Raw genomic sequence first — 144,179 nt, 5'->3', positions numbered from 1 at the left:
ATTTCAACATAACTGGTCTCAGAAACCTATAAACTGACAATCTTGAGCATTGAAGTCCTAATATAAGGTTTTGTGCATATAACTTCTAACACATTAAAGACTGTCTTACAGCATTGCAAAAACATTGTATTTCATAAGGCATAAGCATATTTCAGTTTGGCAAGATTTGCACTGAACATTAAATGAAGCAGCTTTCTCTCATAGAGAGACAAGCTTTTGAGCAGATTTGGGCTAGATTTCATTTCATTTGAACAGAAGCACTATTTCAACATTACTTTTCTTAGAAACCTGTAAACTGACAATCTTGAGCATTGAAGTCCTAATATAAGGTTTTGTGCATATAACTTCTAACACATTAAAAACTATCTAACAGCATTGCAAAAACATTGTATTGCATAAGGCATAAGCATGTTTCAGTTTGGCAAGATTTGAACTGCATATTGAATGAAGCAGCTTTCTCTCATAGAGAGACAAGCTTTTGAGCAGATTTGGGCTAGATTTCACTTCATTTGAACAGAAGCACTATTTCAACATTACTGGTCTCAGAAACCTGTAAACTGACAATCTTGAGCATTGAAGTCCTAACATAAGTTTTTGTGCATATAACTTCTAACACATTGAAAACTGTCTTACAGCATTGCAAAAACATTGTATTTCATAAGGCATAAGCATCTTTCAGTTTGGCAAGTTTTGCACTAAACATTGAATGAAGCAGCTTTCTCTCATTGAGAGAGAAGGTTTTAAGCAGATTTGGGCTAGTTTGCAGTTCATTTGAACAGAAGCACTATTTGAACATTAGTGGTCTCAGAAACCTGTAAACTGAGATTCTTGAGCATTGAAGCGCTAACACAAGATTTTGTGCTTATAACTTCTAACATATTAAAAACTGTTTTACTGCATTGTAAAAAACATTATATTTGATAAGACATAAGCATCTTTCAGTTTGGCAAGTTTTGCACTAAACATTGAATGAAGCAGCTTTCTCTCATTAAGAGAGAAGGTTTTAGGCAGATTTGGGCTAGTTTGCAGTTCATTTGAACAGAAGCACTATTTGAACATTAGTGGTCCCAGAAACCTGTAAACTGACAATCTTGAGCATTGAAGCGCTAACATAAGTTTTTGTGCATTTAACTTCTAACACATTAGAAACTGTTTCACTGCATTTCAAAAACATTTTATTTCATAAGACATAAGCATCTTTCAGTTTGGCAAGATTTGCACTGAACATTGAATGAAGCAGCTCTATCTCACAGAGAGACAAACTTTTGAGCAGATTTGGGCTAGATTTCACTTCATTTGAACAGAAGCACTATTTCAACATTACTGGTCTCAGAAACCTGTAAACTGACAATCTTGAGCATTGAAGTCCTAATATAAGGTTTTCATAAGACATAAGCATCTTTCAGTTTGGCAAGTTTTGCACTAAACATTGAATGAAGCAGCTTTCTCTCATTGAGAGAGAAGGTTTTAAGCAGATTTGGGCTAGTTTGCAGTTCATTTGAACAGAAGCACTATTTGAACATTAGTGGTCTCAGAAACCTGTAAACTGAGATTCTTGAGCATTGAAGCGCTAACATAAGATTTTGTGCTTATAACTTCTAACATATCAAAAACTGTTTTACTGCATTGTAAAAAACATTATATTTGATAAGACATAAGCATCTTTCAGTTTGACAAGTTTTGCACTAAACATTGAATCTAGCAGCTTTCTCTCATTGAGAGAGAAGGTTTAAAGCAGATTTGGGCTAGTTTGCAGTTCATTTGAACAGACGCACTATTTGAACATTAGTGGTCCCAGAAACCTGTAAACTGACCATCTTGAGCATTGAAGCTCTAACATAAGATTTTGTACAAAGAACTTCTAACACATTAAAAACTGTTTTACTGCATTGTAAAAAACATTATATTTGATAAGACATAAGCATCTTTCAGTTTGGCAAGTTTTGCACTAAACATTGAATGAAGCAGCTTTCTCTCATTAAGAGAGAAGGTTTTAGGCAGATTTGGGCTAGTTTGCAGTTCATTTGAACAGAAGCACTATTTGAACATTAGTGGTCCCAGAAACCTGTAAACTGACAATCTTGAGCATTGAAGCTCTAACATAAAATTTTGTGCATATAACTTCTAACACATTAGAAACTGTCTCACTGCATTGCAAAAAACATTTTATTTCATTAGACATAAGCATCTTTCAGTTTGGCAAGTTTTGCCCTAAACATTGAATGTAGCAGCTTTCTTTCATTGAGAGAGAGAAGGTTTTAAGCAGATTTGGGCTAGTTTGCAGTTCATTTGAACAGAAGCACTATTTGAACATTAGTGGTCTCAGAAACCTGTAAACTGACAATCTTGAGCAATGAAGCTCTAACATAAGATTTTGTGCATATAACTTCTAACACATTAAAAACTTTTTACTGCATTGTAAAAACATTATATTTGCTAAGACATAAGCATCTTTCAGTTTGGCAAGTTTTGCACTGAACATTGAATGAATCTGCTTTCTCTAGTTGAGAGAGAAGGTTTTTAGCAGATTTGGGCTAGTTTGCAGTTCATTTGAACAGAAGCATTATTTGAACATTAGTGGTCTCAGAAACCTGTAAACTGACAATCTTGAGCATTGAAGCTCTAATATAAGATTTTGTGCATATAACTTCTAACACATTAGAAACTGTCTCACTGCATTTCAAAAACATTTTTTTTCATTAGACATAAGCATCTTTCAGTTTGGCAAGTTTTGCACTAAACATTGAATGAAGCAGCTTTCTCTCATTGAGAGAGAAGGTTTTATGCAGATTTGGGCTAGTTTGCAGTTCATTTGAACAGAAGCACTATTTGAACATTAGTGGTCCCAGAAACCTGTAAACTGACAATCTTGAGCATTGAAGCTCTAAAATAAAAGTTTGTGCATATAACTTCTAACACATTAGAAACTGTCTCACTGCATTGCAAAAAACATTTTATTTGATTAGACTTAAGCATCTTTCAGTTTGGCAAGTTTTGCCCTAAACATTGAATGTAGCAGCTTTCTTTCATTGAGAGAGAGAAGGTTTTAAGCAGATTTGGGCTAGTTTGCAGTTCATTTGAACAGAAGCACTATTTGAACATTAGTGGTCCCAGAAACCTGAAAAACTGACAATCTTGAGCATTGAAGCTCTAACATAAGTTTTTGTGCATTTAACTTCTAACACATTAGAAACTGTCTCACTGCATTTCAAAAACATTTTATTTCATTAGACATAAGCATCTTTCAGTTTGGCAAGTTTTGCACTAAACATTGAATGAAGCAGCTTTCTCTCATTGAGAGAGAAGGTTTTATGTAGATTTGGGCTAGTTTGCAGTTCATTTGAACAGAAGCACTATTTGAACATTAGTGGTCCCAGAAACCTGTAAACTGACAATCTTGAGCATTGAAGCTCTAACATAAAATTTTGTGCATATAACTTCTAACACATTAGAAACTGTCTCACTGCATTGCAAAAAACATTTTATTTCATTAGACATAAGCATCTTTCATTTTGGCAAGTTTTGCCCTAAACATTGAATGTAGCAGCTTTCTTTCATTGAGAGAGAGAAGGTTTTAAGCAGATTTGGGCTAGTTTGCAGTTCATTTGAACAGAAGCACTATTTGAACATTAGTGGTCTCAGAAACCTGTAAACTGACAATCTTGAGCAATGAAGCTCTAACATAAGATTTTGTGCATATAACTTCTAACACATTAAAAACTTTTTACTGCATTGTAAAAACATTATATTTGCTAAGACATAAGCATCTTTCAGTTTGGCAAGTTTTGCACTGAACATTGAATGAATCTGCTTTCTCTAGTTGAGAGAGAAGGTTTTTAGCAGATTTGGGCTAGTTTGCAGTTCATTTGAACAGAAGCATTATTTGAACATTAGTGGTCCCAGAAACCTGTAAACTGACAATCTTGAGCATTGAAGCTCTAACATAAAATTTTGTGCATATAACTTCTAACACATTAGAAACTGTCTCACTGCATTGCAAAAAACATTTTATTTGATTAGACTTAAGCATCTTTCAGTTTGGCAAGTTTTGCCCTAAACATTGAATGTAGCAGCTTTCTTTCATTGAGAGAGAGAAGGTTTTAAGCAGATTTGGGCTAGTCTGCAGTTCATTTGAACAGAAGCACTATATGAACATTAGTGGTCTCAGAAACCTGTAAACTGACAATCTTGAGCATTGAAGCTCTAACATAAGATTTTGTGCATATAACTTCTAACACATTAAAAACTTTTTACTGCATTGTAAAAACATTATATTTGCTAAGACATAAGCATCTTTCAGTTTGGCAAGTTTTGCACTAAACATTGAATGTAGCAGCTTTCTCTCATTGAGAGAGAAGGTTTTTAGCAGATTTGGGCTAGTTTGCAGTTCATTTGAACAGAAGCATTATTTGAACATTAGTGGTCTCAGAAACCTGTAAACTGTCAATCTTGAGCATTGAAACTCTAACATAAGATTTTGTGCATTTAACTTCTAACACATTAGAAACTGTCTCACTGCATTGCAAAAAACATTCTATTTCATTAGACATAAGCATCTTTCAGTTTGGCAAGTTTTGGACTAAACATTGAATGTAGCAGCTTTCTCTCATTGAGAGAGAAGGTTTTTAGCAGATTTGGGCTACTTTGCAGTTCATTTGAATAGAAGCACTATTTGAACATTAGTGGTCCCAGAAACCTGTTAACTGACAATCTTGAGCATTGAAGCTCTAACAAGTTTTTGTGCATTTAACTTCTAACACGTTAAAAACTGTCTCACTGCATTGCAAGAAACATTTTATTTCATTAGACATAAGCATCTTTCAGTTTGGCAAGTGTTGCACTAAACATGGAATGAAGCATTTTTTCTCTCATTGAGAGAGAAGGTTTTATGCAGATTTGGGCTAGTTTGCAGTTCATTTGAACAGAAGCACTATTTGAACATTAGTGGTCCCAGAAACCTGTAAACTGACAATCTTGAGCATTGAAGCTCTAAAATAAAAGTTTGTGCATATAACTTCTAACACATTAGAAACTGTCTCACTGCATTGCAAAAAACATTTTATTTGATTAGACTTAAGCATCTTTCAGTTTGGCAAGTTTTGCCCTAAACATTGAATGTAGCAGCTTTCTTTCATTGAGAGAGAGAAGGTTTTAAGCAGATTTGGGCTAGTTTGCAGTTCATTTGAACAGAAGCACTATTTGAACATTAGTGGTCCCAGAAACCTGAAAAACTGACAATCTTGAGCATTGAAGCTCTAACATAAGTTTTTGTGCATTTAACTTCTAACACATTAGAAACTGTCTCACTGCATTTCAAAAACATTTTATTTCATTAGACATAAGCATCTTTCAGTTTGGCAAGTTTTGCACTAAACATTGAATGAAGCAGCTTTCTCTCATTGAGAGAGAAGGTTTTATGTAGATTTGGGCTAGTTTGCAGTTCATTTGAACAGAAGCACTATTTGAACATTAGTGGTCCCAGAAACCTGTAAACTGACAATCTTGAGCATTGAAGCTCTAACATAAAATTTTGTGCATATAACTTCTAACACATTAGAAACTGTCTCACTGCATTGCAAAAAACATTTTATTTCATTAGACATAAGCATCTTTCATTTTGGCAAGTTTTGCCCTAAACATTGAATGTAGCAGCTTTCTTTCATTGAGAGAGAGAAGGTTTTAAGCAGATTTGGGCTAGTTTGCAGTTCATTTGAACAGAAGCACTATTTGAACATTAGTGGTCTCAGAAACCTGTAAACTGACAATCTTGAGCAATGAAGCTCTAACATAAGATTTTGTGCATATAACTTCTAACACATTAAAAACTTTTTACTGCATTGTAAAAACATTATATTTGCTAAGACATAAGCATCTTTCAGTTTGGCAAGTTTTGCACTGAACATTGAATGAATCTGCTTTCTCTAGTTGAGAGAGAAGGTTTTTAGCAGATTTGGGCTAGTTTGCAGTTCATTTGAACAGAAGCATTATTTGAACATTAGTGGTCTCAGAAACCTGTAAACTGACAATCTTGAGCATTGAAGCTCTAACATAAAATTTTGTGCATATAACTTCTAACACATTAGAAACTGTCTCACTGCATTTCAAAAACATTTTATTTCATTAGACATAAGCATCTTTCAGTTTGGCAAGTTTTGCACTAAACATTGAATGAAGCAACTTTCTCTCATTGAGAGAGAAGGTTTTATGCAGATTTGGGCTAGTTTGCAGTTCATTTGAACAGAAGCACTATTTGAACATTAGTGGTCCCAGAAACCTGTAAACTGACAATCTTGAGCATTGAAGCTCTAACATAAAATTTTGTGCATATAACTTCTAACACATTAGAAACTGTCTCACTGCATTGCAAAAAACATTTTATTTGATTAGACTTAAGCATCTTTCAGTTTGGCAAGTTTTGCCCTAAACATTGAATGTAGCAGCTTTCTTTCATTGAGAGAGAGAAGGTTTTAAGCAGATTTGGGCTAGTCTGCAGTTCATTTGAACAGAAGCACTATATGAACATTAGTGGTCTCAGAAACCTGTAAACTGACAATCTTGAGCATTGAAGCTCTAACATAAGATTTTGTGCATATAACTTCTAACACATTAAAAACTTTTTACTGCATTGTAAAAACATTATATTTGCTAAGACATAAGCATCTTTCAGTTTGGCAAGTTTTGCACTAAACATTGAATGTAGCAGCTTTCTCTCATTGAGAGAGAAGGTTTTTAGCAGATTTGGGCTAGTTTGCAGTTCATTTGAACAGAAGCATTATTTGAACATTAGTGGTCTCAGAAACCTGTAAACTGTCAATCTTGAGCATTGAAACTCTAACATAAGATTTTGTGCATTTAACTTCTAACACATTAGAAACTGTCTCACTGCATTGCAAAAAACATTCTATTTCATTAGACATAAGCATCTTTCAGTTTGGCAAGTTTTGGACTAAACATTGAATGTAGCAGCTTTCTCTCATTGAGAGAGAAGGTTTTTAGCAGATTTGGGCTACTTTGCAGTTCATTTGAACAGAAGCACTATTTGAACATTAGTGGTCCCAGAAACCTGTTAACTGACAATCTTGAGCATTGAAGCTCTAACAAGTTTTTGTGCATTTAACTTCTAACACGTTAAAAACTGTCTCACTGCATTGCAAGAAACATTTTATTTCATTAGACATAAGCATCTTTCAGTTTGGCAAGTGTTGCACTAAACATGGAATGAAGCATTTTTTCTCTCATTGAGAGAGAAGGTTTTAAGCAGATTTGGGCTAGTTTGCAGTTCATTTAAACAGAAGCACTATTTGAACATTAGTGGTCAAAGAAACCTGAAAACTGACAATCTTGAGCATTGAAGCTCTAACATAAGATTTTGTGCATATATCTTCTAACACATTAAAAACTGTCTCACTGCATTGCAGAAATAATTTTATTTCATAAGACATAAGCATCTTTCAGTTTGGCAAGATTTGCACTGAATATTGAATGGAGCAGCTTTCTCTCATAGAGAGACAAGCTTTTGAGTAGATTTGGGCTAGATTTCACTTCATTTGAACAGAAGCACTATTTCAACATGACTGGTCTCAAAAACCTGTAAACTGACAATCTTGAGCATTGAAGTCCTAATATAAGTTTTTGTGCATATAACTTCTAACACATTGAAAACGTACTCGGTTACTAAACGTAACCTCGGTTCTCTCTAGAAGAGCGAACGAGTACTGCGTCTTAGCTAAGACGCTACGGGAAAAGTCTCTTTTCACGAAATACTGAAGCAAAAAATTATCCTTAATTTTGTATTTTTGTAAAGCGCATTTGCAGCAGTACACAGCCATAGGCGAGACGGCTCGCTCGCTCACTGGCTTGTTCTGCGGCAACTGCACAGCCTATCGAGCGCAGGCTGATGCAACATCAGACCAATAAGGGCGCTTCGCGCCCTTCTTGCCACTTCCCTCCGAAACGGGTGTGGCCCAACCTATAAAAGGAGCTCGAAAAGGCTGACTCACCTGATTTATTTCATCGCCGAAGCGAACCAGAGTGAATCGTACGCACGGCAGAGAACGCAGTACTCGTTCGCTCTTCTAGAGAGAACCGAGGTTACGTTTAGTAACCGAGTACGTTCTCTTACGAGAGCTCTCTCGTACTGCGTCTTAGCTAAGACGCTACGGGAACCCGATGTAAAACGCCGTGCGCGCAGGGATCACACACCGATAAACCTGAAGCAACGCCCAGGATATACAGTGCACAGTCACCTGAGGGACTCACAGAGAGTCCGGGACAGAAAAAGGGGGAAAAAACCCTCCGTCCCATATCTAGCAGCATCCGTAGATGCGGCAATATGACATCACACAGCCGAGGCAAGGCCTGACCAATGTGGCAATGCGGGTCTTACGCAATACTGCCCATATAACAGTCGGCAGCGTCTAGCGCTCATGAATTCAGAATTCCCCTCAGGGCCCTGATTCTTCTATACCGACAGCAGCCTTGCTTGCAAGGCGGGAACCTCCAGGTTATAGAACCTGATAAATGTAGACGGCGAGGCCCAACCCGCCGCCATACATATATCCTGCAAGGAGATCCCAGTAGACCACGCCCACGATGAGGCGACGCCTCTTGTGGAGTGTGCTCTGACGCCCAACGGGCACTGAAGGCCCCTGGAAGCGTAAGCTAACGCTATGGCGTCAACTATCCATCTGGATAGAGTCTGTCTCGAAACAGCCATTCCTTTGGAACGTCCACCGAATGAGACAAATAGCTGCTCCGTCTGCCTAAAGGCAGCAGAGCGAGACACATAAGCTCTTAAAACCCTGACAGGGCAAAGAAGACTCGAGTCTCCATCCTCCCCTGACACCGGCAGGGCGGACAGGGCAATAACCTGAGCCCGAAACGGTGTGTTGAGGGATTTCGGCACATAACCGTGCCTAGGTTTGAGTATGACCCTTGAGTCATTGGGCCCAAACTCCAAGCACGACTGGCTCACCGAGAGCGCGTGCAAATCACCCACACGCTTCACAGAAGCGAGAGCCAACAAGAATACTGTCTTGAACGACAGATGCTGAAGGCTAACCGATTGGATAGGCTCAAAAGGGGGACCCTTCAAGGCCTCCAAAACCGCCGCGAGGTCCCACATAGGGACTGACGGAGGCCTGGGAGGATTCAGCCTCCTAGCTCCTCTGAGGAACCGGATGACTAAATCGTTCCTTCCTATTGACTGACCGGACGCCGTTTCAGAAAACGCCGCGATGGCCGCCACATAAACTTTGAGCGTGGATGGGGCTCTGCCCTTATCCAACAGCTCCTGTAGGAAGGAGAGGACCTCCGTCACCTCACAACTAAGGGGTGAATAACCTCGAGCTGTGCACCAGCTGGAGAACACCGACCACTTCGAGGCATACAGACGTCGTGTCGACGGAGCTCTAGCCTGAGTGATGGTATTTAGCACTCCCACTGCGAGATCAGCGGGTAACCGTTGAGTGCCCATACATGGAGGGACCACAACTCCGGTTGAGGGTGCCAAATCGAGCCCCTGGCCTGCGAGAGGAGATCTCTCCTCAACGGTACCGGCCATGGGGCGACATCCGCTAATTGCATCAAATCTGGGAACCATGGTTGGTTCTTCCAAAGAGGTGCCACAAGCAGTATTGAACATCTCGTTTCTCTCACCCGTTCTATCACCTGCGGAAGGAGGGAGACGGGAGGGAACGCATAAAGCGGGCAGCACGGCCATTTCCGTGACAGCGCGCTTTCGTTCTTGGAAAAGAATGCGGGGCAGTGAGCGTTTTCGTGGGACGCAAAGAGGTCCACCTCCGCCTTGCCAAATCTCTCCCACAACAGCCGAACTGTTTGCGGGTGTAGAGACCATTCGCTCGTAGGGACATTGCCTCTGGACAGCCTGTCTGGACCCAGATTCTGCAGTCCAGGCACATGCACCGCTCTCAGCGAGCGCACGTTGCGCTGAGCCCAAATCAGGAGGCGTTCCGTCAGCCTGTACAGGTTTCGGGACCCGAGACCGCCCTGGCGATTTATGTAGGACACCACGGACATGTTGTCCGAACGGACTACGACGTGGTGATCCTTGATATGGGGACAAAAGCGCGTCAGCGCATTCTCCACTGCCAGCATTTCCAGGCAGTTGATATGATGGAGCTTTTCCCGTTCTGACCATAGGCCAAAGGACGGTCTGCCTTCGAGCAGCGCTCCCCATCCCGAAGTGGAGGCGTCCGTCGACACCATTTTCACACTCGGGGAAGTCCCCAGGCTTACACCTGATCGGTACCAGCCGTTCGCTGTCCAAGGTGCTAGAGCCGCAACGCAGCTCTGATCGACCTTGAAATGCAGCCGGCCAGACGCCCACGCTCTGCGCGGCACCCGAGCCTTCAGCCAGAACTGCAGGGGGCGCATGCGGAGCAGGCCCAGCCGCAGAACCGGAGATGCTGAGGCCATGAGACCCAGCATCCTTTGACAGTGTTTGAGCGACACAGTCGCGCCGCAGCGGAAAGAACTCGCTGCGCGCTGAATGCCCATCGTGCGCTGTGGTGACAGTCGCGCCGTCATGGAACACGAGTCCAGAACTATACCCAGAAACAGGATCGTCTGACTGGGGTTCAGCGAACTCTTCGCCCAATTGACACTGAGGCCGAGCTTCTCGAGGTGATCGAGTAAAACAGCCCTGTGGTTCACGAGCTCCGCTCGTGATTGGGCCAGAACTAGCCAGTCGTCCAAATAATTCAGCACTCGTATGCCTCTGAGTCTGAGAGGAGCGAGCGCTGCATCCATGCACCTCGTAAACGTACGAGGAGCTACGGACAAGCCGAATGGCAGGACTGCAAACTGGTATGCCTGGCCCTCGAAGGCGAATCTCAAAAACCGCCTGTGGTTTGACGCTATCTGTATTTGAAAATACGCGTCCTTCAGATCTATTGACATAAACCAGTCCCCTCCGCGAATCTGCGCGAGGAGCTTCCTGGTCGTGAGCATTTTGAAACTGCGTTTCATCAATGCCTTGTTCAGCTGCCTTAGATCCAGTATGGGCCTGAGACCCCCGTCTCTCTTGGGCACCAGAAAGTATCTGCTGTACAGCCCCCCCTCGCTTTGAGCTTGAGACACAGGCTCTACAGCCCCTTTGCTCAACAGTTTCGATATTTCGGCCCGAAGTATGTGTGCTACTTCTGTTTTGACCGTAGTTTCGACGCGCGCTGAGAAGCGCGGTGGGCGTCGAGAAAACTGTAGCGAGTAGCCTCTCTTTATAATGCCTAGCACCCAATCCGAAACCCCTGGAAGCGCTGACCATGCATTCGCATGAATGGCTAAGGGCTGGATGTGACACGCGCTCCGTTGACTGGGCAACGGCGGCGCTCGAGTGTGCTGCGCATCTGAGGCGGGGAGCGCGCTGATCACAGCGGGCAGATCGCTCATCCTCGACCCCGTTCCGGCGCTTAACCGACTGGAGGGAGGCTGAGCGGGTCCCGTGGGACTCAATATATCTGCGAGTAACCGTGGGTTGCATGTGTGCACTTTTACCACTTCCAACTCGCCGTCTGCCTGTGCAGAATGTACGTGCACGGGCCTCGTTTTTACGGAAGCCCCGCGCCGTAAGTGACATAGTGTATGTGGGCACTGGGAAGTGGGCACGTTTACTATGCGGCGCGCTCGACCGATCTGTGTCGATCTTATGTGCGCCCGCCCTGTGTGCAGGGCTGTGCTTACATGTGGGGATGGGCACTGGGTAGTGGGCATCGTCACTGCATTTAAAGCACCATCGGCCGTGGCCGGACGAGCGTGCACGGGTTTCGTTTTTACAGAAACCGCATGACGCGTGTGACATAGTAATTGTGGGCACTGAGGGGTGGGCACGTTTACTATGTAGTGTGCGCGACCGACTTGAGTCGACATTATGAGCGCAGGCCCTGTGTGTAGGGCTGTGCTTACATGTGGAGATGGGCACTGAGGAGTGGGCATCGTCACAACATTTATAGCACCATCGGCCGTGGCCGGGACACCAGAAAAAACGCTGTTTTTGTGAAACATCTGGGTAGCCGTGATAACGGCTTTTGTGTGCAGGCAAGCGGGCACTCGTGCAGGCTTGCTCATTGCAGAAAACACTGAGGCAGTCGCAACTCTTGGAACTGCAACAGCGGCGCGCTTGGGTGAGAGCTCGGCCGCAGCGGAACTCGAACACCGGCGCTTTCCCAGCAGTGCTAGGATGCTTTCGGGGCTTCTGGCTTCACCGCAATCCTCTGCCGCGGCTCCCGCGGCGCGGGGCGACGGCTCGAAGAGCGAGAACGGGGTCCCGAGCTGCGTTGCTGACGCTGTCGTGATGGCGCAGCAGGAGGCGGTGGGCGTGACTGAGAGCTCTGTGGGGCCGGTCTAGAGCGGCTAGCTGCAGAACTGGAGCGCTTCGGCAAGAAGTGCTTGAACGCCTGTGAAGCTTTCTGGTCCTCGGCGAATCTCTCCACAAACTCGTTGACGGAAGATCCAAAGAGGCCGGTAGGAGTTAGCGGAGCGTCAAGAAACGCAGCGCGCTCAGACTCCTTGATGTCAGAAAGCGTCAGCCACAAATGCCTCTCAGCCACCGTAGCGGAAGCCATAACCCGTCCCATGGCCTGTGCAGCGGACTTAGCAGCGCGGAGGGAGAGATCCGAAGCACTCCTCAGATCCGCGAGACAGATCGCTTCAGGTCCCATCTCATCCAGCTTGCGGAGAAGATCGCCCTGGAAAATCTGTAGCGTCGCCATGGTGTGTAACGCAGACGCAGCCTGCCCAGCAGCAGAGAATATCCGTGTGAGCAGCGATGACGTCATGCGGCAGGCTTTGGATGGCAACGCCGCCTTAGTCCGCCGTCCAGCAGAGGGCGGGCAAAGGTGCGCTGCTATAGCCTGTTCCACCGGCGGAAGTGACAGGTAGCCTCTGTTCTTAGCACCGTCCAGTGTGGAGAATGCTGGCGAAACAGATGAGCGGATTCTCGCCGAGAATGGAGCGTCCCAAGCCTTCGCCACTTCTTCGTGAAGCTCAGGAAGAAAAGGGGCGTGTTTTGAGCTTGAGGAAGAGCGCTCATCCGGAAGATAGCTACCATCCAGCCGGGAACGTGAAGGGGGCGCTGGTGCAGACCACTCGAGGCCGAGGCTCGCCGCGGCCAACGAGAGTACACGCATCAGCTCCTTATCGATATCCCCCCGTCTGCTGGGCCTCTGAGCAGCTGGCGCGAGATCCACGGAGCTCGTCCAACCCTCACTGCCCGAAGCCAGCAGAGAGCACGTATCTTCTTCCTCCGACGCGGGCCTGAGATCCACTTCCTCCGATGACGCGTCGGCAAGCAGCGGACACTGAGCATCGGGAAGCGATGCAGGGGACACCGGCGAAGCGGAGGGAACCGGCGAGCTCGGCCGAGCTGGAGGCGGTTCTGGTAGGCGCTGCGAGCGGCGCTTCTTACGGCGCTGCGGCGCAGCGGATGATGCAGGCTTCGAGAAGTATGCCAGGCGAGTCCTCAGAGTCACCATAGGCATCAGCTCGCAATGAGGACATCCTCCATCAGCGAGCGCGAGCGCTGCATGGTCTTCACCCAGACAGGAGACGCAGATGACATGACGATCTCCTTCGCTGAGCGGGGTTCTGCACGAGCCGCACGAAGGCATCTTTAAAAAGACGCAGCTCTTTTGTGAACGTGCGTCGCAGGGCGAACACACACACAGATTATGACAGAACAAGGATTATAAAGGATATGGGCGCCGGATAGCGCAGCAGGAACGGCAGTGGAAGGCGGCGGTGCCAGCGGCTTCAGGATGGCTCGTCCTGCTGATGTGCTCTTCCAGACGGCGCTTGCTTCCTCGTGATCCAGCGATGCGTGAGCTTCGCTGAAGAGATGAAAAATCAGGTGAGTCAGCCTTTTCGAGCTCCTTTTATAGGTTGGGCCACACCCGTTTCGGCGGGAAGTGGCAAGAAGGGCGCGAAGCGCCCTTATTGGTCTGATGTTGCATCAGCCTGCGCTCGATAGGCTGTGCAGTTGCCGCAGAACAAGCCAGTGAGCGAGCGAGCCGTCTCGCCTATGGCTGTGTACTGCTGCAAATGCGCTTTACAAAAATACAAAATTAAGGATAATTTTTTGCTTCAGTATTTCGTGAAAAGAGACTTTTCCCGTAGCGTCTTAGCTAAGACGCAGTACGAGAGAGCTCTCGTAAGAGAACTGTCTTACAGCATTGCAAAAACATTGTATTTCATAAGGCATAAGCATCTTTCAGTTTGGCAAGTGTTGCACTAAACATTGAATGAAGCAGCTTTCCCTCATTGAGAGAGAAGCTTTTAAGCAGATTTGGGCTAGTTTGCAGTTCATTTGAACAGAAGCACTATTTGAACATTAGTGGTCTCAGAAACCTGTAAAATGACAATCCTGAGCATTGAAGCTCTAACATAAGATTTTGTGCATATAACTTCTAACACATTAAAAACTGTTTTACTGCATTGTAAAAAACATTATATTTGATAAGACATAAGCATCTTTCAGTTTGGCAAGTTTTGCACTAAACATTGAATGAAGCAGCTTTCTCTCATTGAGAGAGAAGGTTTTAAGCAGATTTGGGCTAGTTTACAGTTAATTTGAACAGAAGCACTATTTGAACATTAGTGGTCTCAGAAACCTGTAAACTGAGATTCTTGAGCATTGAAGCGCTAACATAAGATTTTGTGCTTATAACTTCTAACATATTAAAAACTGTTTTACTGCATTGTAAAAAACATTATATTTGATAAGACATAAGCATCTTTCAGTTTGACAAGTTTTGCACTAAACATTGAATCTAGCAGCTTTCTCTCATTGAGAGAGAAGGTTTAAAGCAGATTTGTGCTAGTTTGCAGTTCATTTGAACAGACGCACTATTTGAACATTAGTCGTCCCAGAGACCTGTAAACTGACCATCTTGAGCATTGAAGCTCAAACATAAGATTTTGTACATATAACTTCTAACACATTAAAAACTGTTTTGCTGCATTGTAAAAAAACATTATATTTGATAAGACATAAGTAACTTTCAGTTTGGCAAGTTTTGCACTAAACATTGAATGAAGCAGCTTTCTCTCATTAAGAGAGAAGGTTTTAGGCAGATTTGGGCTAGTTTGCAGTTCATTTGAACAGAAGCACTATTTGAACATTAGTGGTCCCAGAAACCTGTAAACTGACAATCTTGAGCATTGAAGCTCTAACATAAAATTTTGTGCATATAACTTCTAACACATTAGAAACTGTCTCACTGCATTGCAAAAAACATTTTATTTCATTAGACATAAGCATCTTTCAGTTTGGCAAGTTTTGCACTAAACATTGAATGAAGCAGCTTTCTCTCATTGAGAGAGAAGGTTTTATGCAGATTTGGGCTACTTTGCAGTTCATTTGAACAGAAGCACTATTTGAACATTAGTGGTCCCAGAAACCTGTTAACTGACAATCTTGAGCATTGAAGCTCTAACAAGTTTTTGTGCATTTAACTTCTAACACGTTAAAAACTGTCTCACTGCATTGCAAGAAACATTTTATTTCATTAGACATAAGCATCTTTCAGTTTGGCAAGTGTTGCACTAAACATGGAATGAAGCATTTTTTCTCTCATTGAGAGAGAAGGTTTTAAGCAGATTTGGGCTAGTTTGCAGTTCATTTAAACAGAAGCACTATTTGAACATTACTGGTCAAAGAAACCTGAAAACTGACAATCTTGAGCATTGAAGCTCTAACATAAGATTTTGTGCATATATCTTCTAACACATTAAAAACTGTCTCACTGCATTGCAGAAATAATTTTATTTCATAAGACATAAGCATCTTTCAGGTTGGCAAGATTTGCACTGAATATTGAATGAAGCAGCTTTCCCTCATAGAGAGACAAGCTTTTGAGCAGATTTGGGCTAGATTTCATTTCATTTGAACAGAAGCACTATTTCAACATTACTGGTCTCAGAAACCTGTAAACTGACAATCTTGAGCATTGAAGTCCTAATATAAGGTTTTGTGCATATAACTTCTAACACATTAAAAACTATCCAACAGCATTGCAAAAACATTTGTTTTTCATAAGGCATAAGCATGTTTCAGTTTGGCAAGATTTGCACTGCATATTGAATGAAGCAGCTTTCTCTCATAGAGAGACAAGCTTTTGAGCAGATTTGGGCTAGATTTCACTTCATTTGAACAGAAGCACTATTTCAACATTACTGGTCTCAGAAACCTGTAAACTGACAATCTTGAGCATTGAAGTCCTAACATAAGTTTTTGTGCATATAACTTCTAACACATTAAAAACTGTCTCACTGCATTGCAGAAATAATTTTATTTCATAAGACATAAGCATCTTTCAGTTTGGCAAGATTTGCACTGAACATTGAATGAAGCAGCTCTATCTCACAGAGAGACAAACTTTTGAGCAGATTTGGGCTAGATTTCACTTCATTTGAACAGAAGCACTATTTCAACATTACTGGTCTCAGAAACCTGTAAACTGACAATCTTGAGCATTGAAGTCCTAATATAAGGTTTTGTGCATATATAACTTCTAACACATTAAAAACTGTTTTACAGCATTGCAAAAACATTGTATTTCATAAGGCATAAGCATCTTTCAGTTTGGCAAGATTTGCACTGAATATTGAATGAAACAGCTTTCTCTCATAGAGAGAGAAGCTTTTGAGCAGATTTGGGCTAGATTTCACTTCATTTGAACAGAAGCACTATTTCAACATTACTGGTCTCAGAAACCTGTAAACTGACAATCTTGAGCATTGAAGTCCTAATATAAGGTTTTGTGCATATAACTTCTAACACATTAAAAACTGTTTTACAGCATTGCAAAAACATTGTATTTCATAAGGCATAAGCATCTTTCAGTTTGGCAAGATTTGCACTGAATATTGAATGAAACAGCTTTCTCTCATAGAAAGACAAGCTTTTGAGCAGATTTGGGCAAGATTTCCCTTCATTTGAACAGAAGCACTATTTCAACATTACTGGTCTCAGAAACCTGTAAACTGACAATCTTGAGCATTGAAGCCCTAACATAAGATTTTGTGCATATAACTTCTAACACATTAAAAACTGTTTTACTGCATTGTAAAAAATCATTATATTTGAAAAGACATAATCATCTTTCAGTTTGGCAAGTGTTGCACTAAACATTGAATGAAGCAGCTTTCCCTCATTGAGAGAGAAGCTTTTAAGCAGATTTGGGCTAGTTTGCAGTTCATTTGAACAGAAGCACTATTTGAACATTAGTGGTCTCAGAAACCTGTAAAATGACAATCCTGAGCATTGAAGCTCTAACATAAGATTTTGTGCATATAACGTACTCGGTTACTAAACGTAACCTCGGTTCTCTCTAGAAGAGCGAACGAGTACTGCGTCTTAGCTAAGACGCTACGGGAAAAGTCTCTTTTCACGAAATACTGAAGCCAAAAATTATCCTTAATTTTGTATTTTTGTAAAGCGCATTTGCAGCAGTACACAGCCATAGGTGAGACGGCTCGCTCGCTCACTGGCTTGTTCTGCGGCAACTGCACAGCCTATCGAGCGCAGGCTGATGCAACATCAGACCAATAAGGGCGCTTCGCGCCCTTCTTGCCACTTCCCGCCGAAATGGGTGTGGCCCAACCTATAAAAGGAGCTCGAAAAGGCTGACTCACCTGATTTATTTCATCGCCGAAGCGAACCAGAGTGAATCGTACGCACGGCAGAGAACGCAGTACTCGTTCGCTCTTCTAGAGAGAACCGAGGTTACGTTTAGTAACCGAGTACGTTCTCTTACGAGAGCTCTCTCGTACTGCGTCTTAGCTAAGACGCTACGGGAACCCGATGTAAAACGCCGTGCGCGCAGGGATCACACACCGATAAACCTGAAGCAACGCCCAGGATTTACAGTGCACAGTCACCTGAGGGACTCACAGAGAGTCCGGGACAGAAAAAAGGGGGAAAAACCCTCCGTCCCATATCTAGCAGCATCCGTAGATGCGGCAATATGACATCACACAGCCGAGGCAAGGCCTGACCAATGTGGCAATGCGGGTCTTACGCAATACTGCCCATATAACAGTCGGCAGCGCCTAGCGCTCATGAATTCAGAATTCCCCTCAGGGCCCTGATTCTTCTATACCGACAGCAGCCTTGCTTGCAAGGCGGGAACCTCCAGGTTATAGAACCTGATAAATGTAGACGGCGAGGCCCAACCCGCCGCCATACATATATCCTGCAAGGAGATCCCAGTAGACCACGCCCACGATGAGGCGACGCCTCTTGTGGAGTGTGCTCTGACGCCCAACGGGCACTGAAGGCCCCTGGAAGCGTAAGCTAACGCTATGGCGTCAACTATCCATCTGGATAGAGTCTGTCTCGAAACAGCCATTCCTTTGGAACGTCCACCGAATGAGACAAATAGCTGCTCCGTCTGCCGAAAGGCAGCAGAGCGAGACACATAAGCTCTTAAAACCCTGACAGGGCAAAGAAGACTCGAGTCTCCATCCTCCCCTGACACCGGCAGGGCAGACAGGGCAATAACCTGAGCCCGAAACGGTGTGCTGAGGGATTTCGGCACATAACCGTGCCTAGGTTTGAGTATGACCCTTGAGTCATTGGGCCCAAACTCCAAGCACGACTGGCTCACCGAGAGCGCGTGCAAATCACCCACACGCTTCACAGAAGCGAGAGCCAACAAGAATACTGTCTTGAACGACAGATGCTGAAGGCTAACCGATTGGATAGGCTCAAAAGGGGGACCCTTCAAGGCCTCCAAAACCGCTGTGAGGTCCCACATAGGGACTGACGGAGGTCTGGGAGGATTCAGCCTCCTAGCTCCTCTGAGGAACCGGATGACTAAATCGTTCCTTCCTATTGACTGACCGGACGCCGTTTCAGAAAACGCCGCGATGGCCGCCACATAAACTTTGAGTGTGGATGGGGCTCTGCCCTTATCCAACAGCTCCTGTAGGAAGGAGAGGACCTCCGTCACCTCACAACTAAGGGGTGAATAACCTCGAGCTGTGCACCAGCTGGAGAACACCGACCACTTCGAGGCATACAGACGTCGTGTCGACGGAGCTCTAGCCTGAGTGATGGTATTTAGCACTCCCACTGCGAGATCAGCGGGTAACCGTTGAGTGCCCATACATGGAGGGACCACAACTCCGGTTGAGGGTGCCAAATCGAGCCCCTGGCCTGCGAGAGGAGATCTCTCAAAGAGGTCCACCTCCGCCATGCCAAATCTCTCCCACAACAGCCGAACTGTTTGCGGGTGTAGAGACCATTCGCCCGTAGGGACATTGCCTCTGGACAGCCTGTCTGGACCCAGATTCTGCAGTCCAGGCACATGCACCGCTCTCAGCGAGCGCACGTTGCGTTGAGCCCAAATCAGGAGGCGTTCCGTCAGCCTGTACAGGTTTCGGGACCCGAGACCGCCCTGGCGATTTATGTAGGACACCACGGACATGTTGTCCGAACGGACTACGACGTGGTGATCCTTGATATGGGGACAAAAGTGCGTCAGCGCATTCTCCACTGCCAGCATTTCCAGGCAGTTGATATGATGGAGCTTTTCCCGTTCTGACCATAGGCCAAAGGACGGTCTGCCTTCGAGCAGCGCTCCCCATCCCGAAGTGGAGGCGTCTGTCGACACCATTTTCACACTCGGGGAAGTCCCCAGGCTTACACCTGATCGGTACCAGCCGTTCGCTGTCCAAGGTGCTAGAGCCGCAACACAGCTCTGATCGACCTTGAAATGCAGCCGGCCAGACGCCCAGGCTCTGCGCGGCACCCGAGCCTTCAGCCAGAACTGCAGGGGGCGCATGCGGAGCAGGCCCAGCCGCAGAACCGGAGATGCTGAGGCCATGAGACCCAGCATCCTTTGACAGTGTTTGAGCGACACAGTCGCGCCGCAGCGGAAAGAACTCGCTGCGCGCTGAATGCCCATCGTGCGCTGTGGTGACAGTCGCGCCGTCATGGAACACGAGTTCAGAACTATACCCAGAAACAGGATCGTCTGACTGGGGTTCAGCGAACTCTTCGCCCAATTGACACTGAGGCCGAGCTTCTCGAGGTGATCGAGTAAAACAGCCCTGTGGTGAGCTCCGCTCGTGATTGGGCCAGAACCAGCCAGTCGTCCAAATAATTCAGCACTCGTATGCCTCTGAGTCTGAGACCGTCCAGTGTGGAGAATGCTGGCGAAACAGATGAGCGGATTCTCGCCGAGAATGGAGCGTCCCAAGCCTTCGCCACTTCTTCGTGAAGCTCAGGAAGAAAAGGGGCGTGTTTTGAGCTTGAGGAAGAGCGCTCATCTGGAAGATAGCTACCATCCAGCCGGGAACGCGAAGGGGGCGCTGGTGCAGACCACTCGAGGCCGAGGCTCGCCGCGGCCAACGAGAGTACACGCATCAGCTCCTTATCGAGAGATCCACGGAGATCGTCCAACCCTCACGCTTGCTTCCTCGTGATCCAGCGATGCGTGAGCTTCGCTGAAGAGATGAAAAATCAGGTGAGTCAGCCTTTTCGAGCTCCTTTTATAGGTTGGGCCACACCCGTTTCGGCGGGAAGTGGCAAGAAGGGCGCGATGCGCCCTTATTGGTCTGATGTTGCATCAGCCTGCGCTCGATAGGCTGTGCAGTTGCCGCAGAACAAGCCAGTGAGCGAGCGAGCCGTCTCGCCTATGGCTGTGTACTGCTGCAAATGCGCTTTACAAAAATACAAAATTAAGGATAATTTTTTGCTTCAGTATTTCGTGAAAAGAGACTTTTCCCGTAGCGTCTTAGCTAAGACGCAGTACGAGAGAGCTCTCGTAAGAGAACTTCTAACACATTAAAAACTGTTTTACTGCATTGTAAAAAACATTATATTTGATAAGACATAAGCATCTTTCAGTTTGACAAGTTTTGCACTAAACATTGAATGAAGCAGCTTTCTCTCATTGAGAGAGAAGGTTTTAAGCAGATTTGGGCTAGTTTACAGTTCATTTGAACAGAAGCACTATTTGAACATTAGTGGTCTCAGAAACCTGTAAACTGAGATTCTTGAGCATTGAAGCGCTAACATAAGATTTTGTGCTTATAACTTCTAACATATTAAAAACTGTTTTACTGCATTGTAAAAAACATTATATTTGATAAGACATAAGCATCTTTCAGTTTGACAAGTTTTGCACTAAACATTGAATCTAGCAGCTTTCTCTCATTGAGAGAGAAGGTTTAAAGCAGATTTGTGCTAGTTTGCAGTTCATTTGAACAGACGCACTATTTGAACATTAGTCGTCCCAGAAACCTGTAAACTGACCATCTTGAGCATTGAAGCTCAAACATAAGATTTTGTACATATAACTTCTAACACATTAAAAACTGTTTTGCTGCATTGTAAAAAACATTATATTTGATAAGACATAAGTATCTTTCAGTTTGGCAAGTTTTGCACTAAACATTGAATGAAGCAGCTTTCTCTCATTAAGAGAGAAGGTTTTAGGCAGATTTGGGCTAGTTTGCAGTTCATTTGAACAGAAGCACTATTTGAACATTAGTGGTCCCAGAAACCTGTAAACTGACAATCTTGAGCATTGAAGCTCTAACATAAGTTTTTGTGCATTTAACTTCTAACACATTAGAAACTGTTTCACTGCATTGCAAAAACATTTTATTTCATTAGACATAAGCATCTTTCAGTTTGGCAAGTTTTGCACTAAACATTGAATGAAGCAGCTTTCTCTCATTGAGAGAGAAGGTTTTAAGCAGATTTGGGCTAGTTTGCAGTTCATTTGAACAGAAGCACTATTTGAACATTAGTGGTCCCAGAAACCTGTAAACTGACAATCTTGAGCATTGAAGCTCTAACATAAAATTTTGTGCATATAACTTCTAACACATTAGAAACTGTCTCACTGCATTGCAAAAAACATTTTATTTCATTAGACATAAGCATCTTTCAGTTTGGCAAGTTTTGCACTAAACATTGAATGAAGCAGCTTTCTCTCATTGAGAGAGAAGGGTTTATGCAGATTTGGGCTAGTTTGCAGTTCATTTGAACAGAAGCACTATTTGAACATTAGTGGTCCCAGAAACCTGTAAACTGACAATCTTGAGCATTGAAGCTCTAACATAAAATTTTGTGCATATAACTTCTAACACATTAGAAACTGTCTCACTGCATTGCAAAAAACATTTTATTTCATTAGACATAAGCATCTTTCAGTTTGGCAAGTTTTGGACTAAACATTGAATGTAGCAGCTTTCTCTCATTGAGAGAGAAGGTTTTTAGCAGATTTGGGCTACTTTGCAGTTCATTTGAACAGAAGCACTATTTGAACATTAGTGGTCCCAGAAACCTGTTAACTGACAATCTTGAGCATTGAAGCTCTAACAAGTTTTTGTGCATTTAACTTCTAACACGTTAAAAACTGTCTCACTGCATTGCAAGAAACATTTTATTTCATTAGACATAAGCATCTTTCAGTTTGGCAAGTGTTGCACTAAACATGGAATGAAGCATTTTTTCTCTCATTGAGAGAGAAGGTTTTAAGCAGATTTGGGCTAGTTTGCAGTTCATTTAAACAGAAGCACTATTTGAACATTAGTGGTCAAAGAAACCTGTAAACTGACAATCTTGAGCATTGAAGCTCTAACATAAGATTTTGTGCATATATCTTCTAACACATTAAAAACTGTCTCACTGCATTGCAGAAATAATTTTATTTCATAAGACATAAGCATCTTTCAGTTTGGCAAGATTTGCACTGAATATTGAATGGAGCAGCTTTCTCTCATAGAGAGACAAGCTTTTGAGCAGATTTGGGCTAGATTTCACTTCATTTGAACAGAAGCACTATTTCAACATGACTGGTCTCAGAAACCTGTAAACTGACAATCTTGAGCATTGAAGTCCTAATATAAGTTTTTGTGCATATAACTTCTAACACATTGAAAACTGTCTTACAGCATTGCAAAAACATTGTATTTCATAAGGCATAAGCATCTTTCAGTTTGGCAAGATTTGCACTAAATATTGAATGGAGCAGCTTTCTCTCATAGAGAGACAAGCTTTTGAGCAGATTTGGGCTAGATTTCACTTCATTTATACAGGAGCACTATTTCAACATAACTGGTCTCAGAAACCTATAAACTGACAATCTTGAGTATTGAAGTCCTAATATAAGGATTTGTGCATATAACTTCTAACACATTAAAAACTGTCTTACAGCATTGCAAAAACATTGTATTTCATAAGGCATAAGCATATTTCAGTTTGGCAAGATTTGCACTGAACATTGAATGAAGCAGCTTTCTCTCATAGAGAGACAAGCTTTTGAGCAGATTTGGGCTAGATTTCATTTCATTTGAACAGAAGCACTATTTCAACATTACTGGTCTCAGAAACCTGTAAACTGACAATCTTGAGCATTGAAGCTCTAACAAGTTTTTGTGCATTTAACTTCTAACACGTTAAAAACTGTCTCACTGCATTGCAAGAAACATTTTATTTCATTAGACATAAGCATCTTTCAGTTTGGCAAGTGTTGCACTAAACATGGAATGAAGCATTTTTTCTCTCATTGAGTGAGAAGGTTTTAAGCAGATTTGGGCTAGTTTGCAGTTCATTTAAACAGAAGCACTATTTGAACATTAGTGGTCAAAGAAACCTGAAAACTGACAATCTTGAGCATTGAAGCTCTAACATAAGATTTTGTGCATATATCTTCTAACACATTAAAAACTGTCTCACTGCATTGCAGAAATAATTTTATTTCATAAGACATAAGCATCTTTCAGTTTGGCAAGATTTGCACTGAATATTGAATGAAGCAGCTTTCCCTCATAGAGAGACAAGCTTTTGAGCAGATTTGGGCTAGATTTCATTTCATTTGAACAGAAGCACTATTTCAACATTACTGGTCTCAGAAACCTGTAAACTGACAATCTTGAGCATTGAAGCTCTAACAAGTTTTTGTGCATTTAACTTCTAACACGTTAAAAACTGTCTCACTGCATTGCAAGAAACATTTTATTTCATTAGACATAAGCATCTTTCAGTTTGGCAAGTGTTGCACTAAACATGGAATGAAGCATTTTTTCTCTCATTGAGTGAGAAGGTTTTAAGCAGATTTGGGCTAGTTTGCAGTTCATTTAAACAGAAGCACTATTTGAACATTAGTGGTCAAAGAAACCTGAAAACTGACAATCTTGAGCATTGAAGCTCTAACATAAGATTTTGTGCATATATCTTCTAACACATTAAAAACTGTCTCACTGCATTGCAGAAATAATTTTATTTCATAAGACATAAGCATCTTTCAGTTTGGCAAGATTTGCACTGAATATTGAATGAAGCAGCTTTCCCTCATAGAGAGACAAGCTTTTGAGCAGATTTGGGCTAGATTTCATTTCATTTGAACAGAAGCACTATTTCAACATTACTGGTCTCAGAAACCTGTAAACACAATCTTGAGCACTGAAGTCCTAATATAAGGTTTTGTGCATATAACTTCTAACACATTAAAAACTATCTAACAGCATTGCAAAAACATTGTATTTCATAAGGCATAAGCATGTTTCAGTTTGGCAAGATTTGCACTGCATATTGAATGAAGCAGCTTTCTCTCATAGAGAGACAAGCTTTTGAGCAGATTTGGGCTAGATTTCACTTCATTTGAACAGAAGCACTATTTCAACATTACTGGTCTCAGAAACCTGTAAAATGACAATCTTGAGCATTGAAGTCCTAACATAAGTTTTTGTGCATATAACTTCTAACACATTGAAAACTGTCTTACTGCATTGTAAAAAACATTATATTTGATAAGACATAAGCATCTTTCAGTTTGGCAAGTTTTGCACTAAACATTGAATGAAGCAGCTTTCTCTCATTGAGAGAGAAGGTTTTAAGCAGATTTGGGCTAGTTTACAGTTCATTTGAACAGAAGCACTATTTGAACATTAGTGGTCTCAGAAACCTGTAAACTGAGATTCTTGAGCATTGAAGCGCTAACATAAGATTTTGTGCTTATAACTTCTAACATATTAAAAACTGTTTGACTGCATTGTAAAAAACATTATATTTGATAAGACATAAGCATCTTTCAGTTTGAGAAGTTTTGCACTAAACATTGAATATAGCAGCTTTCTCTCATTGAGAGAGAAGGTTTAAAGCAGATTTGTGCTAGTTTGCAGTTCATTTGAACAGACGCACTATTTGAACATTAGTGGTCCCAGAAACCTGTAAACTGACCATCTTGAGCATTGAAGCTCAAACATAAGATTTTGTACATATAACTTCTAACACATTAGAAACTGTCTCACTGCATTGCAAAAAACATTTTATTTCATTAGACATAAGCATCTTTCAGTTTGGCAAGTTTTGCCCTAAACATTGAATGTAGCAGCTTTCTTTCATTGAGAGAGAGAAGGTTTTAAGCAGATTTGGGCTAGTTTGCAGTTCATTTAAACAGAAGCACTATTTGAACATTAGTGGTCAAAGAAACCTGAAAACTGACAATCTTGAGCATTGAAGCTCTAACATAAGATTTTTTGCATATAACTTCTAACACATTAAAAACTGTCTCACTGCATTGCAAAAAACATTTTATTTCATTAGACATAAGCATCTTTCAGTTTGGCAAGTTTTGCACTAAACATTGAATGAAGCAGCTTTCTCTCATTGAGAGAGAAGGTTTTAAGCAGATTTGGGCTAGATTTCACTTCATTTGAACAGAAGCACTATTTCAACATTACTGGTCTCAGAAACCTGTAAACTGACAATCTTGAGCATTGAAGTCCTAACATAAGTTTATGAGCATAGAACATCTAACACATTAAAAACTGTGTTTCTACAATGCAAAAAACACTATAGTTCATAAGTCAGAAACATCTTTCATGTTGGCAAGTTTTGCAGTTAACATTGTAAAAAGCTACTTTCTCTCATTGAGAGATAAGCTGTATTGCATATGTGGGCTTGTTTTAGCTTCGTTTCACCAGAACCACTAACTAAACATTAATGCTCTCAGAAGCTGTATACCGACAATCCTGAGCACTGAAGCTGTAACATAAGTGTATGTGCATAGAACATCTAACACATTAAAAACTGTGTTTCTACAGTGCAAGAAACACTATAGTTCATAAGTTAGAAACATCTTTAATGTTGGCAAGTTTTGCAGTTAACATTGTAAAAAGCTACATTCTCTCACTGAGAGATAAGCTGTATTATTGCATATGTGGGCTTGTTTTAGCTTCGTTTCACCAGAACCACTAACTAAACATTAGTGCTCTCAGAAGCTCTATACTGACAATCCTGAGCACTGAAGCTGTAACATAAGTTGATGTGCATAGAACATCTAACACATTAAAACCTTTGTTTCTACAATGCAAAAAACACTGTGGTTCATAAGTCAGAAACATCTTTCATGTTGGCAAGTTTTGCAGTTAACAGTGTAAAAAGCTACTTTCTCTCATTGAGAGAAAAGCTGTATTGCATATGTGGGCTTGTTTTAGCTTCGCTTCACCAGAACCACTAACTAAACATTAGTGCTCTCAGAAGCTATATACTGACAATCCTGAGCACTGAAGCTGTAACATAAGTTTATGGGCATAGAACATCTAACACATTAAAACCCGTGTTTCTGCATTGCAAAAAGCATATTAGTTTATTAGTCAGAGAGATCTTTTATGTTGGCAAGTTTTGCAATTAACATGGTAAAAAGAAACATTCTCTCACTGAGAGAGAAGCTGTATTACACATGTGGGCTTGTTTTAGCTTCTTATCACCAAAAGCACTAACTAAGCACTAGTGCTCTGAGAAGCTCAAAAGCTCTGAACTGACAATCCTGAGCATTGAAGCTCTAACATAAATTTATGTGAGACTGTCCTCCTCCTAAAAACGACCACATAGGTCATTTGTGCAAGTAGCGTATCACCACCTATTATTAGGTTTTCAAATCAAGTGCCCTCTAGCGGCCATATTATGTTTGTCGGGTGTGTCGTCATCAAATGACCTTTGACTGTCATTACCATTGTTACCACTCACAAAAAGAAGGAGTGACCCAACATTTTACTGAGTGTCGTTGCCCAGGTGTGTAAACTTATTTATTTTATGGATTGTTTTTTTTTAGGTACTGTTCTGATTCTCTGCAATTAATGTCCAAGTTAAGTGCAGTTTGATGTTTTCTTTACAATTCTGTTGCGAATGGCAGTGAACAAATGTGTGGCATTCGCAACGAATGTGAAATGCCCAGTGACCACAACACTTAACAATTTTTTTTTAACATGATTACTGTATATATGTATGTATGTGTGTGTGTGTGTGTGTGTGTGTGTTTGAAACCTTTAAGGTCATTTAATGATAGAAATGCATTTTACCGCTGAACACGATTTATAAAATTATAATTGTTATTTACAGTTTTTGTTTGTCTTGCATTTATTCACAACAGAAGCGATCAGTGATTACAGGAGATTTAGAGGTAATAATGTGAAATATTAGTCTTAACAATATTTTTCTAATTAGTTAATCACTTTTAAATGGAAGAAAAGAATATGATTTCAGCTGGTGCCTTGCAACTCCTGGTTTGTAAAAATATTATTTGGCATCTTATAACATTCTCTGCAAACAAATTGACAATTTTAATTTTTTTATCTTTCTATTTAAATCTTTTAATATTAGCCAATTTTGTTTTAAATGGGTTCTCTGTTACATATTTCTGTCTGTACCTATTAGTTACTTTATCAATCAGTAATTTTTTTAAGTTGTTATATTTCACTATAATATATTATTTTTATAATAACTGCTTTTTTGTTTTTATTTCTTCATAGTGACAAACTGGAGAGAGAGAGATGGGCATTATGTTTGTCTGAAAAGTTTGACATATCAATAAAAACTGATATGGAAATTACTACAAATGTGTGCAATTTTTATGCTTGTGTCCAATTTTTAAATTGTATTTATTTTCTTTTTTATTATTATTTTCCTTTTTATTCCTGTAGTTCAACTGGTAGAGCTAAGAATGGCAAGATTGGACATACATCTCCAAGAAACACAGAAGTGATTAAATGTATATATTTAATACACTATAATTTTTTATACAGTATATGCAAAAATGATTAACTTAAATATTGTATATTAATTAATATTTGTGTAAAGAATGTGTACAATGGGAAATATTAGGCCCTTGTTTGAAAATAAATAACTGTAATCACCAAATTTATTGCTGAATCAGGTTTACCCCACAATGCAAATCCGTTGTTTTCGTTTTATATTTAGTGGGGCAAAATAAACTAAATGACCATATACACTTGTATCATGAATGACCATATATGGACAAGTAAGTGTGTCGCTTCTTCTCAACTGGGTTGCCATTGGATTTGAAGTCCACTTGGCACTCGCAGGACTCGCTGTAATTGGACTTTCTATTAACCCAAATTAAAAAAGGTTTAATGTTGTAAAGTAAGTTTAGCTGTTATTATTACGTCAGTAATACCTTCCGTTAACAATGATGTATTGCTATATTGGGAGAAATTACCTCTTTACCGAGATCCTAACCCTTTCAAACCTTTACAATTAATCCAGAACACAGCAGCAAGATACATTTTTAATGAGCCAAAAAGAATACACGTCACACTTCTGTTTATCAATTTGCACTGGCTTCCAATAGTTGCTCGCATAAAATTCAAGGCATTGATGTTTGCCTACAAAACTACCATTAGCTCTGCACCCATTTACCTAAATTTGTTACTTCAGACTTATGTGCGCTCTAGAAGCTTGCATTCTGCAAGTGAACGTCACTTGATTGTGCCATCCCAAAGAAGCACAAAGTTACTTTTACGGACTTTTAAATTAAATGTTCCCTCCTGGTGGAATGACCTCCCCAACTCAATCCGAGCAGCTGAGTCCTTAGCCATCTTCAAGAATTGGCTTAAAACCCATCTCTTGCATCTTTATTTGACCTTCTAACTTTAACACTCACTATTCTAATTCTATTCTTAAAAAATATCGAACTACCTTTCTAATCTTTTTGTATTCTATTTTCTTTTCATTTGTTATGCAATTGTGTGTGTGTGTGTAAAGACCTCTAACACTAGCTTGCTCTATTCTTTTTTTATTCTATCTGTTTTCTTTTTATTTATTATATTATTTAAAAGCCCATGCTACGTGTACTGTGTTAACCTAACTGAGAACTGTTATAGCACTTATATATCATTGCTCTTTTTGTTGTTTTTGATTGCTTCCACTGTCTTCAATTGTAAGTCGCTTTGGATAAAAGCGTCTGCTAAATGAATAAATGTAAATGTAAATGTAATCCTGAATGTAACTTTTGAATGATTTGAATGATTTTCCTTTGATAGAATGGCTGAAGCTTATGGGCAGTTTAAATTGTTTAATAATGAAATTGTGAAAAATACTTTATTTTTTTAACAAAGGGATATCTAAGCATGTTGATTGTGCAAACTTCTATGACATATGTGAGAGGCAGGCTGAAATTTTGTATTTTACTAAGAGTACTTTAGAAACACATTTATAGCACTTTTCTATGAATGTTTGAAAGCTGTGCCCAACATTACTTAGTAAACATAGCATAAGTAGTTGTCCTGCCAATCTTCGTTTTGAAACTATATTAAAATTTTGATTTACAGCCATTTGAAATGTAATTTTTTTTTGCTCTTCCAGGGGACTCTATTGGGCCTCTGGGGATGGGAGAGCAGGAAACAATGCACAGATATATTCTCATCATTGGCAACAAACTGTTGAGACACATTTTTTAGATTGTCTTTTCAAAAACATACCATTATGTAAGTTGGAAGTCATACTTATCTTAGAATTAAGACACCAGAAAATCTATATAAAGTGCCCATTTGGAAAGAGCTCAATTTATTTCATTAGATCAAGAGCAAGAATACAGTGCTGACAGTAAACAAAGACAACAAATATATTATTTATTGTGACACTTCATTGTACTATCACACAAGGCCAATGTGTCATTCAGTAAGACAATGTGTGACAGTGTGCAGTTTATGGTGCCATACAATTCATGCAATTCATAAATTTCTGTAATGTCTCATCTTTGTCCCCCGTAGGTGCTAAACATCAGTAATGTGCATGATCATTTTCATTATAATACAGAACAGGATTCATGTTGATCTTTCATTGATTCATCTAACTTCAGTTGTGCATGAATCCATGCAGTCTCTTCTAATGCTGCTTTCTGCCTGCTCTTCATCTAACTGAATTTCATTAATGTGACTAAATGTTCATTTCTTAATTAAAACAACCATGGTGATTATGTGTTGTTTATAAATTTAAATGGTGTATTTACCAAAAACCATCTCTATGTTCACCATACTTTATCCAACACCATACGCAATATTTAACTAGGATGCAGCATAAAGACAGATAAAGTAGCATATTAAGACAAATGATATTCAAGTGAAATAAAAATGGGTTACATTAAAACCATATTATTTTAATCAGATGAAGAAACCCAGAAGCATGCAAAGTGAAATGTCTTGAGCACCAAAGAATCACATCCAGTTTCCTTCTCATCATCAGAGCTCTCCTGGTTTTCTTCAAATCCATGTCCCTATCATAATCTTCTTCAGTGTCGTAAACAATTTGCAATTGTTATCCAGCACAACAGTACAACTGATGAACAAGTCATGTGACTAATTCAAATCAAATCACTTTATTATCACAATACCATGAATGCAAGTATACATGTGGTGAAATGTTTTTGTGCATACTCTGCGGCATGACAAGTCCTGAATATATTTGCAACACGTATACAGTATTAAAAATATACACAGTGTCCATAAGGGCTCAATACAGGTAGAAAATAATATGTAGTGCAATATTATACTGTACAGAGAGCACAAAATGAAAACATAAATAAACAACACTGTATACTGTACATATTCCTTTGCAGTACAGTACGGTATGAATTATTGCAACCAGAATGTCAGGGAGCAGAATAATAGTCCTAGGTCCTCTTCTATTTTCAATATACATGTTGCCCCTTGGTAATATTATTAGAAAATACGGAATTAGCTTCCACTGTTATGCTGATGATACTCAGCTATATATCTCAACGAGACCAGATGAAACTTCCCAATTATCTAAGCTAACAGAGTGTGTTAAAAATGTAAAAGATTGGATGACAAATAATTTTCTCCAATTAAATTCGGATAAGACAGAGATATTAATTATCGGACCAAAAAACACTACACAGAATCTTGTAGATTACAAACTGCAACTAGACAGATGTACTGTTACTTCCTCTACAGTCAAAAATCTGGGTGTTATATTAGACAGCAATTTGTCTTTTGAAAATCATATTTCCAATGTTACAAAAACTGCATTCTTCCATCTTAGAAACATTGCCAAGCTACGAAACATGTTATCTGTTTCTGATGCAGAAAAGCTAGTTCATGCATTCATGACCTCTAGACTGGACTATTGTAATGCACTTCTAGGTGGTTGTCCTGCTTCGTCAATAAACAAGCTACAGGTAGTCCAAAATGCAGCAGCTAGAGTCCTTACGAGGTCAAGAAAATATGATCATATTACCCCAATTTTACAGTCTCTGCACTGGCTACCTATTAAGTTCCGTATCAGTTACAAATTATCATTACTTACCTATAAGGCCCTAAATGGTTTAGCTCCTGCGTACCTAACTAGCCTTCTACCACGCTACAACCCATCACGCACCCTAAGGTCACAAAACGCTGGACTTTTGGTAGTTCCTAGGATAGCAAAGTCCACTAAAGGAGGTAGAGCTTTCTCACATTTGGCTCCCAAACTCTATAATAGCCTTCCTGATAATGTTCATGGTTCAGACACACTCTCTCTGTTTAAATCTAGATTAAAAACACATCTCTTTCGCCAAGCATACGAATAATGTATCTTTTAAATTGTGAGTATAGTTGCATCTGATCAAATGTGCATTTTTATTCATTAGCTTGGGTTAAACTAATTTTACTTTGTTGGATCAGCAGCTATGCTTATGATGTCTCTATTTTGTTTCTATGTTTTGCCACGGGATTTACATCCTGTGGTAACTAGGATTTACACAAGCTCCAGTCTGGATCCAGAACACCTGAGAAGAGAAGATGCTGACCCTCAGAGGACCCCAGATGATGCTAACCCTGAATCAACAAACAGAACTAACAATTATTGCTACATGTGTGACTGCATCATATAATAACTATTAATTAATAATATTGATAGTTCATCGTCTAGCTGACTACGTCTTGTATTATTATTATTATTTTTTATTTTTTATAAAATCCTGTCAAATGTGCACAAACTACTAGCTACTACTAAATATTGTAGAAACATAATTTTCTGTAAAGTTGCTTTGTAACGATTTGTATTGTAAAAAGTGCTATACAAATAAACTCGAATTGAATTGAATTGAATAGTGAGTCAGAGTCCAGTTAGTGTAACTGATAAAGTGCAGTGCGTATGAGGCTGCTGGTGTGTGTGTGTGTGGTGTCACTGGTACGAGTTCAGTTCAGTCTGATTGCCTGTGGAAGGAACTTGTCTTGCAGTCTGCTGGTGCTGGTTCTGCCTGATGGTAACGGTGAGAGCAATCCATGGCTCATGTGGCTGGAGTCTCTGACGGTCCTCTGTGCTTTCCTCAAAACAAAAAAATAAATAAATAAATAAACAACCTTGCGTAGATGTCCTGGAGAGACAAAATCATTTTGGGTGTTGTAAATCAATAAACAATATATATTATTATTATTTAGAATTGTTGTAAAGGACATACCATTGATTCCTGTTGAAGGTTGTTGGAGGTATGAGCTCTCAGTTGAGAAGTTTCTTTTATGGCCGAAACATCTGTGATGTCACAAAGCTGTTTGGGAATGCAGTCTTCAAAGTTTCAGGCTGCAGGGCTGCACTTGGTGACCATTGACTCCTCCATCTCTGCCCTCAGACCCGCTTCTCTTTAGTCTGGACCATGTCAGTGACGACCTTCTACTGCAGTCTTCCTGTACAAGTAGAACATAATACAAGCAGTCATAACAAATCAGTAATGCCTCGAAGAGCTGCCTGAAATGTTCTTCCAAAATTCTTCTTAGAAGAACATTTCAGATAGAACATAAAGGCTTTTGCATCTGAAGTCTTCATATACAACATGGCTCGTTCTTCATTTCTCCATCAACTGACTTCATCCTCCTTAAAAAAAAAAAAAAAATCAAAAACTTAAAGTCCATAAGAAAAATAGTTTTGGTGAATACAGGTGCAGGTCCAAATGCCCAAATTCCAGAAATGATGCACTGATGATTTGTTCATTCTAGAACTTATATAAAGATGTATATGTGAAAAATTATAATTGCTGACTTGAATAGAGATCAACATCAAATGCTGTACTACTACATTGCTTGAATAAAGACATACCAATGGGAATGAGCACCTTTTTAGTCTTTTCTGTTTGGGGACAACAGAGCCATGTTCATTTCATATCCCCAACAGGACTGATGTTCTTTGTTTATGTTCTTCAGCTGTAAAACAAAAATATGTCTATTAACCCAATGTTTAATTACTAATGTAGGTTAAACATATGAAATAAGACAGATTTAATAAGACAAATTAAGTTAATTCACCAAAAGATTCAGGTTAGAGGATTAAATGAATATTGATAACAAATTTCTACAAACCTTTTTTGGAGAGGGCTGATCATGACAAGAACTTGCTGAGCCTCACTAGCAGACATTCAGTTGACAAAACTGAAAAAGACCATCATGCTACCATCTACTCTTTTTCTACCTTACAACAGAGCAAAAGAGAATATGTGAGTGAGTGGAGAGAGTAAAGGACCAAGATGAAGAGAAACAGGCAGAATCTTGTGTTTAACAAAATGAGAGGAAAGACAGCTGTATCTTCAAGCTATATTTTTCTTAATTATTTTCTACACAATAACATGCTAGCAGGGTTGTTGTGAGCAGTTTAAAGAGCTCTTCACACCAAGGATGAGTCCATAATGCAACTATTTAACATTTAATGACACAAAGGCAGAGGTGGAAAGAGTACAAAAATATTCTACTCAAGTAAAAGTACCATTACATTAATGAAATTTTACTTAAGTACAAGTAAAAGTACCAGTCTAAAAATCAACTCAAGTAAAAGTAAAAAGTAGCTCATTTAAAATTTACTCAGAGTAAAAATTACTTAGTTACATTTTAACAGTGGGAGGGAGTCAAAATGGGACAGGCCAAGAGTGTCAAACTCACTTCCTGGAGGGCCACAGTCCTGCACAGGTTAGATATAACCCTAGTTAAACACACCTGATCCAGCTAATCTAATCATTTAGGTTTATTTGAAAACTACATGATATGTGTGCTGGAGCAGGGTTAGAACTAAACTCTGCAGGGCTACGGCCCTCCAGGAACTGAGTTTGACACCCCTGGGATAGGTCTATTAATCTCAAACTAGTTGTTTTTAATTAAAAGAATCAGTTATTTAGAATAATAAAACATTTGGGCTGTTACCAGGCAAATCAGTATCAACAAACTCATCTTTTAATGCAGAGGAAATGCAGAAGATTCATTGGAAGTGGCATTTAGATGTATTACACTGTTTAGTGCAGGACAAGAATGCATTTAACCTGCAGTTACAAATGCATGAATAATGTTTTGATATACAAGACATAAAATGTTGAATACTCATTTGAAATGATAAGAAATGAATTATTTTAAAAAAATCAAAAGATACTTTAAATGTGAAATTAAAATGGCCAGTATGTGTCAGCAAGTCACTGTTAATAAGTGAGTCATTGCGATTGAACCGAATCATTTAAACGGTTGATTCATTCAGGAACGAAACATTGTCACGTTGCTCAGAGACGCAAAACTGTGCTTTGGTGGCTAAATAGAGCTAAAAAAGGCAATATGGTGTCTGAACGCAAGTCTCTTAATTAACTTGTTTACTGAACTGTTATATATATGTATGTATATATTCATTATGATTTTTGGAGGAAAAGACGGCATTCTTTGTGTGATTTTGCTTTAATATATGAAATTATATAAATATGTGAATTTTCTGCCCCTATATCTTCAATTTCGTGATCATTCTAAATGCATTTTAGGAGACTGAATCACACTGTGAAAGAACGCACTATAAATGCGCGCGCACATCATTAAAATAAAAAACATGATATTATCGCAGATGATATATATAGCACACTCCTCACCACTGTCTTTTTGGCTAATTTGTGCAAAACCTCTTGCTAAAATGTCAAAGCTTCATTTTAACCACCAATGCAACGATGCAATTATTTAGCTTACCTCTACATTCTTGCGACGGGTTGATGTCTTGTCGAGATTTTATAAGCTGCTAGTTTGGTCTTCCTAGGCAAGTACAGCTTACACTGCATAATAGAGCATACATATGGCCAGGGGTTCACTTCATTTCCTTCGAGTTCAACTTCAGAATATGACGGGGTTTCGTTTTCAGCGGTGTATGCACCACTAACGCCTGTTTTGTCCGTCTGCATCTTTCTTGTGATTTTAGCGCCAGTTTGCCCTCCTGCCCATTATTAACTGACGTAGTTTCCAGGGAGCGATTTAGTTATTTATTTATTTATTTTTTTACTCAGTAATTAATGTGTTTTAAAATGTAGCGAACTACAATACTTTAAACAAAATATACTTAAGTAAAAGTAAAATTACAGATTTAAAAAATTACTTTAAAAAGTATTAGTACACAAAAAAGCTACTCAATTACAGTAACGCGAGTAAATGTAATTCGTTACTTTCCACCTCTGCACAAAGGAACAACATCATTGGTATCGGTTTTCATTTTCATAACTTTATTGTCTGTTGGTGAAGAAGCTAAAATAGTTATTGTAGTTACTATTCTGATTGTGAACATCCTTAAATGATCTAATTTGGCCAAATTAACAGAAGATCTGATGTGTCAAATGACAAGTTAAACAGCAGTTCCAGACTTGCTTTTAGACAGATGTGTTCAATTAAAATCAACATGGAAATAAAGACAGACTGTGAGGTGGTGACAAATATCATGTACTGTTAGAATGGGTTAAGATGGTGCTAATAAAGGATACAGTGGACTCAGTATAAACTTTAGGATTAAACACTCTGACTAACAATGGGCACAGTCTGCATGAGAGCTGAGGCGATGGGTCAATGACAGCAGGATTCCTCTGTAGAAGCTGTAGAAGTTTTGCATGAGTATGCTTGTACAATATCATATGAATTTGCTTAAATTGTTTGAGTTATTAATACTTTGATGTAGCACAGGGCTTGTACTGATGGGGTCGTGGGGTATGTAAAAAAGTAAAAAAACAAAACAAAAAAAACATCAAATTTGGTGCAAAATGTAACTGCAGTAAAGTTCTGTCAAGGTGCTCAGACCGACACAGACGTACTGAACCATTGAAAATGTTTGACTCTGCAGCTTTTGGTCTTGTCCATAAACACACAAGATGGTCAAATTCATCCCTCTCCACCAACAAGACGGGTTTGACAAGAGTTAGAGTTTCCTTTTCAGCTGAAATGAAGAAAGAGTAAAATGTTGTTGTTTTAATACATACATGTTGAGAAAGTGTGTTAGAAATGATCTGTGAACAAATATAAGGAAGGTTATTAACACATAAAGTAAGGATACATCTTTTAAAGTAAATCAGTTATAACTAAATGTCTTCAACATTACCTGTCAAGTGTTTAACCTTTGACGGACTTCAGCTTCCTGACAACTTCAAGTTCAGCATTGAGCTTCGAGTTCAAGTTCCCCGTTAATACTAGCAGCTTTCTGACAGAACTGAACAAAATCTGATTCTGAGCTTTGAAAATATGTCATGATGAACAAGAGAAAAAAAGACAGAAAAATATGTGTGACTGAATTATGAATTACAGTTCAGAAAAATAGAAAAGGAAAATGAGAGAGAGAGAGAGCTGCTGGACACCGAATGTTGTTGTAGGAGCTGGAGATGTATGTGATATGAAGTAACTGCAAAACAGAAAAGAAAGAAACACTGAATTACAATTACATTACAAAAAAGGTATTATAACCATGGCAAATTATGTGTTTACTGTGTTACTTAACTAAAGAGTACACAATAAACACAGTTAATGTGGTTAAAAGCATTGCACCGCGTTTATACTACAAACATCAAAGTAAAACTACAGTTACGACGGGAGATACATGATATGTGTTGTGGTTACTGAGGTTTTATTACATATGACATGGTTGATCAAAATATTACTATGGTAAAAAAATGGTAAATGCGTGACTTTTACATGACCTCTTTCCACCACAGGTGAATTTCAAACGACTATCACAATGAAAACTAACTTTATAATGCTGGCGGAGTCTGATTGAATGATCTGAATGTCAAAACAGGTTGAATAGGACAAACAGCGTCCAGTATCGATTTGAAGAAAAAAAACAAGAACTCATAATATTATTCATAAACCTGATGTGCACTTCAGTGGAAGGTAAAAGCGGTTGAGACGTTCACTTCACTAGATCCCACACACTCCACACAGAACGCAAGTCTGTGCTTGAGTAAAAGGATTTAACACAAGCCACTGGAATCCCTGACGAAGGCATTTATAAATGTTTATCCACTTCAAAACAAATGAGTTACTCTTCTTAAAAATAGTGCTTACCTGTATGTTTGTGCTTTTGAACACAGACCAGCTGACAAATCGCCAATAGATCATATACTGATCATTTACTAATGGTTTGTTCATCATTTGTTCATGATTAACAATTGTTTATTGAGATAATTATACAAAACGATTTTGACATAAATACTTCAATTATTTATAAGTGATAAATAATGTATCAACTAATAACTTTCAACTAATAAACTATCTACTAATGATCAGTTTGATTTATTTCATTTCAACTTTTTTTAAGATAACTTTACATTTGTAAGTCGTTAGCATACCACTCATTAATCATTTATGAACATATAGTCATGTTTTGTAAATGATTCGATCATCATTAACCAATAACTTAAAAGTGACTTATAACTGAATTAATAAAATATTACTAAAATTACTAAAATTTACTTTAAGATTTACTAAAACTTATTAATCATTTACAAATGTATAGTCATGTTTTGTAAATGATTAGTTCATCATTAAATAAAAATTTATAAATAACTTATAACAGAACGTTATTATAAAGTCTTACCAACTTTTTTATGATACAAATCATTGCAAAGCAACTTTAAATAAAAAAGAGTTTCTACAATATTTAGTAGTAGCTTATCAGTGGTCAGTTTATGTGCATATGGCAGAAATGTATGGACAAATCAATTAAACATGTAATCAAAAATACGATGAACATTATAAACCGCAATTATTATATGATGCAATCAAACTTATAGCAAAATGTGGTAGTTCTGTATGTTGTTTCAGTGTTAGCATCATCTGAGGTCCTCTGAGGGGTTGGCATCATCTCCCAGGTGTTCTGGATCCAGACTGGACCTTGTGTAAATCCTAGTTACAAAACAGAGAAACAAAGAGAGACATAATTAGTGTAGTGTAGTGAAGTAAATTTAATTAGTTTAACCCAAGCTATAGAATAATAATGCACATTTGATCAGAACTGCAGTCCAAAATTATGAGATGCATTATTTGAATGCTTGTCCAAAGAAATGTGTTTTTAATCTAGATTTAAACAGAGAGTGTGTGTCGGAACCCCGAACATTATCAAGAAGGCAATTCCAGAGTTTGGGAGCCAAATGCAAAAAAGCTTTTGTAGCGTGGTAGAAGATTAGTTAGGTACGCAGGAGCTAAACCATTAAGGGCCTTATATGTAAGCAATAATATTTTGTAACTGATAGGGAACTTAATAGAATTGGGCTAATTTGATCACATTGTCTTGACCTGGTAAGGATTCTAGCCGCTGCATTTTGGACTACCTGTAGCTTGTTTATTGAAGATGCTGGACAGATCCTTGTGGCGCTCAATATTTTACTGGTGATAAATGAGTTGACTCCCCATTTAAATAAACAAAGTGGTAGCGATCAGACAGGTAGGATCTAAACCTTCTTAAAACCTGCCCTTGAATACCTGTATAGTTTTGTAATCGATCTATGAATGTCATGATCTATGGTGTCGAACGCATCACTAAAATCTAGTTAAACTAGCAATGAGATGCAGCCTTGATCTGTAAGAAGCAAGTCATTTGTAATTTTAACAAGTGTAGTTTGTGTGCTATGGTGGGGCCTGAAACAGTTATAGATCATACAGTTCTTTTTTTTTTTTTTTTGTTTTTTTTTTTTTTTATGTAGGAAGGAGCACAATTGAGCAGACACAAATTTTCCAAAAAATTTAATCATAAATGGAAGATTTAAAATGGGTCTGTAATTTGCCAGTTCACTAGGATCTACTTGTGGTTTCTTAATCAGGTATCAACTCTTTCAGTAATTCAGTGGGTACAGGATGTTTAGATGCAGTACTAAGTTTATTTAGCTTTTCATGTCCTATAGTTGTTATCTAAATAGATGTTATCTATTTTATCAGTGAAGAAATTCATAAAGTTTTGTTTTTCTCCATTTGCGCTCAAGACTACGAGTTTCCTTCTTGAGAGAGTGGTTTTATACCATGGCACAGTACGATTTCTCTAACCTTTTTCAATTTGGAAATGGGGGCAACAGCTTTTATTGTATTTATGGGTACAGAGCAGTTGAGATACATCAGGCAGGTTATTTGCAAATCTATCTTTGGTAGCTGGAACAATAGTTCTGCCCAGACGATAACACGGAGCCATTTGGTTAATATCAGTGATACGCAGCATGCAGAATACAAGGAAATGGTCAGTAACATCATCACTTTGAGGTACGATATCTATATCAGTAAGATCAATTCCATGCAATATCATTAAATCTAGCGTATTAAAATGATGAGTGGGCCCGGTGGTCTATACACAGTAGCCAGAGCAAGATATACAATAGATTTATTTTGCATATATGACAGTTTAACATTAAGCAGAAGTATTTTGAATAATTTAAACCTGTATCCTGTTTTCTGGGTAACATTGAGAATATCAGTATATATTGTTGCAACACGACCAGTCTGATGGGGCTCATACTTTTTTTAACAGATTTTTTTTTTTTTTTGCAGAAAACATCTTGCTTAATTTTCACGATAGTTTGTTTATAAAAAAAAAAAAAGAAAGAAAAAAAAGAAGATTATACAGTACATGTTTTATTTTGTTATATTTTTGTTAATATTTTTATACATTTTGAAAAGCTGCCAAACAATTCCTTTTTTATTTCTCTTTTCCAGGGCAAAAACAACATCATCAGCAACAACAATAAAAACAACAACGTTTTTTTTTTAACTCTCCCATTTCTAACCATTTAGCCCCAAATCCTATAAATGCACCCATAGCTAACTCTAAATAAATTCCATCTATTTTGATTTGTGGATTAGATAAATGTTTCCTCCTCTGTATTAAGAATTTTTCTTGATAACTTATTGAGCTCATTGAGAATATCTTGACATCTTTTGGAATTAGTCACTTTAAGTTCTTTACCTCTAATTTTGAATTAAAAAGTCTTTGGACATCTTTGGACATGACTCATGGATTCATCTTCAAAAACTGAATAAGCCTTTTTAACAGATTCTACAAATATATCATCCGAGAGTAATTTATTATCAAAATTCCAAAAACAGGCTATATGATCTGATAAACATGAAAAAACGATTGAAGCATCAAGAGATAATATGAACTGCATTAGTAGATAAGACCCAAAATGTTTGACTTACTTTTAAGAGCATTATTTCTCCATTTATATTCTTGTGGATGTAAAAAAAACAAAAAAAAAACAAAAAAAAAACAAAAACAAAAAAAACAGGCAGACATCAGTAACCTGTACAGTGGCATGCGGAAGGAGGTTTAGGAACCACTTGCAGAATCTGTGAAAATGTGAATAATTTTCAAAAAATAAGAGAGATCATACTAAATGCATGTTATTTTTTTATTTAGTACTGTCCTGAGTAAGATATTTTACATAAAATATGTTTGCATATAGTCCACAATACAAAAAAATGCTGAAATTATTACAATAACCCCATTCAAACGTTTGGGACCCCTTAGTTCTCAATACTGTGTGTTGTTAGATTAGATTAGATTCAACTTTATTGTCACTGCACATGTAAGGTACATGGCAACATGCATCTAACCAGAAGTGCAATAAGCAGTAAGTACAGAATATACAAGGTCTACAATATGTGCAATAATTATATAGATAAGTATTATGGACATCATTTACATATTTTAAATACTATCAGCATGATATACAGATAGGTGTACTATGAACATACTATACAGATGGATTATGTAAAAGTGTATGTACACTATAGGCAGAACTATGAACATATGAACATAATTTACATTATTGCAATGGACAGTAAAGTGCATAGAAAATATTTCAGTATGCAAATGGATTATTCAGTGTTTCTGGATGAACAGACAGTAGTGCACGTAATAACAATGAGGACAATTGAGGGATTCAAACACAACTATTAAAAAAAGATTCAAACATTCACTGATGCTCCAAAAGGAAACAAGATGCATTAAGAGCTGTAGGGTAAAAACATTTATGAAGATCAAGGTAAATTGTACATAATTTGAGTTCCAGGAAACATACAAGTATCTTCTGTTGCTTAAGAAGGGCAGAACTAAATGGGAAAAAAATTTGTACATCTTCATCGTGTTCAAAAATGTTCACCCCTCCACTCTTAATGCATCTTGTTTCCTTTTGGAGCATCAGTGAACATTTGAACCTTTTTTAATAGTTGTGTTTTAGTGCCTCAATTGTCCTCAGTGTAAAAAGATGTATCTCAAAATCATACAGTCACTGCTGGAAAGGGTTCAAATATGTGAAAGAAGCTGAAAAACTGAAGAATCTAGAGGACCTGAAGGATTTTCTGAAGAACAGTGCTAAGTTTGAATGTTCAGAACAAACAAGGGACTCATGCACAACCATCACAAAACAGAAAGACAGTCGTGAATCATCCAGGTAACCACACACACTATTAAGAACAAAGGGTTCCCAAACTTTTGAATGGGGTTATTTTAATAATTTCAGCAATTTTTTTTGTGTTGTGGACTAAATGTAAACATTTTTTGTGTAAAATATCTTACTCAGGACAGTACAAAGTAAAAAATAACATGAATTTAGTATGATCCCTCTTATTTTGTTAAATTATTCAGAATTTTTACAGATTCTGCAAGGGTTTCCCAAACTTTCGCATGCCACTGTAAATTATCACAAAAGCAACTCAAAAACTTTCTTTTTAGGTATAGTATTATCAGACTAAGTTTCTTAAACATACAGAACTGTGCAAAAGTCTTAGGCCACTAGTATTTTCACCAACAAAAAATTAGCTAAGTCAGTTATTTCTATCTTTTGCTGTAGTGTGTTTGTAAATATCAGTTTACATTTCCAAATAGAATTTTTGCCTTTAATTGTAATAATCCAGTGAGATTGTTGTATACATTTAAAGAGCTTTTATTGTGCCCATAAACACTGCAATTGATCAAATTCGTATTGTGTGTATTTTTATAACTCATCTCCCTTCACCAGAATTAAGTTTCCCCTACATCTCCCTTAAATGCAGAATTACTCCACTTCGATCTCCACAAATTTCACTCATTCTCACAAGTGTGTTTCTTGAAACAAAATAATTTGTTTAACAAAGAGAAAAAGTGCCTCCCTTTTATCGATCTCCCTTAAACATCTAACATTAAGAGCAATAAAAACTAATTTCCCAAAACTAAAGACATATTATAAAAACAACAAGACCTCCCAAATTAGATTAAGCTATTCGTTACAATGAAAATGAATAAAACCATCAGGATCTTATATGTGCAACAAGGTGTATACAAGTATTGTAACATTGCGTGTTGTTAGGGACAATGAATCATCCAATGAAAGCATCAAACATTAATTATCCTTGCGTGTCTTTTTTTCATTAAAATGGTCATATGATGCTGCTAAAAAGAACATTATTTTGTGTATTTGGTGTAATGAAATGTGTTTATGCGGTTTAAGGTTAAAAAACAACAACATTTATTTCCACTCACTGTTCATTATTGTTTCTCCTCGCCTTCAGAAACACATCGATTTTTACAAGGCTCATCGATCTGAAAAGCGAGGTGTGCTTTGATTGGCCAGCTATCCAGTGCATTGTGATTGGCCGAATACCTCAAGCATGTGACGGAAATGTCGTACCGCTTAACATATTGGCATGCCCTGTCCAGCCGGAGCAATGAGACAGAAACATAAAAAAACAATCATAAACATGATATAAACATGATTTCTAGTTGTGTCCTCTTTTGGAAGGCCAAACAAAGTAGATTCACTTTTTCAACGAAACAGTGTCACACACCGCGTCCTTGAGTGAGTGGAGAATGGAGATTTCTACGAAGGAGTGTCCGCTGGGCTTGTGACTATCACATGTGATGACCCACTCCACTCCGTCTATGGAAAACCTGATCCGGCGATCCACAGTGCAAAGTTGATGTATTTCCTCAGTGACCAGCTTGGACCAGCTCTCTATAGCTCTCTTGAAACAGCATCTATACGACATTGTGGTGATGGCAACAACAATACTACAACGAGAATAAAAGGTACGCCTTCTTTCTTTGCGTGAACATCTGGGCGGTGTCTTCCCACATAGTGACGTAGAGATGTGGGGGCATGTAAGAACGAGCCGTTTTAGGGGGTGTGGATGAATAACTTTTATAAAGAATATCTCTTTGGATTTGAGACTTTAGTCTTTGCAACTTTATGGATATTCTTTATTCACCAAGAGCTTGTAACACTCCAAAGAGAAAGGAAAAATTTTAATTTAACCTTTAACCCCTTTAAATGTTGAATTAATACATTTTTCACCTTCGATGTAAGCAACAGCACCAACAAGGAAGCTCTCTTGCCACCTTCTCTGACCTTCTATTGTGGGACAACATCTACGACCTCCAGTAATTAATTAAAGTTTGATCACTAGATCCAGAGTGTTTTCTTGATCATCCTCCTTAATCCCGTACAGGCTTAGTCTTTGTCAATAACTGTGCCTCTAGCAGATGAAGTTTAAGTTTTTGGTTTTCTTCTCTCAAATCTAAAATCTTTGTTTCCAACGCAGAGATCCTCTCATTGTGGTTGTTGGTGGTATCTATGGAGTTTTCCCACTGATTCATTCAGAAAGGTAATAACATGTGTTTTGTACTGATGTAACAGCTTTTTAAAAAATTCTTAACATTTTGCAGAAAGAGACCTTGTGGAGGTTACAGTCAGGATATGTAATCTTTCCTTTTTTTGATGCTGGGCTTTAAGCCAAGTTGCACATTAGTGGAGTTGCCAATGATCTTTCTGGATGGACTGTATCAACAGAAGCATTGGTTAAATTGGTCAACGGATACGGGGAGAAAAGCTGAGATGGCACAATATTTCCATTTTTCTCCCAGTTCGCTAGGAGTGATGTTTCACTTTGAGCAATTAAGAGCAATTTAGAGCAATTTCCTAGAATTTTAAGTCTGTCAGTCAAGCGGTATGTGAATAATCTATTTTATAAACATGAATACATTTTAGAAGACATGTTGAAATTTTCTTAAACGAAAGTCTCGTGTACAGTGGGCTAATCAATCAATCAAACAACCAAATTTATCAGTTTTGAAAAGTGTCAATAAAACAGCTATTTCATACTTTGCCAACATTGTTTTATTATTTTTATAAATCAGTTAACCACCACTGACTTTTTTTAAAATATTATATATTATATATATAAAAGAGAGGAAGATATTTTAAAATTTTAGTTGTATAATTACTAAAATTATATTATCTTTTTCAGCAAATTTCAATAGAAAGAATGATTACTTTCAACAGTCTTTTGATAAAAGAGAATTAAGATGAAAGAATTAAAACTGTGCAGGTGTCACTGAAGCTAGATGTGATACAATTGTGATACAGTCTTTTCGACTAGCTAGCTACAATCCTCACAGACTTTTTTTTTAATATATATATATATATATATATATATATATTATTTTATTTGGATAGTTCTATGGCAGCTATATAACAAATGTACATGAGAATTTGCCAAGACCTGCACATGACATGCAGACAAAAATATATATTTATTGTGGCCACAAATTAAGTTCCCTCATTTGAATTAAATGGCCCCTTTCTGTGGGCTCCCAACCATCCTATATGCACATGCATACCCTGCATATCCAGATGCTACACCCCAGGTTAACCTTTAATCATTGTCCACTGTGCTCAGTGACAGTTGGTCTTGTCAAAGTTGTACCTGCAGACACGATTACCGGACAAATGAAACTCAAACTTACATTATCCATTCATGGCCTAATGGTTAGAGAGTAGGACTTGTAACCAGAAGTGTGTGGGTTTGAGTCTCAGGTCAGACAGAAATTGTAGGTGGGGGGAGTGAATAAACAATACTCTCTTCCAGCCTCAATACCATGACTGAGGTGAGAGCCTTGAGCAAAGCACTGAACCTCCAACTGCTGACTCCCCACTGCTCTGGGTGTGTGTATTCACTACTGGGTGTGTGCACTTAGATGGGTTAAATGCAGAGCACTTATTATAGAATGAAGTATCATAATATAATTTATATTCATAATACACAGATGATCAAATATCAAATGATTCCACTTCTGCCAAAAATATGTTCTTCTAATTAGGTTATGATCAATGCAATGCAATTTAAGAAAAAATCTGACTTTAAAAATAAATCACAGATGGATCTGTGAAAAAAGGTTATCTGATTAAATGTAAATCTTTGAATATTTAAATATTTAAATATTAAATATTTATGCAGCTTTTGGCTAACTACAGTTTCAAAACATAGCTTCCCGAACACTTTTTTGACTGATACATTTCCAAGGCTTTCCAGATTTTCAATGATTGTGGGAACTGTGATCTGTGATTTTGTCAACAAGTGCTTGATACTAATTAAGGGTTAAAGGTTTGGGTTATGAACTTGTACTGAAGGCATTTGTGCTATTGCCTCATTTTCTTTTAAAATTCCCATACTCTGCAAATGTCAAATATATTTCCCATCATAATGCTTTTAGACTTTTTATGGACTTCAATGACAATCACATTATAAATTATGGGTATAGGTGCAATCAACTGTATCAACAAATATTTTTAATGTGGGAGCTTACACTGACCTTTCTATCTAAAGTGACCCAGAAGCTTCAGTAGAGCTTCCTGTTGAAGCTATAGCAAAGTCTATGATCTTCCAAAGCTCAAAACATCTCCAGTAGCACTTAATGAAATAGTTTTTTGGTTAATGTCAAGTAATACAACTAATTGTATTCCACTTAAATTCAATAATAATAATAAATAAATATATTTATACTACCAATAAAAACAATATTTTAAAGGACAGTTTTATGGCATGAGCAAATGGAGGTCATTTGTACATTTAAAAACAACCAGCGAACTAAGGCTCCACCACAAACGTCTCAGATTTCTCATGTTGACCAAATTATTGCTCTAGAGTAAGCCCTAAAAACACATGGAAAATGGGTTGTGTCAAAGAAATAAAGTCATATATTCTTTGAATAACAGAGTTGAAAAAAAATCTATATATTTTTGATGGAACAATCTTTAATACTCCTGCAACAAGTTAAGCAACTATCTGTGAAATATTTAGCAACAGTGCAAACACTGACAATAAAAAGCCCATATCTGACAGGCTTTTTAGATCTTGGCATCAAATAATAATAAAAAAATAATACAAATAAAAACCCATACAAACAAAACCCAATGAATAACAACAAAAATACTTGAATTACATAATGAAAATCAGCATAAAATAATAAAATAGTCCAAATATTCTAAAAGAAAACCCATCAGGATAATGAAATACAGACCCTGTAAACACAACTGATTTGAGAAATCATTAACAATATTCAGAACTACACACAAAAAAAACAAAAAACAAAAACAAAACTTGCATACTGGAAATTAAAAACACATGGTTCCAACAAGGCCAATCATATGGTTAAATGAAAAATGTTTCAAGACTGCTATGGGTATACTCAACATTAATACCAAACACAAACATCGTCTCTGTGTTCCATATTGTTATCCATTTTTGCATTTCAGATTACAATTGAGCTCAGATCGTATGGAAACACTCACATTGGGTCAAAATCACAAGTCAATGATGACATGCAACAATACTGAAACATTCCTATTATAAATCTTCACATCAGTCAACAGTGCTGCAAGCATATTATGCATATTATATTATTAACTGGGACATTTTAGTTTTTTTGCATTTCATACTTGTTTGCAGTGCAGACACAGTGTTACTGTTTATCTTCTGCCAGTTAAGAGTATAAAATAAAACAAAAGAAAAATATTAAATAATCCTCTGCGATGTATACTATGAGCCAAAAATAAACTATGGTGATAGATGAATTAAATGATGAAACCAAAGTGTTGATATGAATGCCGCCCCCCACCCCAGTTTGGCTAGTTTATGGACTTACACTTACCCACACCCATCCAATCAGAGTCCCATAGAGCCAGGTATTGAGATAGAGTTTTCTACCTGACTCTGTTAACAGCATTGGCAAAGTGAGGCCACCCAAAATCAGCAGAGAAGGCAATGTCTTTGTTAGACTAAGTTGTGACTTTTGGCATTCTCCAGGGAACCTGCACTTTTTCTCAGGATCTTCAGGATCATAGAAAGTAGTTAGAAGCCTAAAGAGAAAGAATAACATATTTTGAAAACGTTTTAAACTTGCAACTAAACCACCATTTTAAATAATCCAGTATTTCCAGTACACAAAAATTTGTTAATCAACAGTGATTTATCATAAAGAATGGCAACACTCCTATTCTTGTCACATTGTTTATACTGTACATATTGGGAAATAACCCAACATTCTCATTAAATGTTTATGTGGCTTGACTCTAGTTTAACCACTTTAAAGTGTAACAAATTAGCTCAAAGTGAGATGTACATAATTAATCATAACGAGTTATTATTAACTACATTCATCTTCAGGAATTACTTGTAGCATTATAGCATTAATAGTACAATAAAATGATTTGTTCATCCGCAGGGCGGACAATGTTAATTGTTTATTGACTAAGTAAAATTATTTCTCTGGCCACGAAAAATTATTTTACTACTAACACATTGCTCCAAGAGCATGTAGTGAAACTGGAACGTTAAAGTGCCCTCGTCCTGTGAGCAGCGAACACAGACAACCAAGTGTGAATACATATGGATGTTTATTAAACTACACTACAGGGGAACATGAAACATCTGAACACAAATATACACAAAACAAAAAAATATGAACACGAAACACAAAAATATGGTACAAATAGTATGATGCATTTTAGGCTCACATAGTAGAGATATTTAACTAAGGCCAGGGCTTAATTTGTGCCGGAACAAGCCGGATTCGGAAAATTTTCACATCACTGTTTTAGGCTTCTCCTTATTTTTAAATAAATAGTAAGGAGATATTTGAATTATTTACTAATAAACTAGTGTTTTCTGATTCTGTGTCACAAGGATGAATTGCTGATCCTGACTCGCCGTCTCCATAGACCCACCTTTAAAGAGAAGTGCATCTTTATGGATTATGATTATGGTTATAATGAAACCGCTTTTGATTTTGATTTGTTTTTCGTTAAGAAGTAATTTAAAGCTTTCTATAGATATATTTATCATGTCTGTGAGGCATGTTTTCGCTGAGTGTCGGTTCATTTTTGTTCTCCTGTTAAAGATGACACCGCAGAAAGTACATCATGTTGTTTTTCCCCATTCTACAAAAGCACAACGTTTGTTGATATTGTGACTGCACACAAATAAAAACATCACTGCCACGAATTAACCGTAATAAAAAAAAAAAACGAAATATAATCACTTGAAAATAAATATAAAACTGGACTATTTTAATGCTAGTATAAACTGTTTAAGGAAAAAGAGGAAAAAAAGACGGCCTCGGGCCGGTAATTCTGATGTCGGACACGGGCAGGGTTAAAGGGCCTAATTTTAAGACATGTGCAGGACTCTATAGCAGAGAATAACAGTTGCCATACCCTAACCCTGTCAGATTTGCCGTGAAAAAACTATCCAGACTTCAAATATCTATTATAATCCGTTATAATTATTTGTAATTAGAGGGTTTTGCAAATATTTAACCAAAGGTAAGTATTAAAAAGAGCTTGTCAGTAAGATCTACGTAACACTGATCCTCAAGCTCTCAAGAGAAACCTCGTCACTCACCATGCCTCCACTCAGATTGACGCGCCGCGCGCAGCCTGCAGGAGACAGATCTCCGCTTAAAGGGTAGACAAATAACTGTTTGTGTGTATTTGGTTGCTTAAACTCAACAAACTACGAAAAATAACTCTTACATAATACTCGCGAGGCAGCTTTATATGCACAATTTTTGTGCAGCACAAATATGATGTGACTGTAAAGGCACATAATACAGCCTTTGGAGCCCACAAGTATCGCTTAAAATACTTAAAGTAGTGCAAATTATATATTTTTTGTGACAATGCAACAATGACCCGATTAATCAAGTGACAGTTCTGTCGACTGTCCCGAAATGCGAGAGACAGTCTTGTATCGCAGCATGCAGCAGGTCGCTGTAGTGAAGACAAGATGCACTGATGAGAAGCTGGTTTCGAATGACTGATTTAATCTTATAGTTTGTGTGGATTTATTGAAAAAATGCAGGATTTCCCTCATTATGAACTTGAAAGCTTCGATAATTATTAAACCATTCGATATAGCTACACACACTCCCCCACCTAAATTTAGGACTTGACTAAATATAACTCTATTATACAGAGACTTGTAACATAAAATTCCACTACTTTTTCAAAACAATTTTTTAGGCCTGCAATTTGCTGTTGTAACACTAATGAGCAGATGGTATTTCAGCCATCTGTTCCATATTAATGAATCCTGACTCTCTAACACATTCTGCACTTGAAGACCAGAACGTGAGTAAACAAGGACCTTCGTTCTACAACATCTTCCAACATAATTTACAATATGGGTGCCGCGATGTCGGAAACCTCCTATGGGGGGTGACATTTATTACGCCTTCGAGAGAGTCCAGAGACCCACGTGAGCAGCCTCAAAGGAGAAACGAAACACCCACATTCCTGAACACACACACAAACTTTTCTTTACGCTCTTTATGTAAGTCCTTAATAAGATGTATTTTGATAGGTTTGTGCTGGGTTAACAGGGCTAACCAGTTATGCGAAGATTATAATTTGCTGACTTGTAAACTGGAAATGGTTTTTGGAGTTAATGTTCTCAAATAGAGTCATGATTCTGTAACCCTACCCCCGACCAGATCATAAAACTTTATGACCTACGGGGAACAGAACAGCAAAGCCAGCTCACTTGTACCTTTTTTTAAAACGTATTTCTAAACATATTGACTGTGTTGCCTTTTTGGTGCATTAGATGTTTTCTATAACCAAATTGGAGTATAATGTTTATCGTGTGTTAATCAAACTTTAACCCTCTGGAGATGATTAACGTGTATACGCGTTATGAGTCATTTTCTCCTGATAACCCCGAAAAGAACTTAAATTGCACTTTCAGTTTTAATCGTACAGATAAGATAAATACATCAATCGAATCTGTAAAGGGTCTACTTTTTTTGGATACAGACATAATAACAACAAAACTTTGTGAACTTATTAAATAAAGATAACAAACAGGGTGTGCTGTCTGCAGCCTTTGTCTGCGCTGATCTTCATTTACAAACACATCATTAAAATGAACTGTAACTCCGTGAATACTCAACGAAGAGACATGAGAGAGATATCTATAGAAAGCTTGACATGTCTACTTTTAAACGAAACAAGTGCCGCCAAAAACAAATATTCCGTGATAAAGTAATCCATATGAAAACAACGCGATGTCCGTTTTTCACGTCTCCCTTCATTATATATAATGTGACCACGCCCCCGCGCTGAACGCTCTATTCAGATTCAAACTGAAGCGCGCGGCTTGAATACGCCCACACAGAAGAAAAAGCAGCGAGACTGTTCTTCAAGTTTTTTTATTTAACTGTTTGCTTCGCGATGAGAGGAATAAGACATAATTCATATAATTTTACTAGTTAGACTTTTTCCAAATACTTTTTCCAAACAATAATTCCTGACTAAATGTATAATCAAGTGAAATATTATGTTATTATATATTATTATATTAGTTTCAATAACAATATACAATACTATACAATTCAAAAGCTTGATGTAAATAATATAAATGTAACAAATAAATATAACTGTAACAAATGTAAAAACAATGCTGTTCTTTCAATTTATTCCCCCTAAAAAAATGTGTGTAATTCTGCATATGAATGTAACGTACTCGGTTACTAACATAACCTCGGTTCTCTCTAGAAGAGGGAACGAGTACTGCGTCTTAGCTAAGACGCTACGGGAAAAGTCTCTTTTCACGATACACTATAGCAAAAAGTTATCCATAATTTTGAATTATTGTAAAGCGCATTTGCAGCAGCACACAGCCATAGGCGAGACGGCTCGCTCATTGGCTGCTCTGCGGCAACTGCATAAGCCTATCGAGTACAGGCTGATGCAACATCAGACCAATGAGGGCGCTTCGCGCCCTCCATGCCACTTCCCGCCGAAACGGGTGTGGCCTAGCCCTATAAAGGGAGCTCGAAAAGGCTGACTCACCTGATTTATTTCATCGCCGAAGCGAACCAGAGTGAATCGTACGCACGGCAGAGAACGCAGTACTCGTTCCCTCTTCTAGAGAGAACCAAGGTTACGTTAGTAACCGAGTACGTTCTCTTACGAGAGTTCTCTCGTACTGCGTCTTAGCTAAGACGCTACGGGAACCCAATGTAAAGCGCCGTGCGTGCAGGGATCACACACCAATAAACCTGGAAGCGACGCCCAGGATTTACAGTGCACAATCACCAGAGGGACTCACAGAGAGTCCTAGAACAGGAGAGGGGGGGACCCTCCGTCCCATATCTAGCAGCGTCCGTAGACGCGGCAATATGACATCACATAATCAAGGCAAGGCCTGACCAATGTGGTAATGTGGGTCTTACGCAATACTGCCCATATAACAGTCGGCAGCGCATAGCATTGAGTTCCAATCAGGACCCTGATTCAACTATACCGACAGCAGCTTTGCTTGCAGGGCGGGAACCTCCAGGTTATAGAACCTGATAAATGTAGACGGCGAGGCCCATCCTGCCGCCATACATATATCCTGTAAGGAGATCCCACTAGACCACGCCCACGACGAGGCGATGCCTCTTGTGGAGTGTGCTCTGACGCCCAGTGGGCACTGAAGGCCCCTGGAAGCGTAAGCTAATGCTATAGCATCAACTATCCATCTGGATAGGCTCTGTCTCGAAACAGCCATTCCCTTGGAACGTCCACTGAACGAGACAAACAGCTGCTCAGTCTGTCTGAAGACAGCGGACCGAGACACATAAGCTCTTAAAGCCCTAGCGGGGCAAAGAAGACTCGAGTCTCCATCCTCTCCTGACACCGACAGGGCAGACAGGGAAATAACCTGAGCCCGAAAATAACCTGAGACGGGGGGAAAAGCATAGAGCGGGCAGCGCGGCCACCTTTGAGACAGAGCGCTTTCGTTCTTGGAAAAGAACGCGGGGCAGTGAGCGTTTTCGTGGGACGCGAAGAGGTCCACTTCCGCCCTGCCAAATCTCTCCCACAGCAGCTGGACTGTCTGTGGGTGTAGAGACCATTCGCCCGTGGGAATGTTGTTTCTGGACAGTCTGTCTGGACCCAGATTCTGTAGCCCAGGCACATGAACTGCTCTCAGCGAGCGCAAGTTGCGCTGAGCCCAAACCAGGAGGCGTTCCGCCAACCTGTACAGGTTTCGGGACCTGAGACCGCCCTGGCGATTTATGTAGGACACCACAGACATATTGTCCGAACGGACTAAGACGTGATGGCCCTTGATTAGGGGACAAAAGCGTGTCAGCGCGTTCTCTACTGCCAGCATTTCCAGACAGTTGATATGTTGGAGCTTTTCCCGTTCTGACCACAGGCCAAAGAACGGTCTGCCCTCGAGCAGCGCTCCCCATCCCGAAGTGGAGGCGTCCGTCGACACCATTTTCACCTTCGAGGAAGTAACCAGGCTTACACCTGATTGGTACCAGTCGTTCGCTGTCAAGGGTTTCAAGGCTGTAACACACCTCTGATTGACCTTGAGACGCAACTGACCGGATATCCACGCTCTGCGCGGTACTCGCGCTTTCAGCCAGAACTGCAAGGGGCGCATGCGGAGCAGGCCCAACTGAAGAACTGGTGATGCTGAGGCCATGAGACCTAGCATCTTTTGAAATTCTCTGAGCGAGAAGGTCGCGCCGCAGCGGAGAGAGCTCGCTGCGCGCTGAATGCCCAATGCGCGATGTGGCGACAGCCGCGCCGTCATGGAGCATGTCGACATGAACCAGTCTCCTCTGCGAATATGCGCGAGGAGTCTCCTGGTTGTAAGCATTTTGAAACTGCGTTTCGCCAATGCTTTGTTCAGCTGTCTTAGATCCAGTATGGGTCTGAAACCCCCGTCTTTCATGGGCACTAGAAAGTATCTGCTGTACAGCCCCCTTTCGCTTTGAGCTTGAGATACAGGCTCCACAGCCCCTTTGCTCAACAGTTTTGATATTTCGGCTCGAAGTAGGTGTGCTACTTCTGTTTTGACCGTAGTTTCGACGCGCGCTAAAAAGCGTGGAGGGCGTCGAAAAAACTGTAGCGAGTAGCCTCTCTTTATAATGTCTAGCACCCAATCCGAAACCCCTGGAAGCGCTGACAATGCGTCTGCATGAATGGCTAAGGGTTGGATGCGAAGCGCGCTCTGTTGGCTGGGCAACGGCAGCGCTTCGATGTGCTGTAACATGGGTGTTATGCCTGTGACATTTGAGGCAGGGAGCGCGCTGATCACAGCGGGCAGATCGCTCGTCCTCGACCCCTCCACGGTGCTTAACCGAGTGAGGGAGGGCTGAGCGGGTCCCGTGGGACTCGTGCTGTCTGTGAGTAATTGTGGGCTGTAAGCGTGCACATTTACTGCTTTTGACTCGTTGTCTGCCTGGGCAGAACGAACGTGCACGGGTTTCGTTTTTACAGAAACCACATGATGTGTGTGACAGTGTTTGTGGGCACTGAGGAGTGGGCACGTTTACTATGTAGTGCGATCGATCGAGTCGCTTTTATGGGCGCGAGCCCTGTGTGAAGGGCTGTGCTTATATGTGGAGATGGGCACTGAGCAGTGGGCATCGTCACTACATTTATAGCACCATCGGCCGTTGCCGGGACACCAGAAATTACACCTTTTTCGGGAAATAACTGGGTAGCCGTGATAACGGTTTTTGTGTGCAGGCAAGCGGGCAACTGTACAGGCTTGCGCATTGCAAAAGACGCTGAGACAGTCACAATCCCTGGAACTGAAACAGCGGCAAGCTTGGGTGAGAGTTCGGCCGCGGCGGGACTCGTACACCGGCGCTTTCCTAGGAGTGCTAGGATGGCTTCGGGGCTTCCGGCCTCACCGTAATCCTCTGCCGTGGTCCCCGCGGCATGGGGCGACGGCCGGTAGAGCGTTGCTGACACTGTTGCGATGAAGCAGCAGGAGGCGGGGGGTGTGGCTGAGAGCTTTGAGGGTCCGGTCTAGCACGACTCGCTACAGAACCGGAGCGCTTCGGGAGGAAGTGCTTGAATGCTTGCGACGCTTTCTGGTCCTCGACGAATCTCTCAACGAACTCGTTGACAGAAGATCCGAAGAGGCCAGCGGGAGTCAGCGGGGCGTCGAGGAACGCAGTGCGTTCAGACTCTGCCATGTCTGAGAGCGTCAGCCATAGATGCCTCTCAGCCACCGTAGCGGAAGCCATAACTCGTCCCATGGCCTGTGCAGCGGATTTAGTAGCGCGGAGAGAGAGATCCGAAGCACTCCTCAAATCTGCGAGACAGATAGCGTCAGGTCCCATCTCGTCCATCTTACGGAGGAGATCACCCTGGAATATCTGCAGCGTGGCCATGGTGTGTAGTGCAGACGCAGCCTGCCCAGCAGCAGAAAAGATCCGCACGAGCAGAGATGGCGTCATGCGGCAGGCTTTAGATGGCAACATCGCTTTCGTCCGCCGTCCAGCAGAGGCCGGGCAAAGGTGCGTCGCTATCGCCTGTTCCACCGGTGGAAGTGAGATCGACTTCCTCAGAAGACATGGCGGCAGACAGCGGGCGCTGACCATCGGGAAGCGATGCAGGGGAGGCCGTTGAAGCAGGGCGAACCGGCGAGCTCGGTTGAGCTGGAGACGGTTCTGGAATCCGCTGGAAGCGGCGCTTTTTACGGCGCCGCAGTGCAGTGGAGAATGCAGGCTCAGAGAAAAAAGCCAAGCGAGTCCTCAGAGTCACCATTGGCAACAGCTCGCAGTGAGGGCATCCGCCGTTAGCGAGCGCTGCATGATCTTCACCCTGGCAGGAGACACAGATGACGTGACGGTCTCCCTCGCTGAGTGGGGCTCTGCACGAGCCGCAAGAAGGCATCTTTAAAAAGACGCAGCTCTTTTACGAGTGTGTGTTGCAGGGCGAACACACGCAGGATAAAAGGAATTGAAAAGGATATGGGCCCCGGAGAGCGCAGCAGGAACGGCAGTGGAAGGCGGCGTTGGCCAGCAGCTTCAGGAATGGCTCATCCCGCTGAGATGCTTATCAGACGACGCGTTGCTTCTTCTCGTGATCAACGATGCGTGAGCTTCGCTGAAGAGATGAAAAATCAGGTGAGTCAGCCTTTTCGAGCTCCCTTTATAGGGCTAGGCCACACCCGTTTCGGCGGGAAGTGGCATGGAGGGCGCGAAGACCATTATTGGTCTGATGTTGCATCAGCATGTGCTCGATAGGCTTATGCAGTTGCCGCAGAGCAGCCAATGAGCGAGCGAGCCGTCTCGCCTATGGCTGTGTGCTGGTGCAAATGCGCTTTACAATAATTCAAAATTAAGGATAATTTTTTGCTTCAGTGTATCGTGAAAAGAGACTTTTCCCATAGCGTCTTAGCTAAGACGCAGTACGAGAGAACTCTCGTAAGAGAACTTCGTGTTTCTATCAGTTATATATGTCATTTTTGGTATCTGTGTAATCGTCATGTTGTGACTGAACTATCCACCTACAGGAAAGGTTTGTAAAATATATTAATCTGGAATTACCGACTTGATAGAATATAACTGCTGAATTCTGATAAGCCATAACTTATCAGAGTGGGTGTTTCCCCAGAGACAAAGGAACGTTTTTCCCGCTTCAGATCGCGGATGTTCATTGGTTGTTCGCGCAAACAGTGGCGTGAACCAGTCAAGCCATAAGTACTGAAACCATGAAGTTTCTCTCTCTTGGTCCTCTTCTCTTGTCCTCTTGTTCCGCTATTCTATCGTCTCAGATCTTAGCACGGCGGCTGAGAGAACAGCCTGTTCTCATGGCTCCTTTGAGAGCTTCCATCTCCGTTTTCTTTTATTTTCTGTACTAAGTTCCTCTCTACACGAGGAAGACGAACTCTGAATCATTACATTCGTTGGACCTTTCAAATACCGCGCGAGTCCACAGCAACCCCGGAAGACAAGAGAGAACACGCCCAATCACAGAGACCACATGCAAGTATTATTTTCTAGAGAGATATAAATGCTGCTTAAAGTTTATCTATTTCCTTGTTGTCTTTCAAAAGGTTACTGTCTGTGATTTTGCTATAACTGAGCGATTATTCTGTGATCGCGCCTATTCTCTCATCTCTCTCTCTCATCCTCTCTTACTCATTCTCTCTCTCTCTCCCTCATTTGGATTCCATTATGTCTTGTACAAAGTTTACTGTCTGTATTGTCGTACGCATATTTACTCTGTGTGAATCGTAGTTTGATGTATTATTAGTTCAATTATTAAAACCCAATATATATTCATGATTGCTTTCTGTCTAAAATGCTCACATCACGTGTCAATGAAATGTTTGATCTTAGCTACAAGCTCGTTACTTTTCAGTAACCGAAATTTCATAAGGATAGGAGAATAGTTTCATGGCCAGAAACTATTTTTCCTGGAATTATAAGAAGTGATAACTTTATTGAAAGTTGATAAGTTAATCTTACGGCCGTTTGCTGGACAAACCACTGTTTGATTTGCGGTAATTCACAGTAAGAGATATCATTATAATTGATATGAAGAATGGAATATTGACATATTAATGAGTAAATTACAGTGCCTTGTAATGAGTTATTGATATATACAATTGACCTATTTTTCATCTTCAATAATTTTAATGTAACTGTCATATGATATATATACATATATTAATCATATTCCTGATTAATCATTAAAATTCCCTATATATCATTTGAGTTAATTATAATGTACAACCCAGTGCGGCTACATTATTTGGTGGAGAATGCGGGCATTTCAAACTTCGTTTTGTGAGTAATCCAGTTCAATCTGTTTATATGGTTATTAATAATTTCTGTATGTGCACTCTATGAAATTATGTAATCGTGAGATAACTCGTTAGCTTGTCATTAGCGTTTTCATTCGAACCTATCGGTGTTTTCTTTTCTCCTCTCCTCTCTCTCGCTCCAGTTTTTCACAAGTTCATCAAACAACCGCAGTAAGAATATTTCATCAAGCATGGTGAGTAATGGCTTCTCCTGCTATTGTTATTTGCACCTCTTGCCACATGAACAGTTTATCTATCTCTGTCGCAGATGAGGGATTCACATGTGATAAATGCAGGGAAATAGTTAGGCTGACAGAGAAGATTTCCGAATTAGAGACACGCATCCAAACTTTAATTGAGGACAGTAAGAATGTTAGGGCTCTAGATATGGCTTTGGATGCGTCTAGCTCAGGGATTCTTGTACATTGTCCAGTTCTGGCAACAGAGCCCCTGCAGCAGGACATCTGGGTGACAGTGAGGCAGAGTCGTGGGTCAAAACACCACTCTTCTCTGAATATAGAGACACCAGCCACCAAAGTCAAATGTTTACCGGGAGCCAGAGCGCCTGACATCTTGGCAAATTTAAAAGTGCTGGCTAATGCTAAACGTAAATACAGTAAGATTGTTATTCATGGCGGCGCTAATGATGTTCGACTTCGCCATTCGGAGATCACTTAAAAAATAACATTAAAGAGGTGTGTGAACTTGCAAGCACGATGTCAGACACTGTAATATGCTCTGGTCCCCTCCCTGCTTACCGTGGTGACGAGATGCATAGCAGATTGTCATCACTCAATGGCTGGATGTCTAAGTGGTGCCCACAGAATAACATAGGTTTCATAGACAATTGGACGAGCTTTTGGGGCAGACCGGACCTGGTGAAAAGAGATGGTCTTAATCCCTCCTGGGGTGGCGCCACTCTTCTCTCTAGAAATATGGCAAATAGTCTTAGTGTTTATACTTGACTAACTGGGGTCCAGGTCAGGAAGCAGACAGACTGGCTAAACCGACCGTCTGCTAGCTGCCTCACGTCACAGAGGTCAGCTAATTCTCAGCACATAGAGACTCTTTCACTTAGATATCACACTATAGAGACTGTGTCTGTTCCCCGAACTAGAAAATACAAAAAACGTCCAAACCAAGTTAAGATTAACAATTGGATCACTGATCATATTATAGATGTGCTCTGTTTGACAGAAACCTGGTTAGATTACTGTGATAAACATGAGCCGCATCTAAAAGGCAAACGGGGAGGTGTTGCTTCAATTTATAATGTTTTCAGGATTTCTCAGAGGGCAGTCTTTAAGTATAACTCGTTTGAAGTAATGGTGCTTCATATAACATTATCCAGAGAAACAAATGTTAATGATGAATCCCCTGTTATGTTTGTACTGGCTACTGTATACAGGCCACCAGGGCACTATACAGACTTTATTAAAGAGTTTGATGATTTTACATCTGAGTTAGTTCTGGCTGCAGATAAAGTTTTAATAGTTGGTGATTTTAATATCCATGTTGATAATGAAAAAGATGCATTGGGATCAGCATTTATAGACATTCTGAACTCTATTGGGGTTAGACAACACGTTTCAGGACCTACTCAATGTCGAAATCATACTCTAGATTTAATACTGTCACATGGAATTGATGTTGATAGTGTTGAAATTATGCAGCCAAGAGATGATATCTCAGATCATTATTTAGTTTTGTGCAAACTTCATATAGCCAAAATTGTAAATTCTACTTCTTGTTACAAGTATGGTAGAACCATCACTTCTACCACAAAAGACTGCTTTTTAAGTTATGTTCCTGATGTATCCAAATTCCTTAGCATATCCAAAACCTCAGAACAACTTGAGGACTCTCAATGGACTCTCTCTTTTCTAGCACTTTAAATACAGTTGCTCCTTTACGCTTAAGGAAGGTTAAGGAAAATAGTTTGACACCATGGTATAATGAGCATACTCACACCCTAAAGAGAGCAGCCCGAAAATGGAGCGCAGCTGGAGGAAAACAAAACTAGAGGTATTTCGTATTGCTTGGCGGGAAAGTAACCTATCCTACAGAAAAGCATTAAAAACTGCTAGATCCAATTACTTTTCTTCTCTTTTAGAAGAAACCAAACATAACCCCAGGTATTTATTCAATACAGTGGCTAAATTAACGAAAAATAAATCCTCAACAAGTGTTGACATTTCCCAACTCCACAGCAGTAATGACTTTATGAAACTACTTTACTTCTAAAATCGATACTATTAGAGATAAAATTGCAACCATTCAGCCGTCAGCTACAGTATCGCATCAGACAGTGCACTATAGACCCCCTGAGGAACAGTTCCACTCATTCTCTACTATAGGAGAGGAAGAATTGTATAAACTTGTTAAATCATCTAAACCAACAACATGTATGTTAGACCCTATACCATCTAAGCTCCTAAAAGAGGTGCTTCCAGAAGTCATAGATCCTCTTCTGACTATTATAAATTCCTCATTGTCATTAGGATATGTGCCCAAAACCTTCAAACTGGCTGTTATTAAGCCTCTCATCAAAAAAACACAACTTGACCCCAAAGAACTAGTTAATTATAGACCAATCTCGAATCTCCCTTTTCTGTCCAAGATACTAGAAAAGGTGGTATTCTTACAACTATATTCCTTCTTAGAGAAAAATGGTACATGTGAGGATTTCCAGTCAGGATACTTTCAGGATTTCTCAGTATCATAGTACTGAGACTACTCTCCTTAGAGTTACAAATGATCTGCTCTTATCATCTGATCGTGGGTGTATCTCTCTATACACAATCGTAAGTACAATCGTACTTATATGACCGCCATCAGTTCGTAGCAGTGAATGAAGATGTATCATATCGATCACAAGTGCAGTATGGAGTACCTCAAGGCTCAGTACTAGGGCCGCTACTCTTCATGCTTTTTATGTCACCCTTGGGAGATCTCATCAGGAAACATGGTGTTAGCTTTCACTGTTATGCGAAACGGCATACGGCAGTGGCTCAGTGGTTCATGTAGGTTGTCTACAAACCGGAAGGTTGGTGGTGCAATCCCCGGCTCCACCTGACCAAGTGTCGAGGTGTCCTTGAGCAAGACACCTAACACCAGGTGCTCCCGACGAGCTGGATGGCGCCTTGAATGGCTGACACCGCAGTCGGTGTGTGAATGGGTGAATGTGAGGCAAATTGTAAAGCGCTTTGGATGGCCATGTGGTCTGTTGAAAGCGCTATATAAATGCAGTCCATTTACCATTTACATCATTAGAAGAATGGCATCTACGCTAATATTTGTCTGTTTCTCTCTTATTCCGAGGTCACTGTAGCCACCAGATCCAGTCTGTATCCAGATAAGAGGGTCACTGCAGTCCCGAATCCAGTACGTATCCAGACCAGATGGTGGATCAGCACCTAGAAAGGACCTCTACTGCCCTGAAAGACAGCGGAGACCAGGACAACTAGAGCCCCAGATACAGATCCCCTGTAAAGACCTTGTCTCAGAGGAGCACCAGGACAAGACCACAGGAAACAGATGATTCTTCTGCACAATCTGACTTTGCTGCAGCCTGGAATTGAACTACTGGTTTTGTCTGGTCAGAGGGGAACTGGCCCCCCAACTGAGCCTGGTTTCTCCCAAGGTTTTTTTCTCCATTCTGTCACCGATGGAGTTTCGGTTCCTTGCCGCTGTCGCCTCTGGCTTGCTTAGTTGGGGTCACTTCATCTACAGCGATATCGTTGACTTGATTGCAAATAAATGCACAGACACTATTTAACTGAACAGAGATGACATCACTGAATTCAATAATTAACTGCCTTTAACTATCATTTTGCAGTATTGACAAACTGTTTTCCTAATGAATGTTGTTCAGTTGCTTTGACGCAATGTATTTTGTTTAAAGCGCTATATAAATAAAGGTGACTTGACTTGACTTGATAAGTCGCAAGACGCGAACTCACTCCTAACTGACTGAGGCAAAAATCTGATCAGTCAGCACGTTAAGTTTCTAGAAATACCTAACAGTATAGTCACTGTTATTTTGCTGAAAGTACACTGCAGTTTAATATTAAAGCCCTGTAAGAGAAGACCTAGATCTCTCTGCAGTGAGAACATTTTAATATTAATAATTAAAAGACGAAGAAATCTTTTATTAGTTGCAATATGTAAATCTGAACATGAGCGATGTTCCTCTGATTCAGTAAGTTAAAAGGCCTTGTTATTACATATCGTTATTGAATTCGTGGTAAACCACAATTATATTCAAAAATGAACGATAAAGCTCCTGGTATAAAAAAATTGGCTTAGCTACCCAATTTCAAACCTAAAACATTTAAATCATAAGTCCTATTTTGATAAATGTTTATGGGAGTACAACAGACGGACAAATTCCTGTTGTTCACATTTGTGTGTTTTGTGCAGTGAAAGGAATCCTGCCTCACGCTCTTGTGCAAGTAGCACCAAATCCGCGCTGACGAGCGGAGAGTTTAAATCACATTGAAGTTGGTTGTAATTTTCTGTAAAGTTTTGTAAATTTCTGCTCACCAGGTTAAGCACAGAGAGGGAGTACGCCCCCTTATGGTGAAAACCAGCTACTACTTCTCCCGTGTCTCTTCCTATTTAGATTTTTTTAATTTTACTTTTTTTTTTGTTAGGCTATTTTGATAATTACCGTCATTATCATAATTCCCTTTTGGTTTTATCATTATTAGGTAAAGCTGTTACCTCTCATTTCTACATATATATTTACTCAGTTGATGTTAAACAAAACAAACCTTAATTCACTTTAAGCTTCCTTTGTTCATCCTTTGTGTACTTGATTGTAGAACTCCCTTGGTGATTGGACAGTCATCTAAGGTTTCCACCTGAGCAAAATCAATTCACCCAGGTGAACTAAAATTGATAAAACCCATCCACTTATTATAAGCAACAGAATAATTGATATTCCTTTGGATATATTTTAAGTGTTTGACCCATTGCTTCTTCAAGCCACACCATCTTTCTAGGTTTCCTACCCCGATAGCCCCACTCACCTGTTGGCCCTATCTTAAAACCTAGCAGTAGGCTTAGGGCTCCTTATTCTCACTAACACATAGCATGTTACTATTGTTTTATCTCATTTCAAGTGTTTTGTTTCACTTTGATCTTTTGCTATCCTCTGTTCTGTTGTGATTTGTTTCTTTCAGTTCACATAGAGACAGTAACCTGTGATAGCCACCAAAGAAGCTAAATAGTAGAGCGATAACCAGCAGCCGGTGTCATCACGAGACCCACTAGGCTACTGCCTTTCAAATCTCCATTTCAGGTCCTTCGTTGACCCAAGTTAATTGGCTACTGAACTGTCTGACTGTTTGCATCAGTTAGCCCCTAAATTCTCATAAACGGCACAGCCTGTATGAATATAGCTCGTTAACCTTAGAACGAACTTGCATTGGTCTTTTTGTGTGTGTGCTGTGTTTCTCTCACCTACAGTGAGCCAGGATGTTCCAGTCATCCAGTCCAGCAGTCCACGGGGGCCACCTCTCGACATGGTTAGGGCTGCTCTGATCACGATCGGCCGATCGTTATGCGCATCTCGTCAGTAAAAGCCGATTCTCTTACGAGAGCTCTCTCGTACTGCGTCTTAGCTAAGACGCTACGGGAAAAGTCTCTTTTCACGAAATACTGAAGCAAAAAATTATCCTTAATTTTGTATTTTTGTAAAGAGCATTTGCAGCAGTACACCACCTTCAATACCACGACTTAGGTGCCCTTGAGCAAGGCACCGAACCCCCAACTGCTCCCCGGGCGCCGCAGCATAAATGGCTGCCCACTGCTCCGGGTGTGTGTTCACAGTGTGTGTGTGTGTTCACTGCTCTGTGTGTGTGCACTTCGGATGGGTTAAATGCAGAGCACAAATTCTGAGTATGGGTCACCATACTTGGCTGAATGTCACTTCACTTCACAGCCATAGGCGAGACGGCTCGTTCGCTCATTGGCTTGTTCTGCGGCAATTGCACAGCCTATCGAGCGCAGGCTGATGCAACATCAGACCAATAAGGGCGCTTCGCGCCCTTCTTGCCACTTCCCGCCGAAACGGGTGTGGCTCAACCTATAAAAGGAGCTCGAAAAGGCTGACTCACCTGATTTTTCATCTCTTCAGCGAAGCTCACGCATCGCTGGATCACGAGGAAGCAAGCGCCGTCTGGAAGAGCATATCAGCAGGACGAGCCATCCTGAAGCCGCTGGCACCGCCGCCTTCCACTGCCGTTCCTGCTGCGCTATCCGGCGCCCACAATCCTTGTTCTGTAATATTCTGTGTGTGTGTTCGCCCTGCGACGCACATTTACAAAAGAGCTGCGTCTTTTTAAAGATGCCTTCGTGCGGCTCGTGCAGAACCCCGCTCAGCGAAGGAGATCGTCACGTCATCTGCGTCTCCTGTCTGGGTGAAGACCATGCAGCGCTCGCGCTCGCTGATGGCGGATGCCCTCATTGCGAGTTGATGCCTATGGTGACTCTGTGGACTCGCCTGGCATCCTTCTCGAAGCCTGCATCATCCGCTGCCCTGCAGCGCTGTAAGAAGCGCCGCTCGCAGCTCCTACCAGAACCGCCTCCAGCTCGGCCGAGCTCGCCGGTTCCCTCCGCTTTGCCGGTCTCCCCTGCATCGCTTCCCGATGCTCAGCGTCCGCTGCTTGCCGACGCGTCATCGGAGGAAGTGGATCTCAGGCCTGCGTCGGAGGAAGAAGACACGTGCTCTCTGCTTGCTTCGGGCAGTGAGGGTTGGGCGAGCTCCGTGGATCTCACGCCCGCTGCTCAGAGGCCCAGCAGACGGGGGGATATCGATAAGGAGCTGATGCGTGTACTCTCGTTGGCCGCGGCGAGCCTCGGCCTAGAGTGGTCTGCACTAGCGCCCCCTTCACGTTCCCGGCTGGATGGTAGCTATCTTCCGGATGAGCGCTCTTCCTCAAGCTCAAAACACGCCCCTTTTCTTCCTGAGCTTCACGAAGAAGTGGCGAAGGCTCGGGACGCTCCATTCTCGGCGAGAATCCGCTCATCTGTTTCGTCAGCATTCTCCACACTGGACGGTGCTAAGAACAGAGGCTACCTGTCACTTCCGCCGGTGGAACAGGCTATAGCAGCGCACCTTTGCCCACCCTCTGCTGGACGGCGGACTAAGGCGGCGTTGCCATCCAAAGCCTGCCGCATGACGTCATCGCTGCTCGCACGGATATTCTCTGCTGCTGGGCAGGCTGCGTCTGCGTTACACACCATGGCGACGCTACAGATTTTCCAGGGCGATCTTCTCCGCAAGCTGAATGAGATGGGACCTGAAGCGATCTGTCTCGCGGATCTGAGGAGTGCTTCGGATCTCTCCCTCCGCGCTACTAAGTCCGCTGCACAGGCCATGGGACGGGTTATGGCTTCCGCTACGGTGGCTGAGAGGCATTTGTGGCTGACGCTTTCTGACATCAAGGAGTCTGAGCGCGCTGCGTTTCTTGACGCTCCGCTAACTCCTGCCGGCCTCTTTGGATCTTCCGTCAACGAGTTTGTGGAGAGATTCGCCGAGGACCAGAAAGCTTCACAGGCGTTCAAGCACTTCTTGCCGAAGCGCTCCAGTTCTGCAGCTAGCCGCTCTAGACCGGCCCCACAGAGCTCTCAGTCGCGCCCACCGCCTCCTGCTGCTCCATCACGACAGCGTCAGCAACGCAGCTCGGGACCCCGTTCTCGCTCTTCGAGCCGTCGCCCCGCGCCGCGGGAGCCGCGGCAGAGGATTGCGGTGAAGCCAGAAGCCCCGAAAGCATCCTAGCACTGCTGGGAAAGCGCCGGTGTTCGAGTTCCGCTGCGGCCGAGCTCTCACCCAAGCGCGCCGCTGTTGCAGTTCCAAGAGTTGTGACTGCCTCAGTGTCTTCTGCAATGCGCAAGCCTGCACGAGTGCCCGCTTGCCTGCACACAAAAGCCGTTATCACGGCTACCCAGATGTTTCACAAAAAGAGTGTTTTTTCTGGTGTTCCGGCCACGGCCGATGGTGCTATAAATGTTGTGACGATGCCCACTCCTCAGTGCCCATCTCCACATGTAAGCACAGCCCTACACACAGGGCCTGCGCCCATAATGTCGACTCAAGTCGGTCGCGCACACTACATAGTAAACGTGCCCACCCCTCAGTGCCCACAATTACTATGTCACACGCGTCATGTGGTTTCTGTAAAAACGAAACCCGTGCACGCTCGTCCGGCCACGGCCGATGGTGCTTTAAATGCAGTGACGATGCCCACTACCCAGTGCACATCCCCGCATGTAAGCACAGCCCTGCACACAGGGCTAGCGCACATAAGATCGACACAGATCAGTCGAGCGCGCCGCATAGTAAACGTGCCCACTTCCCAGTGCCCATATACACTATGTCACTTACGGCGCGGGGCTTCTGTAAAAACGAGGCCCGTGCACGTACATTCTGCACAGGCAGACGGCGAGTTGAAAGTGGTAAAAGTGCACACATGCAGCCCACGGTTACTCGCAGATATATCGAGTCCCACGGGACCCGCTCAGCCTCCCTCCAGTCGGTTAAGCGCCGGAACGGGGTCGAGGATGAGCGATCTGCCCGCTGTGATCAGTGCGCTCCCCGCCTCAGATGCGCAGCACACTCGAGCGCCGCCGTTGCCCAGTCAACAGAGCGCGTGTCGCATCCAGCCCTTAGCCATTCATGCAGATGCATGGTCAGCGCTTTCAGGGGTTTCGGATTGGGTGCTAGGCATTATAAAGAGAGGCTACTCGCTACAGTTTTCTCGACGCCCACCGCGCTTTTCAGCGCGCGTCGAAACTACGGTCAAAACAGAAGTAGCACACATACTTCGGGCCGAAATATCAAAACTGTTGAGCAAAGGGGCTGTAGAGCCTGTGTCTCAAGCTCAAAGCGAGGGGGGGCTGTACAGCAGATACTTTCTGGTGCCCAAGAGAGACGGGGGTCTCAGGCCCATACTGGATCTAAGACAGCTGAACAAGGCATTGATGAAACGCAGTTTCAAAATGCTCACGACCAGGAAGCTCCTCGCGCAGATTCGCAGAGGGGACTGGTTCATGTCAATAGATCTGAAGGACGCGTATTTTCAAATACAGATAGCGTCAAACCACAAGCGGTTTTTGAGATTCGCCTTCGAGGGCCAGGCATACCAGTTTGCAGTCCTGCCATTCGGCTTGTCCGTAGCTCCTCGTACGTTTACGAGGTGCATGGATGCAGCGCTCGCTCCTCTCAGACTCAGCGGCATACGAGTGCTGAATTATTTGGGCCCAATGACTCAAGGGTCATACTCAAACCTAGGCACGGTTATGTGCCGAAATCCCTCAACACACCGTTTCGGGCTCAGGTTATTGCCCTGTCTGCCCTGCCGGTGTCAGGGGAGGATGGAGACTCGAGTCTTCTTTGCCCTGTCAGGGTTTTAAGAGCTTATGTGTCTCGCTCTGCTGCCTTTCGGCAGACGGAGCAGCTATTTGTCTCGTTCGGTGGACGTTCCAAGGCAATGGCTGTTTCGAGACAGACTCTATCCAGATGGATAGTTGACGCCATAGCGTTAGCTTACGCTTCCAGGGGCCTTCAGTGCCCGTTGGGCATCAGAGCACACTCCACGAGAGGCGTCGCCTCGTCGTGGGCGTGGTCTACTGGGATCTCCTTGCAGGATATATGTATGGCGGCGGGTTGGGCCTCGCCGTTTACATTTATCAGGTTCTATAACCTGGAGGTTCCCGCCTTGCAAGCAAGGCTGCTGTCGGTATAGAAGAATCGGGGCCCTGAGGGGAATTCTGAGTTCATGAGCGCTATGCGCTGCCGACTGTTATATGGGCAGTATTGCGTAAGACCCGCATTGCCACATTGGTCAGGCCTTGCCTCGGCTGTGTGATGTCATATTGCCGCATCTACGGATGCTGCTAGATTTGGGACGGAGGGCTTTCCCCCTTTTCTGTCCCGGACTCTCTGTGAGTCCCTCAGGTGACTGTGCACTGTAAATCCTGGGCGTTGCTTCAGGTTTATTGGTGTGTGATCCCTGCGCGCACGGCGTTTTACATCGAGTTCCCGTAGCGTCTTAGCTAAGACGCAGTACGAGAGAGCTCTCGTAAGAGAACGTACTCGGTTACTAAACGTAACCTCGGTTCTCTCTAGAAGAGCGAACGAGTACTGCGTTCTCTGCCGTGCGTACGATTCACTCTGATTCGCTTCGGCGATGAAATAAATCAGGTGAGTCAGCCTTTTCGAGCTCCTTTTATAGGTTGAGCCACACCCGTTTCGGCGGGAAGTGGCAAGAAGGGCGCGAAGCGCTCTTATTGGTCTGATGTTGCATCAGCCTGCGCTCGATAGGCTGTGCAGTTGCCGCAGAACAAGCCAATGAGCGAACGAGCCGTCTCGCCTATGGCTGTGTACTGCTGCAAATGCGCTTTACAAAAATACAAAATTAAGGATAATTTTTTGCTTCAGTATTTCGTGAAAAGAGACTTTTTCCGTAGCGTCTTAGCTAAGACGCAGTACTCGTTCGCTCTTCTAGAGAGAACCGAGGTTACGTTTAGTAACCGAGTACGTTCTCTAATCAGCGGTAAATTCCATCAGGTGCATGATTTCACATACAGTCGTGGCCAAAGGGTTTGAGAATTACATAAATATTGGAAATTGGAAAAGTTGCTGCTTAAGTTTTTATAATAGCAATTTGCATATACTCCAGAATGTTATGAAGAGTGATCAGATGAATTGCATAGTCCTTCTTTGCCATGAAAATTAACTTAATCCCAAAAAAACCTTTCCACTGCATTTCATTGCTGTCATTAAAGGACCTGCTGAGATCATTTCAGTAATCGTCTTGTTAACTCAGGTGAGAATGTTGACGAGCACAAGGCTGGAGATCATTATGTCAGGCTGATTGGGTTAGAATGGCAGACTTGACAGGTTAAAAGGAGGATGATGCTTGAAATCATTGTTCTTCCATTGTTAACCATGGTGACCTGCAAAGAAACGCGTGCAGCCATCATTGCGTTGCATGTAAATGGCTTCACAGGCAAGGATATTGTGGCTACTAAGATTGCACCTAAATCAACAATTTATAGGATCATCAAGAACTTCAAGGAAAGAGGTTCAATTCTTGTAAAGAAGTCCAAGAATGTCCAGCAAGCGCCAGGATCGTCTCCTAAAGAGGATTCAGCTGCGGGATCGGAGTGCCAAGAAATGATTATGAAAGAAAGGGGTTGCTATCAGTCAGGATTTGGCCCAGAAGTTGATTGAGAGAATGCCCAGTCGAATTGCAGAGGTCCTGAAAAAGAAGGGCCAACACTGCAAATGCTGACTCTTTGCATAAATGTCATGTAATTGTCGATAAAAGCCTTTGAAACGTATTGAGTGCTTGCAATTATATTTCAGTACAACACAGAAACAACTGAAACAAATATCTAAAAGCAGTTTAGCAACAAACTTTTTGAAAACTAATATTTATGTAAATCCACGTTCATTTTCAGCATTTATTTGCGCATCTTCTCAGTTAACAACGGCTCTGTGTGGTAACAACTGCTCTATGTGAAATCTCGCACCTGATGGAATTTACCGCTGATTACAGAACCGGCTTTACTGACGTGATGCGCATTAACGATCGGCTGATCATGATCGGAGCAGCCCTAGACATGGTTGAAAGCAGTGACGACCCCCTTCCTGCCCAAGGACGCCAGTAACCTGCAGCACCAAGAGCAACTAGACACCGAGCTAGATGAACTGATAGCACACGATCCAACCCAAAGTGACTACTACAAAGAACTCGCCAGGATCCTCGGAAGCCTAGTTCACATTATCGTCGCCCAGGCACGGCTCAGCGAACGGAGCAACATCGACCTTGAACAGCAAGCAGCAACGCTTAAGCTTCAAGTGGAGGAGGCCTGGAAGGACCAGGCCCGAACCCAGAGTCGCCTTGATCAGCACCTCCTCGAGACCCAGAACCAGCTCGAGAAAGAGGACGACACAGATCCAGAGCTACAGAAAGAAGTAGAAAGACTTCACAATGCCCTGCAAGATCTTCGCCTCGACACAGACCAAAGAGAACAGCTGGAGAAAGAAGCCAGAAAAGAACTCAACAAAAAACTCCAGCAAGGTGACGCTCTCCTAAAAAGAGCAGAGACTGAACTGAAAGAAAGAGACTCTAAAACCTTGGCCTGTGTAAAACACTTGCAAGCGGGCAGAGCTAAAATCAACGCGCTTACTCTGCAGAGAGACGAGCTCCAAGATGAACTTGACACTTTTCACGCAGAACTGAAACATTCTCACAGATTACAGAGTGGCTTGATCGGAGAAACGCACACCATAGAGTTTTTCCTGGCCCGCCACTCCAACCCTTTCAGCCAAGCACCCAGAGCTGAAAAAGGGGGTGTAAGCCCACGGCTCAAGACATCACCAGCCAGCTTACAAGAACACCTGTCAACGACGAAGGGGGGAGAGCCCTTCCAGAGAACGCATGCCACTAATCCCTGCACGGCTCACTGAGAACTTGACAAGCTAGCCAGAAGCATCCCTACGTTCAATCCAGATCCTGCAGGAGGACATGACGTTCACGCTTATCTAGCAAGACATTGCCTTTCACTTTCAAACTGTCGCCAACGTGACAGCTTTGGACACATTGTACCTGTTACAAATCACGTCCAGCCGTGATGTGCATAGTTTTCTGGATCGTCAACCAGAGACTGTCAAAGCGGACTACCAGCAACTGCGAGAAGTTTTGATTCTTGAATTCTCTGATCCAGACTCAGACCATGAGCTCCTTTTTGCTATGGAACTCAAACAGGGCCGACTTGAAAACCCACAGACTTTCAACAGTCAGCTACGAAAAGCCTGCTTCGGAGCATGCAACGAACCAGGTATGAAACAGAATGTCGACTTAAAAACTCTGTTCCTCCGAAACCTACATGCCAGTTTTCATGATGGAGTTTTCATCTCAGAGTCCCAGCGTGTCCGCGTAACATGATTACACAATAGTTATGGAACTTAGCACACAAAGCTTACACCAAGCAAAATACTATTTCTGAAAAGACTGTGAAAAACCCCACAATCTCTGTCTCTGAGCACTGCTTGGAAGTGACCCTAGAGGGTGCCCCACAACACTACAGTCACAGACCTTTTCACAGAGAGTCCAGACTGTTCCAAGCCAGCAGAGGGCAACACAATTGTGGTGGTGCTCGTCCAAAGCACCAGAGTGAATGCTCTTAAAAGATTCTGGGACCGGCAACCCAAAAAGAGCCGATCCCCACCGTCCAGGACACAAAGCCCCGACAGCCGGCAGTGGAACCACTCTCGACATGACACTTTTAAGCTCAATCCTGAGCCCACATCAGGAAAACACAGGGCAGCCACGTCTGAGACAGCAGAGATCCTGAGGGTGCTAAGATAGCTTCTTTACATGAAAACTAGCAAGGAAGACAAGAAAGATGAACCAGACAGCTTATGTCTAAGCATAAGAACTGAAACCAACACCCTGTCTAACTGCCATCTGTATGAGCCAAACACCCAGAACACTGCTCGTCATCCACAGACCACAGAGCTAACTGTCACATCACAAGGTGACAGCATCACCCAAGCTCCACAGCTGACAGCTGCACACACTGAACGAGACAGCACAGGTCCTCACACCAGGTACAACAATCCCAAGGTACCAGAAAATGCTGTTTTGACTACCTGCCTCCGCAGCGAGCTACACGAGACCGGTCCTAACCACCCATCGATCATCACACCTGCCCCGATGCCAACATTCCTGGGCAATCTTGTCGAAAAGGGGATGGGCCAAAAAGGAGTGAGGATGGAAGACCTGATCGACACAGGATCAGACCTCACGGTGATCTCATCTCACCTTTTCAAAAGACTCCACTTTGAAGCTAAGAGACAAGATCGAACTCTTACACCTCAAACTTGTGAACTGAATGTACAGTCGTACAGCCAGAATGACATCCGATTTGACCAGGTAGCTTCCATTCACCTGATGATTGGTCCTATGAGTCTAATCCATCCCGTGTACATTTCACCAATGGACACTTACCCACTCCTCATCGGCAAAGACTTGCTAGACCACTTTGACCCTTTACTGAACTTCAAACAGCTAAAAGTCTGGGCTCAAGTGCGAGAAACTCTTCCCTTCTAGCCACACAGGTCACCAGAGCCAGACTGCCAGGTCACAGAGGTCATGGGAACTCCCACAGAGCCAGACTTCCAGGTCACAGAGCTCACGGGAACCCCAGCAGCCAGCCATGGGTACACAGCCCCAACGGCAGCCCAAAGCTTAAGTTCACTACTCTGCACCTTAGTCAACAATACACGGAACGGCGGTACCAGCTTACACCAAAGGGGTCACTGTTCGGCTCAACATGCGATGTGGACAAACCTTAAACCACACACTGGGTTTCTTCCAACCCTCACCTGAATGTGTGGAACTCGGACTCAAACTTGAAGCCACACCCCTTACTGAAGTGTCATCTTGTGTAGTCTACATCCTTTTCAACAACTGCAGGGCAACTGACATAAACATTCCCAAGGCCTACCAGCTGGGATGGCTAGTGAGCCATGACTTTAATGACTTTGAACTTGTACTACCTGTCTTTGGACCCAGTCCACCTGCACTGATACCCAAAGGGAGTACAAACAACACATTGTTCACTGCACCCTTCAAATCCGTCGCCAACACATTTGTCATGTCGGTGACCAAAGACCAGGTGTGCAGAATGGATCTGACAGAGGACCAACACCTCGCAGTATACACAGTCTCCCACCAGAAAGTCAGTGAGACTGATGAAGCTGCTACATCTTTAAATAACAAACTGACTGATGACACACCGACGGAGGAGCCTTACACAGGTTTTCAATCTCAAGTGCAGCAAATTCTACAAGACGCTCATGCGCTTCAGAGCGATACAGATCGCAAAAGACAAGTTCTTTATAAGCTCAAAGAATCCTGTGCCAAAGACTCTTTAGACTGTGGTCTTACCAACCTACACACGGTGCGCATACCCACGCACCCTGATGCTCCTCCAACTTCTGTCAAACAGTACAAGATCCCCATCACCTCACACGAAACAGTGCAGGAGATCATTGAATCTATGCTTGAGAAAGGTGTCATCCGTCCACGCAACAGCACCAACTCAGCCCCCATCTAACCCATGCTCAAACCTAACGGCAAATGGCGACCGACCATTGACTACAGGAAACTGAATCAACAGGTGCCGCTGTCACAATGGCGCAGGACCCAGCTAGAACAAGAAATGCCCCGAATCAGAGGACCAACAATCTTCCCTACACTTGATGTGGCCTCTGGATTCTGGACCATTCCGGTGCACCCGGAAAACCAACACAAGCCTCGTACATAAGTCACAGAAACGCAAGCAAAGATTGTAGGTGACAGATTGCTCGTCAACACTCCTGTGCGTACAGCTACACTGACCTACGACCAGCATGACACCGCCACCCGTGTCAACCTGCTTGACCAGAGCATGTGGATTCAAGTACCAAAAGGTGGCACCTGATACATTGACATTGTTCCCATCGACACAGCCCTCCAAAGCACTGTCTCGACAGCCCATTCTGAACCCATCAACTGCGGTCCGAGCCTGGACCACTGCCGACATTGCGCTGTGCATCTCCACTGTCATCGGTCACACCCTGACGCTTGGACATTTATTACACCTTCGAGAGAGTCCAGAGATACCCACGTGAGCAGCCTCAAAGGAGAAACGAAACACCCACATTCCTAAACACACACACAAACTTTTCTTTACGCTCTTTATGTAAGTCCTTAATAAGATGTTTTTTGATAGGTTTGTGCTGGGTTAACAGGGCTAACCAGTTATGCGAAGATTATAATTTGCTGACTTGTAAATTGGAAATGGTTTTTGGAGATAATGTTCTCAAATAGAGTCATGATTCTGTAACCCTACCCCGGACCAGATCATGAAACTTTATGACCTACGAGGAACAGAACAGCAAAGCCAGCTCACTGGTACCTTTTTTTAAAACGTATTTCTAAACATATTGACTGTGTTGCCTTTTTGGTGCATTAGATGTTTTCTATAATCAAATTGGAGTATAATGTTTATCGCGTGTTAATCAAACTTTAAAAGTGTGTAATTCTGCATATGAATGTAACTTCGTGTTTCTATCAGTTATATATGTCATTTTTGGTATCTGTGTAATTGTCATGTTGTGACTGAACTATCCACCTATAGGAAAGGTTTGTGAAATATATTAATCTGGAATTAACGACTTGCTAGAATATAACCGCTGAATTCTGATAAGCCATAACTTATCAGAGTGGGTGTTTCCCCAGAGACAAAGGAATGTTTTTCCCGCTTCAGATCGCGGACGTTCATTGGTTTTTCACGCTAACAGAGGCGTGAACCATCAAGACATAAGAACTGAAACCAGTAAGTTTCTCTCTCTTTCTTTTGTCTACTCTCTTGGTCCTCGTCTCTTGTCCTCTTGTTCCACTCTTCTATTGTCTCTGATCTCAGCACGGCGGCTGAGAGAACAGCCCGTTCTCATGGCTCCTTCGGAAGCTTCCATCTCCGTTTTCTTTTATTTTCTGTACTAAGTTCCTCTCTACATGAGGAAGACGAACTCTGAATCATTACATTCGTTGGACCTTTCAAATATCGCGCGAGTCCGCAGCAGCCCCGGAAGACACGAGAGAACACGCCCAATCACAAAGAGACCACATGCAAGTATTATTTTCTAGAGAGATTTAAATGCTGCTTAAAGTTTGTCTATAACCTTTTCAAGGTGATTTGATTCCTTGTTGTCTTTCAAAAGGTTACTGTCTGTGATTCTGCCATAACTGAGCGATTATTCTGTGATCGCGCCTATTCTCTCATCTCTCATCCTCTCTCTCTCATTCTCTCTCTCTCCCTCATTTGGATTCCGTTATGTCATGTACAAAGTTTACTAGTCTGTATTGTCGTACACATATTTACTCTGTGTGAATAGTAGTTTGATGTATTATTAGTTCAATTATTAAAACCCAATATATATTCATGATTGCTTCTGTCTAAAATGCTCACATCACGAGTCAATGAAATGTTTGATCTTAGCTACAAGCTCGTTACTTTTCAGTAACCGAAATTTCATAAGGATTGGAGAATAGTTTCATGGCCAGAAACTATTTTTCCTGGAATTATAAAAAGTGATAACTTTATTGAAAGTTGATAAGTTAATCTTACGGCCGTTTGCTGGACAAACCACTGTTTGATTTGCGGTAATTCACAGTAAGAGATATCATTATAATTGATATGAAGAATGGAATATTGACATATTAATGAGTAAATTACAGTGCCTTGTAATGAGTTATTGATATATACAATTGACCTATTTTTCATCTTCAATAATTTTAATGTAACTGTCATATGAGATATTTTTATTAATCATATTCCTGATTAATTATTAGAACTCTCTATATATAATTTGAGCTAATTATAATGTACACCCCAGTGCGGCTACACTGTTTTAAAATTGCATGGCGTTTCCAGGTTATACGTGGTGTTACAGACCCTAAAAGCAAATGATGCACGCTCTTAATCACTCAAACTGGTCCACCAATGTGATTGCGCGAATGCTCCGTGAACTCTCCCTTCTGTAATCACATGCCGGATCCGTTACCCTGTTTTGTTCCGGGACCTCGCAATTTAGAAATTAAGCACTGGCTATGGCAAACCGAGAGGTTTAATTAGGTACCAAGAAAGCTATGCAAGAAAGATAGAAACATAAAGATAAATTCTTATTCTTGAATACAGACACTTAGATGTCAACTAACATGACTAGAGAATCATAACCATGCTAATATGACCTGGGAAACATACAAACACATAGGAATATATCATATACATTTGGAATGGCTTATATTCTGAGTTAAATGCAAGAAGGTTTGAGTGTGTGTGTGTGTGTGTGTGTGTGTGTGAGCGGCATGGGGAGGTCTTTTCCTCTGCATGCTTGGGCCATTGAATCTGATTAAGATCTCTTTGAAGCTTATGAGTCCAAGCTAGGAATGTAGAGGTGGTCCTGGTGATGCTCAGACAGGCCTCTAAAGGTGTCAATGGCACAGTTTGATGCAGACTCATTGGCTCTAAGCTGTGATTTACATGAGGCCAGTCAGTAGATTAAAAATCTTTCTGAATATTTAAATGAATGTGATCTGGTCCATACGCTACATTTACATTATATTACATTTATTCATTTAGCAGACACTTTTATCCAAAACGACTTACAAATGAGGACAGTGGAAGCAATCAAAAGCTAGAAAAAGAGCAATAATATATAAGTGCTATAACAAGTCTCAGGTTAACACAGTACACGTAGCATGGGCTTTTAAATAATATAATAAATAAAAAAGAAAACCGATTGAATAGAAAAAGAATAGAGCATGCTAGTGTTAAAGTACACACACACACACACACAAAATTGCATAATAAATTAAAAGAAAATAGAATACAAAAGATTAGAAAGGTAGTTAGATTTTTTTAAGAATAGAATTAGAATAGTGAGTGTTAAAGTTAGAGGGTCAAATAAAGATGGAAGAGATGGGTTTTAAGCCGATTCTTGAAGATGGCTAAGGACTCAGCTGCTCGGATTGAGTTGGGGAGGTCATTCCACCAGAAGGGAACATTTAATTTAAAAGTCTGAAAAAGTGACTTTGTGCTTCTTTGGCATGGCACAATCAAGGGACGTTTACTTGCAGATCACAAGCTTCTAGAGGGCACATAAGTCTGTAGTAACAAATTGAGTTAAATGGGTGCAGAGCCAGTGGTAGTTTTGTAGGCAAACATCAACACCTTGAATTGTATGCGAGCAGCTATTGGTAGCCAGGGCAACTTGATAAACAGTTTTGTGACGTGTATTCTTTTTGGCTCATTAAAAATTTATCTTGCTGCTGTATTCTGGATTAAATGTAAAGGTTTGATAGAACTGGCAGGAAGACCTGCCAAGAAGGCATTGAAACAGTCGAGCCTGGACAGAACAAGAGCTTGAACAAGGAGTTGTGCAGCATGTTCCGAAAGAAAGGGCTTGATCTTCTTGATGTTGAATAAAGCAAATCTGCAGGATCAGACAGTTTTAGCAATGTGGTCTGAGAAAGTCAGCTGATCATCAATCATAATTCCAATGCTTCTAGCTGTTTTTGAAGGAGTTATGGTTGATGTGCCTAACTTGATGGTGAAATTGTGATGAAACGATGGGTTTGCTGGAATCACAAGCAGTTCTGTCTTGGTAAGGTTGAGTTGAAGGTGATGGTCCATCATCCAAAAAGAAATGTCTGTTAGACAAGCTGAGATGCGAATAGCTACCGTCGGATCATCAGGATGGAATGAGAGGTAGAGTTGAGTTTCATCAGCATAGCAGTGGTATGAAAAGCCATGTTTCTGAATGACAGAACCTAATGGTGCCATGTAGACAGAGAAGAGAAGTGGTCCAAGAACTGAGCCCTGAGGCACCCCAGTAGTTAGATGTTGTGACTTGGACACCTCACCTCTCCAAGATACCTATCTGATAGGTAAGACTCAAATCATTGGAGTGTAGTTCCTGAGATGTCCTTTGCCAGTAGGGTTGATAGGAGAATCTGGTGGTTAACCGTGTCAAAAGCAGTGGACAAATCAAGCAGGATAAGTACTGAAGATTTGGATTCTGCTCTTGCCAGTCTTAGAACTTCAACAACTGGGAGCAAGGCAGTCTCAGTTGAATGTCCACTTCTGAAGCCAGATTGCTTGCTGTCAAGAAGGTTGTTGAGTGTGAGAAATGTAGAGACTTAGTTGAACACAGCTCGTTCAAGAGTTTTTGCAATGAAAGGAAGAAGGGAAACTATATATAGTTTCGCGTAAATCAGGGTCTATAGTTCTCTAAAAGAGATGGATTGAGGGTGGGTTTCTTAAGTAGTGGAGTTATACGAGCCCGTCTAAATGATGAGGAAAAAACACCAGTGTGGAGGGATGCGTTGATGATGTGAGTGAGTGCAGGTACAACTGCAGGACAAATGGCTTGAAGGAGATGAGATGAAATAGGATCAAGCAGGCAAGTAGTAGGGTTATTAGAAAGGATGAGTTTGGAGGCTTCTGCCTCAGAGAGTGAAGAGAAGGATGTAAATGAGTGTATGTTTGATGGTGATACAAAGTATATACAAAGTATATGTAGCTTTTAGATGTAACTCTTGCAAACAGTATCAAAACACTTTTTTTTTTTTTTGACCAATGAACTTCTAGGAGCTTTCCAAGTTTTTCATGATCATGGGAACCCTGCCGATCAGCGAATTTGTAAACATAACATAACCAAAATATGTATATAGGGTAACAGAATTTTTTTATTTTTCTTTTTTTAAACAGTTGCCTTGTTACACATTACATGTACTTACTATAGTAATAGCAATAAATTAAGCCTTACATAAGTTGCAAAGACTAAAGTCTCAAACCCAAAGATATATTCTTTATAGAATTTATGACTCGTCCACGGCCTCCTATAATGCCTTGGTTAAACATATCCCCACATGTCTACGTCGCTGTGTGGGAAGATTTGCATATCACCGCCAAAATGTTCACGCAAAGAAGGAAGGCGTATCTCTGATTATCGCAGCTGCTGCCACTGCCATGTCATGGAAACACTGCGCGTTTTGTTGCGAAAATTTTAATACTTTGTTTGGCCTTCCAAAAGAGAACACAACTATAAATCAGTGGTTAAGCTGTAGTTAAGTTGTATTTACAACACTGTTCGAGAACAGTTCAAACCAAATATTAAGATGTGTGCAGCTCATTGTTCAGGACTGTTTCCTGAACCACAGAGAGCAGCCTGCAATGTCAGCTGTTCTGACTCATAGTCTGTAAGTGTTTTTTAATATTTAAAGAATTAGCCAATGATGATGCAAACATGAGTTTTGAGCACTGTAGAGTAGCGCTTGCTGTTTGTCCAATCACAATACACATGGTTTTATGTTATACGGCAGTATAAGACATTATAATCAGTAATTTCCCCACTGGATGCAATAAATGCCTTGTGTTTGATTGTCTTTGTCTCGACGCACAAGGACAAGGCCATCACAATATGGTAAGGGGTGTAACATTTCCGTCACACGCTTGAAGCATCTGGCCAATCACAACACATTGAATAGCTGGCCAATCAGAGCATACCTTGCTTTTCAGAACGCTGAGCTTTATAAAAATGTACGTATTTTAGAGGGGTGGGCATAGAGGAGAACATTACCAAGTACTTAACTGTACAATTACATTGTAACACGGACGCCATAAAATAAAGTGTAACCACAAGTAGTTAAGAGTATATATATGTAATTGTTTGTAGTATATGTAATTAGGATACTCACTTGTCCTTGATTTCAAATCTTTCATGCAGCCATCTGCGGAAGAACACTGGCTCTGCAGGAATTTCCCTCATGCCCAAGCGGTTGAAGTGGATGTGCACTCTGGGGCATTCCTGGCACAGGAACTCTATTAAACAGATAATTCAAATTAGATAAGGCATTTCAGACAACCATCTGACAGAAAACAATCAAACAAAAAACCGAACACAGCAATTAAAAAATGTTTCTGAAAGTGAAATAAAATTAAAAAGAGCATTCATATAAATTATTTCATATATAACATAGCGAAATTCGTTCACTTCACTTCAAAGATTTCATTTTGATTTCAGTGTTTTTCCATCACAGACATTTCTCACTACAAATCTAGTGACATGCTGTCTGTCTACAAGAATGTTATAAAATATGAGAATGTGAAATGGCTGGCACACATTGTGTCCAATTTGCTCGTATGTAAATAAACACTGACTACAATTATTTAATTAAATCACAGCCTTTCGTGATTTGATAAGTGCATTAAGTCATATAGCAATTTAGTTTTTAGTTCAACTGAAAGATGATTTAAATCAATGGTGTGAAAACACACTATTATTTTATGTTATTATGAGAAGTTTAAAATTATTTTCAGTTCATTATGAAGCTGTGGCAGGAAAAATTACTGTAGTTTATGGTTTATGTAATAAATAAGGAAAACAAAAATGTGTGACCAAAAATAAAGCAATACTGGATATTTCCCTCCCCACTGAGTCAGTTAGTCAGTCTTGTAGGTTACCCTATAAACTGTAAAAAGTAATTTTTCTCACTGGGTTTAATCTCTACAATGTTTCAAGAGCAAAAATATATGATCACCTCCCATTTATAGCGTACCTTTAAGCAAAGCTTTAAAAATGTTAGGTAAACACTACCGTCTTCATGCTCACAGTGTCCCAGATACAATTATTTTAATGATTCATAAAAGATGAATCACTCAGGATCAGGATCAAGGTCAGGATCATGATTTTTAAGTAGTATTACAGCACACAGTGAGTGTTCTGTATACAGAGGCGTCATGCCCATTCAAAGTGAAGGGGCACGTGACCCCTCACATTTCTGAGCCAAGTAAATGCAGCTTTCAAACGACAAAAAAAAGAAGAAGAATATTTTTTATATATTTGATACAATCACACCGGTGTGATTAGATCGTTCAGTGCACAGCATTAGCTGCTAAATTCAAATCTGCGTTCGCTGGCTGGCGCAGAGCCAGAGACAGACGCGTTCTTACAATGCTTCTTATTAAGCATGTTTGTAATTGTTTTGAATAAAAAGAAATAATAAATTTACATATCTGTATTTTTACAGTCCTCAATTTGTGGTTTAACAATTCTTTCCGGTCTCATTTGAGGAAAGTAAACATGCTTGCAAACTGAATGTATGGCAATAACAACATACCTGGCATTGTAGGAGCTGGACGTCTCTGGCCATCTGCTGTGAGTGTTCCCTCATATGCAACAGTTACATCATAGACAGCATCCAGGTGTTCCTTCATAGTCTCAATGGCAACATGTGATGCTTTCATTCTTGGTGTTAAAACATGCTTCAGCACAGCAAGTCCTGCAATAGGCAAGACAACATGACTATTGCAAGTAAATTAGTTTGAGAAACTGCAATTTAGTACATTGGGAAAACATTCAGAAATGTTTGCCATCTATAAGTGATTGAAAAATAAATTATAAAATTACAAAATTCTATATATTTTTATGATGCCTTTGGGAAACTCTAATGGTCACATATAATAATATAATAATCACTTATAGTCTTACAGTCACTTACAGTAGGCGTAAATGGATTCACCCAAAAAATAAATAAAATGTCATTTGTTTATGATGTCTTAAACATCTACATTTCTCATTTTCATTCATAGAGATAACAAGAAAAATTTGTCACTGTCAATGTTTGTCACTCCTCAAACTTAGAAGTATATGTGGACATTGGTCCATATTCAAATTGTGAATGAATTATATACAGAAAGTGAGTAAAGAATGGTACCTTAACAGCAAGGCTGAAACAATAAGTCAATAGACAATGCAGGCAAAAAATAAATAAAAAAAATAAAAGAATAATATATATATATATATATATATATATATATATATATATATATATATATATATATATATGAATATGGCAGTAAATCCTGAAAAATGTTCAGTGCTAGCATATTGGCCATCAGCAACTTTGCTTAAAGGGTTAGTTCACCCAAAAATGAAAATTAGCCTATGTTTTACTCATACTCAAGGCATCCTAGGTGTATATGACTTTCTTCTTTCAGACAAATCCAACCTGAGTTAAATTAAAAATGGTCCTGGCTCTTCCAAGTTGTTAAATGGCAGTAGGCAGGTGTTTTTTTATCTCAACAGTCCAAAAGTAGTCAAATAAAAAAAATATCCATATTTAAAACATAACACTTTTTTCTCACTTTCACTGACTATCATACGTGCAAGCCTAATATTGTGCTTCTAAATCGTAATTCGGGGTTCGTCACTAATCATCGGTGCATGCATGTGCTATGCCGTATGTCATCCACCCGGAACGGCTCTCATGGAAAATGTTTATAACATTTTAAATATGGATATTTTTCTAACAAAAACACATGGATTCACAAGATTTCCCCCCCGCCCCCTTATTTTTTTTTAGCTTAGCTGGTTCCGGAGGTGTATTTTGTATATATGTAATCGAAACAGTTGAGGAGCACCAATTACTTTTGACTGTCATGTTTGGTTGCAAAGATTTTTCTTAATATTAGGGTGAATGAAAATGTTATTTTATTGGTAGCTGTCCTTTTTAACAAAACACACAACTTTAATAGTGTATTATATTTAATAATAGTGTATAATTTATGTTTATTATAAATTTAATAAGTAATGTAATATTTTTTGTTTTCCCAGCCATCCGGTGAAATTGAGGATGTTGAGAAAGAAATTGAAGAGGGCATTCTGATTGTAACTGAGGAGCAGCAATGTGATGTGCTTCCCAAGGAATAACCAACATTGCTTTCGTTTGGACATCTTGTTATCACTGACATCTGCCATGTCCCCAAGGCATTTGGACTCCTAATGGCTCTGTATGCAGTGAATATCCACTACCTCAAGAATATGAAATACACTCAAAAATACACACAAAAACTTGCGTAGAACAGCTGCTCCCACCATGTGCTCGCCACGGCGGCAGGAATTGTAGGCTGGGGGAGTGAACGTACATCGCTCTCTCCACCCTCAAAACCACGACTGAGGTGACCTTGAGCAAGGCACCGAACCTCAACTGCTCCCTGGGCAACGCAGCATAAATGTTTGCCCACTGATCTGAGTGTGTGTTCACTATATGTTTGTTCACTGCTGTGTGTGTGCACTTTGAATGGGTTAAATGCAGAGCATGAATTCAGAGTATGGGTCACCATACTTGGCTGTATGTCACGTCACTTTCACTTTTCAATGTTCATGATGTGTTCATCGGCTCCACAGCAAGCTCTTTTATAAAAAAATTGTTTTAACCCCTTTGCTGTCAAAGATCTGCGACAGCCCCAGATTACTACCGTTTTTCTTTCACAGCAAGTTAAACAAACTGGACAAACTGTGCATCAGTTGAAAGTTTAAAGACTCTAGCTTCGTTATTTGACCAATGTTTTGATAAAACATTGTTGCAGTGACAGATATTTAGTAATTTATGTCAGGAGTGCAAAATAATAAATCTGTATTATGCCAAATTTTGAATAGAAATTCACCACTCATTCATATTCAGTCACGTCAGCAGCGGTTTATTTGTGTTCACATAGACTCACTGAACAACGTCAATAAGGATTTATAGACCAAAGATGCATATCTGCGGAGATATATGGATATATTTACTGATATTTACTTCATATTTCTTCAGATAGAATCGTCATTTCTATTCATTTTACACTGATTTACGCGATCTGAGGATAAACAGCCTCTTACCAGCGATCTGTGTGTGTGTGCAGTGCTGTGTGCTCATCAGTGATCCACAGGTCAATGTATAAACAACCCTCACCCGACCGATGTTTTCAACTAACCTGCCCGCAACTCCATGGACGTATCCATCCTATTTATTAGGCAGGGTCGAATAAAAAAACGGGACAGATGCTCAAATTGCATGAGGCGGGACAAAGGGTAAAATTGCTGTACAGTACAACGTAAAGCGGAACAGGTGGTCACTATTCGTGCAAGTTATTCAGCCAATAAAGTGTAGGCCTATGTATTTCCCAATTGTGTCTAGTACTATATAAATTACAAAGGTTTAATTGGCATCTTTATTTCAAACGACCCGACCGACTGCAACCAGAATATCATTAAAAATATTTTTGGATGACTCGTAACCGCGAGTCATTTCGGATCAACCAGTGCAGCACTGGTGCTCATGCTGTGTGTCAAACAGACTCTGATTGGTCCTTCGCCTTGTCAATCTTAAAAGTGTCATAACCAGACACCGCCACATCGTGTCACATGGTTCGTGTACACTTCCTGGTAGTTATCTGGCCATAACAACCATAGACAGTAAAAGAAATGGACACAGCGACCTCATTGGATTCAACGGAGACAAGTGAAGTGAATTAGAAGCACGCACTTCCTGGGGGTCAAGCTTACTGCGCAGACTCAAACTGAGTTTGATGACGTTGATGTCACATGAGCAACCTGTCTGACAATTGTAAGTCTTCAAATAGCTGTGCCAAGAGAAATCTGAATCACCCACCAAATCTTGCAGAGAAGGCGAGCGTGAACAGGAGCAAATTTGGGTAAGTGTTCTGATTAATTATCTCCCTTGACTTTATGCCTCCACGTCCCCCCGATTGCCTCATAGACAATAAAAGATTGCCTGCGAGTTTCTCATCCTGTCCATATGGTAATTTCTCTACTGTGCGACAAAGAATCACAGGTTATGATGCAATCGTTAGCCTATTTTTACAAAAACTGCTTCTACGGGACCATAACGTAAGATACAAGTTAATGGAGTCTTTTATAAATTTTCATGTTTCTTAAGAAATAATTAATGGACAAACGGAGTCTTTAAACACCTCAGATGTAAAGTTATTAGCTGTCAAAGTGACACCAAAATAAATGGGAGTTAATGGAATGCTAACAGCAGGTGGGGGTCCGCTAGCCAATGGCGGCGCCCAGGGATGCTTCAATAAAATATAAAACCCTGCCCCCCTGATAACAACACTGATACACCTCTGTACACACGAAATATCTGAATAATAAACCCGTGATTATGATAGAGAAGCTTGGTATGAGATTTTCTTGACATCTGGGGCATTTTTATAAAAAATATAAAAAATGTACATCGGAAAAGCAAACTTGTGCAGCGTTGAAAAAGGCTATAAATAGTATATTTTTACAACAGTAAATGATCAAATTCCACCCGTGATCGCAAAGGGATGTTATTACAAACACTTGATCGGGGTTTAAAGTGAGTTTTGAGTAAAAGAGTACTAATAATTTAATAAATTGTCTGATGTAGCTTGATGCTAATGTTAGCTCTAATGCTACTATTAGCAGGTGCATTTCTTCTTCATAATGCACAATATGTCACAATAATTCACGTAAGGTCATAAGAAAATGTTTTGTTGTATTTTTATAGTAAGATTTTTGATAAATAAGGGGTAAATGCATACTTAGACTGAAATGAAATTGCAGCTTTGTAAAGCTTGAAAATACCACAACAAAGGCTAATAAAGGTGGAATAAAAACAAAAGAATAATGATAAAAGAATAATGTGGATGTCATACCTGGCGGAGGTGTGAAAGACTTGTTTCGTGAGAACAATAGAACCATGAATCGGGGAGTTTTCAAAGCCAAACACACATACAGAGCACACAGGAGTGTTTACATGTGAGAAGTGTTGTCAAAAGACCCGGTACTTCGGTACCAAGTCGGTACTAAAAAAATTTAAATGTGACGGTACCAGGTTTCTTTAAGTACCGGTAGTACCGAGGTCCCGTTCAAACCCGGTTCAGCGCCATGATTTCCGCGAAGCAGAAAACGAGGACGGAATCTCAAAATCCAGTCATGAAAATGAAACTTACATTTTAATATGGACAGTCATGGAATTCAAAAGTTGTTTGAAATATGAATCCGTGTTCTGCGCGTCTCTGTGTGAATTAATGAACAGCAGAGACGTGCGGGTTTGTTTACTACATAGACTAAAGCGCATGACGCTTGCATTAATTTCAGCATCTGAGCTTCAGAGTTCTCTCCTAATCAAGCGATCTGAACTTTTCAGTTCATCTCAATGGATGCACAGCGCACCTGTATTTGATGCTCTGTAAACTCTTTGTGAAGGCGCACGACTCACCGTCGCTTTACTGATAGCGCTGTTTCTCACACATGCAAAGAGAGAGAGAGCGAGAGTCTTACCACGCTGAATCGACACGCTATATGTAAACTATTCTTTGTTGTCTTCTCCTGTCAAAATAATGGAGTTCATTTAGAATTATTCATATTCATTTTCGAACAAGCAGAAGACATACCGGTTTTCCCGGTAGTGGGCGGAGCTAATGCGCAAATGGCAATTTCATTGGCTGGCGCTGATCTAGTACCTTCCCTGTTTTGATTTCAGCAAATCAGTTTGACCGAACGCAGACAACGTGATTAATATTCATGAACCCAGCAGCTCATCAATTCATAGTGCATTGTATATACATTAGTATGATAGTAGAATTAGTAGTAGTATTATCTTTTAATAATAATTAGTATGATCTATTACTATTTTTTTTTACAGAAACCCTAAATGACCAAAAATATCTTAAGCATCACCACCAGTCTTAAGATCAGTTAAAATGACAACTATGCATTCATTAGGCCTAAAAGTAAATTTTTACATAAAGGCATTGTGCTAGAAATATTACTATTATTTAGTAAAACGTATGTGATACTGCTACTACTGTTGAAAAAAATGTATAAAACTTTATTTTTTTAAAGAAATAAATCACAATATTTCTTCCATGTTTTAATTTTAATAGCAAATCCCCTTTATTTACCAAAAATAAAATGTGTTTAAATTTCATAAATTAAAAGACAAATTAAATTTGGGTAAAACTTGTTTACTGTTTTTCATAATTATATAACTTGTAGAAAAACTTTAAACACAATTTTAAATAAGTATAAAGAATGGCATTGGTTTTATTTTTAGTGCTAAAAAGTTATTTTTTTTTAATTAGCATATTTTTGTGTTTTGCTTTGGTACCGAAATTGGTACCGAGAACCGTGGATTTTCACTGGTATCGGTACCGAATACTGAAATTTTGGTACCGTGACAACACTACATGTGAGATATTATAGAGATGACAAGTGCCATAAATCAATCTGAATAGCCTTCTCTAAAAACACACATGACATGGCCTTATAAAATATTTCATAAAATTCACAGTTTTACAGATTCGATTATGAAGTTTCTAATTAAGTTTTGAAAGACTTGTGGCTTTAGTTACACTGTGTTGCTAAACTCATATCCGACATCAAATTTTTTTTTAATGCATTTAAAAAATGTTTTTTATATTTTTATTTTTATGTTTGAGCTTATATATCTCTATTATCATAACAGTAAACTTTGAAGTGTCAGCTTTGTGAACAAATGTTGATTATGTATCTAGTCAGAAAGAATCATCAGCAGAAACCTTTTTATTTTGGGTATGTAATTTATGTCTCCATGCCAAAAAATGGGGGGTGAGTGGTAAGGGGTTAACCCCTTTGCATGCAAGGATCGGCGACGGCCCCAGTTTATTATTGTTTCACTTTCACAGCATTTTAAACATCCCTCTCTTACTTGATCTGGACAAACTGTGCACCAATTGAAAGTTTAAAGACTCTAGCTTCGATATCTGACCAATGTTTTGATAACACATTGTTGAAGTGACAGTTATTTTGTAATTTTTGTCAGGAGTGCAAAATAATAAATCCGTATTATGCCACATTTTGAATATAAATTCACCACTCTTTCATATTCAGTCACGTCTGCAGCGGTTTATTTGTGTTCACATACTCACTGAACAGCGTCTCTAAGGATTTATAGACAAAAGATGCATATCTGCGGAGATATATGGATATATTTACTTATGTTTACTTCATATTTCTTCTGACAGAATCATAATTTCTATTCGTTTTCCACTGATTTACGCGATCTGATGATAAGCAGGCTCTCCCAGCGGTGTCTCTGTGTGTTTGCTCCTCAGTGCTCGTGCTGTGTGTCAGACAGACTCTGATTGGTCCTTCGCCTTGTCAATCTTTAGAGTGTCACAACCGGACACCGCCACATCGTGTCACATGGTTCGTGTACAGTTCCTGTTATTTATGTGCTCATAACAACACTGATACACCTCTGTACACACGAAATATACGAATAGTAAACCCGCAATTACGATAGTAAAGCTTGGTATGAGATTTTCTTGACATCTGGGGCATTTTTATAAAAAAAATTGAAAATGTACATCTGAAATGCTAACTTGTGCAGCGATGTAAAAGGCTATAAATAGCATATTTTTACAACAGTAAACGACCAAATTCCACCCATGATCGCAAAAGGAAGTTATTACAAACACTCTATCGGGATTTAAAGTGAGTTTTGAGTAAAAGTGTACTAATAATTTCATAAATTGTCTGATGTAGCTTGATGCTAACGATAGCTCTAATGCTAGACCTAGTCTCATAAAACTTTACTTCTGTTCTATACCTTAAGTTCCTTTTCTGTTTGAGAGTTTCTTGTTCTGAGTTAAGTTTTGTAACGCTGTGTCTCCGAGTCCATCCTCGAGTGCCCGTTCAACTTCAACCAGTCCAGCACTCTGCATCATCAACCAACGCCCAATTAGGGGCTTCCCAAGACGTACTGAACTTCCAGCCAATCAGAAACCTCTGGAAATCCCCTTTCCAAGGACAACAAAGGGAACCCCCTTACACGGGCAACGCAAGTAACACCTCCAGTCTCACATTGTACTGGTGTATCTAATATAATTTTATCCTCATTGAGGAACTGGTTGTTCATGTCTATGCAATTTCACGTATAGCTGTAAACTTGGGATTTCACATTTTCATTCTCTTAAACTAATTCGTTCATAACTTTCTATCTTCCTGCAACTTGTTTGAATGTGTGTGTGTGCTTATGCGTTACCTTAGTTTATATGTCTTTGATTTATCTAAAAAAGCCTTATTCATATTGAAAAGAGAAGTATCTTGTGTTTTCTGCTTACAAGTTAATGTCTTAAACTGCCGACCTTGTTACTGTGCTAATTAATAGTGTTTTCACTATACTTTGGATATTAATATCCAGTGCAGAGTTGGTTTTATACGGCTCGTTCAATGAATCTCTGGCTGTCTCAGTGATCAGCTGTGAAACAGTGATTTTGTTTAAATTCCCTTTAAAATCCTAAAATGATTCCCTTTGAGCTAAATTAACCTGTTTCCCTTTATAGAAGGATCTTGAAAGTTTCCAAACTCTCCCCCATCATAATGCTATTTAGTGGTCATAAAACAAGAAACAGAAAAAGAAAAACAAAAGCACTTGTCAATTTAAAAGAAAGTGTGTACATTACTGTATAGGAAAATGAGACATGAAACAACATTTGTTTTCATAACATACATTTTCCAAGTCATAAAATTGTCAAATTTAATGTGCATTCTAAAATTTAGTGAAAGGCTTAAAAGAACCTAAAGTTCCTTAAGGACTTTCGGACTTAAGAAAATCTTATGTTTTGCGTTCATTCAATAAATTAATAAACTGTTATCGACATTTACAGAGCAAGGATACGACGAAGGGGGTCTAACAGCATGGAGTGATTCGATGATACACACATGGGATCAAGCGTCCTTCAGCGGTTACCTCATGAAAATCCTCAGGAACTGTTCCGTGAACATGACTTAAATAGAAGGCTTGATTATGATATGCTGCGCCGTGTTAATCGGCAGTTTGACACTTTCCGATTTGATCGGTCAAACGTTGTTGGGAAGCAAAAGACATCGTTGCTAACACACAAAGTGATGTTGTATCTATTTCGAGAAACATCATAGCATGTCAGCAACAGCATAACAAATCCTTACGTCATGCGGCTGAATTTTGGAGAAGTTGCCACAAACAGCTGTATGGCGAATTTCGGCAGTATCAACAGAGCATGAGCGGGGTACCGGCAGAAATCCATCGATTCGTTAGTATCACCGGGTATTTCTTACATTATTGTTTGTTATTGAGAATGAATCATTATTATCATTAGTTATTTCTTACATTTATTATTGTTTTGTTCTTGGCAGCAAATTATCACTATCATTAGTTATTTCTTTCATTTATTAATATTTTTTGTTATTGCCATTGATTTATACCTTACATTATTGCATGTTATTGTGTTGTTTACTTGTGGAGAAAAGGTGGTTTTGACTATACTTACTGTATGTTTCTGTTTTTGTTATCTGGTTATGTCACATTGTGAATAGGTGTTGGTGTTTTCAGGAGTGTTCACGCTTGTCTTTAAACTTGAAAAAAAAAGGTGTATTTCTGATATAAAATAAAAAACAACAACAATAATAATTCAAAATGAGTAGTAAAATATGTCACTATGAATTACATCCCCACACTTCAGATGATGATCGGAGGTCATTAAGACCCAGGTATGATTTTCAAAACAATACCGAACAGTTACGTGACATGATTTACAACAAATGTTACCGTCTGATCCGCTTAACATGGTGGATAGATTACAAGAGCTTATAGATGAACAACACGAATGGTTAGGTGCAGTTATAAACAGCAATGAACAGGGCCTTCTAATAATGACCCCTCAGGTTATGATCCCTCAGTTCCAGATATGGGTCTCAAGTTAGGGCTGTCACTTTTTATTCGATATTCGAATATGCATTCGAACATGACGTGAAGTATCCGTAATCAAACTATAAATAAAATAATCTGTTTTTAAAATGCCATGTGTAGCGCATTTTTTACAGTCTATGATTAGACCGTTTGTTTTTTATTTTATTCTTTGCCATCTTATCCAGTAGAGGGCACTCTAGATGTATTGTAGCGTAGGCCCATGACCAAATCAAGCGAATAATAGCTAGTAGCCAGGCATGTCTGTGCGCTCCGAACGTGTCTTCTCCACCGCGGGGAACATTGTAAATAAAAAGAGAGCTGCACTTGATCCAGGTCAAGTTGATAGACTGGTGTTTCTTGCAAACAATATTAAGAAATGAATTAGGCTAGGCTTAAATCAACTCAACTTCCTAACCTTACTCCTGCTGCTGTTTAAGTTCTTAAACTGTCACGTTATTGTTTGTGCCTGTTCTGAATCGTTTTTTTTTTCTTTTTTCATTCAGCCTAATGTATTGGTATATGCATAGTGGCACTTCATATAAGTTGATAACCTGCTGTTTCAAACATTAAGTAAAATAATAATAATAATAATCCAGTTAGTCCTGTATATGACTCACTGTTAATACATTTGTGATTGAATATCCATTAGGCTACAGTGGTTTTTTTATGCGGGTGGGGGGTTATGTAGATATTCTATATATTGCAAGATATTCGATATCCGTTCAAATTAGATTTTTCTCAAAAGTGACAGCCTTAGTCTCAGTCAGCCTTGCAATATATAGAATATTGAGAGAAGGAGGTTGTGTGGGTGATTTTACGATTGTCCCAAGTTTAAGGGTTTAGAAATTCGCAGAACTTTAAATTTTCATGAAATAAACAGATGATTTTGCAGCTTATAATATAATATTTTGAATGAGATTGTAGCGTTTTCCAGATTATTAGCTGGTGAGGTTTTTTTATTTTTTAACATATCTCTGCAAGGTGTAGGTTTCCCCACAGATATTAATGCCATTCTAATGCCTGACAACAATCACAATGTAAATGTATTTGTTGACCAAATCGAACGGGCAGTTCAAAGCAATACGGATGTGGGTTTTGATACCAATTTAGAGTTATGTATCTCTGTAGCGCGAAACAAACAAGGTGGTGCTGGTGTGCGTAGGAAGTTGAACGACCTAGCTCATAATCAGGTCAATTTCGCAGACAATATGTGTTTTAGTGCATGCATAGCTTACTTTTTAAGTCCCGACGCCGAATTGATGACAATAGCCAGAAATATACATACTGATCTGGGTTATGACCACTGGGATAAAATTGCGTTGCATGATGTTTCTAAATTTGAAGCCTTTCTAGACCTGAAAATAGTTATCTTTCACGGATTGGGTTCAGGTAAATTGGAAGTTTATAAAAATACGGATGAGATACATCACAAGATGTTACATTTGTATCTGCATGAAGATCATTATTATGGGACAAAAAATCTGAAAGGTTTCTTAGGTTACTCGTATGTTTGTGAGTACTGCTATCAAGGGTTAGTGATCATGCTTTACATTATTGCAAATTTACATGTAATGTGTGCACAAACAAGTCGTGCTACACGCATCTTAAGAAATCGCTACAATGTGACCAATGTTTGAGATATTGTAGATCTGATTTCTGTTATGAAATGCATAAACAAGCAAAAATTGACGGTTTGAGGTCTCAGTGTGATCTCAAAAAATACTGTGACAAATGTTACAGACAGTACAGAGCAAAATGTATAGATGTATGATTTATGAAAACGGCCGGTTTCGGCAAATTATATTTGTGCATCAACGCAAGCTGGCGTTGAGTTTACAGCAGAAGGGGTAGACTGTGTAGATCAGATGGTCAAGCATTTTAGACGATCAAAATTTGAGGGTTTCGAGACTTTTATATTGCTAGAGTATTTCACTAGTCAAGGAATAGCGCCAAAAATCATACTCCAAGGCTGTAGACTTGTTTACATGTATGACCAAGCCTTTAAAAAGAGATACATCGCCAGCTATAGCTTCTTGCCGATGAAATTGTCAAAAATGACCTCTGCTTTAAACCTAAACACCAGCGAAAAAGGTTTCTTTCCACATCATTCTAATCACATGCAGAATGCAAATTATATCGGCCCATATCCGTCAAAAGAATATTTTGGATATCAGACGATGTCTGACGCTGAATGTGCGAAATTTGATTTGTGGTACGAGAGCATAGCAGGAGAGGTGTTTGACTTCAAAAAGCAACTAGCCTTGTACTGCAAGAATGACGTAGTTTTGCTACGAGAGGCATATATGAAATACAGAAAAGAGTTTATAGAGTGTACAAACGTAGACCCTTTCAACTGTAAATTAAATTTGGACTGTATCATGAGGACGGCTATTAATAGGCTGATAATGGCGACAGAATGGCTTTGAAGTTTTTAGGGTGCTTCTGGCACGGACATTGTTGCTGTATTAATCCTAAAGAATTGATTTCGGTGTCGAAAACACCTTTTGGCATACTCAGAAGACAATCTTATAATAAGATGAAGGTTTACTGTAATACCTATAACCTCAAAGTGCACAAGCTTTGGGAATGTCAGTGGGAGGACAATGTCATTGCTTTTATGAGCAATTATAATGCGCCAATGAGACTGAACCCCAGATAATCACTTTTTGGGGAGAGAACGAATGCCCTCCATCTGTACCACGAGACCACCGCAGGCGAATGTGTGTCATACAGTTAGGTGGACATCCAAAAGGCCCCTTTTACCGCCGCACGTACCGCCGCCGCAGTGTCTGTAAAGTGCATTTGCAGCTTATGACCGCTGAGTGGCCCTTTAACCACAAGTTATAAAACATTTGACGGCTTCTCTATCCTTATGTAAAGTCGTGTAAAACCTACCCTATCGGACATCCCGAGGTAATTTTTTTATTTTTTATTATTATTTTAAGAAATGCATCTCAAGCACAGTAAAAGTATCAGATGGCTGCATAATGAAATGAATGGAAAAAAGCAAAAATTAAACAAGCATAATAAATACTAACATACAGATGTACATATAATCACAATAACATATGTATATACATATAGACAACTAAATAAACCAGAAAAAAGTGGGTTTTATCCAGAGCTCCAATATTTCAGGAAAAGTTCAGGTTTCATTCTTACTCCAAATTTAATCTTTTCAAGTTTAAGGGCAAAAAGTAGGTCAAAAACCCACTGATGGTAGTTTGGAGGAGATGGCAGCTTCCAATTGATTAGTATAAGGCCTGGTTCACAACGGACGCCGAAGCGACACGGAAGCGGCGCGGAACGGAAAAGCACGCGCGGTCCGGCGCCTGCCTGTTCACACCAGATGCGTATTCTCCGCGCCGGTCGACAAGCGCTTCTGCTCAGTTGTTGTTTATTCAGAGCACATCATGGGTAAATAAATAACCTCCTAAAATGAATACACCATGTTTCTGTAACCAAGAAGTTATGAAGTTAACCATGTGCGTGCGTGTGTGTGTGTGTTTTTTTTTTTCATCTTTCTAGTCTGTTTAGATACACAAATATGATCGCATTTGTCACTCGCAGTATTTTAATTTGAAAATTGCTTATATTTTGACAATTGACCGGATTGTCTCGTGTTTCTTGGTGTGACTTCCTGCCGGAATTGACGTGGATCGCTTGCGGCTCGCGCAAAAAATAGACCAGACACCGAAAATGGCGCTTCACGGCGCGTGCTGGCTGCGGCGCGGCGCTCCGCGTCTGGTGTGAACGACACCATAAGTTAACATGGGCGCTGAAAGGAAGCGGCCTCCGTTCCGCGCAGCTTCGGCGTCGCTTCGGCGTCCGGTGTAAACCAGGCCTCAGTCTTCTAGCCAACAGTGTGCAAAGTGCAATATTACCCCTTTCTAAAGATGTGAGTTTAAAGCTGTCAATGGGTTGGGATCTATCACTGTGGTAAGAATTTCTGAAATACAACTAAAAATTCCCCCCCAAATCCTTAAATCCTTAATAAAAAATAAGGACAGAACTAGAAAGAATGAAACGGAGAGGCTGGCTCCGCAACACAACGTGGGCAGGTGGGGTCTAAATCAGGAAATATCTTGCCAAGTTGCACCCTAGACCAATGAATATGATGCACTACCTTAAACTGAATAAGCCTGTGTCTAGAGCTAACTGAAGAAGAATGTATCCTTTTTAAGATAGTGTGCCAGGTTTCTTCTTCTAACGAAATACTCAAGTCCTGCTCCAAAAGAGACTTTAATGTCCTGCTAGACGGGGTTTGATTGTCATTTATTGTGCTGTAAATCCTTGAAATGGCACCCCTTATACATGTATGCTGGTCTAAAATACACTCCAAGACACCTCTAGGAGGGACAGAAGGGAATTCAGGAAAATGTTAACGGGCAAAGCTCCGAACTTAAAAATATCGGAATAAATGTGAATTGGACAAAGATAATTGATTAAGTTGGTCAAATGAAGCAAAGTTATTATCAATAAATAGCTGATCAATTATAACTAGACCCTGTGACTTATAAATTTTTAAAGCTCCATCAAAAAGAGAGTTTGGAAAGAAAGCGTTTCTGGCAATGGGTGCAGCTGAAGAAAGACCCTTAAGCTCTAGAGCTCTGCGGAACTGAGTCCAAATCCTCAGAGAGTGTTTAACAATTGGATTATTAATTGAGATACTATGAGTAGGAGGGATAGAAGAACAGAGCAAAGATGTCAACGTAATTGGGGAACAACAAACAGCCTCTATTTGCACCCAGAGAGGTTTACACAATTGCAAATCATGCCGGCACCAGTACAGTAAGTTTCTAAAGTTGGCTGCCCAGTAATACGTTTGAAAGTTAGGCAAAGCCAAACCTCCCACCTCTTTTGGCTTAACAAGATGTTTTAGACTTATTTGCCTTGGCTTGTTATTCCAAATAAATGACGAGAGTTTTTTCCCAGACATAGAAAAAATGACTTAGGAACAAATATGGGCAAACATTGAAATAGATATAAAAACTTGGGAAGAATATTCATTTTGATTTCATTTACCCTTCCTATCAGTGAGAGAGGAAGGGGTTTCCATGATAAAAACATAGATTTTGTGAGATCAAATAAAATTCGTTTTAAATAACTTTTAAATAAGTCAGCATGTTTACGAGTCACTTGAACAGTTGAAAGTATCTAAATTGGTTGTTAACCACTCTGAATTGGAAATCTGAATATGAGAGATTTGATGCAGCAGAATTTAATAATTTACTCTTGGAAAAATTTAATTTATAACCTAAAAAATACTAAATGAGTCCAATATTAAAAGAACTCAAGGAATCGAGACTAGGGGATTGGATAAAAAATAAAATAAGATCATCAGCATATAAAGAAACCCTCTGTTCTAGACCAGCCTGAAAGATGCCTTGCACCTCTGGGTCAGCACGTAATGCAATTGCCTTTGGTTCAAAGGCAATAGCAAATAAAAGGGGGAAAGGGGACAGCCCTGCCTTGTGCCTCGATACAGTGGAAAAGGATCTGAAATAATATTGAGTGTACAGATGCTTTGGGGGAAGCATAAAGGAGCTTTGTCCAAGAGATTAATTAAACCAAATCCAAACCTCTCCAAAACATTTATAAGATAGCCCCACTCGATGCAGTCAAATGCTTTTTCAGCATCTAGTGAGACCAAAACTTCAGCATTGTTGGAATGGGATGAATACAAAACATTAAAAAGGCGCCTAATATTTAAAAAAAAGAGTGTCTGTCCCAAACAAAACCGGTTTGATCAGGTGAAATGAATCCATGTAAAGTTTTTTCGAGCCGAAAGGATAATACTTTAGCTAGTATCTTGTAATCACAATTTAAAAGCGATATGGGGCGATAAGAACCACAATCTAAGGGGGGGGGTTTATCTTTCTTAAGAATTAATGAAATAGTAGCTTGATAGAAGGTTGGGGGCAACTTAGAATTCTGAAGGCTCTCAAAAAAAAAAAAAAAAAAAGCAACACAGGCCATAGTAATTTAGAAAATGCTTTCTAAAAATCAGATGGGAAATCGTCGGGACCCGGTGCATTGCCTGTTTTCAAGAAAGCAATCGCATGAGCTATTTCTTCGATTTGAATATCCTCATCCAAAAAAATCATACAAAGTCTTCTCTACAGTGGGGAAATCTAATTGATCTAAGAATGTTTTCATTAAAGATACATCTTGAGGAGATTGCAAGGTGTACACATTTCCATAGTATTGTTTAAATTGAGAGTTTATTTCTTTATAGTCAGTGGTAGTAATTCCTGTGGGTAATTTAAGTTGGTGTATCAAGTTTGATGTTTGCAATTTACAAATTTGATAATCTAACAATTTACCTGTCTTATCACCAAACTCACAGACAAAAACAAAACAAAAAGTATTCTTAACTTCATAAATCTAAAAAAATATAATAAATATATATGTTGAGCTCGTAAAAACAAATGCTCAGCCTCTTCCATCAATAACAGATCATATTTAGTCTGCAAAATCTGACGCTCTTTATAAAGGTTGGGAAATGGGTTCAGTGAGTACTGAAAATCAATAGCTGATATAGAACTAGATAATTCATCTAGTTGCATTTTTTGATCTCTATTTTTATAAAGACGAATATGAAATTATGCAACCTCGAAGATAACATTTTAAAGGTCTCCCAAATGGTATAACAAGCCATACCCTGAGTACTATTGAGTTCCGAACCGAACTGAACCGTGACACAAGTATATCGTATCGAACCGAACCGTGAATTTTGTGAACTGTTACACTCCTACTAAATACAAATACTCTGGTTAAATATGTTAAATATGCACTGTTATAAACAGTGTTGGGGAAAGTTACTTTTAAAAGTAATGCATTACAATATTGTGTTACTCCCTTAAAAAGTAACTAATTGCATTACGTTAGTTTTATAGAAAAGTAATGTGATACTTTACTTTTGCGTAAATTTTTTCCCCACCTGGGCTGGGCTTGTTTTTTTATAACACAAAATTTTTTTTTTTGGCAAATCTAACTTTCACACCAACAGTGAAATAATAAGCCTCAGGCTGAAGGAAATGCAAATTCACACGTGTACAGTAGAGGAAAGCAAACCTTTATATCTATCTATAGTCATTTTTGCTTATTTAACTGAATCAACAAAGGTCAGAAGAAAGTACATTGGTCAATAAAGTGAGATTAAATGCATAACAATTAATTTTTTATTTAACAAATTTAGTTATTGGAGGTTTGGTAACTAGTATACTAATTCTGCATTTAACTGATTTTATTCATTTTGAAGACATATTTACTCTCAAAATCATTTTTTGCATCTAGTCTTTGTCGATGTTTTGTTTTCAACAATATCAGTGCAGAAAAGCCTGCTTTGCAAAAAATATATAAATGAATTATCACTATTATCACGCCTAATTAGAACAGGGCAGGGGGCTATTGTGATACAGACGTGCTTGTAAAATGAAATTAAATCATTGTAAAAGGAGTAATTTATAGCTTGCAATGTGGAATTTTATTTCTTAAAAAAACTTTTCCATGTGAAGTTTACCTTAGTTAAATACGTAAAAATAATAAAAAGACAATCTTTTCCCCCGCCAGTACAAACATTCTCTCGCGCACCCCTGGTGGTCAGTCTGCGCACCACTAGGGGTGCACACACCCCAGTTTGGGAAACACTGCGCTAGAGTAAAACTCTGCCTTCTGTTCAATACTACCTTTCACTGGGAAATACGTCACAACACTGAAATAAACTTCAGGTTCACCCAGACTTTTAAGTAAGAGATGCAAAAAGTTAAGAACATTTTGCTTTCTCTGGGGAATAAGAGTACGTTTACATCCATCTTCTTAATGTCATCATTCTTAATAAACCAACAATGCATGTTGTCACATAAATGCTAAAGTCGGACAGAGCAAGCTTTTCGCAAGTGCAAACTCAATATTTCTTGAAATGTGTTTTCATCTGGTGCAAATGTACTGTCAAAATCTAGAACCTTGTAGAGGGCATGCTGTAGGTGTGCACTGGATCTGCTTGTTTATATATTTGGATACTGCCAATATACATATACCAGTCATTACCAGTCATTACTTGAAATTAATTAATAGAATCTTGAAAGAAAAGAAAGAAAATTTTACTTTATCATGATTTTCTTGTGCTTGCACTGCCCTAATCTTTGATCTTTTTCTATCCCGAAACAGGATGCCTGCTGAAAGAGCAATAGAGGACTGAGCCAACACACACACACAACACACACAAACACACACACACACACACACACACACACACACACACACACACACACACTTTAGAGTTTTTTTTTTTTTTTTAGGCATAATTCTGATTTGATTTTGCTTTATTTGTTTTAAACATTCAATTTGTATTATTTTTTTTAAAATGAAATAAAAGTTCAATTTGAATAATTTGTCTTAAATTTGGAAATCATGCTTTCTATGGTATATTGCTTAATGATTTTTACGTGGATTTCACATGAAGTTACATGTTTATGTGGGGTGTAGGTTTAACAAAGATATTGGATGGGTTTCCATGGATTTCACATGGGACTTTTAAGTTTTACATTTAATCTCATTGGTTTCACATGTGATTTTAGGGTTCACATGGGACTTTTACGTTCCACATGTGATCTCATGGGTTAAACATGGGATTTTAGATTTCACATTGGACTTTTACGTTTTACATGTGATCTACATGTGATCTCATGGGTTTCACATGGGAATTTCAGGTTTCAAATGCAATTACTGGTTTCACATGGGAATTTTACGTTTCACATGTGATCACATGGGAATTTCAGGTTTCACATGTGTTTACAGGTTTCACATGGGAATTTAACTTTTTACATGTGATTGCATGGGTTCCACATGTGATTATAAGTTTAACATGGGAATTTTAAGTTTCACATGTGATCTCATGGGTTTCAAATGGGAATTTCAGGTTTCAAATGCAATTACAGTTTTCACATGGGAATTTAATGTTTGACATGTGATTGCATAGGTTCCTCATGTGATCACATGGAATTCACATGTGATTATGGGAATTTCAAGTTTCACATGTGATAGGTTTCACATGGGAATTTTACGTTTCACATGTGATCTCATGGGTTTCACATGTGATTATAGGTTTCACATGGGAATTTTACATGTGTTTTACATGTGATCACATGCGAATTTTGTTTCACATGTGATCTCATGAGTTTCACATGTGAATTTTGTTTCACATGTGAATTTTGTTTCACATGTGATCTCATGGGTTTCACATGTGATTATAGATTTCACATGGGAATTTTATGTTTCACATGGGTATTTTGTTTCACATGTGATCTCATGGGTTTCACATGTGATTATAGGTTTCACATGGGAATTTTACATGTGTTTAACATGTGATCACATGTGTTTCACATTTGAAACACATGGGATTCACATGTGAAACACATGTGCTCACATGTGTAAATGTTCCAAAAGCACACATTTCCCATGTGCAAAACGTGTGTTTCACATGTGATCCACATATTTCACATGTGCTTTTAACATGTTTTCACATGTTAAATTTCACATGTGCAAAATCACATGTGTATGTGGTCACATGTGACCACATGAGTTTTTGCACATGTGAAATTCATGTGTTTTTTCTGTAAGGGTACTATGCTTTCATATGAACAGTTCTGCAGATATGGAAGGAGTTTATTATCTAGAAAAAAATAATCAATTTGTGAATAAGAATGATTTACTTGCGGAAAAAAATAGTATTTCCTTGCTGAAGGATTTAAAAAGCAAAATGGATCACGAATACCATAGCTATGCAGAAAAGACTGAATAATCACTGCACATTTTAAAAGAGATAACTTTTTCTCGAGGACCTGTCTATTCGTGGACACATCACACAATTAAAATCACTGCCCATGATTAATGAATGAGAGTGAAGGTCAGGTATACATGTGAAAAGGAGGTCATAAATGAAATAGCAGCATAATTTGGGGCATAGACATTAGCAAGAATTAGGGGGGTTGAAAACAATGTTCCTGTTACAATTACACATCTGCCCCTATGATCTGCAATTACTTGTGATACAGCAAACGGAGTGGATTTATGAGCTACCGTGAGGAAAAACCTCAATGTGCGTGCGAGATATTGTGATTCTTACCTCGGACGCATCTCCGCAAAATAATATATACAGCTTAAGTATTACGATTTCTGATACATATAAAATAATACTTATAATCCTATATAATTATATAAATTATAACTATCCTCAAATAATAAATCCTAACATATTAAACCACGCATCTAATAGGTGAAGAGAACAAGTCAATCTTTTGTTTGTTATCTGGCTCGGCTTGGTGTTCATCTTCAGTTCTCTCTTCAAAGCAGTTCAGTAAGTGTACTGTTTGAATAAATGAATTACTCTGGGATATTGGTTATTGTTTTGTTTTAACTCAGAGGGAGTGTCAGCCACATTAAAAAAGTTAACAGCTTAAGTCATTTGTGGATTAATGCTTATGCGAACCATTTCAAACGATTCAGTTCGATTCGGTGAACTGGTTGAAGAAGATCTGGTTACATCGAATGATTCGTTTGCGAACCGGATATCACTACACTTCAGTGTTTTGAAATCTCACAACAGACCGGAAGAGAAGACAATGCTGAATAAAGTCGTAGTTTTTGCTATTTTTGGACCAAAATGTATTTTCGATGCTTCAAAAAAATTCTAACTGACCCTCTGATGTCACATGGACTACTTTGATGATGTTTTTATTACCTTTCTGGACATGGACAGTATACCATGCACACAGTTTCAATGGAGGGACTGAGAACTCTCGGACTAAATTTAAAATATCTTAAACTGTGTTCCGAAGATGAACGGAGGTCTCACGGGTTTAGAACGACGTGAGGGTAAGTTATTAATGACATAATTTTGATTACTGGGTGAACTAACCCTTTAAGACGTATCGCAAATTCAAACAGGAGGCTTCAGGTTTTCTGTCACACGTAGTGACAGATGGTGACAAGGAGTCTTACGTCAGAGGTTATTTTGAGAAGGAGGGAGTTCAGCTTGACATTGACAAAATCGCACTCAACCCCGCACGCAGATCTATAAATAAATATTTATTGAATTCGCTTTGGGGTAGGTTTGGACTTAGGTGTAATCAAGCTACAGCGGAGCTTTTAACAGATTCTGAAGATTTCGCCCGCTATATCTTTGGAATATTAGGGATGTTAACGTGTTCATCGCCGCATTTACCACAGCTTATGTGCGTTTGGAGTTATACGATCTTATTGATCAGTTAGAACCCTGTGTTTTTTACGTAGATACAGACAGCGTTATCTTTGTATCGAAAGATGGAGATTGGACCCCTAAAACATTTGCATATCTTGGTGAGCTGACGGACGAACTTGACAAAGCAGATTTCATAACGACTTCACGTCAACTGGAAGAATCTTACGGCTTTAGAACGGTGAAAAATAAAGTCACTCTAAAAGCTAAAGGGGTCAAGCTGCATTCTGCTAATGCAAAAGTTGTCACTCTAGAAAGCATGACATGTCTGATACAGGGGTATGTAACATCACGTGACACTAGCCACCTGCACACTCGTACAGAGACCATTGTGCGGAATAAAATGAAATTCACGCTGAATAATAGAGCAATTTTGAAAAGATTCAAAGTGGTATATGACAAGCGAGTGCTACTACCTGACTACACCACACTTTCTTATGGCTACTAATGTTATTTCTAGCTCACAAAATGTGTATGTTGAAGAGATTTTGACTTCCGTCTGCAATTTCCATTTTCAACCGTAATCTCTGGTCCTTCTGGAAGCGGGAAGTGGTATTTGTGAAAAAATGTATCAATGTAAGTTGATCAATGTAAAAATTTACAGTATTGTAATTTTATACAATTGTTGGCAGCCTTTGTGTGAAGAACTAAAATTTAGTTCAAACGATGAACTCTCGCGAGCTTTCACACAATATGTTCATCATAAATCATTTTCCCTCATATTGATAACCCAGAATCTGTTTTCTCAAGGTAAAACCAGCAGGACTATCACGCTCAATACTCACTACCTTGGTTTGTACAAGAGTCCAACAGACTGGATGCAAATAATGACTTTAGGATGTCAGATTTACCCAGTAAATACAAAATTCTTTATGGAATGTTATAAGGATGCTACCAATCAACCTTGTGGCTTCCTTTTGATTGACTTTAAAGCTAAAACACCAGAGCGTTTTTCGTCTCAGATCAGGGTTGTTTTCAGATCAACAGGTGGTGTGAGAAGGGTCTGGCTGCAGACTTGCACTTGCACTTTCAGACTTGCATTCTCAGACTTGCACTCTCAGACACTTGCGCTTCCGCTAGCGACGTCACTTGCAGTCTTTAATTTTTTTATTTTGTTCTATTTATTGATACATTTTAGTTTGAATCTCTCAACATTTTACAACAGTAGTCAGGTGGTGAAGACAAGAAAAAAGAAACTAAATTACAACTAAATTTAACTAAATTACTAAATTACCTGCTCCCGACGAGCTGGATGGCGCCTTGAATGGCAGACACCGCAGTCGGTGTGTGAATGTGTGTGTGAATGGGTGAATGTGAGGCAAATTGTAAAGCGCTTTGGATGGCCATGTGGTCTGTTGAAAGCGCTATATAAATGCAGTCCATTTACCATTTACCATTTTTAATTCACACTCTCTCGATACTACTGACTGGTTATCTTTAAAAATTATTATTTATTTTTTTGTAAATATGTTTGAAATAATTGTGTTATGTTACATAAATTTTTTGATGTTAATAAAAAAAAAAAAGACGGAAAAAAGATGTCTGGCTATATTGTCTTTATTTATACAGTACAACCATATAGAGGTCTTCACGGGTCCAAAAATTTGTGCCAGAACCCGAGAGAGACCCGTAATGTACTACACCAAACCGACCTGGACCCGTCTATTATTTCAAAAGCTGGACCTGGACCCATGTAGATCCGGGAAATATCTACCCGGACCCGAGGAAAGTTATCCATGTTATTCTGCTCGTTATTCCAAGTCCAAGCTTAATCCACTCATTATTTCAGCTTCAAAAGTCCACTTGATGTCACGGTGACGGATGACATAGGCAACTGTGCTAATGTACATTCAGACTCGAGTTAACTCGCATAATAACTTTGACTGTTTGCACTTTTGAACTATAATAATGATCGCTCGTTCAGTGCCATGGCCGCTGACGCTATCATCTCTGTGCTCTCTGCTCTGCATCGACTCTGTATCTGACCACTAAAACTTAGACTTAAAGTTATACCACTAAGATTAAACGGTTCATTTATATTATTATAAAAATGGGAGAAAATGTTTGGAATATTAGGACTACTAGAGCCCCAGATACAGATCCCCTGTAAAGACCTTGTCTCAGACAACCACCAGGACAAGACCACAAGAAACAGATGATTCTTCTGCACAATCTGACTTTGCTGCAGACTGGAATTGAACTGCTGGTTTTGTCTGGTCAGAGGAGAACTGGCCCCCCAACTGAGCCTGGTTTCCCCCAAGGTTTTTTTCTCTTTGAATGAGAAGGTGTGTCCAAACTTTTGGTCTGTACTGTATATATATATTTTCTCATTAATTTTTAACACATCTTTAGTTATGCGGTGGCACAGAGTTAGACCCTTTTGACTCCACACAGAAACAGCTACGCGTGTGGCATGACATCACTTTGTTTTCAAGAGCTGGTGTGAATAAATATAGATTCAAACTCAGAGACATGATAGTCTGCGCATGACCTGATATTTCATTCGGACCCAGAATACAGCGAGATGAACATCACAGAGCGCTAAACTCTCATGCAGTGTGTGTTTCATTCATAACATTTCCTAATATGAACAAAAGCGTCCAGCTATTGCTGTGGTGCTCACAGGAAAACTGAAACTTATGCAAACACGAAGACAATAATATACGATCACGACAATAAATGGTTTTTCAAGTCATTTCCAGCAGGTGATAAATAAAGTATATAAACAATGCAGTGCTAATTGACATAGCATTTATTACAGTATAGAAACTATTCTGCCTTATTATGTGATAAACAGTGTTTGTGGTATAGACGGTTTCATCGGGCGCACGCGCCTGGACCTAAGTAAACTTCCGGTCTGTGTTTTAGTATATCGGTCTGGCTGCAGTGCCTTCTACAAACGCAGTTAAAGTCAAGGTGATGAGTAGACTGAAGTTGGGGTCAGGTGGTTGTGCTGCGGGATGTGTTTCCCATACATTTATTAATTTTTGGAGACTCGCCACAATTTTAAAACCTGATCGATTTTCAAAAAGGCTTCGCTGAATAAACATGAGTAACGTTACGTACTGCACGTTTAATAATAATAATTCCTTACATTTATATGTTTAAATATCAAAACGAGGCACAGGTGTTTTTATTTCGCTGTATTTCTGAAGGAAGACTTGCGTGTTATATGCCTGATAAAGCAGCGTATGAGCGTACCAGCTCTGCTCTGTTTACAACTGTTACTGGGGAAGCCTCTATTTCTCGCGCTTTATGTCTAACGTATGCTTTAAAACATCTCCTGCTGCCAAAGAATGAATTTGCATTTTCATTTAGTCCGCCTGATCCACCCGGCAAACATATGTTGTTTATCATCAAAAATTATCTACTCTAGAGGGACTTGGCTGTTGTTATTGATTCTATTTGGAAGTCTACCGGAAGTTAAGTTAGGTCCAAAAAAGCGCGCATGCGCAGTAACGTTTGTTTATGTTGTGGCCGTTGAAACCGTCTATATAAACAAATCATTATTTGTTATTGTCCAGCATTTATAGATTTCTAAGCCAATTACAAGCTAGAAATTAGAGAAAAATTTAAGTTGCCTATACTACCAGTCAGAAGTTTTTGAACCGTAAGCTTGTTAATGTTTTTTTTTTTTAAAGAAGTCTCTTCTGCTCAGCAAGCCTGCATTTATTTGATCTAAAGTACAGCAAAACAGTAAGATTTTGAAATAAGTTTACTAACCTATATAAAATAGCTGTTTTATATTTGAATAATTTCAAAAATTTAATTTATTGAACATCCTGGATCTGTTTTTTCACTCTTCTTTATTCTTTTTTTATGTATTATAAAAGTATCAGATCGGGACTCGGTATCGATAGATACTCAAAATCAAATGACTCTGAGGCAAAAAAAAACCTGATCGGGACATCCCTAATAAAGTATATATAAGTAATCATGTAATACTTGTTAATGTGATCGCAGAACACTCTGCAGCGCATTCCTGGAGTGACACCATTCCATTCCCCTATGAATAGAGGATCACGCCTAGGGTTGGGAATCCTTAGAAATTTTCCGGTTCCGATTCCGGTTCCACCTTATGGTTCCGGTTCTGATTCCAGTTTTATTAAAATCATTAAACAATTATTAAGAAATAGTGGTAAGGAAAAATGCACAATACTCAACTACTCAATGCTCAATACTGTTAATTACTTACTGTCAACTTTAATTTAAAGGTTGGCAACGTCAAAATGCAACATATATTACAGTGTACAAATCTTCATAAGTAGGGTGGTGTATTTTTTTAAATTTTCTGGTTCGGCTTCTGGTTTCATTTAAATGAAATATGTTTTTTACTATTTTACCTTCACTGAATGTAGCGTTGCTGGGAGGTAGTAAGTAATGCTGAGTAATTCTAGTCCATCAATCAGCATGTGTTTCAAAGTTGATGTTTTTAACACTATCAATAACGTTTTGCTTTTCAAGCAGGAATAAGCTTGTTGGCCAAATAGTCCCTTGAGGGCTGAGACACTTGTTAATTTCCATTAATTAATGAAATATAAACGGTTAAACGTATACACTCTCCATAAAGTCCCTATTTTACAAATAATAATGCAGTCAGGAGATGGTGTGATGCAATGAGTGGTTTCCACATTTTTAAACATTTAAAATGCATTCAAATAAATATTTTCTATCACTTTGCTTATCACTCTTGAAATGACCTGTACACTAAATAATCTAATCCTCATACTTGCATAACAATAGCAGTCTATTTATTTAGTGGTCCAAGTTGAAGCCAGTATGTATATTAATGACAATATGGGACAAATATAATGTCATTTAGTGGTGGCAGGTGCAGCGCGCTGCTGTTAGATGTACAGTCAGACAAAACGATGTGCAGTTATCAAAGGCGCGAGTGCACATACAGTCGTGAGAAACAATGTGTTCGGCAATTAAAGACGGGACCACGCAACGAGTCTGTGGAATGTGCGTTATTGGAATCAGTGTGCTCAGTAATTAAAGAGGCAGGGAGGCGTGTCTGTTATTCGGTTCGTGACATTCTTTACGGCAGCGCTTCTCAATTCCAGTCCTCGCGCCCCACTGCTCTGCATATTTTGCACGTTTCTCTTTGTTAACACACCTGATTCAGATAATCAGCTCGTTAGAAATGAACTCTGTGCATGAACTGTGTTCCAATTGTTCATTGCTCCCTACTCCCTGAGCAGGGGAAATCTGTTGAAGTTTACTTCACATCGAAACATTCATTCACTGATTTGTGCTGTGCAGCGTCTTTAAACATGGACAACTGTGACATCATATACCTCTGTAAATCAATACAATTTAAATTCACGTCTTGCACACTTTAATGCACTTTGATTAGAACATATAGCTACGTTCGCTTCGAACTGGAATCATGGCTGAATATCCTGTGATGTCCACTTCGCAGGGCACTTATGTTCGAATAGAACAAATGTCTGAAGCGCCAAGAGAAACGTTCAAAATGTGCAGAGCAGTGCGGCGCGAGGACTGCAATTGAGAACCGCTGCTTTACGGGACACGCCGAATATTCAGAACACCGGCGCAAGGCTGCTCACAGCGCTTGGTCACGTGTTGCACCAGAACCGTTTTCGGAACCGAAACTTAGAAATTGCTCACAGTTCCGGTTCTTTTCAAAGAACAAAACCGGTTCTGAATAAGAACCGGTTTTCGGTTCCCATCCCTAATCACGGCAGACATAATTGTAAAATAAACACCAATCTTTTACAGCGAAAAACAGATCAGGATCCTCGCTCGTGTCGTATGTGACCCTTTCATCATTGTCCACTGTGCTCAGTCTGACCTCACGGTTGCTCGTCAAAATCGTAACTGCAAATACGATTATCGGATAAATGAAACTCATACTTAACATTGTCCAAAGGTTCGTGGAGGAAATTGGCCAGACATGGTCCATGTTTTATCTTCCTTGGTGCCAGCATTAGATGTCCCATAGCTAACTCAACACTCTTCTCAGGAGTTTTAGGTGATGATGTCTCGGCCATTGTTACAGAATAGTTCTCTAATTTTTTCCAATTCACAAAATCTCAGTTTGTATTTTGCATCTAGGTACGGATAAATTAGCCTCAACAACCCCCCCACCCCCTTTTAAACACTCGTTACAGCCAATTTGATGCTACTATCATACCTCCGGCGTTAGAGGGGCGGGTTGTAGGCGTGGCTTGACTGAAGCGTTCCCGAGCACAGTTTATAAGTGTTGTATAAGGTTGTATGAGTTTGGCAGTGGCGTATAATAGTGTTGTCAAAAGACCCGGTACTTCGGTACCAAGTCGGTACTAAAAAAATGTAAATGTGATGGTACCAGGTTTCTTTAAGTACCGGTAGTACCGAGGTCCCGTTCAAACCCGGTTGAGCGCTATGATTTCCGCGAAGCAGAAAACGAGGACGGAATCTCAAAATCCAGTCATGAAAATGAAACTTACATTTTAATATGGACAGTCATAGAATTTGTCAAAGTTAGCATAAATTAATCAAATCAAATCTCCATATGGACCAGTATCTGTAAATGTTAAGCCGCAAAAGTTGTTTGAAATATGAATCCGTGTTCTGCGCGTCTCTGTGAATTAATGAATGGCAGAGACGTGCGGGTTTGTTTACTACATAGACTGAAGCGCATGACGCTTGCATTAATTTCAGAATCTGAGCTTCAGAGTTTTCTCTCCATGAAGCGATCTGAACTTTTCAGTTCATCTCAATGGACGCACAGCGCACCTGATGCTCTGTAACCTCTTTGTGAAGGCGCACGAATCACCGTCGCTTTACTGATAGCGCTGTTTCTCACACATGCATGATATGATATGAGTATGATAGTAGAATTAGTAGCAGTATTATCTTTTAATTATAATTAATATGATCTATTACTATTTTTTTTACAGAAACCCTCAATGACCAAAAATATCTTAAGCATCACCACCAGTCTTAAGTTCAGTTAAAACTACAAATATGCATTCATTAGGCCTAAAAGTTAATTTTTACATAAAGGCATTGTGCTAGAAATATTACTATTATTTAGTAAAATGTATGTGATACTGCTACTACTGTTGAAAAAATGTATAAAACCCAATTGTAAATAAGTATAAAGAATGGCATTGGTTTTATTTTTAGTGCTAAAAAGTTTTTTTTTTTAATTAGCATATTTTTGTGTTTTGCTTTGGTACCGAAATTGGTACCGAGAACCGTGGATTTTCACTGGTATCGGTACCGAATACTGAAATTTGGGTACCGTGACAACACTAGCGTATAAGGTTGCCCCCGTCGGTTAAGCTCTGTTGGGATATTTTTTCTTTTTTCTTTTTTTCTTTTGTTTAACTCTCTGTCAGTAACAAAATATCGGTTTTTAAAATTGTAGTTAGTGGTAGAGTACAACACAGTTTTGACAAGAATCTTGCGCTGGTGTTTTAATGACGGCGTCTGATGCATTTTCTTTTAGAAATGATGCATTTTCTTTTAGAAATGTCTGATGCATTTTTCTTTTCTCTTGTTTTAACTTTTCACTCAGAGTGACAAACACCAACTTTCCTGGTTTGTAACATTGCTATACTTTCGCTTCTTTTTTGTTTTAGTTTGAGGTAAGGTACAAATGCTATAAACTCTGTAATCTAGTTTTCTTTTCTAACTGGTAACAAACTCTAACACCTTTTTAAATTGTAATGCTACAAGCTACAAACGAATGTATCTGATAGTTTTTTGGCTTGTTTAGTTGTTTTAGATAAATAACCAGTAACCTAATTTTCTTTTTATTTAATTTGAAACAACTTTAACACCTTTTTTACTATTTTCCGAGTACAAAAAACGATCATTAAATTGTTTCGATTTTGTCTATGTTTATAACCTTTTTCTTGATATGCATTGTGTATGTAAAACCTTAATAAAACTTCCCTTATACCATTTTCACATTTTAACAGTTTAAAAGCACATAGTTCCCACGCACAAAAACACTTTTCCCTTGCGAATTCCTTTTAGGATCATAAAAAAGATCTCGGGCTCGGGCAGGGAGGGGGGTCCAAACAGGTATACAAACAGATGCCTTTTATGACCCTCATCAATTTTTTAAATAACCCACCCTGTATCCTCTCTCTATCGTACTTGCAGTTTATTGTATTAGATCAACTTAGGTGATTTAGATAGAATCATCCTACTAACCTATTATACCATTCCCATACAATAAATTGCAAGTGGACACATATCCAACATGCAATGTATTCAATGGGATAGATAAAGTAATGTTAGTGTTTTGATTGTCCACCAATCTATTAAACTGGAACCATATAATAAATTACAATTGGACACATATCCCATTTTCAATATATGAGATTGGTTTAATTGATTGGTGGGCAATCATCCTACTAACCTCATCCCCAATGACCCAATTATCATAAACTCAACTGGAGAGAACGTTTTGATAGGGAACTCTTTGTATTGTGCCCACACTTTCTTTGTTATAATGAGATGATTTGCAAGTGTGTAGAATGCAGTCAGTAAAGTTGCAGCAAGACATTAAGCTCACTCTAAATACACTACAGTAATTACTTCTGATTAGTCATTGCTTCAAACATGCCTGTAATTGGATACGATACTCATCACAGCAAAAACATAAAAACTAGAGCATACACAAGTACCATCACTCCCACCCCCAAATCACAAAACTGACCTATTTTGTATTAAAGGTTTTCATTCCTATGTTCTATAGGTATGTCAAATAAGAGCGTACATGCTATGCCTTTAAATATCAAATAGTAATGAATTTTGTGTAAAAAGTGTTAGGTCTTATTTGCTATACTCAAAGTCATACTGTATAACAGCAAATTATCATTAACCCTCTGGAGTCAATTAACGCGGGTACGCGTAAAATGAGTCATTTTCTCCTGATAACCCAGAAAAGAACTTAAATTACACTTTCAGTTTTAATCGTACAGAAAAGAGCAATACATCAATCGAATCTGTAAAGGGTGTACTTTTTTTGGATACAGACATAATAACAACAAAACGTATAAAATAAAGATAACTTTCTGAAGGATTGTGTGACTGGTAATGATAGTAATGATGCCAAAAAATTAGTTTGAAAGTCAGTTTTGATTGTTCTAATAAACTGTTTAACTGCTCCCCCAAGTGGATATTAAATTATGTTTTGGGTTAATTAAATATATTCTTAATAAACTACAAACATAAAATTATATACATTTATTTTGTTCTCACATTCTTTCTTGTAACTCCTCCCTCACAGTGGCACAGCTGACTGAGAGGCTCATTATGCAGCTCATTATGCAGGCCTTTTTCTTCTCAGGTGTAAATCACAATGATATTCATAATAGTAGACGCCTACTCGCATATGACTTTTACCAACAAAAAGTGTCTTAGAAAATTTAAATCAATATATTGTTTTCTGTAAGTGAGTAAACAAGATGATTTTCACATAATTTAGAAAGAAAAATTCTAGGCTACAAGCTCCAGTTCTCAAAAATCCCGGGAACCAATGTTCTGTATGTGTTTTATGGCTTATCTTATTCAAGTGATTTAACATTTTTAGTTTTTCACTAACCACGCATAACATATTTTTTCTCAAAAATACAATCATGTACATGCATGCATTTCACATTATTATAGCCCAGTTTGTGCTGATTACAGTGAGATTAGACTTTACCCATTTAGATATTTATAAGAAACTGAAAAAAGCACAAATGTCAGGGCATGACAAAACTTCTCCAGGCCCCAAAAATACCCTTAGACTCCAGAGGGTTAAATAACACCATAAGTTATATAAAGAACACAATGTTAAATAACTAATGGGTGTTGTTTTTACAAAAAAAAAAAAAAAAAAAAAAAATAATCATTATTTTCTAAATGCATATTACTTAATTTTTTTAATTTTTTTTATTTAACCTTGTAAATTTTTAACCTCTTAGCCTGCACCCCGACGCCGGCGTCCTAAATTTGTCCCTCAACGCCAGGTGTCAATGTTTACGAATAGATTAAATGAAACGGGACAAATTTAATCTTGGCATACTATATATCAGTGTAAAGATCAAACACCTCAAGCATCTGTAGATCGCTGTTTTTCAATGGAAAGCTTATATAGAATGTATTTGCTAAATTTGTGTTAGCAGTACTAATCATGAATGAAAATGCAGTACATACCAGATTTGATGTAATAACGAATCATAAACACATCCACAGCTGTAAATCCCGGTTAAGTAAGAAAGGTAAGGGTCCAGTGAACGACATCTTATGGAGCATGTTTAGTCCAACTAAGCAACGTTGTAATATGGATGATAATTCCTTTGTTTACGCTTCAGTTCTTCAGGGACAGAATTGTTTGTGTCCATTATGGAATAACTCACGCTCAGACACTGAGTCTTGGTAATAAAAAAACGGCATGGTTTTGTAGCGTACAGTGTGTCAAACACAAACAGAATGAGACAATCCACAAAAAAAAAAAAAAGAAAAAAAAAAAGTGAAAGATAGGTGGAAAGATTGTTTTGATTCTGGCGCTCTCTCATGATGGCTTGTGATGCGCGCTCTGACGCACCTGTCATCTGATGGGGGCAGAACTTAGCGATTGCCTTTTTCTTTATTTGTTTTATTTTTCAACAGTTTTCATATATGTGTGAGTGTGTTTTATGTTGTATGTGCCTGTATCTGCATGATTACCATCTGTCTGAGTGCAAATCAGCTCGCTATTATTGTGTAATCACGGCTATCAATGTAAACGCCATCTATATGAACAGAGTTTGATTTATTGACTTTAAGGCACATTTATTTGATTACCATCTCTATAACAGGCCATCAGCACATCAGCATGTATTTTCATTGTAATTCATTGTAAAGGCTGCATTTCTAGCAAACACAGGATGTTCTGTAATTGACATACAAAGTTAAATCTTTTTTATTTTTCTTACTCAAATAATTCTTATTGTATTTTTCTTGTGCTCAAATAAATTACTTATATAATTTTTAAGTTTCAGTCTATTATTTTATAGTTGAAAAAAACAGTGGTATGTTTAATGACTAAAATAGTTTGTAGAACCCTTCAATACAGTTAGTAAATATTTTTTTATATTCGTGAGGGGGGGGGGGGGGGGGGTTGGTGCTAGACATAGTCTCAGAAAATTGGTTGCATGAATCTCATATTTCATGGTATCTTCTTTAGATTTCAAATATAAACTTATGAGGCATGTGTCTTTCAACCCATCACTTTTCTACATTGCTCCAGGACTGATTTCATGTATTTTTATATCAAATAAAAAAAAATTCAGTGTGGTAAAAAAAATTTTTTTGACCAAATCTCAAAATCCAATCAACAACATAAAAAATTATGCATAAAATCTTCCAATAGAAAACTCTTTTCCCTATTTTTTTTCCCAATAACCAGTTACACTCAGATGTACCTCACAATATTACAAAATTACTTCAATACAAACATACATATCTGAAGGGTGGCATTATAGAGAGGAAACAATACCTTCTTTAGCAGCAAAAGCCTGACTTTCATTAATAATTCTCTGGAGCTCAGGGTTGTAGCGTGTTCCCTCTGGAAAGATGACAAGATACATCTGTACAAAAAACAAACAGTTAAATAGAATGTTACTAAATTATGAGTCTATCACAGTCCTGGGACAATGATAGATTCTAAAGTAGGCATTTCTCAGTTCTGTCATGGAGTGAAAATACAAAACTTGTGAATATCAAATACGGGGAGCAACAGAGAATTCATTTATCCCCCTTGTTTATGAAACAGAAAGGGCTTGGCTCCAACCCATAGTTAGGGATGGCTATCGTTAAGGTTTTAACGGTATTACTACTCTTACCGATACTGCTTAACGGTCCGGTACTTTAATGGTATTCTTATCGGTACTTTGTGTTGTGTGTGCGTGTGTGTGTTTTTTAAGAACAAGTCGAGAACAGAATTAACATTTCTTTCTTTATTTTTTTGTAAAATTAATAAAACAATTATTTGTAGCGCAAGACAGCCATGTTTGAACAAATCTATTATACAAAAAACAAATGAATGTAAAACAAATTAAATAAACTATATTTTTATAAACAGAACTTCCAGTAAGGTTCGCAAACCAGGGAGATTTTACATTTATTTTAAATGACGTGAACAACATTGACTCAAAATGATTTTAGCATACATAACATACCTGACGTAGATGGGGCAACAACCAGAGATGAGCTAGCTAGGCAGTCGAAAACTTTGCATTTCTCTGTCTGCACATAATGCACTTTTGAAAGATGCTTTGACATGTGTTTCCACCCTTACATGCAAAATTTTGTTGCACTTATGACAACGAGTTTTGTCTGCATCAACTCTAGTGAAGTATAACCACACTTTGCAACGTTTTGCTCATGTTTTGCTCTCTCCGCCATCATCACTCTTTGTATTAAGCGGGAGTTTTCGCACTGTTATGCGTGTACCGCGCTCGGTCTTGTTGTGTGTCTGTGTGTGTGACTGAGGCCGGTGACACACTGGCTGCGTGGCGTGATCGTGGCGTTTCTGCTGCGTGTCAGTTGTGTGGCGACTGCTTCGCGTTTTTTTCTTTGTCTTTACACTTCATGTTGAGTATAAATATAAAGCCTACTGATAAAGGACACCGTCAACAGTATTGACGGCAAAATAGACTATGTTTGACAGGTGCAATATTTGAAAATCGATAATTAATTTATTTTTTTTAATTACATTTATATCTGAATATATGTCAACCTATAGACTTTCAAACATCAAAGTGTCATGAATTAATATGTATTTGTATACAAAAAGACATTTAAACATATTTTTCTATTCTATTTTGCCTGGAAACGCTTCCAACACGCTTGCGTGTCGCCTGAAAAAAAAAGCCTTCAGTTCTATTTCTAACATGCACGCATTTTCCGCGCGTCTCACGCAGACAGTCTGCAAGCTCTAACCTGTTAACATGGGAGCCGAACACGCCACGTAGCTGAGACGCTTGCTTGCAGTGTGTCGTCGGCCTGACAGACAGCCTCCGCGGCGCGCATGAGAGATCTCGCAGATCTCACAGACAAATGTCTTAATAATATCGCAAATTAGAAATGTTTGGTAAGATAAAATGTGAACAATAACATTATTAATCAAATCTCTTCGCCATCGTCACTCTTTATTATTAAGCGGGAGTTTTCGTACTGTTATGCGTGTCGTGTGCGTGCGCCGCACTCGTTGTGGTGTGTGTGTGTGTGTGTGACTGACAGACAGCCTCCGCGGCGCGCATGAGAGCTCTCGCAGATCACAGACAAACGTCTTAATATGATCGCACGTTATAAATATTTGGTAAGATAAAATGTGCACAATAACATTAATAAGCAAAAATACATAGTACATTAATTTTTTTCCCTCCAGTACCGAAAGCAGAACCGATAGCGTCAGATCTTACTGATACTACGGTCTTTCATAATTTAGTCCCGGGGCCAGTTTAATACCAGGTTTCGGTACCCATCCCTACCCATAGTATGATAGGAACATTAATGACACAGCTGGATAGCCCAAATAGTGTCATGGGAAAATGTCTTTTAGCCCAGAAAATTCCATACAAGCATTGAGAGAGAAGTAGATAGCACTTTTTAAATGATTTTTTTTAATGTCTGGAGAAGAAAAAATAATCTCAATAAATATCCTATAGTTCATTTAAATTTATCAAATATTATTCCTGTAACTATGTGGCTCCATTCTTGTACTTTATGTAACAACCACTTTGGTAATGCAACTACTGGCAATGGTAATGATAATATTACAATGGTAATGACACACAATGGTAATAGCTATTTATTATCACTACTTTCAGTGCTTGGGCACTAATAACCTTAAGGAAAACAAAACAATAGTGTCCTGCACTACAGGGTTCCAAAACATTTTCCATTTCAAAATTACATACATTTCCAGACTCAAGCTTCCAGACTTCTCTGTAGATTTTTCACACTATATTTTATATTGAAAAAATAAATAAATAAAAAAATAAAAAAATTATATAATATATAGTTTATAACGATTACAGGTTCAAATTTACAATAATAAATTCAGAATTTGATACTATAACAATACTACAAATAGTGTTGTAGCAGTAAAATTTCACATTTCTTGGTACTTTAGTAAAAACTACTGGAACTATTTAATTATTTGAAAATAAATGAATAAACAAACAAACAAATTAGTTTATTATTAATGCTAAAAATAATAACATTTGTACATTTAAACAGCATGTAGCCTTCAAATATTTCTTTTAAGTAAACATTGCTTAAAGGTAAAATGAAAGGTTAGTAATAAAACGGAAAACAAAGAAACTCATTAGAACAAGCGGCAATTCTATTAGTCTGCAATTCTATCGATTCTGACATATCAGATTTTTTCTATCCCATTTATTACTTATGGTTATCACTTTAATAATCATCACAATTTTGGATTCAGATTAGTGAGTGTGTGTGTGTGTGTGTGTGTGTGTGTGTGAGAGAGAGAGAGAGAGAGAGAGAGAGAGACGGTTACACAGTGGAGTCAGCTGTCTTAACCGTCAGTGGCTTATGTACCGCAAAGACATATGAGCTTCATCACGGTGTCTGTCAAGCCTATGTTCCTCTTTTGGGCTTTGAACTGATTGTAAATCTAAGGACATTATTAACTGTCTTTACATTTATTTTGAAAGAAGTTCACGATTATGCAAAGGGGCGTTATATTTCCAACGAGTGCCTGCGGTGATTGGCCAAATCACAATGCACTGGGTCAGTTGGCCATTCAGAGCAGACTGCGCTTGTCGGAAGGAGGAACTTTGTAGAAAATGATGCGTTTGAGAGAGGCGGGGCATAGAGGACCTACAATAATGTACAGTATTTGTAAAGTATTTGAACAAAGAATGTGTTTTTTGAACATTAAGGGCCCTATCATACACCAGGCGCAAGGTGCAGCGCAAGTGTGTTTGCTAGATTCAGTCCAGCGCCATTGGCATTTTCTCAACCAGCGCCACGTCGTTTAATTAACAAATGCATGGTCTGGTCTAAAAAGGAGGTGTTCAGGCACATTGCTGGTGCATTGCTATTGTAACCCTCTGGAGTCTAAGGGTATTTTTGTCATGCCCTGACATTTGTGCTTTTTTCAGTTTCTTATAAATATCTAAATGGGTAAAGTCTAATCTCACTCTAATCAGCACAAACTGGGCTATAATAATATGTGAAGTGCATGTATGTACATGATTGTATTTTTGAGAAAAAAAATGTTATGCATGGTTAGTGAAAAACTAAAAATGTTAAATCACTTGAATAAGGCAAAAAAAAAAAAACCACAAAGAACATTGGTTCCCAGGACTTTTGAGAACTGGAGTCTAGAATTTTTCTTTCTAAATTATGTGAAAATCATCTTGTTTACTCAATTACAGAAAACAATATATTGATTTAAATTTTCTAAGACACTTTTTGTTTGTAAAAGTCATATGCGAGTAGACATCAACTATCATGAATATCATTATGATGTACACCTGAGAAGACAAAGGCCTGCATAATGAGCCGTTCAGTCAGCTGTGTGTCACTGAGAGGGGAAGAGTTACAAGAAAGAATGTGAGGACAAAATAAATGTATATAATTTTATATTTGCAGTTTATTTAGAATATATTTAATTATCCCACAACATAATTTAATATCCACATAGCATGAGGCGCACTCCGTTGAAAGTGTATAGGTGGCGCTATCGAGCCATTTTGTCACATTCAATGGAATATTGGCCTTCAGATGTGTTCAGGCCAGGAGTCTTATCAAACATGTGAAGTTTGGGGAAGTTCAGATATTTTATGCCTGAGTTACAACAACTTCTATTCCAATGGCGAGACATCGAACATTGTCGTGGCACCACAGACACGCCCTTCAACGAAAACTCACTATCTTCGCAATTTAACATCACAAAGTCCTTTAGATTAGACTGACCAAAAAAAATATTGATGTCATCAAATATCAAGGAGTAGTTTGTTGCAGCATAAAACATGACACTTCCTGTTGCCTGCAGGTGGCGCTATGACTATAACTGAATATGACAATGTAAATCTGTTCAGGTCAGGAGTCTTATCCAACATGTGAAGTTTTGGGCAGACTGGACATTGTATGTCTGAGTTATAGCAACTTCCTTTTTCATGAAGTATCATCAAAATTCGTCAGGCAGCCACGGACACACAAACAAAAACTCAAGATCTTTGCAATTTAACATCGCAAAGGCCTCTAGATTAGGCATGCCAAATTTGGTGTTGATCTGAATAAATCCCTAGAAGGAGTTCGTTGAAATACAACATCTGTAAATGGCAAAAATGACACAAAATTTGCCAAGAAAATTACAAATAACTGACTTCCTGTTGGCTTTAGGATTTAGGTCCAAGAGACTTTTTGTAGGTATTGGTGTGTTACATGTGTGTAAAAATACATGTGTGTGCAAAGTTTTGTGACTTTTTGACTATGTTTAGGCCCTCAAAAATGCGATTAATTGGGGAGAAGAAGAATAAATATAGCTGCAAGCAGCGATGGCTGGCTCAAGCCACCAGTGCAAACGCCACCCTGGTGGCATCAGGTAAACTGTGCCCAGCGGGCACATGCATTTACAATAACCCTCGATAACCCCCCAATATGCCTACTGTGAAATTACCACATCAAATGTGACTTGCTAACATGGATGTATCTGAAGCCGCCGGGTTTGCTTCAGGAAATTTTTATTTTTAAAGAAGCTTCCCAATGGAAACCTCAACAAGACGCACGCCTGTTTCACACATAATCCGTCTGCAGTGTGTATGCAGTCTGTGTGCGTTACGTATGTGGTGCAGAAGCAGCACGGACTCATACTCATTGTGCTTTCACACAGTACACGTTTGCAGTCCGCCACTTGGTACATAAAATATCGCTGCACTGCTGCAGACGCACCGCTCCTGGAACGCACTGATGGACCGCAACCGTGTGAACGCTGGAATCCGTTAACATGGGTGCGTAAAAAAAAACGAAACGCATACGCACTACAGATGGAGTATTTCAAGATTACAGTGAGATTAATCTAGATTAAAAAAATTAATCTATGCCCACCACTAATACATATATATATATATATTAGGGGTGACCCCAAATAGTCAACGATTCGATGCTTCGATTTGAGGAGCCTGAATCGACTACCAATCTAACAGTTGAATATTCGCAGGCTGTTATGATTCTGCCATTTTGACTATATGTCAACACTCAAAATGTCTGATTTCACATAGAGCTTGCAATTTTCTCCCAATAGGTTAATATGCAGCCTATTATGATAAAGCCGTGAATAAGAATCTGAAAAGAAAGAAGCTTCAAATTAATATTTAAAGTGCATGAATAAATCCAACCACCCTCAATAGATTTATGTTTCACTTTCCATAATCCGTGACTGACAGAGGAACATCTTGACTGCAGGGATTTAAAAATTTATCAAGACTCAAAGTGACAGGCAGAGACTGGATTTTTTTGATCAGGTAGGGTACAAGTGATTTAAAAACATTTCAGCCGGTGTATGTATATCTTGGATATATTATTTACCTGGGCATGAGAGTCTTATCAACCAAGAAAAAAAATCAATGCAGCTATATGAGCGATGAAAAGGCGAGAAAAAGGAAAATGTCCTGGAAGAAGGGAAAAGAAGTCTCCAGGGGTCTACTAGTCCAAATTGATCACAGAGATTCTTAATGTTTGTAGCTGCCTTAGAAGGCTGTACAACTTTGGAGGAGGATCTATCCAATAATGTGTTACAAAAAACAGTTTAAGACCCCACCTATTATTAATGCATAATTGTCAGCTGGTGGAATAGATGTGAAGACCTTGGTGAAAAAATTACTGTCATCAAAGTTTGGAGCATAAATGTTAACAAGAATTACTTGTTTGTACAGCAGGCGGCCTGTAACGATAACAAAGTGACCAGAGGAGTCACTGATAACCTTTTCACTGGTGAAAGAAATGCCCTTTCTAATTAGGATAGCCATACCTCTGCCTTTTGCATTGAAACTTGAGTGAAATACCTGACCTCCCCAACTCCGTCTTAATTTAATTACATCTGAGTTAAGAATATGGGTTTCCTGTTGAAAAATTATGTCTGCGCTCAGTTGTCGTAAGTAAGAAAAAAATCTTATTTCTTTTAATGTCATTGGTCATGCCTTTTATGTTCCATGTTATAAAATTTGCATCACTTTTATTGAACTTGGACATATTATCAAGAAGTAATTCTAAGTGATAAAGACAATAGTACTGAATCTGTTATAGCAAACCACGTGTGCAAATTGAACCCGAACAACATTGTGAAAAGAAAAGGCAGTGCAATTATCTGCATTTATTTATTAATTAATAAATTGTCGTTGAAAACAAGAACAAATGACATTTTGAATTTGAAATTATGAGTGTGGATCAGTCCAAACTATAATTAGTCTCTCCATTTTCCATCGTGTAACGTAACTTAATCAAACCATAAAGTTATCCAAGCATAGCGTGACGCTGAATAAAGCAAAATCGGAGACACAGTCTCTGTTGCGATGATCATTCCTACTCACTTGCTGAAGGGGGTACAATTCCCCTCACAAATTCCAAAGCCCATTGTGGACAGTCAAATAAATGTCTCATTCCGTCATGATTGATCCGTAGCCGTGCAGGGAAAAGCAGGCCGAATTCAATTCCCGCTCCTCTGAGTTGAGCTTTGACCTTGTTAAAGGCCGATCTCCACTTTGCAACTTCAGCGCTGACATCGAGGTAAAAGTATATAGGCGATCCTTTGTATAACACCTGTCCCCTTTCTCGTGCCAAACGAAGAATCAGTTCAATCGCACGATGAACGGTGTGGGAGGCTGATTAGCTTTCGGCGGCGGGGCTAGGGAGCGATGAGCTCTCACCACCTCCGGCTTCTTGGCAAAACTCTGCTCCCCGAATACTTCGTGTAACATTTTTTCAATAAATGCAGAGGGATGAGGACCTTCGGAGCCCTTGGGGATAACCAATCACACACACATTATTTCTTCTGTATTGATTTTCCAAGTTGTCGATTTTGGCCCTCAGTCTTTCATTATCTTTCAACAGTGTTGAACACGTAGATTCCAGGGCAGTAACACATCCACCCACGATGATCCACATCCTTCAGCTTTGTTTCTTGCTCTAAAAATGAAGTTTTCACTGCAGAGATAGATGATTTAAGCTCTGCTAGAATCTCCACTCTGAGCGCCACTACCTCAGAACGAATGCCACCTAGGAGCTCTCTGACACCCCCCTGGCACGAGGCGGCCCCGTCCACTCTGCATATCACCCGCGTCCTCAGTATTATCAGTCGTATTTTTTGTATTGTTTCTAGGCATGTTATTCTACTAAGGGTTGCGAGTGGTATTTTCACACTATGTCACTTAATAAGTGCAAAATAAGCCGCTAAATAATAAGAAATGTGTGGAGCAGACACTTTACAACTTCTCACGTCGTCATCTTCCCAGAAGTCCTCAGCATGCACTTTTTACATAGCTCTAAATAGCTGACTTCCTGTTGGGCGGAGCCTATAACATGCAATACGAAAGTTGTTTGGCACAATGAGATCTATAAGTGTACGGAGTTATATATGAATACATGCAAGTATGTGTGAGCTATACATCAACATTTCTGACTGTGTTCCAGGGGGCATCGTAGAGCCCCTGTGCCACACCCGGGTCCCAGCCTCTGCAGCATCCTAATGGCCACAGATTCTAAGGAGTGTGCAAATTTTCAAGAGTTTTTGAGCATGTTAAGAGTCCACATCCTGTACCTCAATTGGGAAATTCAAAAAAAAAAAGGTCTACATAAAAAGAAAAGAAAAGAATAATAATAATAATAATAAAAAATATTAAATCAAGTCAGTACCCGGATCCTCCTTCTACACAGCCATGTATGTTGTATATATGGCAGACGGGGGCGCTGTAGAGCCCCTGTGACACACCCGTGTATCAGTCTCTGCCCGGCCAGATTCAGGTGTGTGCAGGTGGCAGGTGTGTGCCAATTTTCAAGAGTTTTCGAGAATACTAAGGTCCCCAAAAGGCCCTGAGATGTTGGGAAAAAAAAATAATAAAAAATAATCCTAAAAAAAAACAATAGGTCTCTCGCCCTCTGAGCTTGAGCCGTAATAATAAACAGAGCAATTTCAATAGGGTCCTCACACCATCTGTGCTTGGGCCCTAATGATGGATAGTCATTGCGTGTATCAGAATTAGACTACCTATTTGCAATTCAGCCAACTTCTTCTTATAATGATAAAAGAAATTGGCTAAGTGACTCACTCATTGTGAAAAGCTTTGGTGGATGCCTGCTTGTCCCATAGATGATCTAATCGCATGCTTTAACTTTGCGCACGAGCAGATCGGTTTCTTCGCTTGAGAAGCGTTCAGCTTTTCCGCCTACAAATTCTGCCATGTAAATAGCGATCCGCCATGGCAAAACAAGCTTAACGGTCAAACATGTCCATCAAGTGCATGTTTATACAGAAAAACAATGCAGTGCAATGGAATGTGGAAAAAGAATGAGGTGAACGCAACAAAATGAAAAATATTGCATGGTTCTACACACTATCATAGTACATTTTTCAAATATAGCCATCTATATTTGATAGCCATCTGCATTTGTACTACGATGGTTTGTCACGATACGATATATATCAATTCTCAAACCCTGATATACAATATTTGCTATACCTCAAAAAATTATACGATACGATTTAGATACGATTATATTCTAAGAGTATAAATATTGATTTAACAATATTATGTCATTTAAAAAATTTTAATAACTCACAAATGGAACCAATATATATAACAAGCATTTTTCTGAAATTTCCACATCCTGTACCTCAATTGGGAAATTAAAAAAAAAAGGTCTACATAAAAAGAAAAGAAAAGAATAATAATAATAATAATAAAAAATATTAAATCAAGTCAGTACCCGGATCCTCCTTCTACACAGCCATGATGTTGTAATTGATGCAGTATGTGGTTTGGCATTGTCATGTTGGAAAAGGCAATGTCTTGGATGGGAGCATGTTTTTCTACCTTTCAGAGTTGATGGTGCCTTTCCAGATGTGTAAGCTGCCCATGCCACACACACTCATGCAACCCCATACCATCAGAAAAGCAGGTTTCTGAACTGAGCGCTGATAACAACTTGGGTTGTCCTTGTCCTCTTTAGTCTGGATGACATGGCATCCCAGTTTTACGAAAAGAATTTAAATTTTTTGATTCGTCTGACCACAGAACAGTTTTCCACTTTGCCACAGTTCATTTTAAATGAGCCTTGGCCCAGAGAAAATGCCTGCGTTTCTGGATAATGTTTAGATATGGGTTCTTTTTTGACCTATAGAGTTTTAGCCGGCAACGGCGGATGGCATGGTGGATTGTGTTCACCGTCAATGTTTTCTGGAAGTGTTCCTGAGCCCATGTTGTGACTTCCATTACAGTAGCATTCCTGTATGTGATGCAGTGCCGTCTAAGGGCCTGAAGATCTTGGACATCCAGTATGGTTTTACGGCCTTGACCCTTACGCACAGAGATTGTTCCAGATTCTCTGAATCTTTGGATGATATTATGCACTGTAGATGATGATAACTTCCAACTCTGCAATTTTTCTTTGAGAAACTCCTTTCTGATATTTCTCCACTATTTTTCACCGCAACATTGTGGGAATTGGTGATCCTCTTTCCATCTTGACTTCTGAGAGACACTGCCACTCTGAGAGGATCTTTTAATACCCAATAATGTTGCCAATTGACCTAATAAGTTGCAAATTGGTCCCCCAGCTGTTCCTTATATGTACATTTAACTTTACAATATTTCAACTTTTCTTATTTCTTATTGATACCTGGCATGATCTTTCAAAATGTCTCACTTTCAACATTTGATATATCTATATTATATTGTGATTAAAATATAAGTTTATGAGATTTGTAAAATTATTCCATTCCCTTTTTACTCACAATTTGTACATTGTCCCAACTTTCTGGGAATCGGGTTTGTATAACAGTGTAATCCTCATTAGGAAACATCAAAATCGAGGTAGTCCAGTGTAGAAAAATAAATGTATAAACTTACAAAAATATAACTTAAAACTTACTTTTATTTGTAGAATAAATAGACAATATCCTAGTAAACATATATTGTCAAACTGCACTTTTTACGGTTTTGTGCTGCTTTATAAAAAAAATTAATAAAAATCCAAAACAACATTTTACAAATATTTACTTAACACTGAACATTTTTTGTACATTCTAGCAGACAATATACAAACAAAGCACAATTTAACTTAAAATTAATAAAGTTGTATTTATTTTTTTTGTCCATTTTTAAGACTTGAATCAGGCATGTATTTTTTACGGTACAAATAAAGGCAGCCTTGATAAGCAGAAGAGACTTCTTTTAAAACATATAAGATATTGCAGATCCCGATTTGAACACTATGTGTATTATTGTTGTCAGACTGACATGACCAACACTGTAAACCATACATTTGTACATTCTCTAACATGCATATTTCGGATACACAGATCAATTAAGGTCCTCTGGTGTATAAAAATGGTAAATACCACGGTTCTCTTTTTTTGTTTTGTTGTTGCAGTATTCAAATTTAAAGGTGCATTAAAAAGTTATAAAAATAAACTTCATTATAATGCTCATTATATTAGCGCTAGCCACGCTTATGCTTACGATTAACTACATATACACTAACGCTGAGGTTTATTCCAATCAGACATTCAAATTAAAATATGGTATAATATTCATAACAGAAGCTCTTAATATTTAAAATGTAATTGAAACTTACCTGCTTGAACATGTTTTGTTAGTTTGATGTGTTTCCTCCTCTTGAGGTTGGCACTGCTTTTATGAAGAGGTTGTATGGAGGTAAATCAGTAGCTAAACTCGTGAGGTTGTTGATCTGAATGTGAGAAACTGTCATATTAATATTTGTATTTTTAAGTTGAAATTTACACTCACAGCTCTGATGTGAAAAACTGAATCTTTCAATTTGCACACAAAGACAAGAATCAAAACACACTTGTTTTGAATTAGAAGTCGCACATTAATAGCTACAAATGTGTAAAATGACATGGTGGATCAGCACCTAGAAAGGACCTCTACAGCCCTGAAAGACAGCGGAGACCAGGACAACTAGAGCCCCAGATACAGATCTCCTGTAAAGACCTTGTCTCAGACGACCACCGGGACAAGACCACAGGAAACAGATGATTCTTCTGCACAATCTGACTTTGCTGCAGCCTGGGATTGAACTGCTGGTTTCTCCTGGTCAGAGGAGAACTGGCCCCCCAATTGAGCCTGGTATCTCCCAAGGTTTTTTATTTCTCCATTCTGTCACCGATGGAGTTTCGGTTCCTTGCCGCTGTCGCCTCTGGCTTGCTTAGTTGAGGTCACTTCATCTACAGCAATATCATTGACTTGATTGCAAATAAATGCACAGACACTATTTAAACTGAACAAAGATGACATCACTGAATTCAATGATGAACTGCCTTTAACTGTCATTTTGCATTATTGACACACTGTTTTCCTAATGAATGTTGTTCAGTTGCTTTGACGCAATATATTTTGTTTAAAGCGCTATATAAATAAAGGTGACTTGCCTTGACTTGACATGTGAGAGAGCAGAACCAGGGGTGGGGCTTTGATGAAGAATTAAGACAATTTATTGGTCGATGCCTGACCAATGAACAACACCAGCCATCTCAACTTGCCAAGAAAGAAAGATGTTTTTTAATGTATCAGTTGTTTGTAAAAAACTGCAAACTATTTTTACTGAATATCTTTATTCAGTAAATATTAGCAAATTTTATATTTTAAATGGTCAGTCATGGATCATAATTATTGCCCATATTATTTAGTATCATAATCTCTTCAAATTAACGAAACAGAACTGAGCTAAAATGTAGTACAGTTATTTTATTGGTTAAAAGTTACACTTAGGTGTTTGGTCACATTTGTCAGCCAATGAGTATGAGAACATAACGCGGTTTCATTCCCCAGAATACTAGGGTGAATCTAAAACAATGAAACCCAAAGCTTGTAGATTTTAATTCAGGCATATAAACCCAACTCTCTCTATACTAAATGCCTGGCCTGGCGCCAGCATGGCTGGATCTAAATTACTTTATGACTCCCTTATGGCACGACGGCAAATTCCACAGTCACGTGAGCAGCCTCAAAGGAGAAATGAAACGCATTCCACAACACACACACACATAAGCACATACACACAAACCTTTCTGTACGCTCTTTATGTAAGTCCTTAACAAGATGTATTTTGATAGGTTTGTGCTGGGTTAACAGGGCTAACCGGTTATGCGAAGATTATAATTTGCTGACTTGTAAATTGGAAATGGTTTTTGGATTTTCTCAAATAGAGTCATGATTCTGTAACCCTACCCCCGACCAGATCATAAAACTTTATGACCTACGGGGAACAGAACAGGAAAACCAGCTCACTGGAATTCTTGTAAGAAAGAAAAAGTACCTTTTCTCAATGTATTCTAAATGTATTGAGTATTGCCTTTCTGTGCATTAGATGTCTTTCGATAATCAAATTGGAGTATCTGCAATGTTATCGTGTGTTAATCAAACTTTAAATGTGTGTAATTCTGCATATGAATGAAACTTTATGTTTCCTATACCTTTACATGTTATTTTTCGTATCTGTGTAATCGTCATGCTTTGGCGGACTCACTTATATAAAGGAAATTAATGAAAAATGTATTAATCTGGAATTACCAATTTGCTAGAATATAACGGCTGAATTCTGATAAGCCATAACTCACGAGTGTGGATGTTTCCCCAGAGACAAAGGAACGTTTTTCCCGCTTCAGATCGCAGACGTTCATTGGTTGTTCGCACAAACAGAGGCGTGAACCAGTCAAGCCATAAGAACTGAAACCAGGAAGTTCCTGGGCTCTTGGTCCTCTTCTCTTGCTCTTGTCTACCTTCTCCTCATCTCTGCACTTCCGTCGGGTAGCTGATCTCAGTACGGCGGCTGAGAGAACAGCCTGTTCTCATGGCTCCTTCGGGAGCTTTCATCTCCGTTGTTTTCGTTTCTTTTCCTTACTAAGTTTATTCTCCTATTCGCCTCTCCCCATGAGGGAGACGAACTCTGAATCATTGCGTTTGTTGGACCTTTCAAATATCGCGTGAGTCCACAGCAGCCCCGGAAGACACGAAAGAACACGCCTAGCTACAAAGAACCACACACACACGCTCGTTCTCCGAACAAAGAGACCCCATGCAAGTATTGATTTTCTATGAAGATTTAAATGCTGCTTAAAGGTTGCCGATTTGATTCCTTGTTGTCTTTCAAAGGATACTGTCTGTGAGTTTGCCTTACTGTGCAATTATTCTGTGATTGCGCCGATTCTCTCTCATCCTCTCTCAGTCATTCTCTCTCTCTCTCTCTCTCCCTCATTTGGATTCCGTTATGTCTTGTATTTGTTTACTGTCTGTATTGTCGTACGTATATTTACTCTGTATGACTTGTAGTTTGATGTATTATTAGTTCAATTATTAAAATCCAATATATATTCATGATTGCTTCTGTCTAAAATGCTCACATCACGAGTCAATGAAATGTTTGATCTTAAGCTACAAAGCTCTTTACTAAAAAGCTCTTTACTTTTACTTTTTGTCTACCAGAAAATACCTGAATGGCAAGATGAATGCAGTGTCTTAAAAAAAAAGGATATTCAGTGAAAAAAGTTGTGCAGTATTTTACAAATAACTGCTACATATGCATAAAAACTAATTTCTTTCTTGGCAAGTCGCCATGACTGGTGTTGTTCACTGGCTAGGCATCGACCAATAAAATGTCTTCATTCACACCAAAACTTTCCCCTCGGCTCTTCTCTCTCACATCTGTATATATGAGTTTACAAGTGAGTTTTGCAACAAGAATATTGCAAAAGGTGTAGCAAAATGCAAAGCGCTAGGATTTGAACTTGTACTGCCAGATCTGAGAGGTTGTAAGTGCCGACTTGATGTTGTGCAGCGAAACCGAAGTAAATTGCAAAAGTAAATATTTCATAAACATTTGTGTAAATGTAATTTTCTTTGTGAATGTCATTCTACACATTTGTAATAATTAATCTGCAACTTCAAAATTCAAAACACAGGTGTTTTGATCATTGTTGATGTGTGCAAATTGAAAGATTCAGCCTTTCACATCAGAGCTGTTAGTAAAAATTTCAACTTACAAATACGAATGTTATTATGACAAGTTCTCACATTTAGATCAACAACCTCTCGAGTTTAGCTACTGATTTTCCTCCATAATCTCACCATAAAAGCAGTGGCAACCTCAAGTGGAGGAAACGCATCAAACTTACAAAACAAGTTCAAGCAGGTAAGTTACAGTTACATTTTAAATATTAAGCTTCTGTTATGAATATTATTCCATTTTTTTATTTGAATGTCTGATTGGAATAAACATCGCCGTTAGTGTACATGTAGTTAATCATAAGCATAAGCGTAGATAACGCTAATATAATGAGCATTATAATGAAGTTTATTTTTATAACTATTTAATGCTCCTATAAATTTTATTACTGCAAAAAAATAAATAAATAAAACTAAAATAAACAAGAGAAAAAAATGGCCAAATACGTTCAGAGGAGGATTCCCCATAAAAAATCAAGTTCCAGGGATAAAATAAATTAATTTTGGAGGGGTAAAATTTTCATTCCAGGGGCTAAATATCTCGTTATTGGGGTAATTTTTCAACCCACAGACATGAAAAACAACCCGCTCCAACAACGTTAAAGTAGCCTAATTCCACTGGAAAACCATGGATTTGGCAACACTGGAAGAGCATATCTTTCAGATAAAGAACCACACACACACAGTGTGGGAAATATTTATTTGATCCCCTGCTGATTTTGTAAGTTTGCCCTCTTAAAAAGAAACTAAGGGTCTGTATTTTATTGGTGGGTTTATTTTAATGGATAGAGACTTGTGATAAGGCTCTTCTCTTTAGGTTTTCATTTAGTTATGAGTGAATTTTTGCTAGAAAAAGAGCAGGAAAAATAACATGCAAGTGTCTCAGAGACACTTTATCTCACAGAGTATGATGACACCCCCTGCAGAAGTGACATGCATAGTTTTTGTCACCACTAGAATTACCTACTGTAGCCAAAGCAAAATAAATGCATTTAACCTTTTCCAAGGCCCATATTTACAAAATAGAGACTTCTGGAAACCCATACCCCGGTCTTAGGTGAGACCAAGTGAATCATTTCGGATCCAAAAAAAACCCAAAATGTTCTGGTGTTGCTGGAGGAGGAGTAGAGTGAGAAGTGCTCGGTACCCACAGTGACATTTATGCCGCGTTTCCACCGCAGGAACTTTACCCAGGAACTAGGGACTTTGGCCTGGTACTCGGTGTGTTTCCACCGCAGGAACCAGGAACTAAATAAAGTTCCGGGTAAAAAAAAAAGCCCCTCAGAAAGTCCCTACTGGCGAGGTGGTACTTTTTCAAAGTTCCGGAACTTTCGGGGGCGGGACTTGGGCGCTAAACATGCTGATTGGTTGAGTTCACGCAGCATTGGTTGAGTTCAACCACCATTTATTTGGATCAACATTTTCAAAATATTACTGTTATTGTGTTATGAAATGTAATTTTAAAAGTATTTCAGGCGAGAATGTAGTTGTTTAAAACTCAAATCTGTGGTTTATTTATAAAGACAGCGCCTATTTAAAAATGTGTTTCGCCGATCTCAGAGACGGTAAACTCCACGTGATCAGCGGGAGCTCAGTGATCATGTATCCGCCGAGAAGCAGCCTCACCTCGGCTAGACCTTCTGATATGTATCGCTGGCTCTGATGTCTCTTTAGTGGTTAAACATAAAATATAATTCAGCTGCGGGGTAAATCTAACAGGTTATCTTTGGTCTGTATTCAATTTATCTATATGTTAAAATGAAAATAAAAAAGGCAAATCTATATAATATTTCGTGTAATGGCTGTATACACATAACATATCCCTGAACTAAGTACATTTCTGCAGCTGTTATTAGGTTTAAATGAAAAACAAAAGGAGGCAGTGGTATTTGATATCCTATTTCGTTTTATTGTAAATATACTGAGAGGAAAATTGCAGTAGCCAAAGCGATCGGAGTTCACGCAGCATTTTTTGGGTTCACCCACCATTTATTCGGATCATTTTCAAAATATTACTGTTATTGAATCATGAAATGTAATTTCTAAAAAGTATTTCAAGCGAGAATGGCGTTGTTTAAAACTAAAATCTGTGGTTTATTTATAAAGACAGTGCCTATTTAAAAATGTGTTTCGCCGATCTCAGAGACAGTAAACTCCACGCGATCTGCGGGAGCTCAGTGATCATGTATCCGCCGAGAAGCAGCCTCACCGACTATTGTTGAATAGATTTACATTTATTTTATATTTCCTCTTTTAATGTACACTGAACCATAATTTCTCTTTTGTCTTGAAAGATTGTTTATATTTCTTGTATGTATCGTCTTGTTTTCTTTGTTAATATTGCAATAAAAAAAAAAAAAGAGAGAAGCAGCCTCACCTCGGCTAGACCTTCTGATATGTGCCGCTGGCTCTGATGTCTCTTTAGTGGTTAAACATATAATTCATTTTGGGTAAATCTAACAGGTTATCTTTGGTCTGTATTCAGTTTATCTATATGTTAAAATGAAAATAAAAAAGGCAAATTTATATAATATTTTGTTTCATAGTAATGGCTATATACACATATCCCTGAAATAAGTACATTTCTGCAACTGTTATTATGTTTAAATGAAAACGAAAGGAGGCATTGGTATTTGATATCCTATTGCGTTTCATTGTAAATATACAGAGAGGAAAATTGCAGCAGCCATGGTCAGCTGACTGAAGTTATCAAGTAATCAGCTGTTTACAGATTTACCGGATTCGCGTCGTCGCGGACATCACACTCCCGAGACGAATGCACAAAGTCTGAACTACCGAGGATGCACGTCCAAAATCAGCGTACCTACGTCACCAGTCTATTTGCCTAATCTTCCCGGTACTTTACACCGCGGTGGAAACGCAGAAAGCAACCGGTCTGGGGGGAAAAAAGATAAAAGCGAACCGGATATCCAGACTGCTTTGTTTTGAACTCTCTCTCACAACAGACACGGAAGAGAAGACAATGCTGAATAAAGTCGTCGTTTTTGCTATTTTTGGACCAAAATGTATTTTCAATGCTTCAAAAAATTCTAACTGACCCTCTGATGTCACAGGGACTACTTTGATGATGTTTTCTTACCTTCCTGGACATGGACAGTTTACCGTTCACACAGCTTCAATGGAGGGACTAAGAGCTCTCGGTCTAAATCTAAAATATCTTAAACTGTGTTCCAAAGATAAACGGAGGTCTTACGGGTTTGGAACAACATGAGGCTAAGTTATTAATGACATAATTTTGCTATTTGGGTGAACTAACCCTTTAAGTATATGTTTAAGTGGACCCAGCCCAACCTTCCCCCATTATTCTGTGTAACTCCTTTGTAGTAACTGTGGATTCGGTCCACTTCCTGGGCACCATTGTCACCCAGGATCTCAAATGGAAGTTTAACATCAGCTCTCTAATTACAAAAGCACAGCAGAGGATGCACTTCCTGAGGAAGCTGAATAAGTTTAACCTACCAAAGACAATGATGGTTCACTTCTACATTTCCATCATTGAGTACATTCTCACCACCTCCATCACCATCTGGTATTATGCCCACACTGCCAAGGACAGAGGCCAACTGAAGATTGGTTTAAAGTTAATCCAATTCAATCCAGCTGGAGGGGGTTGGGGTTTGGGGGTTGTTCTGTTTAGCTTGTGGGGGTTGAAATAAAGGTGTCAATCTCTTGCTCTTTCATATGGAGAGTGTCTGATGAGCATTTCAAATTGCAGGTTTAGGCAAAGTGTCTGTTTTAGGACAAATGCCTTGTTTGGCTTTTGCAATTTTTGCAAAGGCATACAGAGAATTTCATTACATTATAATATGGTTTTGTTTTTCTCAGGTGTCTCTGAGAGAGAGAGAGAGAGAGAGAGAGAGAGAGAGAGAGAGAGAAAGAGAGAGAGAGACAAAAACACTGGCCGAAAGATATGCGCGTCTGCCAAAGAGATAAAAGCTTTGATTCGTAATGTGCTGCTTTGTACTATTTTCAGTTTTGCACTGTTTTAATTGTATACAGTAATGCTGCGGTCACTTTGGCAATACAACTGTTTTGGAAAATACAAATGTCATTATACAAAAATACAAATGTCGATGATACCAAGATGGCGCCACACATGGCTGCTTCAGTGCTTGGCTCTCCAGTGTTTGTACTGTTTTTGTTCGTTTTTCCTGTTTTTTTTGTTTAACAAACACGATCAGTTTCACCAGGGATGAACTGCTGAACATTCGGCAGAACACACCACATGATATTTTTCCGGATTTCTATTATACAGACGTTTTACTGAACATTGTTATCGGAGGAGCAGCGACGTTGATCAAGTGCTTCAGGACGCGCAGACGGGGAAAGCGAGCGGGAGCGCTCGTCAGACTCAGGAAGCGCGGATTTCGAACGCCGTTGCCTAGCATCCATCTCGCAAATCTCCGCTCTCTACCCAACAAAGCGGACGAACTCCTGCTCTCTCGGACAAATAAGGATTTCTCTCACTCTGCTGCTCTGTGTTTCACAGAAACCTGGCTGAATGACGCCATACCGGACAGCGCACTCCATCTTCCGGGCTTTCAGCTGTTCAGAGCGGACCGCGAAGCAGAATCAACGGGGAAATCGCGCGGCGGGACATGCTTTTACATCAATGAACGGTGGTGTACAGATGTAACTGTGTTAAAGAAGATGTGCTGTCCTGATCTAGAAACGCAGTTTATCAACTGCAAGCCGTTCTATTCGCCGCGGGAGTTTCACTCGTTCATTCTGGTTAGTGTTTACATTCCACCTCAAGCGCATGTGAGCTCAGCTTTACAGAAACTCGCTGATCAGATCACAGACACAGAACAACAACACCCGGACTCTGTTTTAATCATTCTTGGGGACTTTAATAAAGCCAATCTCTCCCGTGAACTGCCAAAATACAGACAGCATGTTACCTGTCCCACCAGAGACAGTAATATACTGGATCACTGTTACACCACAATAAAGGATGCATATCACTCTGTTCCACGAGCAGCTTTGGGACGTTCTGATCACTGTCTGGTTCATCTTATACCGACCTACAAGCAGAAACTTAAATCTGCTAAACCTGTAGTAAAGACTGTGAAGAGATGGACCAGCGAAACAGAGCAGGATTTACAATCTTGTTTTGACATCACAGACTGGAGCGTTTTTGAAGCTGCTACCACCGATTTGGACGAACTCACAGAGACTGTAACATCCTATATTAGTTTCTGTGAGGATATATGCATTCCTACCAGGACTTATTTAACATTCAACAATGATAAGCCATGGTTTACAGTAAAACTCAGACACCTTCGTCAGGCCAAAGAGGATGCCTACAGAAATGGGGACAGGGTCTTGTACAATCAGGCCAGGAACACACTGAACAAAGAGATTAGAGCGGCTAAAAAGACCTACGCTAAAAAGTTGGAAGACCAGTTTACTTCTAACGACTCTACTTCAGTTTGGAGAGGACTGAGAGCCATCACAAACTACAAGACACCATCCCCTTGCACTGAGGCTAATCAACGACTTGCTAACGGCCTAAATGAGTTTTATTGTAGATTTGAAACCCCCAACACCCACTCTGACCATCTCCCTACACAACCATTAACACCTCCTGCAATCCCCCTCTCCATACCTCCTGCTCTTCAAATCTGTGAAGATGATGTGCGCCAGGTCTTCAAGGAAAACAAAAGAAGAAAAGCACCAGGTCCAGATGGCGTTACACCAGCCTGTCTGAAAATCTGTGCTGACCAGCTGGCCCCCATCTTTTCACAGATCTTCAACAGATCTCTGGAGTTGTGTGAAGTGCCTTCCTGCTTCAAACGCTCCACCATAATCCCCATTCCAAAGAAACCCAAGATAACAGGACTTAACGACTACAGACCTGTGGCTCTAACATCTGTCGTCATGAAGTTGTTTGAAAAACTGGTTCTGGCTTATCTGAAGGACATCACTGGACCCTTACTGGACCCCCTGCAGTTTGCGTACCGAGCAAACAGGTCCGTGGATGATGCAATCAACATGGCATTGCACTTCATCCTGCAACATCTGGACAAAACAGGGACTTATGTGAGGATCCTGTTTGTGGACTTTAGTTCGGCTTTCAACACCATCATCCCAACAACCCTCCAGACCAAACTGACCCAGCTCTCTGTTCCTAGCTCTATCTCTCAGTGGATCACCAGCTTTCTGACAGATTAGTGAGCAACAGTTAGTGAGACTGGGGAAATTCATGTCAAACAGCTGCTCCACCAACACTGGTGCCCCTCAGGGATGTGTTCTCTCCCCTCTGCTCTTCTCCCTGTACACCAACGACTGCACCTCTAAAGACCCCTCTGTCAAGCTCCTGAAGTTTGCAGACGACACTACAGTCATCGGCCTCATCCAGGACGGTGACGAGTCTGCTTACAGACAGGAGGTTGAGCAGCTGGCTGTCTGGTCCAGTCTTAACAACCTGGAGCTGAACACGCTCAAAACAGTGGAGATGACTGTGGACTTTAGGAGAAACCCCCCTGCACTTTCCCCACTCACCATCATGAACAGCACTGTGACTGCAGTGGAGTCATTCAGATTCCTGGGAACCACCATCTCTCAGGACCTGAAGTGGGACAATCACATTGGCTCCATTGTGAAAAAAGCCCAACAAAGGTTGTACTTCCTTCGCCAGCTGAGGAAGTTTAACCTGCCACAGGAGCTGCTGAAACAGTTCTACTCAGCCGTCATTGAGTAAGTCCTGTGTACTTCAATTACTGTCTGGTTTGGTTCAGCTACAAAATCAGATATCAGAAGACTACAGAGAACTGTTCGGACTGCTGAAAGGATTATTGGTGCTCCCCTGCCCACCCTCCAAGAACTGTACACATCCAGAGTGAGGAAAAGGACTCAGAAAATCACTCTGGATCCCTCACATCCAAGTCACCCCATCTTTGAACTTTTGCCATCTGGCCGGCGCCTCAGAGCCGCAAATACAAGAACAGCAAGGCACAAGAATAGTTTCTTCCCCCAGGCAATCTACCTCATGAACAGTTAAATGTTTCCCACTTAAAACTTATGCTTATGCAAAAATGTGCAATATCCTTATATTTATTTGTTACCCTTCCATCCTAGAACATTCCTGCATCTCACTCAATCCTATTCCATTATCATTTATAGCACAATTGTTTATACACTTATGTATTTGCCAATTTGTAATTCTCCTGTAAATTTTTTTTTTTTTTTTTTTTTGTCTGTGTTGTTGTCTCTGTTTACTGGAAGCTTATGTCACTAAAACAAATTCCTTGTATGCGCAAGCATACTTGGCAATAAAGCTCTTTCTGATTCTGATTATTGGGCAATTCCAGCATTATTGACACGACATTCAGTCAAAACCAAAACAAATATAAATTCTAACAGAATGTTATGTCCAGACATGTTCAGACATCAGAAAAGTATCCATCTTTAAAAGTGTTTTATAGGCTATTTTAGGTTTGGGTAATACACATGCTTGACAAAAAAGACCTGAGTGTTTGGGAGACAACATATTTTGTAGACTATCTGTAATTAACAATGCACAAACCAGAAGCAACCATATCTGCAAAATGGAGAAGGGTTGGCTATTAGCAAAAAAATAAAATAGGCATATCGATTTTATTTTACATTTTTGTTTTTGTGTTTCAGAGGAAAGATCAATGTTAAAGGGGTCATATGATGCTACAAAAAATAGCATTATTTGTGTATTTGGTGTAATGCAATGTGTGATTATGTGATTTAAGGTTAAAAAACATTATTTTCCATATAATGTACATTACTGTTTCTCCTCTATGAACCGCCTTCTGAAACACGTTGATTTTACAAGGCTCATCATTCTGAAAAAGCGAGGTGTATCCAGTGCATTGAGATTGGCTGAATATCTCAAGCGTGTGACGGAAATGTTACGCCCCTTAACATATGCCATCTCTGAATAACTCCGTATATTGCTTTATTTCTAGTCAGAGGGAGTGTAAGGCACGTTTATAAACGAAATAACTTAAGTATTGGAGACTCGAACCTCTTCAAACAATTCAGCTCAATTTGGTGAACTGGTTCGGCCGGTTCACTAAGAAGATCCGGTTAAATAGAAAAACTTGTTCACGATCCGGACATCAGACGAGACAAAACCAATAAAACCCATTACAAACGAGGAATGTGTTGCATCCAGTGGAGACATAATTATGGATTATAATAACTAATACTGTCTTTTAAGCGCTGCCTAAACACAAAACCATGTCTGCATTTGTGATCTGAGAAACAACAAGCCTACTTTGACTATTCTGGAACAGTGTTGAAATTCAACTCAACTGATTACTAGTCTTGTCCTCTTTTGGAAGGCCAAACAAAGCAGTTTCGCTTTCACAATGAAAACAGTTTTAAATTACCACAGTCTAATCCATAAAGAGCCTTAATATATTCCACGCTCAAGCACATGCATTAAGTTTGCCACAAAGCACAGGCAGAAAAATTGTGAAAAAGGAGACATTTTAATTATTTATAATTAACTAATGTTTTCTTGTCGGCTGCAAGATTACATTCAGGGTGCTGACTCTCCACATGGACGCGCATTTAGTGAGTAATACAACCTTCACAAATTACATAATCAGGGAGTATTTGCTTTCAATTTGAATTGGCTCTGTTAAGTTAATTTCCTTATCAGTAAAAATTCAACTCCCTGTCATGCATGCACATTAATAAATTTACAGAAACACTTGACACTTGAATATGAATAGTAATAGAGCACATTAAGTTTAGGTTACGGTATGGGATCCACAATAAAAATAAATCTTCACAAGTCTACAACAGAGACAGATGCAGTTATAACCTGTAAATTGAAGGCTATTTGACATTTGATAGTTTTCTTGAGAAAAATGCGCAAAGGCAGTGTTTACCATGACGCTGGGACAGAACGGCTGCTATCCCGCATTCAGATGCATCAACTTGTAACATGAAGGGAAGGTTAGGATCAGGTTGCTTGAGAATTGGGGCTGTGGTAAAACTATTCTTGAGCTTGCTGAAAGCTTGGATAGCTTCTTCAGTCCGTTTGAGTTTTGATGGTTTGCCTTTTAGCAGTGACGCTGGGGGGGTGGGGGGTGTAATCAGAATGTTGGGTGATATGGTCATTTATCAAATCGTCATATCGTCAGCCCATAAAATCGACGATACATGATATTATCGTGCATGAATAGAGCAGGAGAGAAACTATTTGTTCTTGTCTTAGCCTAGCTATTTAGGGTTTTAAACCATGCTGGTGTGCGAGAGAGAGCCTATGGAATCACAAATAATTAAAAAAATATACTTTCAAACATACTGATAAACTAACATTAAATATAAAAATACTGTATTAAAAACAGCTAGTTCATATATAGTCGGACGCAACTGTCATATCGTGTGTCCTGTGACAAATTTGCTGCATCTGCGCATGGAAGTTATCAGTCTAAATATTCTGCAAAATCAGTCAACGGTAAAATTCAATAGTAGATATCATTTAAAGTCCAACAGTTTAACAATAATATTGGACATAAACGAAAACGTTAAATATCAAGTATTCAAAACAGGTAAGTTCATATATTTGGAGTAAAGTTGAATTGAACTGATGCATCAGTCATACAGCGCTCCGGACCGCGCGCCCCATGACGAGCCCGACGCACCACCAAAGAAACAAGAATGAGATGCATTCTAACATAACTGTGGCATTAAACTCAGTTTGTGAGGGCTCGTTTAAAATATTGCACATTTATAGGCCGTTCAGATAACTTGTTAAAGTGCAATGAAATACCTTAGATCTGCAGACGATGTATACTCACCTAAAGGATTATTAGGAACACCATACTAATACTGTGTTTGACCCCCCTTTTGCCTTCAGAACTGCCTTAATTCTATGTGGCATTGATTCAACAAGTTGCTGAAAGCATTCTTTAGAAATGTTGGCCCATATTGATAGGATAGCATCTTGCAGTTGATGGAGATTTGTGGGATGCACATCCAGGGCACGAAGCTCCCGTTCTACCACATCCCAAAGATGCTCTATTGGGTTGAGATCTGGTGACTGTGGGGGCCATTTTAGTACAGTGAACTTATTGTCATGATCAAGAAACCAATTTGAAATGATTTGAGCTTTGTGACATGGTGCATTATCCTGCTGGAAGTAGCCATCAGTGGATGGGTACATAGTGGTCATAAAGGGGTGGACTTGGTCAGAAACAATGCTCAGGTAGGCCGTGGCATTTAAACGATACCCAATTGGCACTAAGGGGCCTAAAGTGTGCAAAGAAAACATCCCCCACACCACATTCTCATTTTGACTCTACCACCTGAATGTCTCAACAGAAATCGAGACTCATCAGACCAGGCAACATTCTTCCAGTCTTCAACAGTCCAATTTTGGTGAGCTCGTGCAAATTGTAGCCTCTTTTTCCTATTTGTAATTGAGATGAGTGGTACCCGGTGGGTCTTCTGCCATTGTAGCCCATCCGCCTCAAGGTTGTGAGTGTTGTGGCTTCACAAATGCTTTGCTGCATACCTCGGTTGTAACGAGTGGTTATTTCAGTCAAAGTTGCTCTTCTATCAGCTTGAATCAGTCGGCCCATTCTCCTCTGACCTCTAGCATCAACAAGGCATTTTCGCCCACAGGACTGCCGCATACTGGATGTTTTTCCCTTTTCACACCATTCTTTGTAAACCCTAGAAATGGTTGTGCGTGAAAATCCCAGTAACTGAGCAGATTGTGAAATACTCAGACCGGCCCGTCTGGCACCAACAACCATGCCACGCTCAAAATTGCTTAAATCACATTTCTTTCCCATTCTGACATTCAGTTTGGAGTTCAGGAGATTGTCTTGACCAGGACCACACCCCTAAATGCATTGAAGCAACTGCCATGTGATTGGTTGATTAGATAATTGCATTAATGAGAAATTGAACAGGTGTTCCTAATAATCCTTTAGGTGAGTGTATGTTTGTTTGTAGATGGAAACTCTGTGACAGCCAAAACGATGTATTTTGCATGCATCACATTATAGTGTGGTGTGCCCTTTAAGAGACTGATCACTTAACTTATAACGCACACTATGTGGTGATGATGTAGCAAGACTATGTGAGAACCACTATGGATGATAAGTTCGCTCTGCCGCCTTGTTATTATTTTGTCTTTACTTTATTTGTCACACCAAGTTAAAGAGTTAATCTCTCATGGATGAGAAGAGCGCGTTGCCATGTATCAGCCATTAAATGTGTGGGACACCAACTCCTTGTTTTCTATCTCTTTCATTTCATGGATTTAACGAGTTATCAGAGTCAAAGCATTATGACTTTTGGGCGTGCGTGCATGTGTGAAATGCGGTGCTGAAGTGGAATAGCTGGGCAGTTTGATAGCCGAATTATAATAATCCGCCTAATAAAAATTATAATTATTATAAATAATAATAATAATAATAATAATAATAAAATAATGGATAAAAACCCATACACGAAACTGGTAAATAGTTACCAACGTAACCTTAGATTAGGCCCAGACTCTGTTCCTAAGTATATACAATGTAAATTTGTTAACCCACAGTAAGAAATTTTAACCAAACATTACACATTTTAACATTTGCTGAATGTTTTTTTTTCTTTAAAAACATGCAAAAAAATTAAGTTTGTGAGAGGAAAAAATATATATAAGTCATGTATAAGTTGCATTTTTGAAGCTTAACTCTTATTCATTAGATAAAATAGGCTTTGTAGTTCACGCGTGTTTTAGTATCGACGGGAAAAAAAATTATAATTAGCAAAAATATGCCAAAGTGGACCGCTGCTCGCGCTGAATGACACGCTGAATGGCTGCGCTGTTTCTAATGAATATGTGCGCATGAGGCACCAGAGCGATCAAACAGCTGAAACTGATGGTTTTTAAGGATGTGACAATGTTATATTATAATGTTATTGTTGTTTTACTTCTTCCTTTCATCTCCTTTACAAACCACAATTTTACAATTACATTCAGTTGGCAATCCGTCCCATTTGCGCCACCTGGCGGTTGTTTCACGAATGATTTCGTGACTGACTTGCCGCTGCGGTATTACCCATTCAGGTTGTCCATGTGTACATGTGTCAAGCACTGCTTTCTAGATTTTAAATCACTTAGTGCTATAGATATATACTCACAGGTGTGCCCAGTTTGGTCTGAAATGATAATTTCTTTTTCATGGCTTTCTCATCAAAGTTGGCACTTCTCTTCACATACACACCTCCATGCTGTGAATGACATCAATCATAGTCATAAACATACAACTGGTCCTATTAAATGTAACACAAGCAGAATACACTTGTGTAAATGGTTTATAAAATCATTCAATAAACATTAATGAGATCTAAAGTTTTAAATTAGATATGTACACTACCTGTGAGAAATACCATCCATACAAAGGAAGCCACTTCAGACCATCTTTCAGGACATATCTTACGTGTCCAAGTGCATTTTGTCGGATGGCTAACATGTCAGCAATAATCCAATCAGCTACAACAAAGAAAACAACCCTTACAAATGGTACAGTGATGGTACCATGATGGTACACATACCATGATATACAGTGTGGTACCATAGTATTTATTTACCTACATGATATATAAAAAAAATAAAAAAATTACACATTTGTGACCCTAGACCACAAAACAAGTCTTAAGTCGCTGGTGTATATTTTTAGAGATTAAAAAAAAAATTTAGCCAAAAAAAAAAAAAAAACCTGTATGGGTCAAAATGATTGATTTCTCTTTTATGCCAAAATCATTAGGATAGAGTAAAGATCATGTTCCATGAAAATATTTTGTAAATTTCCTACTGTTAATATATCAAAACTTAATTTTTGCTTAGTAATATACATTGCTAAAAATTCATTTGAAAAAATGTAAAAGCGATTTTCTGCGTTTTTTTTTTTTTTTTTCACTCTCATATTCCAGATTTTCAAATACTTGTATCTTGGCCAAATATTGTCCAATCGTAATAAACCATACATCAGTATAAAGCTTATTTATTCAGCTTTCACTTGATGTCTCAATGTCTTAAAAAAATTGTCACTTAAAACTGGTTCTGTGGTCCAGGGACATAGGTAGTAGCACACATTTTGGAGCATAAATACTGTACTGTACATTTATAAAGCATTGAGACTTACTTGTTGATTGATGGTTTGACATGTAAACCACATTCTCCTTCTTCTTTGGTATGTCCCCATAAATTACAATCTGGACAGATTTTTATATGAACATTTCAATACATTAGACAACAATAATAATATAGTTAGAATGAACAGGACTTAGAAGATAGTACTGCCTGAAAAAGGGCCTAGTTTCCAGTTGTATAGTAAATGGAACAAAGCTGTTTGTTCAGTAAGCTTTATGAATATGTATTTTATGCCCTTAAAGGTGCAGTAAGCGATATCTGGCAAACACTGCTTATAAATAAAATCAACACCCAAACAAAAAACACCACATAGCCAAAACAAACACAGCCCTCTATTGCTTTGCCCCAAAAAAGTAGTGGACACACATCTTTAAAACCTTACACAGCTGTGCACACACATATGTGAGAATGAATACATACATACATACATAAACACACACACACACACACACACACATACATATATATATATATATATATATAAAATTGCTAATGGGCATGTTAAATTATTGAAAAATAATGTACGCCCGAAGGTTTAATATTCCTACAATGTGAAGCAGACTGACAAAAAAGCATTTAAAAATTATTTTAGCCTTAAAGTTGCAGAACAGCACTGACAAGTATATCTGCTTGTGTATGCATTTGCATGTATGTGAGTGTGTGTCTGTAGCATGTGGTGCTTGCAGAGAGAGAGAGAGAGTGGGAGAAAGAAATCATGCTTACCATACAGAACATATATGTATTTTTCAATTTTTATCCTACTATTACTCATATGTTTTTGCTTGGCCAATGTATTTTGTGGTTTATATAATGATCTTCAGTGATATTGACCATTCATACCATTTTTGTTAGGCAGTGTGTGGGAAATGTTTAGTTTAAGATAAACCTCAAAATAGAAGAGATGCTGGTTTTCAAAACAAATGGCATTAGAACAATAATTTGATAATTGAGCGCATGAAGCACTATTTTTTAAGCACAATTTAATGACTTATTAATGACTTGTATATGCCAATATATCCTAGACACGTAACAAGGGGTGCCGTATTGTTTTTAGTTCGATAAAACATTCAAAAGTAACATGTAGTTAGTGAAGGAAAAGCTGCAAAAAGGTAAACGCACTAAAGTTAAAAAAAGAAAAAGTCATACTGACCTCCACTCCCGTATAGTTCTCAAAGAAGAAGAGGACCATACTCTGATACACTGAATATACACGGTCATCCACAGTGTGATAGAGTCTGGACGGCAGCACATTAGACAGCAGCCGCCAGACGCTCCAGGACAGCAAATAAGCAGGAGCGGTGCCCAGCATCACTGCCGCTGGAAGCCAGTACCGCAACGAGTAAGTGTGCACGACCAGAGACAGCAGCATTTTCACCAAAATGACTCAAGCGAAAAATGACTCAAGCGAAACTGATCCTTCTAGACACCTGCAATTCAAATTATGTCAGTCTTCTTGGTGATCCTGACCGACAAGCATCGATCTTTTCGCCCAATTCAGACGGTTTTAATTATTAATCGCACAATATAATTGTGCAAATAATCTCGGCAGATGAGGTTAAGAAAGAAAAAAGTTAAAGCAAATTTCACGCTGCTCGTCTTCCGGAAATTTCCTCCAGGTTTAATGCAGCGCACTTCCTTAACTGTAATTCTAGTCTAATCAGGCACAATTCATAAAACCCAAACATTAAACAGACATAAACTGTGCTGCTACACCTTGCGCAAACTAACGTTACACTAAATGTTCCTTTGTACTAGCTACTTAAAATAAATGACTAGAAGTAGATGCAAATTACTCCAGAGGACAAGCACGCAGACTAATTTTACAACTCCCTCATTTATAACAAAACAACATATAAACAAACGCTATGTTTTACAAATACATCCGGCCAGATTGCTCGCTCTCAAAAGCAGACTCCATGTTTCAGTGTCATAAGCCGCATGCTCGTATCATGCTCGCTGATTGGCTGAAGCACTAGTTTCCGGTGTTACGCCATTTTCGGCGAAAGGTTTTTTATTTTTTATTTATTTATTTTTTTATACATTTATTTAAACTTCAAACCATACAAAGCAAAAAGACATAACACATAACAAACGACTATCTCACATTACACCTTCTTACACAAAAAATCTGACAAGGAAAAATCCTCCCTAACTAAAATGTAGTAAGCATCAGTTATTTAAACAAAATAGTATGACCTAATCCGCTATAATGTATGTAAATTAATAAGTACATAAAACAATAACAACTCAATCAAGGAAAAATAACTAAAAATAAAAAAAACTTAAGAACAATTCAAATTCCCTAACATAGGGGTTTATATCAACTGATATTCTGATATAAGGGAGAAGAAGTTAATAGCAGGGACTGTATCAATTTTCTTTAAGGATTTACAAAATAAAGAAAAGTCATTTTTTAATGCATTCACATTTGGAAGAGATTTTGTGAAACGACATTTGTGGATATAGAATTTAACAAATAGTATTATATTATTTATCAAATATTCAACTTTTTTATTCTTCATTAAAAGACCATATTTGATCCCATTCCAGGAAAAAAAATCTATTTGAATAGACTTAGAAATCAGCCAGTTATGTATTTTCTTCCACAAATTATGTACAATGTCACACTCAAAAAAAAGATGTTCTGTTGATTCCGACAATGATTTACAAAAATAACAATTCTCCGTTTCAAATTTGAATATTTTTTGAATAAATTCTTGTGACGGATAAATTTCGTTTACCATTTTAAAATGGATTTCTTTAAATTTAGGAGGAATAGGAAATTTCATAAACTTAGTTCTAATTGATCTAATTTCTTGTTTGTTTAAGTTTTTTAAATAATATGTTCTTTTAGAGGACCCAGGATAGATCTCATCAGTTAGAAATTTTCTCAGCAACCGGTTATTGCATTTTTTGTCACCAAAATTTATACCATTGATCTGTGTTTTATGTAATTTCGGGTTTAGGGACTGATCCAAATTATTCCTTATTATATTAATCATAACCATTGGAATATAATCAACTACATTTCTGTAGTCCTCCAGCGTACAAATTATTTTATATTTATTACTAAATTCCTCACATTTTAATAGATTTCCTTCTTCATTCATCATATGAACAATGGACCAAATTTGTTTTTCCAACCATCCTTCCAAGAATATTGATTTCTTCCTTCTTAAAATCACCCTGTTATTCCAAATCGGGACATTATGTGGACTAAAGTTATGTTTGTAAACCATTTTCCAGTAGAGCAGCACTTGTTGGTGGAAGGCAGATAATTTCACAGGTAACTTTGAAACCTCAAAATCACATGTCAATAGAAAATCTATACCGCCTAATTTTTTAAACACAAACTTAGGTAAAGAGAACCACATGTCTTCACTACAATTCAAAAATGACTGGAGCCATTTTAGTTTAAGTACACCATCCATGGTTTTAAAATCAATTGCATTTATTCCTCCCTCCTCATATTTTTTAATCATATCTGCTTTTCTAATATAATGGTGTTTATTTTTCCAAATAAAGTTAAAGATGAGAGTGTTTATTTCTTTTAGGTTTTTAATGGAAAGCGGTAATGAGTACGCTGGGTATATTAGTCTAGAGATAAGTTCAGTTTTAGTCAATAATGATCTTCCAAATAATGTTAGGTCTCTCTGCAACCAATTATTTAATATTTTTCTTGATTTTTCAATAGGCTTCTGGATGTTCTTGTTGTTACTTGTTCTAGAGTCTTTGGAAACCCATATACCCAAATAAAGAACCTCCTTTTTCACTGGGATGTTATACAACATAGTTTCTGAACTGTCATGATTACTTAAAAGTTCACATTTATTAAGATTAAGTGTTAGGCCTGAAGCCTGGGAGAATAATCTCATCCTCTGAAGAACGATAGGTATTTGATCCTTATTTTTTAAAAATAGTGTCGTGTCATCCGCTAATTGACT

The 144,179-nt window shown here is 39.3% G+C and overlaps 1 protein-coding gene across 1 annotated transcript; it reads right to left on the bottom strand.

Annotated features, from left to right (window-relative positions):
• Window positions 1–46,571: 46,571 nt before the first annotated feature.
• On the bottom strand, window positions 46,572–142,186 carry LOC132110978 (1-acyl-sn-glycerol-3-phosphate acyltransferase epsilon-like). Its single transcript, XM_059518128.1, has 8 exons — window positions 141,386–142,186; window positions 140,228–140,297; window positions 139,460–139,575; window positions 139,224–139,313; window positions 112,355–112,445; window positions 80,193–80,354; window positions 78,771–78,894; window positions 46,572–47,693 (listed from the first exon to the last, which is right to left on the bottom strand). Exons 1-8 carry the CDS (start codon window positions 141,602–141,604, stop codon window positions 47,468–47,470), a joined length of 1,098 nt encoding a protein of 365 aa, XP_059374111.1. The 5' UTR covers window positions 141,605–142,186; the 3' UTR covers window positions 46,572–47,467.
• Between the last annotated feature and the right edge of the window lie 1,993 nt (window positions 142,187–144,179).

This window comes from Carassius carassius, chromosome 30 (genome assembly GCF_963082965.1).
Source record: "Carassius carassius chromosome 30, fCarCar2.1, whole genome shotgun sequence".
In the NCBI taxonomy this organism is placed as follows: Eukaryota; Metazoa; Chordata; class Actinopteri; order Cypriniformes; family Cyprinidae; genus Carassius; species Carassius carassius.
Note: the sequence above shows the minus strand (reverse complement) of the source record. Positions and strands in the feature narration are given on the sequence as shown.

What these genes read in the sequence shown, in the direction of transcription:
- LOC132110978 (XM_059518128.1), bottom strand. Translation starts at nt 141,604, where the DNA reads ATGCTGCTGTCTCTGGTCGTGCACACTTACTCGTTGCGGTACTGGCTT. An exon ending in GTCAAACCATCAATCAACAA is followed by an intron (nt 139,576 to 140,227) that starts GTAAGTCTCAAT and finishes TCTTTGTTGTAG; the next exon opens with CTGATTGGATTATTGCTGAC. An exon ending in TCCAGCTCCTACAATGCCAG is followed by an intron (nt 78,895 to 80,192) that starts GTATGTTGTTAT and finishes TCTGTTTAATAG; the next exon opens with AGTTCCTGTGCCAGGAATGC.